Source organism: Ricinus communis, chromosome 9 (genome assembly GCF_019578655.1).
Source record: "Ricinus communis isolate WT05 ecotype wild-type chromosome 9, ASM1957865v1, whole genome shotgun sequence".
NCBI lineage: Eukaryota > Viridiplantae > Streptophyta > Magnoliopsida > Malpighiales > Euphorbiaceae > Ricinus > Ricinus communis.
In genome coordinates this window covers 4,974,768-5,107,464 of record NC_063264.1, presented here as the reverse complement: position 1 = coordinate 5,107,464, position 132,697 = coordinate 4,974,768, and the positions used below count along the sequence as shown (strand labels likewise).

The 132,697-nt window shown below is 33.7% G+C and overlaps 19 protein-coding genes and 1 non-coding gene across 32 annotated transcripts; 8 read left to right on the top strand and 12 right to left on the bottom strand.

Moving 5' to 3' along the window:
* Positions 1–1,107: 1,107 nt before the first annotated feature.
* Positions 1,108–3,381, bottom strand: LOC8265684 (probable indole-3-pyruvate monooxygenase YUCCA3). Its single transcript, XM_002518145.4, has 3 exons — positions 2,505–3,381; positions 2,016–2,387; positions 1,108–1,690 (listed from the first exon to the last, which is right to left on the bottom strand). The coding sequence occupies exons 1-3, from the start codon at positions 3,201–3,203 to the stop codon at positions 1,463–1,465; spliced, it is 1,299 nt and encodes a 432-aa protein (XP_002518191.3). The 5' UTR covers positions 3,204–3,381; the 3' UTR covers positions 1,108–1,462.
* Positions 3,382–14,266: 10,885 nt separating this feature from the next.
* LOC8265685 (myosin-6) lies at positions 14,267–29,992 on the bottom strand. Its single transcript, XM_002518146.3, has 39 exons — positions 29,354–29,992; positions 28,540–28,668; positions 28,080–28,223; positions 27,740–27,885; positions 27,483–27,639; positions 27,285–27,343; positions 27,048–27,207; positions 26,139–26,288; positions 25,932–26,068; positions 25,691–25,837; positions 25,477–25,578; positions 24,317–24,374; positions 24,119–24,220; positions 23,824–23,861; positions 23,575–23,701; positions 23,295–23,465; positions 23,082–23,213; positions 22,876–22,985; positions 22,693–22,753; positions 22,264–22,441; positions 21,926–22,131; positions 21,467–21,586; positions 21,125–21,223; positions 20,773–20,985; positions 20,468–20,607; positions 20,244–20,355; positions 20,121–20,141; positions 19,930–20,013; positions 19,668–19,838; positions 19,383–19,514; positions 19,024–19,209; positions 18,312–18,419; positions 18,154–18,224; positions 17,962–18,061; positions 16,899–16,955; positions 15,789–15,845; positions 15,137–15,217; positions 14,968–15,047; positions 14,267–14,890 (listed from the first exon to the last, which is right to left on the bottom strand). The coding sequence occupies exons 1-39, from the start codon at positions 29,354–29,356 to the stop codon at positions 14,776–14,778; spliced, it is 4,464 nt and encodes a 1,487-aa protein (XP_002518192.2). The 5' UTR covers positions 29,357–29,992; the 3' UTR covers positions 14,267–14,775.
* Positions 29,993–35,772: 5,780 nt separating this feature from the next.
* LOC8265686 (E3 ubiquitin-protein ligase BRE1A) lies at positions 35,773–37,267 on the top strand. Of its 2 annotated transcripts, none has more exons than XM_015718567.3 (2): positions 35,773–36,494; positions 36,922–37,267. In XM_015718567.3, the coding sequence occupies exons 1-2, from the start codon at positions 36,020–36,022 to the stop codon at positions 37,173–37,175; spliced, it is 729 nt and encodes a 242-aa protein (XP_015574053.1). In that variant the 5' UTR covers positions 35,773–36,019; the 3' UTR covers positions 37,176–37,267. The 2 variants fall into 2 exon arrangements, with proteins under 2 accessions (XP_015574053.1, XP_002518193.1); XM_002518147.4 differs by having other exon boundaries at positions 35,777–36,497.
* Positions 37,268–38,520: 1,253 nt separating this feature from the next.
* Positions 38,521–50,713, bottom strand: LOC8265687. Its single transcript, XM_048378823.1, has 18 exons — positions 50,128–50,713; positions 49,738–49,796; positions 49,469–49,550; positions 49,279–49,346; positions 48,411–48,480; positions 47,923–48,004; positions 47,605–47,669; positions 44,520–45,554; positions 44,352–44,414; positions 44,216–44,262; positions 43,679–43,724; positions 43,501–43,580; positions 42,701–42,814; positions 42,498–42,579; positions 41,700–41,825; positions 40,787–40,867; positions 39,104–39,229; positions 38,521–38,902 (listed from the first exon to the last, which is right to left on the bottom strand). Exons 1-18 carry the CDS (start codon positions 50,446–50,448, stop codon positions 38,831–38,833), a joined length of 2,619 nt encoding a protein of 872 aa, XP_048234780.1. The 5' UTR covers positions 50,449–50,713; the 3' UTR covers positions 38,521–38,830.
* A 923-nt stretch (positions 50,714–51,636) lies between these two features.
* LOC8265688 (putative F-box protein At1g60370) lies at positions 51,637–52,776 on the top strand. The gene has a single exon (XM_002518149.1). The coding sequence runs from the start codon at positions 51,637–51,639 to the stop codon at positions 52,774–52,776; it is 1,140 nt and encodes a 379-aa protein (XP_002518195.1).
* A 3,493-nt stretch (positions 52,777–56,269) lies between these two features.
* On the bottom strand, positions 56,270–59,139 carry LOC8265689 (beta-amylase 1, chloroplastic). Its single transcript, XM_002518150.4, has 4 exons — positions 58,251–59,139; positions 57,600–57,810; positions 57,394–57,504; positions 56,270–57,295 (listed from the first exon to the last, which is right to left on the bottom strand). The coding sequence occupies exons 1-4, from the start codon at positions 58,844–58,846 to the stop codon at positions 56,489–56,491; spliced, it is 1,725 nt and encodes a 574-aa protein (XP_002518196.1). The 5' UTR covers positions 58,847–59,139; the 3' UTR covers positions 56,270–56,488.
* Positions 59,140–61,584: 2,445 nt separating this feature from the next.
* LOC8265690 lies at positions 61,585–70,498 on the top strand. Its single transcript, XM_048379156.1, has 15 exons — positions 61,585–61,936; positions 62,048–62,203; positions 62,444–62,560; positions 62,644–62,728; positions 64,176–64,284; positions 64,387–64,454; positions 64,550–64,675; positions 64,807–65,738; positions 65,995–66,198; positions 66,294–66,354; positions 67,411–67,524; positions 68,536–68,649; positions 68,730–68,834; positions 69,317–69,386; positions 70,100–70,498. The coding sequence occupies exons 1-14, from the start codon at positions 61,854–61,856 to the stop codon at positions 69,341–69,343; spliced, it is 2,301 nt and encodes a 766-aa protein (XP_048235113.1). The 5' UTR covers positions 61,585–61,853; the 3' UTR covers positions 69,344–69,386; positions 70,100–70,498.
* A 1,292-nt stretch (positions 70,499–71,790) lies between these two features.
* LOC8265691 (small acidic protein 1) lies at positions 71,791–75,878 on the bottom strand. Of its 4 annotated transcripts, none has more exons than XR_007217278.1 (3): positions 75,598–75,878; positions 73,999–74,675; positions 71,791–73,908 (listed from the first exon to the last, which is right to left on the bottom strand). XR_007217278.1 is itself a non-coding variant. In XM_048378964.1 (2 exons), the coding sequence occupies exon 1, from the start codon at positions 75,806–75,808 to the stop codon at positions 75,620–75,622; it is 189 nt and encodes a 62-aa protein (XP_048234921.1). In that variant the 5' UTR covers positions 75,809–75,878; the 3' UTR covers positions 73,900–74,675; positions 75,598–75,619. The 4 variants fall into 4 exon arrangements, 2 of the variants coding, with proteins under 2 accessions (XP_048234921.1, XP_048234922.1); XR_007217279.1 differs by having other exon boundaries at positions 73,900–74,289; positions 74,438–74,675; XM_048378964.1 differs by having other exon boundaries at positions 73,900–74,675.
* LOC107261175 (probable leucine-rich repeat receptor-like protein kinase At1g35710) lies at positions 72,171–74,377 on the top strand. Its single transcript, XM_048379273.1, has 4 exons — positions 72,171–72,507; positions 72,671–72,937; positions 73,581–73,717; positions 74,207–74,377. Exons 1-4 carry the CDS (start codon positions 72,171–72,173, stop codon positions 74,375–74,377), a joined length of 912 nt encoding a protein of 303 aa, XP_048235230.1.
* Positions 75,879–76,003: 125 nt separating the features above from the next.
* On the top strand, positions 76,004–77,854 carry LOC8265692. Its single transcript, XM_015718575.3, has 2 exons — positions 76,004–76,491; positions 77,037–77,854. The coding sequence occupies exons 1-2, from the start codon at positions 76,081–76,083 to the stop codon at positions 77,553–77,555; spliced, it is 930 nt and encodes a 309-aa protein (XP_015574061.2). The 5' UTR covers positions 76,004–76,080; the 3' UTR covers positions 77,556–77,854.
* Positions 77,855–78,423: 569 nt separating this feature from the next.
* Positions 78,424–84,011, bottom strand: LOC8265693 (carboxyl-terminal-processing peptidase 2, chloroplastic). Of its 2 annotated transcripts, XM_002518154.4 has the most exons (12): positions 83,567–84,010; positions 83,332–83,481; positions 82,365–82,447; positions 82,006–82,214; positions 81,132–81,200; positions 80,841–80,959; positions 80,013–80,088; positions 79,900–79,941; positions 79,453–79,561; positions 78,944–79,041; positions 78,768–78,861; positions 78,424–78,675 (listed from the first exon to the last, which is right to left on the bottom strand). In XM_002518154.4, the coding sequence occupies exons 1-12, from the start codon at positions 83,952–83,954 to the stop codon at positions 78,550–78,552; spliced, it is 1,563 nt and encodes a 520-aa protein (XP_002518200.2). In that variant the 5' UTR covers positions 83,955–84,010; the 3' UTR covers positions 78,424–78,549. The 2 variants fall into 2 exon arrangements, 1 of the variants encoding a protein (XP_002518200.2); XR_001535172.3 differs by lacking the exon at positions 78,424–78,675 and having other exon boundaries at positions 78,944–79,069; positions 83,567–84,011.
* A 2,480-nt stretch (positions 84,012–86,491) lies between these two features.
* Positions 86,492–88,641, bottom strand: LOC8265695 (ammonium transporter 1 member 1). The gene has a single exon (XM_002518156.4). It carries the CDS (start codon positions 88,461–88,463, stop codon positions 86,955–86,957), a length of 1,509 nt encoding a protein of 502 aa, XP_002518202.1. The 5' UTR covers positions 88,464–88,641; the 3' UTR covers positions 86,492–86,954.
* Positions 88,642–92,076: 3,435 nt separating this feature from the next.
* LOC8265696 (DEAD-box ATP-dependent RNA helicase 13) lies at positions 92,077–100,840 on the bottom strand. Of its 3 annotated transcripts, none has more exons than XM_048379078.1 (16): positions 100,523–100,840; positions 99,677–99,916; positions 99,473–99,523; positions 99,210–99,382; positions 98,915–99,109; positions 97,930–98,106; positions 96,852–97,240; positions 95,780–95,960; positions 94,837–94,959; positions 94,628–94,744; positions 94,253–94,357; positions 93,612–93,752; positions 93,444–93,509; positions 92,745–92,903; positions 92,443–92,524; positions 92,077–92,339 (listed from the first exon to the last, which is right to left on the bottom strand). In XM_048379078.1, exons 1-16 carry the CDS (start codon positions 100,701–100,703, stop codon positions 92,311–92,313), a joined length of 2,409 nt encoding a protein of 802 aa, XP_048235035.1. In that variant the 5' UTR covers positions 100,704–100,840; the 3' UTR covers positions 92,077–92,310. The 3 variants fall into 3 exon arrangements, with proteins under 3 accessions (XP_048235035.1, XP_048235034.1, XP_048235036.1); XM_048379077.1 differs by having other exon boundaries at positions 92,077–92,316; positions 100,523–100,839; XM_048379079.1 differs by lacking the exon at positions 99,473–99,523 and having other exon boundaries at positions 92,077–92,316; positions 100,523–100,837.
* A 256-nt stretch (positions 100,841–101,096) lies between these two features.
* Positions 101,097–104,605, top strand: LOC8265698 (haloacid dehalogenase-like hydrolase domain-containing protein At2g33255). 2 transcript variants are annotated; one of them, XM_002518159.4, is made up of 6 exons: positions 101,097–101,331; positions 101,680–102,172; positions 102,262–102,304; positions 102,575–102,635; positions 103,785–103,919; positions 104,170–104,605. In XM_002518159.4, the coding sequence occupies exons 2-6, from the start codon at positions 101,815–101,817 to the stop codon at positions 104,329–104,331; spliced, it is 759 nt and encodes a 252-aa protein (XP_002518205.1). In that variant the 5' UTR covers positions 101,097–101,331; positions 101,680–101,814; the 3' UTR covers positions 104,332–104,605. The 2 variants fall into 2 exon arrangements, with proteins under 2 accessions (XP_002518205.1, XP_015574095.1); XM_015718609.3 differs by having other exon boundaries at positions 101,097–101,427.
* Positions 104,606–104,716: 111 nt separating this feature from the next.
* Positions 104,717–104,789, bottom strand: TRNAK-CUU. Its single transcript has one exon. It is a non-coding gene; the product is annotated as a tRNA-Lys (tRNA).
* A 121-nt stretch (positions 104,790–104,910) lies between these two features.
* LOC107261176 lies at positions 104,911–106,917 on the top strand. 2 transcript variants are annotated; one of them, XM_015718570.3, is made up of 3 exons: positions 104,911–105,745; positions 106,105–106,278; positions 106,475–106,917. In XM_015718570.3, the coding sequence occupies exons 1-3, from the start codon at positions 105,011–105,013 to the stop codon at positions 106,613–106,615; spliced, it is 1,050 nt and encodes a 349-aa protein (XP_015574056.2). In that variant the 5' UTR covers positions 104,911–105,010; the 3' UTR covers positions 106,616–106,917. The 2 variants fall into 2 exon arrangements, with proteins under 2 accessions (XP_015574056.2, XP_015574055.2); XM_015718569.3 differs by having other exon boundaries at positions 106,472–106,917.
* A 968-nt stretch (positions 106,918–107,885) lies between these two features.
* Positions 107,886–111,341, top strand: LOC8265700 (probable folate-biopterin transporter 8, chloroplastic). Its single transcript, XM_002518161.3, has 2 exons — positions 107,886–108,752; positions 109,598–111,341. Exons 1-2 carry the CDS (start codon positions 108,245–108,247, stop codon positions 110,746–110,748), a joined length of 1,659 nt encoding a protein of 552 aa, XP_002518207.1. The 5' UTR covers positions 107,886–108,244; the 3' UTR covers positions 110,749–111,341.
* A 225-nt stretch (positions 111,342–111,566) lies between these two features.
* On the bottom strand, positions 111,567–115,293 carry LOC8265701 (pentatricopeptide repeat-containing protein At3g12770). 2 transcript variants are annotated; one of them, XR_007217383.1, is made up of 2 exons: positions 112,078–115,293; positions 111,567–112,001 (listed from the first exon to the last, which is right to left on the bottom strand). XR_007217383.1 is itself a non-coding variant. In XM_025157162.2 (1 exon), exon 1 carries the CDS (start codon positions 114,136–114,138, stop codon positions 112,240–112,242), a length of 1,899 nt encoding a protein of 632 aa, XP_025012930.2. In that variant the 5' UTR covers positions 114,139–115,293; the 3' UTR covers positions 111,567–112,239. The 2 variants fall into 2 exon arrangements, 1 of the variants encoding a protein (XP_025012930.2); XM_025157162.2 differs by having other exon boundaries at positions 111,567–115,293.
* Positions 115,294–120,267: 4,974 nt separating this feature from the next.
* LOC8267898 (transcription factor MYB62) lies at positions 120,268–121,834 on the bottom strand. The gene is made up of 3 exons (XM_002518164.4): positions 121,570–121,834; positions 121,170–121,299; positions 120,268–121,076 (listed from the first exon to the last, which is right to left on the bottom strand). The coding sequence occupies exons 1-3, from the start codon at positions 121,724–121,726 to the stop codon at positions 120,512–120,514; spliced, it is 852 nt and encodes a 283-aa protein (XP_002518210.3). The 5' UTR covers positions 121,727–121,834; the 3' UTR covers positions 120,268–120,511.
* Positions 121,835–128,707: 6,873 nt separating this feature from the next.
* Positions 128,708–131,242, bottom strand: LOC8267899 (membrane protein PM19L). Of its 3 annotated transcripts, none has more exons than XR_007217439.1 (4): positions 130,981–131,242; positions 130,718–130,895; positions 130,249–130,610; positions 128,708–129,305 (listed from the first exon to the last, which is right to left on the bottom strand). XR_007217439.1 is itself a non-coding variant. In XM_002518165.4 (3 exons), exons 1-3 carry the CDS (start codon positions 131,105–131,107, stop codon positions 130,382–130,384), a joined length of 534 nt encoding a protein of 177 aa, XP_002518211.2. In that variant the 5' UTR covers positions 131,108–131,242; the 3' UTR covers positions 130,191–130,381. The 3 variants fall into 3 exon arrangements, 1 of the variants encoding a protein (XP_002518211.2); XR_007217438.1 differs by having other exon boundaries at positions 128,708–129,266; XM_002518165.4 differs by lacking the exon at positions 128,708–129,305 and having other exon boundaries at positions 130,191–130,610.
* Positions 131,243–132,697: the final 1,455 nt, after the last annotated feature.

Genomic DNA, 132,697 nt, shown 5'->3' with positions numbered 1-132,697 from the left:
TGAGGACCCTTCTCTCTTTTTCATGTAAATACAAAAAATTGGCATGTTTTAATCCCTAAAGGAGGTGGTAGTGGCAGTAGTGGGTGCAATTAAGGTGCTTGTAAAGCTGTGTTTGAAAGAGAACGGAATGGCTATCTTTCTTTTAAAATACCAGAGTCTTTATATATGGGCTAAAACAGTATATGCATATGGCGAATATAAAGACTAGCTAACATTTTGCTACTCAGTTAAAAATCAACTCATTGCTTGTCTTTCTTTTCTTTTATAAACCTGAAACTGGAACTAATAATAAGTTCATTAATCGTACTACTACTATATATTACTTGTAAAACATGTTGGTATTATACGAGATTCATATATGATGTTGAAAATCTCTGTTAGAAGGAGTTTGGTAAGTTGAAAATGCACGAACTCACTAGAATATGCAGAAATAAGCTTCTCTCATTACGTTGTGTTTTAGAATCATATGTCAAACGTTAGAACCATAATTCGTGATGTGATCTAAAACTTTCTAAAGGGGCATCTCATGAATTTTGAATCATATTGTTACTTCTGAATTTAATTACTTATGAATCCTTAAACCAGGCGTGAAAAATATTTCCTGCAGAAGAGAGCTTCACTGCATTTTCCACATACAAGACTCTCCTTTCTTTCTCATTAGTGGGCTCATCCATGTGCAAGGCAATATGCAAACAACTCCAAACCAATCCACTGTTCTTTAAAAAGAATTGTAAAAAGGAAAGAAGAGAACATTGTTTTATGTACAAACCAGTCAGAGTCAGGAATCAGGATCACCATGGAGAGATATTGTCTTGTTGGAAGATATAATGGACCTGGGGTCCACAATATTTATTGGGCCCTATGTGGGCCACCATTGGAGATATAGCCCATCAGTTATATTTATTACTCAGAAGACCACAGAGAGAAGAAGAAGATGATAGGAGGTTTTCCATTCCATTTGACTTATATTATTAAACAAGAAATTACACCATAAAATATACAAATTACTTTTAGCCAGTTACAGCACTGATGTTGTTTGTTAGGTTAATTTTTCATACCTTTTTTTTTTCAGCTATTCAGTAAAGATTTCATTTAAATTGTTTTACATCTGTTGTGTAGCATAACTTTTATTACAATTTCACATACTTATTTCCAAACAATGAATCTTTGTCTTTCTTTATTTCTATTTTCTTCCAAAGAAAAAAAGGGAAATAAACTAAAAGAATGAATCTTACACAGAGATTCACATCTGTTAAGCCTCATCTTCCTTTGTACAAAAAGAAAAAGGCCCAAATAATTGAAATCTTGGGTTTTCTTTAGGAGAGGGCTACTTGCTGCTGTGGTGTGTTAATTCTTCTTTTTCTTTTTGTTTACATTATTTCTACATTAACTGATAGATCAGTCACAGAATAGAACCAATGAAATAGGGAATCTTTGAACTCCTGAATAATGTCTATTGACTTCAGAAATGTGAAATGCATCTCCTATGGCGAGCAGCAACAGTTTTCTTTTTCTGCTTGGTTTCTTCTTTCCAGCTCTTGGCAATGTCAAGTGCTACACTTATTGCATCTAGAGATGCACCGGATAAACCTCTCCTTGTAAACCCAACTGCATAGAGCCCAGCTTTGCCTTTCCACCCATTTGGAAATGGATTTTTGGGTATTCCATCTTCTGAGAAAAATTCATTCTCCTGTCATCCACAAATTTTTTCAGATTAAGTTAGCCTCATTTCATAATTTTGTTCAAGAAAATTCATAATTAATTATTCAACCTCACTCGACTCGACTCAGACTCATGAGTCAAAAAAACAACAAGAAAGATCATCAAAGAAATAACAATCTGACCACAGTTTTACTATTTAAAAGCATATATGTCTTAATCAGTGACAGAAAAAGAATGTGAAGGTAATAGAAAGATAGAACCTAAGCTCGATACTAACTTCCATAACTGCCACATGAATACTTGGAATAGAAAAATCAAAATAAATCAACATGAAAGAGAAATTAATTCCTTACCCTCAGCCATGAAGGAACATTGCTGCGGTACCCAGTTGCCAGAATTACCGAATCGATTTCAAGTCTTTTGCCATTAACAAGCTCCACTCTGCCATTAGAGAACTTCTTGATCCCAGGGACAACCTTGATCTTACCAGATTTTATTTTGTTAAGTGCACCAATGTCCAGTACTGGAGTCTTTCCTTCAGAGTTCTTGAGCTGTAAAGGTCCTACGCATGGCCTTTTCAGCCCATGTTTTTCAAGATTTCCAAGAATTAGCCAGGCAAAAACTAGTAGTATCTTATCAACCATCCATAGTGGTAGCCATTTCATCATTGTCACTGCAAATTCGAATGTTGATTTTCCGAAAATTTCCCTTGGCAAGACATGGACCTGCAGTTTAGAACAGGAAAGCACCAAGTTACATATATATTACATACAATTTGGATACTTGAAACCTGAAGCCTGAAGGCTAGTATCAGATTAGCAGAATTTTTTAAGCTTGCTTACCGAACTTCGGACCACCATTGATGGACTCGCATTGTGATTACAAAGATCAAGAGAAACTTCCATCCCTGAATTGCCACAGCCAACAACTAGCACTCTCTTTCCGCGATAACTTTCGCCTGATTTATAATCACAAGCATGCATAATATCGCCACCAAAATCTTGTAAACCTTCAAACTCAGGCACCACCTTCTCAGCATTTTCTCCGGTGGCTACTACAAGCCACCGGCAAATGTACTCGACTTCAGTAGGATTTGAACTGCTTGTTGAAATAGTCTTAACTCGCCACAATCCAAAAGTCTCATCATACTTAGCAGACTGCACTGTCTCATTAAAATGTGGTGCTATATCAAAATTTTTTGCATAGGATTCAAGATATGTAATGAACTGAAATTTGGTGGGATATTCAGGAAAGTTATCAGGAAATGGAAGATTGGGCAGCTGACAGAATTGTTTAGGAAGGTGAAGCTTGAGGCGATCATATGTTCGATTTTGCCAAAGAGAGGCAATACAATTTGCTCTTTCAAGAACAATGAAAGGCACACCTTGTCTTTTAAGCCCAGCAGCAACTGCAAGGCCTGAAGGACCAGCACCAACTATGACAGGTCCATTCACCCATATACATCTGCGAGAAAGAAAGTCTTGTTGATGATTATAAGATTGAAACATTGTTGGTATATTAAGACAAGTACTGTTATACATTAATAGTGTTAAGATAAGGTAAAAGGGACTAAAGGACAAGTTTCAGAAGTGCTAGTGAAAAGGGTCAGAAAAGTGGAGAAATTGGTTGCCAAATGAAGGAAGTATGGAATGATTTTTGTGGAAAAGACAAAGAGGAATGGAAGAGAATAATAAAAATGGAATTTGTTTGAATTGATGTGTGTGGAGAGGGAAGAAGGATATGGAGGGGTTTAAATAGAGGAAGGGTCTTGGCCAATATGAGGGTAAAGCATGTGATTGGGATTTGGAAAATGATGCTTTGCGAGAGTCTTTATCAAATGATAAGTTTGTGGGTTGTGGCCGCCTTCTTTTGTTTATTGCATCAATTTATTAATTAATGTTGCTATCCATCTATTCTCTTATGAATTACACTCTTCTCTTTTTATAATAAGGGGATTTAGTATCTACATTCATACAAATATCCTACATTTCTAGTTACATGCCATTGATTAACAAACTTGGTGATCTTTACAAAAAGAGAAAAAATGTATATTTTAGTCTAGTGTTAATGGTCTGCCTTCAATAGAATTGGAGAATGAATGAGATGAATTTAATACGGAGCATACAAAGTATTAAATTGATTAATGATTGAGAGCATTAACGGGTGTTAGCTTCGTTGAGATGTTCGGACACTCTTAATAATCTTTTTGTACAAATATTTTGTAAAAAAATCTAAAAGGGAAACCGCATTGTTATTCCATTTATTGGTATTTCTTTTACTGCAATTGCATTTCATGTACAAAATTCATTATCTTGTTCTTTCCAAAATTTTCATCCCTAAATTGCTCTTATCAATTTTAATCCAATTCAAGAATGTTGTGCTCCTATTCAAGCAGAGTAGTCCATTCTAACATACGAGTCATCTATTCTCCCTTCATAAATTCCATCTTTTAGAACAAATCATTGTTCAACTTAGCCTGTCCAAGCAATCAATTCTTTGAAGGCCCAGGTAAAACATTCCAATAGAAGAAGAATGCCATGATTGACTTAATTCCAACATAATATCTTCATTCTATTCTTGTGGAAATGACAGTTTTCCAGCTTCTTGGTGGTGCAATGGCTGCTTAGACTTAGGGCTACTCTTACCATGGAACTTAACTTTTGACCATGAAAGGATCTAAAACTCCATGGTTGTAGGCTATAGACCTTGACAGTCTTTTAATACTAACCCAGAAGGAATTGGCCGTTTAACTATGAGTTGTGATCCTGTTCTTGAAAGGGCCAAAAAAAAAAAAAAAGAACTCATCCATATCTAGTTTAGTCATTAAACATATAAACAACAATAGTTATGAATGATTATATCAAATACAATTATCAATCAGCTATTAGCTAACAGTAACAGCTACCGGCTTAGCCAAATAGATTGTAAATCTATGTTGTACCCATTGTACAAAGCGCATATTTCTTGTCATAAAAATGTATGGTTGCACCGAATTAAAGAAACTAGAATAGATATCATTATTTAAATTAAGATTTATAAATTCACTTTGAAAATATCATTGTTAAAATAATTAAACTTCATATCGAGAAACTTTAAGCTAAATAAAAATTGATTATATAAGTGAAATATCTGTAAATCAAATATTTTAAGATTGTGAATTGCTGTTATAATAGTGACCGGGTATGATTTTGATTTTCCTCACAAAGTTCATCAACATTTCTAGAAGAAAAATTTTGAAAAAAAAAATAGTAAAAAAAAAATCTTAATTGCTTGAGAAATAAATTAAAATCACCAAAATAAATGTAAGCATCCAAATTATACAATAATAATTTCTATAATGAGCATCATTGTAACAATATTGAGAAATGAAGTAGCTAGCAAAATGCAATTGCAATTGGATTTTCAAGTTGAACATATGCAGTTAGGTTAATTAATCACTCAAGCATGCTTTGTTTTGATGAGTACAACTAATATGCATGCATTATGAGCACATGAAAGAATTGGGTTTAGCACTGTTTTGAAAGACCATTACCAACCATTTAATTAATCATTATCTGAACTCTATTTAACTACTTTTAACAAACCCTTAAAATAGTATTTTACTACTCCTGATTGCTAAGAATTTGCAAATATATTAATGAACAAGTTGTGTGACAATGGAAACCAGGCAAAAAAAAAAGAAAAAGAAAAGAAAAGTAAGCAAATAGATAATGCAAATCCATTTGCTAAAGAAATTAAAGCTGCAATTAGTGGAAATGTTGTGGTTGATGAAGCACATGATATATTGCTTTCCTTCTTCAAGTACCAAGGAAAGTTTGTTGGTTGGGCTTTGAAATTGATAGAATAGCCAGCTACACATTCCACAAATACATGTACAATCTTATCAAACATCGTGACCTAAACACACTTGAAATTAGAAACCACCTCAAGCCAAGCCTACAATTACAATTAAAGAATTCATAACACTCTTCATAACATATATTACCATAGCCAATTCATAACCCCTCAAGCCAAACCACATACAATCTCTAAAAGGAAAACCCTACATAATGGATATAGAATCAATGTAAAATTGTATTTATGTGGTCAGATATATATACCCTTCTCATTATTGTTGCAACCACCAAGAAAATTAAATCTTGTCAAAGAATATGCAAACTTTGGGAGGTGGCTATCAGATCGTAGGCTTGGACCCCAATCTTCATGATTCATTAATTATACAAATATACGTACCCAAATAGATGACTCATTATCCATGGCGACTAACGATATAGATTCATTTCAAGATCATCTCCTTTTCTTCCTCCTCCAATTTATTCATTTATCTATTTGTTTTTACTTAGAGTACTCTCTTTTTTTCTTTAATGCAAATTCCTCTTTATTATACAAGGCATGATGATTTAAGTTTAAGGGAAAAAAATAGATTAATTATACTTAGCTTTGAATGAGTGGTATTAGGATTTCCTTGAGATACGAGAGAGATGTAAAAATCTTCATTTCGGACTCTAAAATCTAATTTGATAAAAATAATAATAATAAACACAAATCGTTAGAAAAATCTATTAAAATTGAAAGTTAATTCCGTTATATAGGAACAGATTTGATAAATACTGATAATTCTCGGATAGAATATTCGAACAGAAAAATCCATTAGATAATGGACTATTGGTTCTAAGCCATATTTGGCGATGAATCAACAATTTGAAGTGCTTTTCTTGCGTATTCTTGATAAACCAGCATTTATAAATAGATGTAGGAGGATTCATTTGGGAAGTAAATCTCTTCATCTGTAAAGAATTCTCAATGTGAAAACACAGAGATGAGAGACTGATATTTAAATAGAAAAAAAGAGTGAATTTGCAGGATAAAAATGTACAATTTTTTTCATTATTATCTCTTTAACCAAAGAAGAGAAATGTCTTATATATTATCTAAAGAAATTATATAAAAAAGAAATGTTCTAAGAATTTGATCCCTACCTAAATTTAATTTTAAATCGACTTAAGCATATACATGATTACAATGAATAATAACAAATTATAACTTATTTTGTTGACATTTATATACTATAAAATGGTGGGTCTTTTTTAGCTTGATACATTCTTTTTTCTCTTTTGATTTTTATTTTCATTGGATTTGAGCATCTCCTACTACTAGGGATGTTTGGATTCCATCTCTTTTAATGAAATTTTAATTTTTTAAATAATAATGAAGAAGCAATAAGATGTTGGGATAGCATTCTTGATAATTATAACTTCCGGAAATGGCAAAATCATGCATGCAAGTGCAATTCACTCTTGGAAACCGAAACTCTTGACAACTATTCTCTCATTTCCACCAATACAAACTTAAAAGACTTCGGTTTGGATTGAGAGCCTTTAATTTATTAAAACCACAATATACAATTATCTTACTGCTACTGTACTGTATATGCTGATTAGGATAGGTAGCCACGATGTACCCACGTGGATGAAGAGATTTTGCACACCTCGGATGGCTCATTTCCCCTCTATTGGAATTTGTAACCACACCACCTATATCTATATCGTATATGAATTGTGTTCTTGTTTCTGATCAATTATTCTAGTTCTTGGACCACCCAGTGGTCCATTTTGATACTCCTAAAGATTTCCAAATTATGAATTAATAATTTTTTTGCATTGAATGAATACAAACCCACTTCAACTGCTTCCAATTTCTTTCACTCTTTTTTTTTTTCTTTTCATTATTGTTTATATAATATCAATTATGGTAAGGGAGTTAGTCTCAGAAACTTCTTCCTTTTCGAACATTTAATTTGAGGTAAAACATGTTAGAGAATGTTACATCTTATATATAATTAAGAAAGAATGACATACAAATATAGAATATTAGACTGTAGCACAGATTAATTGATTTTGTACAAAAACTTATATATTACCATCCATATAGTTTGGCCAAACGCTCACTAGTCCTGTAAAAGTTTCTACACCTGGAATTGTAATGGGAAAAAAGAGGAGGCTTCACGTGCATGCAGCCTTGGTTTTCCATAAAATCTACTCTTTTCATGCAGAGATAAAAGTGTTTGGTGTTATTTTGTTAGGTTATAATATTCTAAATATTGAGCTTCGGAATCATAGCTTGGAATGGCTTCTCCGAGATCAAGATCACACAACACACTCTGAAAAGAATAGGGATATGTGTGCCTCTAGCTGCCTTTCCCAGTTGCATGCTTGGGATGGCCTACTTATCAATTGGGGCTAACAAATCTTTTCTGCTAAATTATTACGCCTACTCTCTATTCTGAGTATGAACACTAAATTATAGAATTCACAATTATGTGAGGGAATGATTCCATGCTTTTCTTTCATTCTCTCTCTCTCTCTCTCGTTAAAGTGCTTAAGCACCAGAGATTTCCATATCGGAAAATAGCTATGTAACATTATAGAAAAACCACTCAACCTAAAAGTTTAAACTATGAGATAGAATTTTAAAATTAGTTTTATAATTCTAACGTTTCGATGTCTATTAAATATGAAGCTTGAATAAATACAGTTTCTTTTTAAGAAAATATTTAATTAATAAAATAAAAGTGATCAAATATTCAACTTTCACTTTAGAGTCTATGGTTTTTTTTTTTTGTCACTTTGTTACCTTATAAATATAACCGTTAACGAATGTCAGCGCATACTAACGGTGTTATGCAATTTAGTTATTATTTATTACCGATCATTATTCATAAGAAATTAAAATAATAAAAAAATAAACTACAGACCCTAAAATAAAAACATATTAAACCAGAAGATCGTTTTAATGAAGTTTTTCTTTTAAAATATTGGAAAAAGTTCTAAGAATAATTAATTAATTTCATATCTTATACTTATTATTTTTGTTATTAAGGCATGCATTGGTAAAATCCCTTCATTATCGCTTGTCCTTTTTCCATGGTCAAACAAAGAAGTAAGAATCGAATATGCATTAAAAACAAAGAATTGAAAGAATATTTAAAGGGGATGAGGAAAAAAAAAACATCAAAAGATATAATCTCCAGGGCACATATTTTAGTTTGTGAATCTTTTGGCAAATCTTCGTAATGTCCCTTTCTATAAATATTCAACGTATATGTATATTGCAACTTCAAAAATAATACTAATGTTGCATTAACTTTATATACGTGGAGAAAACGGACGTATTTTATTCCTTAATTATTTTATTAATGCAATGTCATGATGATTATGAAGATATTGCAAACTTTTCAATAAACTAATTAGGGTCACATGGAAGCATGAGAAGTTGAGAATAATAAGTTTATATATATAAATATGTCTTCGTACAAGCCTATGTGTATGCATCATTTTCGGAAACACATTTGCTTGAGAACCTTAATTAAGAGAAAACATTAAAATAAAAACCCATGTTGCAAAACCTTTAAAATCTCCCCTTCTGACTTCGTGATCTCTCATTTGACCCTCTATTAACACTTTATGCTTTCATTAATCATTGACATTAAATATGCCTCAACCAATATAGCAAGTAGTAGCATATATCATATATTATAATTAATGTTCATAATTTGAAAATTTTTGTCATAAATTAATGGTCCAACAATAAATTATTTGTTATTAGATAACTAATCTTTTTTTCTTGTTCAAATCGGTGATGGTTAAATTATGACATCCAATCCTAAATTAGTATCTTCATGCCACACCAAGTTAAAAGTCCAAATTAGATAAGTGAAAATTACTTCTTCCTTTTATCATAGTATATTATATATTAATTGTGAGTTGATTTATTTGTTATATAAACTAATATCTTAAGATTTTATGGCAGAAAGATTTTGCATTAATTTATACAAAAATTAATTCATAAATTTTTATTTGATCATACTTGAGTGTTAATTAAACTATAAAGATGCCATGGATCTAAATGATATTTGGATGGCCACATGTGACCTAGCTAACCAAACCAAGAGTTGAAGACCATCATAAGCTCCCAACTAAACAATCATTCAGCAACTTTGTTATACGATATTATTATTTGTTCATATATTTGTTGGTAGAGAATTTATAGTATTTATAAATACATCTAACAATCATTTCATTTGTCTTTTTTCAGAATTTTAAGCCCTTTTCTTTCCTTTCTCCCTTGACTTTGATAATTTCTGTTATGTTAATTAATAAAAAGAATCTCACTTAGAGAAACCAAAACAAGTATAATTAGGATTAGAGAAAGGATTATCAAAGTAATTAAAAAGAAGAACGAAATAAGTAGTAGTAGCTAGGAGGATATTTTCATAAGTATTTATCTATAATTAACTAAAGATCATTGATAATATGGGCATATGGGGAAGGCTAATTCTTCTGCTATATCATTCCCTTATTATCAATTATTATTATTATTATTTTATTATTATGACACAATATCCAATAATAAGATTCGGTTAATCAGGTCGGTTTTGTAGTTTTAATGAATGAATAAAGTCTAAATTTGTGTCAAGTGATCCTAATACTATGGTGGGGACTGCATTTAGCCTCACTAAAATCTGTTTACTTTACTGCCATTTTCTTTTATTATATTCACAATTTGGTAGGTTTTAGAGGAAGACAGAGAAGTTACTAACTAAACGTGTGAAAATAATTATTATCAATTTAAAAAAAAAAAAAAACAAAAGAATTATGAACAAAGAAATGTGTAAGAATTTACTAAATATGATCATGTGAGGCTCACGTTTAGATGCAGTTCTTATCTGCAGTATAGTTTTGTCTTCAGCTTACTCAATTGGGGCTAAGGCCATATTCAATAATACCTCATATATTATTGCTTATTAATTAACTTTTTATTTTAATTTATTATAAAAGTTTTGTGTGTTGCAATAATATTTTCTATTTTATTTCTTAATTAGCTTTTATCGATAAAAAAAATAAAAATAATAAATAAGAAGAAAAGATGTGATTCTTAAAAAAAAAAAGAACAAAATAAATAATAAAATATTTTTAAAATTATTTTTTTATTTATCAAATTTAAAAAGAGAGAATATGATTTTTAAAAAAAATTTAAAAAGAAGGATAAATTAAAAAGTTTCTTATAGTTCTAATTTCTTAATATATTTTTTATAAAGAGAAAAGACTATGATTTAAGAGCTTCTTGAAATCCATCGAAATTACAATCCATGTGATTTTCTTGCAAATAATCAAACCAAAAGAAAATATGATAAAATAATTAAAGTTTTCTTTCTTTCTTTTTTCGTAATTATGTTTATGATCTTAAAATTTAATAATTATTAGTCGCTTATTCGTACGTTGCACGGCTGTTATTATTATTTCGATTATAAAATTAAATTGATTGATATAATTTAATAAGATTTTAATATTAATAATAATTTTAATATTTTAAAAAATAATAGAAAACAAACTATTTTAAATATATATTTTTATTTTTTTAAGATTTTGAGATTTTATTAATACAATAATTTTAAAATTATCTTAAAAATATTTCTTAATTAGTTTTAATATTATATAAATTAATATTATCAAAATAATTGATATTACTATTTTTTAAAAGTAAAAATTTAATATATAATTAAAAATTAATTTATAATTGAAAATAATATAAAAAGTATAAGTTAAGATATTATTTTCTAGAATTAGAAGTGTTATCTAATTAAAAACTAATTCATTAGTTAATACAATATTAAAATATAATTAGTATACTATTTTTTAATATAGAATTAGTATCATTATCTGATTAGGAAACTATTTATTAGTTAATATAATATTAAAATATAATTAATATATTATTTTTTAGAATTAGAGTCAGTATTTAGTTAGGAATGTAATTTTATTACTCAATTAATTGATAGAAAAAATTATAAAATTACATATAAGTTTGAATCTCATATGTTAAAAATAAGTACACATGTCAAAACTGAAATTATATTTAAAAATTAAGCACATATATCAAAAAAATTAAAAAAAATTAAAAATATATATATACTAGAAGTCTTATCAATTTTATGTCGTATGTAGTTATATTCAGAGTGAAGGAAGCTATGGATCCGGCATCTTTTCATAATTTGATTTTTCACTTATATAAAATTTTAAATAATTTTTAGAAAAAAGATATTAGTGACCTCCAAGACTTTTAATATTATATTTTAACCTCTATATCAATCATTTGTTTTCATATATATCATCTTAATTATTAATTTTAATCACCATTTTTTTAATTTTTATTATTTATATTCTGTTTTATTATTTATTTTTATTATTCATTGAAGGGAAAACAGACCATAGACTGCACAACATGGAGGAGAGGACTCGAATTCGAAAAGTCTCGCTCCCAATGGGAAATGATCTTGCGACTTGAACTAGGCCTCAAATATTGTTTTATCTTTCATTTTAGTTTTATATATTTTGAAAAGAAAAATCGTCCCTTCCCTATTGGTTGAATTCTAGTTTTGTCATTATACTTGTAATGAGTGTAAGTCTTTATTATGTAATACATGCTATGTTTATTGGGTCTCCATGAATTTCTTTAACTAATATCAAAAATCAATTTCAGCCATCCACACTTGCCTATAATAAGCTTTATTTCAGTGCTTCAAAGTCAGAATGTAAGATTTTGAGTTCAAAAATCTTAATTAAAATCCAATTATAATCTAAAAAGATAAATAAATGTTCTTCATGCTGCGATTCCTACAATTAATTCTAAAACAAAATAACTACAATTGTAATTCCAGAAGGCCAAGTCTTCTAGCTTCAGTGTACAGCCTACAGCAAGAAAGGAATAGAAATACTGGGTATTTTAATAAGCAGCAAAGTAAAGTCCAGTTGTAAATAGAGTTCTGGACAATGTAAAGGATGTTGTCTTCTTGAAACTGAAACTGTATAGTTGCCATAGTGATAGATACAGTCCCTTAATTAGAGCTTGGGATGCCATTGTATTGAACCTTTTTCTTGATTTGTTTTGGATATCAATAAATCTTATCTTTTAGCTTGACCAAAAAAATAACTAATAATTGAGAAATACAGTGTTTTCTTTTATTAATTATAATTATTTACCCTGTGTTTTTAATTGAGTTCATTCTCACCAGGGGTTGGCTGCAATAAAAGCTTGAAGCCGACCAATTATAGAACAAGACAATAAAGCTAGGCGATCCCCAGAACATTATCTCTGGCAATAGTAACAGAGTAATAAAGATTATAAAAGAAACGGCACAATTTAATGAAATGAAAGTAATAGACTCAAATATTACCCAAAAAGGATTCCCCCCCCAAGAAACATGGCACATAATAAAAATATATGATCAGCTTGCTATTTTTAAAATGGATAAATTATGAATATTTGAAGGATCATGCAACTAACTCCATAACTGTAATAACTGAAAGAGAATCCATATTATAGTATAAAAATATTTTCAGTCAAATATTCTACACAAGTAGTAGGAGAATCAAAAAAGAAATCATGTGGTGACACATGTGATCACATGAATTTTGAAACAGTAATTTTTGTTGGTTAGACCACTGGGGAAGAAATGGTGGTCAACAAGAGCCTTTAATGGCAAAACTTTCAGGTCCAGGACTGGCATGTGCTTCTGCAGTAAATTAATCATTTGGTGACCACACATTGCTATCTTCAATTTCTTTTTTTTTTCTTCTTTTTTCTCTTTTCTTGTTTGGGCTATTTTACAGTAACAAATCTAGGATTATATACTCTCCTATTATCAAGCGTCAATCCGTTAGCAACTGGTGTAAAGCTTCAGCATGCTTGTTGCCAAGTAGCATTTTCCATAGACAGCAATATGTAAACAATGAGTAATATTTTCCATTTCAATCTTAAAGCAACAAGTAAACATATCTGGTTACATAAAGCGAAATTTAATATAACATTATTCTTATTCTTATTCTTATTATTATTATTATTATTATTATCATTATCATATGGTTGCTTCTGCTTCTTGTAATTAGTCAATACAATAATCTTTCCAATATTCGTGTTTTTGTTGCTTTATTAGTAATGACAAATTCAAATATTATTAGGATTCGAAAGCTGAACCTTGTAGGATTTGGTTCAGCTCTTTCTCCTACAAAGATTCAGTTCTGTCAAGTAAATCAAGAGAAAATAGAAATAGGTAAGTCTATATAAAAGCAACCAGTCAAGTAAACTCATTCATTCAACTTAGAGAAGTAGTTGATACTATTTTAAGATCTCTTTAATTTGATCGTCCGAATAAATATTAGACACAAACTCCAATATTCTTTCTAATTCTTTTCATGGTGTACTGAAAGAATAGAATAGCCTCAATCAATTTCATTAATTCCTTAGGACAGTCATCAATTAGTTACTTGCATCACCACTATCAGTCTTCCACTATCAATCATACCAATTATATAAGTAAAGAAAACCATTGAGAAACTTTATTTATTTTTGCTTTTGCTACATTAAATTGCACTACATTTCTACTTCCACTGCATTCGATAATGTTCTGCCGAATATAACACTATAACCCTCCCAATAGAAATGTTCCAGGGAAAAAATAATAATGTTGAAAATTACAAGCCGTGAAAAGATGAGAAGAAAAAAAAAAAACAAAGAACAAAAACAATTCTCTTGTCTACACAAGATGGCCAGCTTGGAACTTGCAGTTAAATAGGAAGTAAATTTGTTTACAACTGTTGTGCAATTGACTATAAGTATCTTTTAAGACAAAAACAATAAGCCCTGTTTCATAACTTTGTACAACATGAATTTTGGGAAGACCAAATTGTCTCTAAGATCAGCTCCCCAAAATACTACTACATCCAACTCCTTTTCTTCCTACCGTTCCTAAAAAGAATGCTGGCCAAAGTGACCTTTAAGATTAAAGTGGTGTAAGAGAAAAATAAATAATAAAGAAAAGGTAAACACTATAAAGCCCTAATAACTACGAGAACCAATCTAATGAGATTTTTACAACTCTAATTTATAAGAATGATATTACATCAGGGGCAATCGATATTAAAATGACGGGGGAAACACAAAAAGGAAATGGATGCGGATTTACTGTATGGCATTGACTAGAATCTCAAATGCAGGAGCATTTGAATCTTGACAAAAATGTTGAAGACGAGAAAGAATGCTAAAAGAACCGCAGCCTTATTCCTGTAAAAATTGGAAGTCTGGATTCTCGAGAAGGTCCGGAGCAAGTTTTACATGTGAAAAATCATTATCTTGGAGAGAACTAGAAACCTCCTCAACAGTGAAGGGGATACTGCATTGGAAATTATTAATAAGCAGGAGTTGGGGTATAAGTTTTTCATTTCAAAGGGAGCCAGTTTCATTTCTCACCTGGAATCATCATTCAACAAAAAGGACTTGCTTTTGTCATTGTTGGAATCATCTGTCAGAGCTTTTATGCTGGAAAGGACCTGCAAAAGAAACAAGATAAAGTACCATATCAAATATTAAGAGAGACGGAAATTAATTCCATGAACACCTTTTGAAACATTAATCTTACATCTGGGGAAACACTTTGTGTATTGGAGTTGTCATCCCAGAATAGCGTGCATACTTTATAAAGCTGTTGACTACTCAAAACCTGAAAATAATAAGAATTGATCAGAGGCTGGCAGAAAATGCAAAATATAGAACTGATTAGTATTAGAAAAAATCGAAATAGTCTTTAAATCCAGTCTTTATCAATCAACCTCATACTAAAGAATAAATTCTTCATTTTTCTCTTCATCCGATTTCTTTTCCCAGTCAAGGATTTCATACTCCACATATATTGCCTAAAGTATACATGCCTCCACTCAGGTTCTTTCAAGTTTTTTCTGGAAAGATATCTGTGATATTTCTAAAAGTCTCTTACATTGAATTTGGTCGGAATCCATAAAATTTATGGAATTCATTTACAAATCTAAAGTTCAAGTGAAAGTTAACTTAGAATTCTACATAATCAAATTTGTGTAGATAGAATTTTTAAATAGATTCCATATTAATTTGTCAATAGATTTCATAATATCAAAATATTTCTTTTAACTCTATCATTTCCATTTTATTTTTTCTCTCATGTCTTTTTCTCACATAAAATGAATTTCTTCATAAATTTCAACCAAACATAGAGTTAGATAATTTCCAGATCCAAACAAGGGAAGGAGAAGGCTTACAGGGCAAAGATCACATGTAATTTCATCATAGGATATTACTGACTTCTCATGTATAACCTGAAAAGAAAGTAGCTAAAATTAGACTTGTCTTGGAAAATCATAAAATCAAATAAAAAAGATCCCAACTTGAGCTAAAAAAGGAATAGCAATAAATACTGAGTGTTCATTATCCATTCTTCAAGCAACAGAGTTTTAGGAACTAGTTAGTAACATAAATATCCTCAACTGACATGCTTAGATAACAAATGACAAAATCAATCAAAGTCCGCAATAAAATAATGATAAAGCTCTCCAAAGAATCTCAGAATACCTATTTCAAAACATAAGCTTAATGTGAGCATCTAATTCTACATTCTACAACTTTATATTAAATCTCCCATAAACTTCATACTGTGAGCAACGAGAACCAAGAGTAGCTCATCTTTTCAGGAGCCATGACATTATTAGGACGGATTAGGAACAAATCCTTTTCACAAATTCATCTATATGTGCATTTCACACCTAAGTTAATGAAGTCAGTTTTCCCTGCTGGTTCACAGCTGATTAAACTCAATTAAGCTTCCTCAAGTCTCTCAACTTTTCCTTAATCGGTGTTCCCTCAACCTTCTATCACATGCTTCCACTATTTATTTTGTATTACCACAGAGCACCAGTGACATTGTCACTTCAACCACTCATAACAAACATATTATGTCTGTCACCAACATTTTCTTTTTCTCCTACACCGGAGATTGTTTGAGTGAAGGAATCCAAATTGTCATAGAACTTTATTTTAAAATTGAGCATAATTTTCAAAATTATTTTTGGGCTACATTGCATTACTCGCTCAAACTAAAAATGGAAATCATGGAATATTAGTGCCACTGTATTAATTCCATTACCATTGCTTTTTGTAACTTAAACATGCAAACAGTTAGAGAAAGAAAAATTGACTTTATTCACGAAGATATTTCCTGGCCACATGAAACCATGATTGCCATTAAAAAGAAGATTTGTATCAATGCATTCTTCACAAATACTGGACAAGATCTAGTACATCACTCAAGTAATACTTTCTACCAAATTGAGCTATAACAGTAATTAAATGTACAACTATTAAAATGAACGTACCAAGAATCCAACGGCTTGCCTGGTATGTTTAAGTTCATCCCAAGATGACCCTACGTACTGCAATCAAAGAAATTACTAGAAATGATAAAGCATGCAGATACCAGTATGTAGCACAAAGAAATTGCTTACGACTTAATATCCAAGAAAACAAATTTGTTCGTCAGCAACATGCGAAACCTTACAAAACCTATTTTTTCTATCCATTATATGTCTTAACAAGGGGAAACACAAAGTAACATTAACGATGAATGAAATATGCAAATATCCGATACTTTCAAATACTGGTGACAATTTCTGGCCTGAATATGACAATCAATTAAAATCCGATACCTATGATGCGCATATATTCTACCCAATCAATATTCTGCATTTCGCAAATGTTCAGAAACAGAAACTTTAGAAAACGTCTCTAAAGTGTTTCAGGGCTCTTTCTGTAATACATAAAAAAAGAAACCTATTTCTGAATCAAAAGCATGTTGCCTCAATGTTTTGGGGCCATTTCCATATTATAATCAAGAGGCAGCTCAACTACTTTTTTCATTTTTGTAGTTAATAATTATTATGAAATTTGTAGATACTTATTTTTGTTTATTCTTAAAATTTTGATTTAGTGTTTTTCTTAATATTGTTCTTTTTTATGTATATTGATGGAAAATTATTTGAATGAATGAGATTTGTAAATAATATTTATATACAGAACTAGTATTTATAAATATAAACACCTATATCTTTAATATTCACATGTTTCTGTTTCCTACACTTTTGAGAATTGCCTAATTCTTTTTTCAGTCCTACATAGCCTAATAATAACAAGCTCTAAACTCAAAGTGACGAATAGATTAACTCGTCTCTTTGGAGACCCTAACCCAACTCAGAACCAACAGATTAGGGATAGGATTAACTCAAATTGAGCAAACTAAAACCCATTAGACGCAGTCTGGTTGCCACTATTTTTAGTTATATTTTTAAAACGCATGCAAGAAGAGTTCTATTTACCCCACTTAGAGATTCTTCCAAATGTGGGGATTATAGCATTTTACTGGAGAAACCTCAAAATGGGTACCTCTTCTTTTGCTTCACCACACCAAAGTTCTAATTCTGCCAACCCATCCTTCACATATTTTCCGTGGCCAAATGTGCAGCACTCTTGATGAAGAAGAAGACTGCAGCAGCATACAACAAAGTCAATTTGTTAAGATAATCCGGTAACATACAAGATATGCATTAACTTTAATAAAGATAGAAAAGTAATTACCTATTAAACAGCTGCACATTGATGTGTGCGAAAATTTGAGTAAAGATCTTCTGAACAAGAATTGGAGGTACCTAAAAGAGACCACCATAAGTGAAAGAGTTTAGAGGGAAGACAAGGCACCACTTATATATAATGAATTAGTAATAAAATCCCCTTACAAAATTCTCTTTGAGTTTAGATAGCATCCCATCCAGGCTCTCAACAAGGCTGTTCCAGTGATTAGCTGGAGCAGAATTTGAAGCGTTTCCCTCTGATGCACTGGGTACCTGAAACATTTAAATGGCATAGTGATAGTGTTAGAAAATTATGGCTGTAGGAGACAGTTAACTCATCTCATGCACTTGATCTTCTACTATCCTGCGCTATTTTTACAGTTCATATCCAAACTGAAGATGCATTCAAGCAAAGCCAAAGATACTAACTGTCTGTTAAATATCCGTGCAGCAAAACTCATAGGCATTATCACATACAAGCATATGATAAAGATTAACCTTGGAAATAAACTTAAAGCCAAAGCCATAAACTTCCCAGGTAAATATAGATGGAAGAACTTTCAGCAGGAGGAAGGAAGCTACAAGAATAAAAATTCAGATCCAGGGAAAGAACTAATCAAAATAAAGAAATGCAAGGTTGATACTAGACATAACCTTTTCTCTTATCAGTAAAGAAAAAAGAATGATTCAATCTATAGTGGTTAAAGAAACCCTTCTATCAAGAAAATAAGAAAAGATCTCAACTCCTTTCAGAAGTTCAAATGCTAAATTAACTTTCAATTGGTCATGCAGCAAATCATGATCCTGGAAATTCTACAATATAAAATAACAAAATATGTCCCTAAAAGGACCCATATATGGAGAAGAGTCAGTTTACCTGGATACAGGAAGAAAGCAGCGGTGATAAGTCTTTCTTTAAATTCTCTCGAATGATTCCATACAACGTTTCCACGTAAGCAGTAAGCTGCTGCTTAAATAGCAAAGCTGGATATTTAGCCTCAACCATCTGTATCGCATCTTTACCAACTTTTAGGTTGGCAGAAGAAGGGGACGAACGGAAACTCTGAAAAAGTATCATAGCATATTACGTTTTTGTATGTGCAAAACTTCTCATAAAAATATCTAGAACCAAAATAAACTATATCTTCCATATATGAATGTCTGAACAACAAGTCTTAGATCATATTTGTGGAAAGAGTCATGCAAATTATCTACAGTAAGAAAGTATCTCATTACTTGAGTCACCCTGCCAAAAAATGATGATGGAACAGGCGGCTTTTGACTTCCTTTTAAAGTTCGTTGAAGTAAGCACAATAGCATAGATGTATTAGATAGCCAATAAGCCATGTGATCATTGTTATCTGGGTTCTGCAAAGACATTGCATACAAGATCAAGCATGTCAGAATACAGATGCCAATTCATACAACTCATAAATACATTTCTTCTTTAGTTCAGCTCTTCTATGCATTGGTTTAGACAGGATGGTAGCTAGTTAAAACAACTGGTAAAAATTTAAATACCTCCATCGCAGAACCAATCGTCTGAATAAGGTGGTCAAATACGCTAGTTTTTTCTGCTTCAAATGATCTCCAATGAACAAGGCATCTATATATAGTAATTGCTGCAATAGGCTTTCCTTCACTAAAACCGAGATTTTGCTCCACACTTTTAATTAGAGAATCAACATTCTCCTGCATCACAAATAAGACAAAATATTGAATAAAACCACTGAAAGAAAATTCATAAGCAAGAACTTTCACTTTGTACCCTTTAAGCACATACATGTAACCTCTCAATCTGAGATCTCCTCAATTTTTTGTCAGACTCTGTACCAAACTTTTTCGCTGGTGAAGAACTTTGTGGCTCCTGTAGAAAGTAGGCTCACTCAAGACCATAGATGATACAAAAACCAAACATGCAAACAGGAAAAAGTAATCATTCACAAAGTAACTAAACTAATATTTCTTACTTACATGATGACCATTCTCAAGAGGCTGGAAAATTTTGTAAGAAAAGAAAAAGAACTAATAAGTTTCAAATGGATGTAGAAAGGGCAAGAAAAAGATTTTACTTCCCAAGAATATGGTGCATATTACCTGAGATGTAATTGCTACATGTTCTGACATTTTTTTGACTGATAAACTGGACAATGCTTGCTGCCGGCGAACTTCATCCTCAGCTTCCATATCAGCAACTTTCCCTTCAAGCCTGAGACGAGATCCCATGTTAATCATGACGAAACCCAGTTATCCTGCCTCAAAATTGATTTAAAGATTGCATCTTATAAATTTTAACATGAGCAGAGAAATCATTGAAGAACCTTTGCATGGCAGTTTTCAATTCTATTATCTTTTTTTCTGCATCCAAAGCCTGCTTTAACCGTTCTTCACTAAGCTTATTCGTTTCTTCAAACTTCCTTTCTGTTTCATCAATTTTCTTTTCGAGTGAATTTACCATAGCCTGTGGAGAGGCAGAGAGAAAACATCATTCAGCAAAAGTTAAATCTTACCACATTGATATTTACTCATGTTTATTTTCTTAGATTGCTGAATATGCTCATTTGAGAAGCCTTGTAAATCATTGAGAAGCCAAGGTCCATTCAGAAGCAAAAAATCCAAAACTTACCTTAAGCATCTCATTTTCAGCAGTAAGTTTATTCACTATTTCATGATCAACAACTGAGACCTCCTGTATGACAGGGACATGTTCAATGACTTTTTTTGCAGCCTCACGTTCCTTATAGAGCAGGGCTTTAGTTTCTTGGAATTCAAGTTGCATCTCTTGTAAAGCAGAATGCAATTTTTCATTTTCCTGTATTTTGGCTTCCTCAAAGTCAGCCTGCACTAAAGGGAAAGCCATGAACAAAGAAAGAAGACCGCTCAATATGTCAGAATAAATTCTGAACCAACATTCAATCACAGCTAACACATTAGTAGATATTAGGTAAATAAATATCCAACAGATTAAATGTTCCTACCCTCCTTTTCTTTTCCAATTCCAGACTCCACGTAAGTTCTTCAACTTGCTGTTCCAGCTTACTCTTGGCCTCTTGGAGAGCACCAGTCTCCTTAGCAGCCTGCAGACATATGAGAAGAATCAGAAACATATTGATGCAAGTAATTAATCAATGAAAGCTCAAAAACGATACTGAAACAGAGACATTAGAGCCCACCCTAGAAAACACACCATCATGTCTTAAACATCACACTAGAAGGGAAGAAATGGAGCAAGCACAAATTCAAAAACCATGAAAATGAGCTTAAAGATAAATCATAAAAAGAAGATAGAAAATAAATAAAATTGAAGAAGACGAAGTTACTATTTTAAGTTTCCGTAGTTCTCTACGTGCAGCTCTTCTTCTCCAGGCACACTGTGTGATGATTGTTGCTTCCTTTAACATCAAATAGTGAAGGGAGGTAAAGTATTTTCGGCATTCACTCTGTAAAAGCATTAAGTCTAATAAAGTCAGAGAACATCAATCACACATACACACACGAAAAAAAAAAAAAGAAAAAAAAAAGAAAGAAAATAAAGCATAAACTTCAAGTTGAGAAGGCAATAAATAACAGAATACACTGCCATTGGTCTATTTTATAAATTACATGGATTGTTTGGACAGCTGGCACAAAATTAACAAGCTTTTTCCTGTAATCATTCACCATGCTCCACTTTGCATGATAGGAGCAAAGAGGAGGATGCAAAGAATAAACAAAAAGAATTATCAATCATGGAAAGAACTTTAACATTTTGATTCTGTGAAAGAACATATCAACTTTACCTGGATTATAATTGCAGCTCTTGTCTTCTTCCTGTAGCAAAGCTCATTACGAGCAGCCATTCCACGCAAACCTGTCTGAATAGAAACAGCTGAATAGCACAGTCTGTTGTAAGCTTTCCTAGCAAAGTACCTCCGAGAATTTGTCTGAATTTTTAGACATGCAGCTTCTCTTCTCAGATATTCGTACCGATGACGTGCTACTTCACCTGCACGTGGTCCAAACAAGGCGAAACTATATAACATTTCATCAATAGAGAACTAAGTTCTCAATTGAAACATTGTATGCAGCATAACAAATTTAACTTGCTGACATCCATATATACAAAGCTAAAAAATACCTCTGCATAATGTTTGAATATTGATGGCGGACTGCCGCAGTAAAATAAAGCTTTTGCGACAAAAATATGTATGGACTTTTCTTTGAATGATGCTTGCCGATTTTCCTAATACCTCATTTCGACGAGCATCTAGTTCTGCCATTTGACCAGCTCTCAAAAACACTTTTGTTTTGCCAATCTGTGAGAGGAATGGATCAGTAAAATTGTTTCTTCAAATGCTATGAACAGCATTGTACAATTAATGGTCCTGCATACTGGTAACTCAAAGGTAGCAATCATACAGTTGAACAAGAATTCAAAACCCACTCAGCGCCTGACAGATAACTATTTCATGTGATATGCTCAGGTTAATGCATAGCAGGAAAAAGGCACTGCCATGAAGCATAGCTTGAGATTTTCTACAAAAGAAAGCAGTATTAGAAAGATTACCTGATAACCTTGAAGTTTTGCCTTCTCCAAAAGCCTCTTACATGCACTAGGCCCATCATAGCTATCATTAGACAAATGACAGCGGAAAAGGAAAAAGAGTTAATTTAACTCAAACAGAAAAGTCCAAATATCCAATGATTGATGTACCATAACTTCAATATATGAAAAATTTGGTAAAGCGACCTGTCACAAAGAACATCTGGTCCCAGGATGCCAAAACGACTAATAAATTCATCAAACATCTTCCTAGTGGGATATCCTGCACAACTAATCCTAATTGCCTCCATGACTCCCTGGAATTAAATGGATATATCCACTGTAAATTAATAGGGCAAACATGGCTAAATTCAATTCAACAAACCTGAAATGACAAAAATATCAAATCTTACACCACAGCGCAATTGCTGCAAAACATTACTGTTCTCAAAGATGCCTGGCTTTAATACATTATTTGGTTTTATACAGCGAACGTAGTGCGGCTCAGTGGCACTCAGTGTTTCAAGCAAAGCTTGCAGTTGTTGCTGTATTGAGTATGGGGATTAGGACTGCAGTAAGTAAAAGAGCTATTATGTGCATCAAACTTTTGGAAAACCAAATCAGACCTTAAACAGAGAGCCTATAGATGAGAACTTCGACGATTTGGCAGAGTCCTCAGGTAATGGTGGGAACAGGCCTGAAACAAAGGAGCACTTGGACTCGCTAAGGAGAGCTTGGTGCTCTGCAACAACATAATCTTTGTTCTTATCCAAAAAGTATTCAGTTTGGTATGTTACCTAAAGCCAAAAGGACAAAACAAAAACAGAAGTGCGGAATGTAACTTTTCCTTACTAAAAGAAAGGAAAATAATTCTGGCATTCAAGAGTAAAGTCACTATATACTCACATCACCAGCATAATGACTAATGGTGAAGTCACTACGTGCCAGCTTAGGCTTGCTAAAGCGCTTATGGTCCTTAAAAGTCTGATAGAGCTTTTGTGCAAATGTGTCATGTGTTGATCTGGGAAACATACTACAAGAACAAACAAGAGATAATTAAGCATCACATAGAAAGAATATAATGATAAAATTAAAAAAGAAATCCATAAGAAGGTTTTTCATAAACACATATTATCTTCCTTTCCTTTTACATACCAAGCCTCATCAAGAAGAGCAATGATGCCTCCAGGTTTCTGAAATTGTAAAACTACAAATCAGGATGATCCACAAATGAAAATCAAACAACTTCTCCATAATCAAATCAAATCCCTAGTTGCTACAAATATTATTTCAAACAAATCCCATATTAATCCTGCAAAAATAATTTGTCCCATACAGCAAAGATAAGGCAAAAAGGTCTGTATATTTACTCATTTTGATACTGTATTGCAGGATAATTTAACATGATGTGGCAAACAAATATTTAGTGCCAAGTAAAAAAATACCATACCTTTTCAATGAGATCAAGGACATCTTGATTGTCAATGAATTCTATATAACTCCAATCAATTTCTTCTTTTGTATATTCTTCTTGCTCCATCTTAAAAACATGCTGCCACACAAAATATTCGACGGATTAAATTAAGAGAAACCATTTAGAGGTACCGGAGGATGCTACAAAACGAAGGATGTGGTTAATGCGTAAAACCTGGTTGAAATGTTGCTGCAGCTTTTCATTAGTCAAATTTATACAAAATTGCTCAAAACTGCAATGAACAAGTCAAAATTGAAAACTAGATTCAAGCATCCATAAGGGCAAAAGCAACGGAGAAAAAAAAAAAGCACGCATTCACATGATAATATGGCAACTATATACTCACAAATTAGGATAAAATGATTTGCTGTAATTTATGAAAAAATCCGATGATATTTTAAGATTTTTTAATTTTTCTTGGACCTTATCTGTTACAGATTCTCAATTCTAATTTCTAGAAGACCATATTATTTTTATTGTTTCAGAAATTTTAATCGGCTTCCTTGTTCCTTGCTAGATTATTCCAAGTTCTTAACCTGGTTTTTTTCTTATTGCCGTACTTAAATCTTGTTATGGGGTTATTTATTGCTATTGTTAGATGCCAGATGCATATTCATATTTCGCTTGTATTAAATTCAGATCATTTAAAAAGCTTCACTAACAATCCATTAAACTGGATGTCATATAATAATCCAAGTTTGGTACTATAATTTGGGTAACTGATGTATTTACAGGACCACATTTGTTTTGCACTCAATGGAATCACTAAATGCTACAATGAGTCTCTTAGATATATCAGTGAAAGGAATATTTTAGTCATTTGATGTAAGAATTTAAATGTTTGGTTGTCACGTCAGTCAGCATTTGGCTCCAGTTTGTTAGTCTGTTCTGAAATCTGCAAGTCTTCATAAAGCGAGTTCTTGACTTCTTCTATGCTCGAGAGTGTGAAAGTTTTCAAGGACAAAGGAAAAAAAAATCAACTGCAATTAAATATCTAATATTTCATCTTTCCAAGGTCTGAACAAAGGAAGTGGACTCCTTTACTCATTCCCATCCATTTTTAGCTTAAATTCAACATCATGTAAAAAATTCCTTAGTAAAGATTACTTGACAAGTAACCCAACCACATTGCATTAAGGTAGATATAGACAGGATCAGGCAAAGAAATAAAAGGACCAACACAACTACCACAGAAACGTTAACATGAGAACCAGAATCTTAACTTCACAGGTTTCAGTATTCCCCATCTAAAGAAATACAGGTATTTCGTGCAGTTATCTGCAAGGAAATTAACCTTCATAAATGATGAAAACAAAAGCGTACCGGTTAAGCACCTGTTTGTCTTAAAACTCTCAAATCCATATATGTCCAGAACCCCAATTAATGATTTAGAATCAGGGTCTTGACCAATAGAGTTATTAATCTTGTTCACAAGCCTGAAATGTGAATTGAAGAAATTAGACAATTATAGAAACTGAATGCTATCAACCAAAAAAAAGAAAAGAACATACTCTTAAAAAAGAAAGCATGAGGTATATTACATCATACCAATCAAATAACCTCGAATAGACGATTTTTGCCAAAGCATCTCTATTGACAGTGGCAGCGGCTGGATCAAGTGATTTTGTTATGCTCTCATCACGAGTCACTATCACACGTTTGCACAAGGAGTCCTCAAGAGACTTTCCATCACACCTAAACAAAACTAGCAGATTATAGAGTTGCCTTGACAAGTCTAGACATCAAAAGAATAAATTATAGAAAAGAGATTAAATCAATGAACAAATACATGAACAGTTCAGCAGCCATCTTGAGATGGAATCGAGAATTATCGTCTTTGGGTTGAGAAGAATCTGCTTCATCTCCTTTTTCAAACTCAACATTGCCTAGATGTAGTATTGCAGCCACAACTCGAAATATTCCATCCTGTAGAGGATATTTTAGAACTATTTTCATAGAAAAAATATCCCTGTTCCAAAATATGCAAATTCAGTACCTGCTCATCAGCATTTATCCCAACAACATCCATAGCCTTCCTAGTAGTGAGATACTCATCGGAATCATCCACTCCATCGAGCTCGTAGCAGTTTGACTGATTGAGATAATGAAACTTCCTAGGATTTCCCAGTTTGTACTTATCAATATCCTGACACACGCGTTAAGAAACACATGGATATAAGATGGTTAAACTTCTATTAGAAACCCATTCAGATTCCACCTTGGCAGGAAACTTGAACAGTTTATTGTACACATGAGCAGCTTCCAACATGTACATAAGTTCAGTGACAATAAAATAACACATACATCACACCCTAACATTCAGAACTTCTATACAATGGCACAAATCTGGGCCACAGAGATTTACTATTAAATGGCCCAATGTCCACAAAGACATGTAAAATGCTCCTTTGGCTTTCCATTAATAGAGAACATCATGAACATTAGGCACATCAGGAAAGATGTGTTAGACTTCCACTTATCTCTGTAACATTGAACGTGATATAAAATAGGCATAAAAATTATGACTTTCAACTGTTTTTCTGACTGTTTTGGCATTAAGGTTGGTATTTGTTTTTTCAAAAAACACCTTTTTAGATAATGTAACTGATACTCAGAGTTTTCATAATTATAACCAAATTTATGAGATCTACTTTAAAAGAAATTTTAGTTGCGTTTAATTAATTCACTTTTCCATTGGTGCTTTATTCAGCAACTATAAACACAATGCCAAAGAAACCCTTAGAAATCACATCATGGACTGGCTGTTATGGCAAAGATCGCTAGTAGAAAAAAGAAGCCACAATATGAATTCGCATTTGTAGAAAAAAATACTTTGTAATGATCTTTGCACCGGAAAATAGTGTCTATGGAAGAAATTTCAGTAGCATGCAGGGCCTCAATTTACCTCCTGAGGAGCAGCACATAGCATGTAAAAGCAATGATAATTTCTCTCAGGATCAGACACTTGACAAACACGGGACCGTTCTAGTAAATAAGTCCTAATGGCAGCTCCTGTAATCCTCCCCCTCTGATCAAACTGAATCTCCACAAACTTGCCAAAACGACTGAAATTCAAGAAATAGAGTTAAGAGCTCGCATATAATATGGCAAAATTTTAACATTCTCAATACAGGTTTACCACCTTGAATTATTATTCCTGACGGTCTTGGCATTACCAAATGCTTCCAAAACAGGATTGGACTGCCAAAGCAAAAACCATAAAATAATAATAATATACAAAAAAATAACGCAACTGGTCTGTTTATTATGAAAGCTCATTTTCCAAAAAGAAAGAGTTGCAATCAATCGAATCAATGCAGAACTTAGGAGGTTATGCTACCTCTAAAACTTTTTGCTCCACGGATCTTCCCTCAGTTGCAGCTCTCCCTCCCATATAGGCCAAATAACGCATAAGCATCTTTGTACTCTCCGTTTTACCAGCTCCACTTTCCCCACTAACCAAAATTGCCTGGCTTATTCCCTCAGTAATCATCTGTCTGCAAGATTACAATCTCTGTACTTGTGACGAAACACTACTCACAAAAAAGAAAAAAGAAAATCAAATGATTGAGACAAATAGCTTCATGTGACAATCACCTGTACGCTGAATCTGCAACAGCAAATGGATGCGGACTAAGCTCACCAATGACTGCCCCTTTATACTGTCCCATCACATCACTATCATATAAATGAGGAAGCCTTTGAAAAGGGTTCACCGCAATCAAAATATTGCCCGTGTAAGTCTGAAATCACCATTAGAGAGTTTAGCTTTACATACCAAAGAAGTACACAAATACGATTTTGACATATACAGTTTATGGCTAATGTAGTAAAGAAAACACAGGGAATAAATAAAACTAGTGTAAGCCTGCAAAATTAGGTATTTACAACACCAAAAAAGAATCTTGCAGACATGTCAGTTATCTGCTAAACTTACATATATTTCATTTTTGTAATATCTACAACTAAGATTGTACAGAACCCCTGGCTCATGCAAATATGCCAGCTTTGTCATATCATCCACACCACAAGAAGGAAATTCAGGATCCTTTGGGTGAACATCAGATGCTTTAGCAACAACCTAAAACAGAGATGAACACGTACGTAACTAAGGGAAAATCAAAAATAGGCCATGTCTGAAATATAATATCCAAGCACTATATACAGTTAATATTGAATAAAAATTCTATTTCAACATCAAAGGAAGGACATGCATGGCTGCATGCATGTATATACTAGAATAAGCACATGTACAGATGTACATACTATTATATTGTCCATATTAAATGCAGTCAAAAAATGTTTACAGTCTAAAATTTTTTATGACGAATCTTATGGTAAATTTGAATTTCTCATAAATAAATAAATTCTAGTGAAATATGACAAGAAGAACTCACTGTCTTTCCAGATGTACAGTTTACTGTAATCTCTTCATGGTTAATTTCCAAAACTTCTCCATCAATCCAAGATACCTCAGGATCCTCCAACCAAACTAAGGATCCAACCTCTAAATTTTCTGAAGCAACCTGTGACCAATGGAATTATTGGTACATCCATCCAAACATGAGCATTATTAAAAAATTAAATCAAAGTAATCAAACAAATAAGTAGCCTTCCATCTATCCAAGCCACACATGAGGCTCGCTGCGATAAGTGAGCTAGTAACCAGTAACCACTGGGGACAACAGAACAACAAAACATCATTAGACATTAAAAATTTAGAGCATATTCAAGTCGTACAGTCAATACTATTCAGCATTTCGCTCAAAAGAGAGCATTTTCTCTTAAAATGTCCTTTTAAAGGTAATAAAAGCGCAAATGCACTTTTATAAAAGGAAAATGCTGCAAATTCAAGAAGAAACGCTAGAATTATAAAAAGCACTATAATTGCTAAAAATTCATTAGTCATCATCTAAATGCTTCTTTGCTCTTACTATTCTAATTCATTATTGTCATGAAACAGCAAAACTTGACAGGCATCACATGAAATGCACAAGCAGAGTCCAATAAATTAAACAAAATCAAATCATTGTATACTATTCCATTGTACATTTGCATTTCCCTTTATCAAAAACTCAATTACCGCTATATGTGTTCATTTTTGTTAAGAAATCCTCTTAACTTGCCTTAATTTCAATTACGTTGAAGAAATAATCAAGAACAGCACAGAAATGCCAAAAACAACATTAAAAAATAAAACAATCAACGTACCATAATTAACCACAAAAGTGTGTCAGATTTAGATCCGGTGTCAAGCTAATAAACCCCAGGTTAGGTTCTCTCAACACCGAAATGCCAATGTACGTATCATCAATCAATCAAACAAACAAATTCTTTTAAATTCCAATAGAATGTCGTCGTTGCCTTCGAGAAGATCCAATCTCTTCTCTCTCAAATGCCAAAATGCAACTTCTTTTAATATCTCTATTTATCAATAACTATAAAAACACCTTTTATTTATTACTCGTTTCGCGCTTCAAGGAAACGCAGCGAAAAGATACGGTCTGTATCGAGAAGAGAGAGGTCACACGTACGAAGCTATTCTATTGCAGAGAGCTTACAATGGCGGACCTTAAACCCCTTCGATGGACCTCTGCAACTCCTCTTTTTTTATTGTCTCGCGCTTTCCTTCTCTTTCTCTCCAAGCAAAGGAAAAAAGAAAAAAAAAGGTTTCTCCCTAACGCAAAACGAACGTGAACTTGAACGTGGTATAATTATTTTTGTTTTCCCTGATTTGCCCCTCCAATCTGTTTTTATTTATTCGCGGTGCCCCGATCGGAGTTACTCTCAATGTTGGTTTAGGGAAATAGGTTTAGGGTTACGGTAACTCTTTTTCACTGTTTTAACTTTTTCAATCTTTCTGCGTAGTGTTTTCGTTTTGATGAAATGCGAAGGTCCCAATGTCCTATCCTTGAGCAAAAGACTATTGTGCCATTTATAATTTTAAAAAAATTAAACACGGTTTGTACACGAATTTATAATTACCTAATAATATATGTAATAATACTTATTTATGCAGTAATTGAAAAAAACATTTTTAGTGTTGACTATAAATAAATATGTAAATATTTTAATATATTCTCGAGACTTGTAAATATTACTGATTATAGGGTAAATTTATTTTGAGATTTTATATTACTAATTTATGCTAAGAAAACAAAAAAAAAATTATGATTGTAAAGAAGTTTTTTCAGTATAATTAATTAATTAATATATATATATAGCACAATTATATTTATCTTTTAAAATTGATATTATTAATAAATCAATTTTCATGTAATGATGAAATCAATAATTTGTCCCACATAGTTTGGTTAGGCTGCCATCATGGCATTTCCTTATATGAATAATGAAGCTATGCACATATATAATATATGTTGTGAATCAAAAGATAAAAGGAGAGAAAAAAAGGGAAAAGAAAAGGATGATAGGAGTAAAAGTATTATAATGAGAAGAAAAAATAAAAATTATATGATTTGTAAAATAATAATATTTTAGAAGAAAATAATAATGGTTGATAACATTTTTTTTCTCTTCTCCCTTAATCTCCTATGAATTAAAAAATAATAATAACTTAAAAATCTTATAAAATTTATGAGATTTAAATAAATTTATCATGTGGTAAATTAAGAAAGGAAGATTGTGATAAATTTATTTCTATTCATTTTTTAGACTTTTATTTTTTATCTAAAAGATGGAAAGGCTAAAAGTTTACAGATTTAATCAATAATAAATTGTTATAATTTTCTTTTCAAAATTGCCTCCATCCATCTATCACTTTTTATATTATAAATAAAAAAAAATTTAAAAATTCGTTAACTATAGATTTAAATTTTAAATTTCAATTTTTATAAGTTTTGATCTGCTGGTTGAATGGTTCCATTTATATGCATTTGCCTGCACAGGGTACACTCCTGTCACATGCACTCCAGTTTTTTTTTTTATTTTTTCATAATTTTACAATTAAAAAATAATTTTAGATACTATTACCATTTTACTTGATATATAAAATAAAAAAATTATCTGAAAATTATTATTATTATTTTTAGTTTTTTCTATAAAATTTAAAAAACTACATATGATGTAAATAGAATATAAATCATAGGAATTAATTATTTTTGGAATGGGAGGTTAATTTTAAGTTAGTTTTATTCCGTTAAGCATATTATCATGCTCATAATACATGTTAAAAATAAATTCCTATTATATAATTATTTATGCCTATGAAGAATAATTAAAGAAAAGAGAGACATAATATGTATAATGAAATATTAAGGTCATATATGCTATTTTCACATTTTGATTTATTAGGATCTACCACCATAATATTTTTTTAAAAATACATGAAATTCTCGCACAGGGTTAAAAATGGCATTTTCGTTATTGTTTTATAATACTCGGGGCTCATGAGTCTTGAGGAAATTACTTATTATCAGCAAACAATTGCTGCCCGCTAATAACTGTACAATTTTCCGGCCCCATCATCAGAATGAACGGCTAAGATCTCCTATCTGAATAAGGGCCCACTGGATCAGTTAACATTAAAAGACACTATCTGCTTCCGCTCGACTCGGAGCTCCAGTCTATTTTCCCAAAAGGAAAAAATAAAGGGATTCTGTGTCTCGTCTTCGTTTTGACACTTTCTTTTGTCGTTTTATGATGACGTGTTCAAGGGCCATATCTACTATCTTTATGCTGGGGTTTCTAATCAATGGCTTAGATTTCACTCCAGACTATACTATGCATCCTTCAGCCGTTGGATATGGAGAAAAAGGAAGCGTCTGGTTGGGATTGCCTACTTTCGAGGGAAAATGACTTTTTTTTCTTTTAGAAAAAGAAAAAAGTTCTCTTTTTCTTTTCTTTTTTAATGAAAACTTAATCATTTTGTAATCTCTTTTTCTCCTTTGTCTCTTTAATAACATGAAATGATTGCCATAGTTCAACTTAAAAGCCAAAAGATAAATAATTAAACCTTTTTCGTCATCACCAAAAGTCTCGTAATAAAAGTAATAATCTTTTATAATGAATTAAATGATTAAATATGATTTTAAAGAAATAGAGAAAAAAAAACCAATTGTAAATATATAATAATTATTTTTTTTATAAAAGATTCAATAGACTGTAAATTATAAAAAAAAAATTTATATTTATCATAAAAATGACGATTGACCTAATATGAAAAAAAGGAACTCGAACCAAAAATATCTCACTTTCAAAATAAACATTATTATTACTCGAGACTTAGGTTCATATTTTTACTTAATAAACTAACATGAATTCAATCGATAGTAGAGAGATTATAAAATAAGACCATTCTCAAATTAACTAAGATAATTGCTCTTATCAACTAGTTGAACTTCAATTAGATTTGGTCGTGGGTTGGAACATTTAGTCCGCTCAATTAGTCTGAAATCAAAAAGGCATTGTCATCAAATTTTGGTTGGCCCAATTTAAGATATGGTACAGTGGGACTCAAGTCAAGAGGCAAAAACCTCTTGGACTTGATAATGGCTTTGAGCCTCAACAAAGTAGTTGCAAACTGGATTAATGAGGCCAGAGTTCTTTCCCCTAGCCCCATTGTAAGGCTTGCGCCTAACCCTGACAATTACACTTAAGTCGGGCTATCTACATTCTATCCTAGTTGGAGATTGAAAGCTCCCACATCAGGAAGAAAAGGAAAAAAATAAAAAGAAATTTACTGGGTGACAAAGAAAAAGAGAAGAATGAAAAGGTTAAAAATATCAAATATTTTTAGCTGCAATAAAGTTTTAGAGTTATTTTTAATAGAATTGATAAGTTGTTTTAGTGGAAATTAATAAATGTATAAAAGAGTGAAAATAAATAAATACATAATATTGAGTGTTCTTAGGAAATCATTACATCATTGGATTGTACTACAAGTAATTAGAGAATATAATGTCATTTGAATTTGATACATAATAATGAAATGAAGAATACCAATGACTTTAGCATATTAAAATAGAAAAGTCATATATGGAGGTTGGCTTCTATTATTCCCTTGAATTATTGTATGAAAATAAGATATAGTTTATTAAGCAATGAGTAAAGTAAAATATATGTAATCTCCATTAAAACAGCCTACTCATTTCTATTAAAATAACTCTTATATATTAAATATATATAAGTATAATGTGGTTTCTGATCATTTATATTTGATATTATTTGAATTCATTTGTACATGAAGAAAAATGTACGTGTGAAGTGAAACTTTTAGCATGAAATATTAGAAATGGAGTCAGATTGCGAGCCTTTATGGTTATGGGTGCATAGCTTTTAGCATGCAATATTAAAATTATATTTTGAAAAGTAAATTATAAAAATATTTACAACCTCAACTATTCATTATAATTATTACAACCTCAATTATTCATTCACAAAATCTATTGATAATTCAAAGAGTTTCAAAAAATAAAAAATAAAAATTATAAAAATCATCTGTAGTCATTAGGGTATTTTAAAAGGTTTTGTCATTGCTATGAGGTCCTCCATATCCTAAAAATGGATGGGGACAGATTAGCTCTTAATGGTGAAAGTAGATGGTATGCTAAAAAAAGCCTCTCATATATATATATACACACACATATAAGGCACCAAAATCCCATAATACATGCAAAATAATCATCAAAAGATATAATAATTCACTGAATTTGCATTGCATAAATTTAGTAAGTACCATCAACCCATTACTATAACCCATTGTTACATGAAAAATAACAAAATTATTGGTGCAAATTTAATGAAGATGGACCCCCCCGAACCAACCCCACCACACCATTTTTACACAATTATATGGTAGCAATTCTTGGTTAAATTCCAAAGCACTGTAAGCTGCAAGTCTTTTTCAAGCCAGAGAATCCAAGGACTTTGTATATTATTGTAGCTATAAATGTATTTTTGTACGTATGTAGTAATGTCAATTAAGCTATTAGGCAATATTGTACAAAGATGCCTTCTAGATAAGATACATTTTGTTTTGTATATATTATATTATATTATATTTTTATATACTTGGAACAGATTATTTATATGTTTAGATTGCATAGAAGAAGTGAATATGCTCTAAATGTGTCTTTATAGTCACAGCAACATTGGATTTTGCAAAGGATGTAATTGTTTTATTGTAACATCTTCTTCTCTCTCTTTTGCCATTGGGTATATAGGCCAAAGATTTGGAGTACTGCAATTTTTTTTTTTATATAAACTTCATTGATATTCTCTTTATATTAGATAGAGGGTGTGTGTAAGTAGTGTTTGGTAACAAACAGAATATGAGACAAATTAATTGATTTTTTGGCAGGACTACAGTTTGTTTGTTTAAGTAGAATGAGCAGAAAGATGTGTTATATGGGTATATAATAAAACATCTTTTTTCCCCACCCTATATAAGGTTCAGTAATATAACATCACATATCTAAGATCCATAAATAAAGCTTAGTTGATATGATAATAACCCTTTTTTTCTTTTTTTCCCTTTTTATGATTTACACAGGGAACAGACTAAATTATTATGCTAATAGTCTAATATATAGTTGAATATCTTTCTCTTAATACAGAAAATTAACAAGAATTCTACTCTTACCATCTATAAAAAAAGGGGGTATTACAAAAAGTAGTATAATCAAGATTTTACCACAATAATAAGGGCATTCTACCCACCAAATTATAAAGAAGAAAAGACACAAAGCATTTGTCACTTCAAACCGGAATGGCAGTTGCCATAGTTCTCTAACTAGACAAGTAACTACCATGGAGACAATTTCAACTTCTCTATAAATGAGAATTGCCATTCTAAAACAACCAAAACTACATTTGCCATTTCTCAGTAGAGCGTCCAAATAAATAGTATCCAATGTAGAAAGAATTCAATGCTGTCACCCACTAAATAAACACTGACATTGACCAAGAGACTTGCATTTATTAGCTTTTAATAAACCTTTATTAACAATTATTGACATTATCATTGCTACAAGTCATTCTATAATTAGCAATTACTAGTTCACATCCATTCTAGAAAGATCAGTAAGTTTTGGCACTTGAAATTACAGCCATGATACAAACTTGGCCTCTCATTCTTGCACCACCGACAATGGACTATTTTATTTTATTTTTTATTTACAAACCAAGTATTCCACAATGAACTTGAGTATCCAGTTATACTTTCAAATGATTACATATGTATAGATATATATATATACAGACACACAAATACATAGAATAATTGGGAATTGCAAATAATGGAAACGTTTTATTCTCCATATTAATTAGGATAGCTAGGGCCATCATAGTGTGTAAAATATGCTCAAGTACCAAGTTATAATTATGCATACTGCCCTTGAAAAGAAGGCACTACCAATTTAAAGATGTCATTATATAGGTTAATAATTGGATTGTGAATTCTATATGCATCTCTCATTCTATGTTGGTCCTCCAAAAATAATGCATGTGAATAGGCAGAATATATGTCCATATATTTCCTTACATTTCTTGTGCACATCACTTTTTTGTGTATAAATTAGACATTAGACATAGACAGTCCTCTTCACGGGTTTATGAATAATCTTTTTTTGCTATATATCACTTCAATAATTCAATTTCTAGAGAGATATATATTTGATTTTGATGGGCAGCTCTTAGGAGCCTCTGCAGAGAATTTATGTTATTCACACACTTCTTTTCTGGCTAACCCAAAACCCCACCATATCTCTGTCTCTTTCTCCTCTTTCTTTTCTTTATATCAAGCTGTAATTAAGAAAGAAAGATTTATCTCCACTGCTAGTAGCTTAAGAGTGATATATCGCTATTTTCAAGAAAGGAGGCAAAAAGTGAGGAAGAGCAAAAGAAAAGAAAAACCTAGTTATGGATTGTTTTGGTGCCAAGAAAAAGAGCTACAGCAATCAATGTGAGAAAGATCTGAGAGGTCTAGCAGAAAAAGTAAGGCTTCTTCAAGGGGAAATCAAAGCCATACTGTGTGAGAGAGAGAAAGAGAATAGAGCTTATGAGAGAGACATGATGGTGTTTGCGTTTAAAGAAGGTGAATGGAAGCAAGAAAGGAAGAAGCTTAAAGAGGAAGTGAAGAGACTGAAAAAGATGTTAGAAGAGAAGGAAGAAATGATTAGAGGAATGGAAGACGGATCCTTTGTTGGAGAGAAAGATGAGAAAAATTGGCTATTTTCATTATCAGGGAATACTGCTGCTACTGTTACTGCTTCTAGCTTCTTGGTGGAGCAAATGAGGGAAGAGAGAGTGTGGAGAGATGAAGCTGTAGATAAGTGGAAGAAACTGTATCTTGCCATCAAGACTGAGCTTGATGATCTCATTCAAAGAACTCATCGTGGTGCATCTCTTTCTTATCTTTTCTTACACGCATGAATTCACATATATTTTCAGATACAGTCATAGAAAAAGGAGGCTACGTTGGACATATGCATGCACAAGTACATGTATGCATCATTTCTGCACAAAATTATTACTAGAGGACACTGAACATGCTCTATTGATCCACTTTATTTCATGTCATATTGTCATCTCAATAGCAGAAAGATTTCGGGTTTAAGTTATTATCTCTTTCTTTGCACATTCACATTCTGATTGGCAGGCATTAGCCAGATGGGCATTTTAGAATCTAGTGAACAAGGTTTAATGAATAGCTAAAAGATCATACAAACAAGTTCAATGAGTTTTTTTGTGCTAGTACAGAACAAGGTCAAGTTTCTAATTAATGGCATATCCTTGCAATTTGGTATTAATTACTTTTGTAGGAGATGGACTGTATTGGAAAGCAGAGGAGGAAGAAATGATTGAAGAGCTAAAGATGGAAGTGAAAGCAAAGGATGAAACAATTGAGGAGCTAAAAGCAAGATTAGCTTTAGTGGAGCATGAAGAGTACAAGAGAGCAAGAGAGGTTGATATACTGAGGCAAAGCTTGAGAATCATGAGCAGTAAGAACTCACCAAGTTACCCTCCTAGCAAACCCAAGTTGGCAGTACTTGTGAAACAGGCTAGAAAAGCATAGCTTTTCATGTAATATTGAGAGTTCTATCTTCTGGTAGGTTGTATGAATTAAAGTTCAGGACAGTATAAACTTGCAACTTTGCATACCCATAATTGCTTGATAGTCAAAGAATGCACCAACTACAAGAAATATTGTCTTGTCTAGAATAAATAATATGAGATGCAATACTCTTCGTAAGAAGGAAAAGAAGAAGAAAAAGTGGGGCACCCATGAAAGACAGACCTAGGTTAATAAATTTGCTTCTCCTCCCCATCCCTAGCTATGCTTCTAGTTGACCTAACCTCATATCGATAAATGTTATCCATGGTCCCATAAAATTGTGCTTCACCAGAGAAGTTTCTAAAAACGTGCCAAAGTAAGTTCTTGTTCTTTGCCACTGCAATGCTACTACAATATTTCTCTTTCAGAACCATCGTTTTAACCTTAATCTTCTCCTTCAAACTGTAACTCAAGTCCTATGTATACAAGTCTCTTGAAAAGGCTTTCCTAAAATATATAGCTCCTTTATAAGAAGTCTGAAAATAGTAATGCCAAGACCCTGTCTGTTCAGTGCCACTTTAAACACTAGAACCCAGTTTTTAATGAACTTATTTTTTCTTTTCCAAAGTTGGGATTTGTAAGCTCACATCATATCTTGCCCACCTCTAATACGACTTTAAGTACAAGAGAAGAGACCGTGCTTCTTCTTCTTCTTCTTTTTCCCTGGTTTCAAAAAATCAGTGCAGATTCTGTAAGGAGATATGTGATAAATATGTCTGGTCATCATCTTGAAAATTAGGTGACCAACTTTGAAATTAAATGTATTCTGAAACCATTTTCTATTTTGGAAGTGATTTTACAGTTGGGTCAGTCACTACCAAAAAAGAGAGTAGTTAGAGGATACATACATTTAATCTCAGAGTAGGCCATCTAAAGGATTCAAGAATTTGCTTTCTATTTCGATTGTTTAATTTGCACTTTCCTATTTCCACAATTACAGAGACATTTTATCAGGATATCCAACGGTAGAAACTTTCAATAAATGACTTTATTTTTGTTACAGAATCCAAATCACAAAAAAAAAAAAAAAAAAGCTTTTATGGGACACAATAATGGAGAAAACGAATTCTCTCTTAGGCTTATAGCTGAAATGCAGTGGTAGGGATACATTATTAAGAGACAATGAGACCAAGACCCGCAGGTCTATATGGATATCCACTAATTAAACTAAATATAATTATTATTTATTTTTAATATCAAATATATAATTTGAGCAAATAAAATCTTTTAAAGACAAACCAAAAGATTATTTTCTCTATTAAAGCATGTAAAAGAATATTACAATTTAATCATGGTGCTAAAGATATATGAGTTAATAATTTCTTTTAATGATGGTAAGATAGTATTTCTATTTGGTCTTAACAAAATAGGGTGCAGCAATAGCACCGCCCCAGAATGTCCTGTGCAATTTTTTGTTTCCCTCGTATGCCTGTACAAGTATTCTTTCCATTATAATCCTACAGGACTTTATGTATAGCTTGCCTGACAAGTGCAAAAGTGTTCTGTAATAACTACAGTAAATAGTCTTCTCAAAAGAGAAGAACAAATAAAAAAGGAACTGTTGGAAAGATATACGGACAAGGCTCCAGCTACTGGCGTTCAGATGTGCTATCTTCTTAGCTGATCGATATCCTATCCTGTTCATTGCTTTCTTGCCTCCTGGCAGTCTGGTAATTCGATCTTACACTCTGGAGAAAAGCCACAATACATTTTAATAGTTTTTTCTTAGGTAGCTTGTGGGAACGCACATCATATTTCAGTTTAATCCCCCAATGAACCTCCAACGAAAGCAAATTATTGCTACACTTGTAACAGTAACCATGGAGGAAACTAAAGAGAGAGAAGAGTCCACTGATATAATTTGTGCTCAGAAACTAGATGACATTTACCTCGAGCAATGTAATGTAATAGAAATCCTCCATATGCTGCATAAGTGCAGTACCATCTCGAAGAGCCCGGAATATATTGATTTCAGTTTGCAATATCTTTTCAATAAGCTCCTTCTCTCCTTTCATCTGTATAAAATGTTTGCAATCATACTCATCAATGACAGAAATTAATCTCAAGTAAATATAAGCATATAGGGAAAAGGGTGCCAGTGGTTTAGGTACTATTTAAGAAAAGAAACAACAAAGTAATATACAATAATCTAACAAGTCATGCATTTGAAGTTTTAAAAGAAAAATTGTAATGCACATGTGTAATGTCAAAGTACATATCATGGTAAAAATTTCAAGTTCCTAGAGATCACGATGAAAGGATAAGATTGTTCTCTATCTATGCTAGGCATTTTGATCATTTGACATTATATTGGAACACCAATGAAAGAAAAGTATGCACATGACACCTTCTCTTCTATCAATTTGAGAAAATCGATTTTTTTGGGAAGGAGATAAATCACAGGAAATAGATCAAATGCTACAAACAAATTACAGTTCCAAGGAAGTAACTTCTTGGACAATGAGATACCTACCCTGTTATTGTATTTAAAATGTGATAAGAAAAGTAAAGTTCAACAACATATCTGAACATGGTAACTTCCTCTATAGAGAAACTAGTTTTCTTAAGAAAACCGGTCAGATTGGACAATTATTAGTTAGTTTACTTGTATTTATTCTTTTTACTGTCACTACAGTAAAATTGTAGACAGTAAACATCAATAGACAGATTGTCATCGACAACTGATCGTACTATGCCCCACGGTATTCCCATTACCAAGACATTGATCGTACTGGATGTCAACTTCTTCTACACAAACCAAGCTTCATATTTCTCGTATTAATTATAAACCTCTACTTCATTCAAACAAGGCATCAAATCGAGCTACCCTTCTGGACTATGCCCCATTAAACATCAGTAGACAGATTGTCATTGACAACTGAAACAGTTGTATATATTAGCATTTCTTGTGACCTGTCAAGCGGTATACAAACATCTGCTTAAACATTCATAATCATCATTATTGTTCTTACTTTTACATCAAGGCTTTTAAATATTCCTATATATATATATATATATATTCCCTTTTTTCATCATCACATGCACGACCAATTGTATGCAGGGTTTAACCCTAGGGTAGCATGATGTTCTTATGTCTGCTTATGGGCAGAATTGAAAGAGACCGTGCCATCAGTAGATGAGACCATGAATTTTAAGAGTCTGCTAGCAGAAGCGCTAATTTCTATCTATAGCGCACACAAAACAAATTAATTAAGGACAAATGAGGAAAGAATCCAACAACATGCTCTGGCATCAGAACCTCAATATTCGGTTCATTAAGAAAACAACTCAAATAATTTTGTGGGGATTCTCACTGTTCCAAAGTTCTATTTAACTCCAATATATTTGCTATGACTCTCCTCACTATATCCTATACCATTATATTTATACTAAATCACAAAAGCTGTACCACAGCAAAAACTTACACATTGGGTCCTAAATGAGAAACTAATTATAACAGGATTCTATTTGCTTTGTATTTCTTACACTTACCATCTGGGTTAATCATATCAATAATCGTAAATATTGGAACTTAAAAGGAACAAAAGTACAAGTAAGCACAAGAAACGTACAAATTCTTGGACAAGAACCTCTGGTGTCGATTCTGCAATCACATCGACTTGGTAACCATCTGTTGAAAGCTCCAGATTTTCCTGAGTGGAAAAATTTTAACAAACCAATAACTAGCTGCAGTCAGAAACTAATTTGGAAATGGAACTACATATATTGCAATCATCATTTGTTGTCCAGCCTCTATACCATGTTGCTGCATATTTTAAGATGTGCCCGGTAATGTCAATTGAAGTAAGAAAATCAGTGTTACGAAGAAAAATCCCACTCTGATTGTTTCGCACAGACTTGGTCTATATATCTATTGTGATAATAAACTTATACAATTTAATAAGCTATAGTTCCAACATGCTAACCCAGAAAGAGAAAGGAAAATTTAAACCAAACACCAAAATCAGTTTACAAGAAGATGCAAACTACTAGTCCTCTTTAACTTGCAAAATAATAACTTGAAGATTTTGATGAATGATGCAGCTCCACAAGAGCTTGCAACAACTTGAAGAAAAAGCAAGATTAAATGTAAAAGAATTGTTTCTTGAAATGTTTCAATTATTTCAGGATCCAAGGGAAAAAAATTAGCCTGATGCATGGTTGGTGCAGTATTTCTAAATAAATGCCTGGAAGCAACAGTAAAGCTGCATAGAGTTTTCAAATATACAAAGGCAGTTGAGTTATTATCATAAATGATATTGATTGATCCAAAGTCTTTGCATAATGCTATAAGTTAAGGAATTAGCTTCATTTGAAGGCATTGCAACCTAAGGAGGAAACCATCTCCCCAATCCACAGAAGAGAGAGTGTAGAGGTGAATGGTACATTCAAAGTGAACATCAAGAAGATTACTCATTCAGCACCAAGTAAATTTCACAACCTTTTGACATTCATAGAATATTGGTTGTATGAAAAGCAACTCACCAAAGCATCTTTTAGTTCTCCAGCTGCTAGATAAACAGGCCGAGCCACATGGCAATATCCCATCAAGCGAGGAACTGTTGGTATGATATCTCTGTGGTTCACAACTCTCCAAGTGTCTTTAACTTTCTGCAACAGTGAGCATTAAAAGTTTATCAAACACTCCCAACAATAATTTCAGAGCTCCAGATAACAAGAACCCTAACTGAGCTAAGCATTCGTAATTAAAATTGTACACACAAATGCACGTGCTAAACTAAAAGCCGAGCAATACACAAGGTTCTTGCATCCAAGTGATGTCTATCTATGTTGTTCAATATCATAATCGGGTTGATTGAAGGACAAAAATAAGATTTTTGACAGGAGTGGATAGTGATCTATAGAGACAAAGGCTGAAGTTGCACATCCAGACTACTGCACAATTAGTTTGATTATATGATTCATAGAGGGATATATCAAGCATTGCTTATTTATTTGAAGACTATAATGTAGGTTAGCCTAAGATTCAAGCTTCAGGATTCAACATATGTTTTGGTATATTGATTGTGTCAGATACGGATTGTGAAAATTTATAGGAGAAACATGGATGGAATTAGTGAACCTTATTGTAAACTAGGAGAAAAAAAGAAAAAAAAAAAAAACAACTTATATTCCTAGCAATTTTCAACCTTCTACAAATTGGAATGGTTGATCCTTAAAATTTATGAACAAATCTCATAAGAAGAAGTGAAGAGTACTGATAGAATCCTAAATTGTATTCCAAATGAATGGCATCACTTTAATAATAAAATTTTCTATTACCTGATTATAAAGTTCTGCAAATCTTCTGTTACCAACTCTAGGAGATCCAAAGTTATACATAGTCACTGAAATTGCACCACGCCTGAGGCACACAATGAATAGAGGTCAATACATACATTGGATACATTGTAAAAAACTGCTTGCTTGCAGTTGCAGGGTACTTGCCGACATTTAGTACCTAAATGGAGGAAGAAAAAACTCACTTTGATAGCTGACTTGATGAAAGTTCAAGAGCAAGGAGGGTGGCTAATGCACCACCCAAACTATGACCTGTAACATAAACATGCCATTTAACTGGTGGTTCAGCTCCATCATCACTGTCAGCAAAACAAAAACGGAAATAAATTAACTGATAAGTTGACATTTGAAGGTAATCTACTATCGTAGAGAGAAATGCATCAGTACTCCTTTGAGTCCATTAGATGTTATTCAAACAACATAACTTATAAAAAAGGATCCACTTTAAAACCAAAAGGTCTAAGCATTGAAAAAATGCAATTACAAGCTAACTCATCCAGAAAGGTAAGAACCTCATATTTATATAAGAAAGGATCACATATTACAAATCCGATACTAGCACACTCCAGAATGATTCCAGTGGAGTTCTCATGTTGTGAAGTTTGAGAAATAGATTTGCACCCGCCTTTTGTGTATCTATATTTTATGCTTTCTCTTTCTTGAACCGGATCTCTATCATACCTTCTCTCCTTCAGAGTGAGCGCATGTGCATGCAGCATCCAAAATTTTTGCAGTCATTGGCACAGATTTCATACATGTAACCTTGTTGTGTTTATGTCAATAAAAATACCTCAGCAAAAGTGGCGAGTCGATTCATATAGCACATTAATACAACAGAATGAGACAAATCCCCAGGTAAAACAGAAGCTAGATGATTCTACCAAAAAGTTATAGGGGTTTACTCAAATCATTTTCCTTATCCATCATGGACGCTTAGTTCATGCATGAGTAAAGATAGTAAAGAAGGATGAGAAGTACAACTTACATATAACCAATTGCCAGTTTAATGGTGGAGATGATCCTTATCCTGACCGAATCATATGCACTTAAAAAACCACTATGAACCTGATCAAGTTACAGCAGTATCAACTATATCATATACTTTGGCAACAGTGCACATTGTATATCCCATACAAATAACAACCAATTTGGTGTGTGCATACCTGAACTTCTTGCTTGAAATCTCCACCAAGCCTTTCAGGATTTAGGCTATAGAAGATTAATAGAAGTCAGCATTAGAAAAGAAAAATAATATGGATAGATGAGTAAACAAAATAATGAGGAAAGACAGAAGTTGAATTACTTCCAGAACCCAAGTGAATAACCATACAACATAAAGGAAAAATAATGGGTTAGATGTAATACGCCTGTTGCAATGAATTTGACAATTTTAATGAAACATAATAATTGCATTCATCAATTACTAGAAGGTAACTCTATGCCATTACATTATCAGATATTGCCTGTTTGAAAGCTAATCACATTTACATTTTTCTTTTAATTTGACAAAGGATATCCGTCACACCTATTGAGAAATTTTCACTTCCAAATCAAATTATATGGGCACAAATCCAGTAAAGCACCAATTTCACAAAAGTAAAAAAACCAGTAAGATGTAAAAAGAAAAACAAAATCCCGAAAGTAAAAGAAACCACATATATGAACAAGGCAATGAGGATGAGCTAGATATTTGGCATTACCCAGCAGGAGCTAGCATTAAATCAGTTCGCAAGTCCTTCCATTTTGACTGAAAAAAAAAAAAAACCAGCCCATAAGCATTTCTAATAGATAGCTAATGACATGTCACCTAGAGATCAGTAAGTAGAAATGACATACTTGTTCTGTCCCCCTGAAAGCAACAACTAATCTTTTTCGTGCAGAATCACGCCAAATTGCAACCTGTTGCTTCCAATAACTTAATGATCGACCAAACACAATCTTCTGGTGTTTTACCACAAAAAATCAATATAATATTCTTCTTTTTCTTCTAATCTAAAAGCTTACCTGTGTATCTGTGGATGCATTATCTAAAAAGCATAGTTTCTCAAATTCAGACTTAACGAAACTTGGATGGCCCAGTGAAGTAGCAAGCATTGCCCAAGCCTCCATCGCACTCTCTGCAGTTGAAAATAGTGCTCTCATCTCCTCAGCTTTCTTCTCATCCAATGCAGGCACATCCAGTGAGCTAATAGATTTCTCACTCTCAGAAGAACTCGTTCCAGAGATCCGTGCTTCTTTATTTAATTTAGAAACTGTTGCTGTCAAAACCATCAGTGCCCCTAAAACAGAATCAGTTTGCTTTAATAAATCCTCTGTTGCCTTTTTTATATCTGGAAGTGAAGACTGAATTGTGCTAATGGATGGCAGGCCACTTTTATCACCGTCAATACCCTGATCTTCACACGTTGCAAGTCCTGATTCAATATAACCTGCTTCAGCGATCATTTGTGACTGCAACCCAATCTTGTTCAATAAGTCAAACCCATCCCACTTTAATTCCATAGAAACAGGGAGACCGAGTTTCTGAACAACACTTCGGTTAACAACTTCAGCTAAGTTCTTCCAAAATTGTTTATCTGATTGCATACTCCCACCAGCTTTTGTCACCAATTCCGCCGCATGACTGACTAAGCCACCATTATCAGTGTGGGACAACTCTAAATTACTTTCTTCCCCGCCATTTGTATTATCCAAAGAGGCTTCTGAAACTTTCTCTATCTGTGAAGGGCTTTCTCCACTGCAACTTTGGTTATCCAAAGAAGATCCTGAAATGTTTTCTGATGCTATAGAATTGTTGGAATTGCTTGCAACTTCTGAGCCATTATTGTTTGAAAATCGATCCTTGGCAAGGTATGCATCATTGAATGACTTCAATTGGCCAAAAGCATATTCTACGAATTGACGTGCTGGAACACTCTCAGAGCCAGAGACCACTTTCAATGCAGAATCAAAACCATTTCTCCGAAGAAATTCTGAAACAAGGGGAATCCTCCACCACTTTTTTTCTTCTTCAATTTCACTAGAAGTTTTATACTTAACCTGAAACCTCATCAGTAGGTAGCCAGCAATAAGAAATATTGGATAAAATGGGACTCAGTTGGAAGTCTAAATTTTACTGAACTAAGCTATTAATGAATGTATCTGCAAAACATGAGAGCACTGAAAGTCCCTAACATAAAAAGAACTTCCTTCATAAGCTGAGAGCAGTGCAATTTACAGCACAAAAGTGAAGTCTTTGCATGCTATAAAACATTTACATACCACTCAAAGTATATTGTATCTTGCTCCTATAACATCTTGCCCTGACCAATTTTCTCATAGCACTGTTTCCCAAAGCACTATCTTGTGGAGAAGGAAAAGACCATGTATGACTCAAACAACATGATCATATCATTCAATTTAAAGAAAACATAACACAGCAAGATCCATCCTTATACAACTAAGAAAGGACTCATGGTAAACAATCATTGAATTTTATAAATCTCAACCAGAAGTTCCCCGTTCTCCAATAGACTTCGCCAACATGATTGACCATTACTGGTTCACCATAATTGTTGTGCTTACTAATTGTCTATAATCCTGGTCTTTTTTGTTTCCCTCTATAACAGCCATTATTTTCTGAGGACCTTATCCCTTCTCATCTAGCTTCCCTATGCACAAATTGCCACATCTTCTGCAAAATCACAAAATATGAAAATAAGACAAGGTTACACATGCACAACAGAATGCAATCTAAAAACAACCAAAATTTTAGTGAGATTGCTCGTTGATACAATAACCATGCAAAAATAGAACATTAAACAGCATGTAATCAACAAAACGTGCACCGCAGGGCAAGAAAAATGCACAAGAAGCAGAACTGTTACCTTAAATTCAGAGAACCTCCATGCATCAGGCATTATGGTTGTGCATACAAGTTAGCCACTCCTCTATCCATGTTGAAACATGATGTATGAAATATAGAAATATTATCAAAGTTTTGGGCACAAAAAGAGGAAATAAAGTCCCAAAAATAAACAGGAAAAGGAAGAGATGTCGACTTTTTGCTTTTCCTTCATGTGAAGAAATATAATTTTGACAAGAAGACCACTGTAGGCAGTATACTTATCCTAAAGAGCTAACATAATGTAACTGTAGGCAAAGCACACATGTAACATTTAAGAACTACAAATTGGATAAGACACTATGTTGGTTAAGGGCATCTGGCAAACTGCATAATTGGTCATCAGGAGAGCTGCAGATGAAAAGTTTTCACAATCGTGCATGTCAAAGAGCAGTTCCTACTACCTTAAAAAAGGTGGAATTCCATTCTACTGGAGACTCCTATCACAGTTCTTTTCTTGCTTTCCAAAATTTAGCAGTGAAGCAAATCACTACAATTGTATCAATTTCATGGCATTGGAACAAACATTTACTTTCATGGCCTTCATTATTTTAAGCCATCATATGCAAGTTCCTAGGCATAGGAAGTTTGTGATGCTCAAAACTTCATCACACGAAACATATTTGGCAAATAATAATTAACCAACAAGCAGCAGTGGATGGTCCCTGAACAAGATGTTGGACCACAAAGAGAAGAAGAAATTCTGTCATATTTGCAATCTCCTACAAAAGCATGATCATACAAGAGATGCTTTAAGAATAATGTTTGTAGTATTAACTCAGCATAAAAAAAGGTAGGCAGTAGCTTGGACAAGATTGATGCGTTTGAGATATGAAAAAGAGACCAAAAGACCACCACAAACAGGAAGATCTTGACAAACACCAAAGTTATGCAAAAAGAAAGTGAAAAACAGTGGAACTTTTCAATTAGGCCTATAAACAGACTTGTTATGAATAACCCTTTCCTTATAGAAAATGAAATAAATTCTAATTTCTCGAAATTGGCAATTAAGAAAATAATTGTCAAATGTTGCTAGAATCCACCATGAATAATTGTCTCACATATAAAATAATACTGCTTTGTCAGCCATCTGGAGGTAGTAAGGTGCATACAAAAATCAACAAGAAAGAAAGCATAGGAGCATTCTTTTTTTTCCTAAGCAGCTTTTCACCAACAGTAAAATTTTCTTTTGCCACAGGAATTTACCTCTACCTGTAACTTTCCACCGCCACCCATACCTTCCAATTGCACCAGCACCTCATGCAAGTTCCCTAGAAAAACACATTGTTTATCGAATTTTAAGTAAAAAAAAAAAGCTGTCCCTGTATCCAAAGTCAATCTGCTAAACAGTAGTATGCAGAATACTTACAGAATGAACTCAAAACTAGTGTAATCATCCAGTTCATAGCAGAAATATTGTCTAAGTTTCCCATATTTTACTTACAGCATAAACACCAGCTCTAGGTCGAAATGAGCCATCAATTTTGAAATTAAAAAGTGCAAAAATTATGTATATATACTCACCATCACATAGGCACTCGAGGATAATAGATGCATTACCCATGCGTTTATGTGGAGTTACAAGGTTTGCATCCCAAGCTGCAACCTGAAGTTCACTATTGCATGTGAGAGAATATGTTGCAATTTATAAATAACTCCATGATATCTCATTCTACCACATGCATTTTCTGAAACTCCAAAGACAAGAACTGATAAAGGTCATGCATTTCTATCACACAATTTGAAATCACTCCCTGTGTTGGCACTGAACAAATGCAGAAGGTAATGGAATAAGTAATTGTCAAATCATCCTTTTTCATGCTAGCAGTGGAGACAGTAGACTCAAAGGCAACAAGATGAAGAAGCAGATGATAAGAAGTGATCAACATTAATTCATTACTGCAATTATGTTGGGCAGCAACTAAAAAGAAACAGGATGGGAAACATTGGAATTTGAAAGATATTAAAAGTGATTTCCACATGAGTAGAAATTCAAAAGAACAAGTACAGACCTGAAGATTTTTTGTTGCATGCTGCTTAATATTGAAAGTGAAGTCCTCATTCCAAGTTGGTTCCCTTTTCCTGACATCATTCATCATAATACATAAATCACTAATAATTGCTAAAAGCCACAGGGCAAACTAGCAACAATTCTCTTCTGCTGATGCCACAATTAGAAAAGCACAAAGAATATATATGATTCAGGAAGAAAACAATAAATCACGATTTTTGTGAAGCAACATGGATGTTTTTTACTTCAAATACTAAAAACAGTTTGGAGAAATTTTCCAGTTCATTTCTCTATTTTGCGACCATGCCGTGAGCATCATCAAAAAATTTCTGCCAAGCAATAGCCATTACTCAAGTGAGTAAAAAAGAGAAAATATAGTAGCACTTAGCACCGAATTTCCCTGTGTTCCTTTTCTAACACAGAAGATCCCGACTTCACAAGGTATTTTTTGAAAGCTTTTCCAAGATGAGACATTAGAAGACTGAAAAAATTCAAAGACGAGGGTAAATATGGATCATAAAAACTATAGAGATACAAGGCAAAAAAAATGAAATATTTGCATCTTTTAGAAAAGAAAGTAAGACCATGAAAAGTAAAAGTAAACCAGAAGGAACATGGCACTTCTGTCTTCCACTTAAGTTCAGAACTCATAATGGGAAAGCAGCATAAAAGTAAACATACCAAAAGAAATTGAGGAAAAAATTGTCCTTTATATACTTCCCTTATAGCTAATGAAAAATATTAGTCATCTACAATGGGCAAGCACATATTGAAAAGGACAGCATTTCAAAATTATGAAGATTTGTGTATGGCAGAGATGAGGCTCAGTAATAAATTCAACCTCGACAACATATTATTAAAGAACGTACCCCCATTTAACCTTGCTTTTGACAACCTGACTATCCAATTGCATGATCACGTAAGGATCACTTGTTCCCTGGAAGCACATCAGAATTTGATTAAACAAGGAGCAAAAATCTGAGTTCGACTTCTGCCAAATAAATATTGGAGGCAAGCATTTAATACTGAAAAATTGAGCAGAAACGAATAATGACGCACCCATGGATCCATTGCAGGCAAATCCAAACCCTTTTTCAGTTTTATAAACAACTGACCATCGTATATCTCTCGCACGAATGCCCTGCAAACAGACAAATCATTTATATTTAAAGAGTAGAACCGTGCATTATCAGTTGCTGTAAAAATACAGTTCTCATAATTCCATAGAAATCAGAATTCACCGAAGAAGTATCAAGCATCTATTCTACAACAGCAAAGAGGAAAAGTAACATTTAAGCCTAACTTTTAAAAGCAAAGTGATCACATACTCTGAAAGGTACACAGTCTTACAACCTGCAGCATCAACTTCGTGCCTACCAATCTTTTCCTGAACAACAGAATCCAAGTAACAAACAAAAAAATTAAAATTCTACTCCTTGGAACATTTCAATTCTTAATTCCCGTTAAATCCACTCCTAGAAACCTCCAAAAACAAGGTTACATTAAGTTTTGAATCGAACTATGCAGTCGAAAGCATGATTTTTATGGAGCTGAACTTCGCTTGTTATTTCTTAATAATTTCAATTATTTATTTACTAATATAATTGTTAAGAAAATTTTCTACTTCACCACTTAAAAGCAGTACAAATGAGGTTGCTGAATTTGATGAGAAACAAGAGAAAAAGAATTAAAAAAGAGTAATTAAGAGAAGTAATTACAGGTGGAGTTGTATAAGCTTCAAAAGCAAAACCAGCAAGAATAACAGCAAGATTAATATCAAAACGAGGCCGTTCAATCTCATTCTGTTGTTCCTCAATAGAAACCTTCTCAACCGCACCATCATTCACTTTACAAAAGCAACCAATTAAGTTAGCGCCATCTCTACTACTCAGAACACTCCTCGTTTTTAGTTCAAAAACCCCACTAAACCGAACCGGAAACCGAAACCCCCGGTGAAAGCTGAAATTCCGATTTTTGCTAGAAGAAGAACCGAACCGGTAATAATAGAATCGAGGATTAGCTTGAAGAGAAGAAGCCATGGACTGTTCAGTGCTAGAGGAAGAGGACAGTTAGTGCAAGGGCGAATGGCGATGGTGGCAATTTTTGCAAAAAAGATGGCATTTTTTATTTATTTATTTATTTATTTAGCCAACGGAAAATGGAATTCAGAGAATTTATTTATTTATTTTGTCTGGATGTAGATTTTAGCGCCAAGAAAGAATCAAGAACGTGTACGTAATTGGAGAAAACAAGAAGCTTTGAGAATTTTGTAGCAAATGGTGACCAGCACCAACGGACCATTTTTATTTTTTAGCTTATTATGGAGTGTAATCAATAGTATATAATAAAAGAGAGAGCGTCAGCACTACATTGAACAGTGCAATTGGAGGGTAATTTAGTACTTTTCGGCAGTAAAATAACGCGTGCACTGCATAGTCGCACACCTCGCCAGTCCCTCGCCAAGCAGAACGGTGTCGTTCTGTGAGGCTCTAGAACCACGAGTAAAAACGACATCGCACCAACCACTGAAAACGCCTCGCCTACCTATAACCCAAAGACGCCATCGTTTTTACAACCAAAGAAGATTAAAAAAAAAAAAAAAATACATCCATTTACACTTCCCTAACTCTCTTGAAACCTAGAAACTTCTCCTTTCTACACACTGTTTTTCTCTCAAAAATGGCAGACACACAAACCCTCCTTCCATATTTACCTTTTTTTCTCTTAAGCCTATTGTTTTTATTATCTTAACGTTGTTCTTTGCATCTTAATTTTTCTAGGACCAAACATTTCATCTGTGTCCCTTTCAATTGTTTTTCATACTATATTATTTTTAGTGGTCTACTCTTACCCTTTCAATTCAAATAATTAAAATTGTTTAAAAATATATGGATATATAATTAAATATAAATAAAATTTAATAAATGATATAATTAACAATAATCAATACTCTATAATTTTTTCTAATAGAATTCCTATTTATGAATTTTCCTTAAATTCCTAAACCAGAGAGTAATTACGATAATGCAATACCAAAATTTCCAGTGTAAATTACTTGTTTAATAGGACTCGTAAAACAAGAAGACATTAATAAATCCTGATGAAACTATGAATTCCCATTTAGGATATATATACTATATATATATATGAATGATAGATCTCATGCCTAATTATATAACAATTAGCAGGTCCTGTCTTATTTTTTACATTAATATTTTCTCCTACTGATGGATTCTGTCGAGAATACTAGCGGAGTTCCTCATAATGTTGATGATAGCGATGATATCATGTTAAAAATTCTATATAAACAACCTCTGGAATCTCTAGCAAGATTCAAGTGCGTTTCCAAATTATGGAAAAGAAGAATCGAAGAATTCTGCATCCCCAAGATCTTAAAAGCACATGAACATGTCCAACTCCAAGTGAAAAGCCTTAGGAGACGTACCATGCAGCACCACGTTCACTATATTGACAACAGGCAAGTTCTATATAAAAATTGTTCTTCTATGTTGCAGGAAGATATTTTCCCACGTAACTTGGCAGATTGCTGCAATGGTTTGTTACTTCTACGTACTATGTATAATTATGTAGTATGCAATCCAGTGACCAAGCAGTACGCTCTAATCCCTAGTGATCCTCAGGAATGGGGAATATATGATCTGATAAATGCTGCGTTGGCTTTTGATCCTTGTATATCTCCTCACTTCAGAATTCTTTCATTCCAAAATCCGAATCACTTGCTGGTATTCTCCTCCAAGTCTTGGAAGTGGAAGCCTCTGAAGTTGAAGTTTACATATTATTCCACCACTATAAAATCCGTTTACTTCAATCAAGCAATTTACAAGTTATATAAAGAACTTATGGTGAAGTTCTTGATTGATGATGATGATGAAAGCGATCGTGTTCGAATCATAAAACTTCCTACTACGTATAACCTAGAAGTTAAACGTTGCTATGGAGTGAGTGATGGAAGTCTTTACTATGCTAACGTGGGCTATCCTGACAGGACCCTGGAAATTTGGACGCTTAATGGCGACATTGGTGATGAACAATGTGAATGGATGTTAAAGCATAGAATTTCTTGTCAAACAATTGGAGGAGATGCAAGTTTATATTCTTTTCATCCTTGTGCTTTTCATCCATTTTCTGACAATGTGATTTTTCTTGGTTGTAATGGGATTGGGAAATATCCTAACATCTACTGCTATGACTTCACCAAGAAAACCCTGGAGCCGCATCGCAAGCTATTTTCCATTGAAGAAGAAGAAGATTTCGGAGAGTATTTATTCTATCCACTTGTCTATCGCATTAACTATTTTGAGTCGCTTAACAGGAAATCAAGCCCAGAGCCAAGTTTCAAATCTTAAAAGCTATTTCCCAGTTTAGTGGAAATAGAAAAATAATATATGTACTAGTTTAGATATTTTTTTACTAAGTTACAGTAGTTTGAGAAGTACTTTCCAGTTTAAGGGTGTCCGGAAATTCCTTTCTCATCTTCAGGTTAGTTGATTAAACATCATTTTTTCCAAGGAATAACAATAGGTAAGGTAACCTCCCATTTAAAGATATCTGAATTTAAACTCGATTAAAATACATATATCCGAATTTGTTCTAAACTCATTTAAAAAATTATTTTTTTGTCTGAATTCGTCCTAAACTCAAATAGAAATACTTGTATATTACCTGAATCCGATTAAAACTCATTTAAATTAAATAATTATTAAATATATTTATAGATATTTAAATGAATAGCGGATATCTTACCCGTTTATATAAATATTTGGATAAAAAATAAGTACATGTTTATCAAACCCATTTACAATAATTAAATTCTAAAATATATATTTTAAAAAATATAAAATATAAACTAATCAATTTTAAATATTCAACACTAAATATTTAATATATTAATACAATCCAAACATAAATTTAGTAAAATTTAAAATAATTTTTTAATGAATAAAAATATAATATAATAAAATAAATTTTAATATAATTGGGTTCGAATAATAATACCTACGAATTCAAATATGAATCCGACCAAATTCAATATGAGTAGAAAAATTAAATTCTAAAATCGTTCCAAATCCGTCTATTATTATCTGAATTCATTCTATTAAAATTCGATTGGATAAGATATTTAAAAATACATGTTGGAGTGCGATTCTCATTTGCACATTTTACTAGCACAATCCTTGATTTATTTATTTATTTATTTTTCAACTGAATTATTATTTCTTGGTTTCAGTAGAGCTTTAGACAAACTTTTCATGAAATTATTATATAATATACTAAAATATAATGCTACCTATAATGATTCACAAAATATATTCAAGAAAAATAATAAATATTACCTTTACTAAACTTAACTAACACTCGTTTTGGTGTCTAGGAAATATAAAGGGAACTTTTAAAATATATTTTAAAAATAACAAAAAATATTATTTTTACTGTAAAATTTTTTAAAAATATTAAATTTTTAATTTTTCAAATTTACAGTAGAATTACTTATGGTTGTTTTACGATTGTTCTTAAATTATTGTATAAAAAAAAAACTAAAGAAGAGTCAAAAGATAACTAAAACTATAATTAATAAGATTTTATTTTTATATTTTAACACAGTTAAAATGAAAAAAAAAACATCATAAATTTTATCAAAAATAAAAATTCACGAGTATTTTTTATATTTTTCTAAATATAAATTGAAAAGGCCACAAGTTGAGTAGGAGAGTCCTTTTGGATCAATCTTCTTACTCAAATTTATCCGGCCCAATTTCGTACTGTGGCCTATTAATGAAATTGTCATCTTTGACAAAAAAAGGTTTGTTGTTCTCAGACAGCCACCTCTTTCTTTCTTTTACCCTTAATATCAAAAATTAATTATTAAATCTAGTACTAACATTTGAATTTTTAATTTTAGTATTACATTTTAATTTTAGTCTTTAGTAAAATTATCAATTAATTTTGCTGATATGGTATCAACGCTATCAATAAAAAAAAAAAAAGAGTTAAATCAATATTAAATTTGTTGACTTGACTAATTTCAAAAATATTATTATTTAAACACATAAAATTAATTTTTTTTTTAACTTTGGAGTTAAATTTATTTTAAGTGATTAAACAATAATATTTAAGTAAAATAGAAATATTGACTTAGTTATTATTTATTTATTATTATTAAAATTCAAGTCACGTCAATAAATTCAATTGATAAAAAAGTTAAAATTATAAATAAATATTAAAATATAATATCAAAAATTTAAAAAATACATGTTACAACATTTGCAAACTATATAATTGTTTTGGCAACTAGCATTACACCTGCGGAAAATTATTTTTGTTTTTTTTTTTCTGGACGCATTACATTGGAGTTAAGGTTGCAAGGGAAACACCAACCAAAGTTCATAATATTGATGAAACAGATGGATATTAAATCTTAGATTCGCAATCTTTTTCTTGGGTTACAGAAATGAAAATATTTTAAATACTATTCATTCCGTTTGTCTATTGCATCCTTTCTCTTGAGTCACTGGACAATAAGAAATTCTCATGTTGTTTTTGTTTAACAAGCTCCAAACTGATATGAATTAATCGAAATTTGCCTCAATAAGTACTAGTTTGAGAATAATTCGTATTCGTTAATCATTTTATCTATATATTCATAAGCTGGTTAATGAATTAAGATATTAATATAGTTGGAAATTTGGATATAAATAAATAAAATATTACATAGAATTGCGAAAAGAAATCTGACGTTGTATGTAGCAAACTCATATGATAACATCTGAATCTCCATACCTATTGATTATGGAAGATTATAGGCATTATTAGACCACATGGTCACCGTGCTTCAAGCTAAAATAATGTTCAACTGTGTCAACTGCATGCATTTTCTAGAGAAGAAGTAACCTGCCTTTCCACACGTGAGTTCTGACTTTCATAAATTTCTTATCTTATCTCAGGATCTACCCGCAGAAAACTATAAAACATATCTAAAGTAGAGACCGGAGATACATGTGTTAATTTACTGACATGATAATTAATCTTTGGTATGAATTTCGCGTACAAGATCTGATCTTTGGTTTAGCAGATTGAAAGAAGGTTGGCGTTGTCGGCTTCAGATGCCGACTCTTCTATCCTGACAAGTAGCAGAAATTCACGAGTAATGACAGGTATTGCCGAAAAAAAAAGAAAGAAAGAAAGAAAGTAAGAAAGATGACAGGGAAAGTTCCCTAATGTATTGGTAAAGATTCTGTCGTGATGCATGAGAAATGATTCTTGCCCGACTAAAAAACTGGTGGTCTTCGTACATGCCAAAAGAGAAAGAGAATCATCTCCACCAATTCTTGGAAAAAAAAGGGCTCCAAGATTTGTCAGTTTCATAGCTATCATGAACAAGGAAGAGGAAAATTAAATGTAGCGGGTCAAATTAATATGATTGTACCAAAGAAAAGGGGGAGATAATGTTTATCCTTTGTGCAAAGGTTGTAGTTTCATGCCATGTTGGTCTCCTTTGTATGAACAAATAAAGAGAGGCACTTTTGCCTCAAAAGTATTAAGTATTTCCAAGGAGAAAAGGTAGGATCTTGAAATGGCTGATTTAATGGATCAAAAAAAGAATAGAAGAATAGAAAGGAATCTTTATCTAGATAGCTGAGTTCCATTCATAAGATGAATCTAGTGTTTGACTAGCATATCGATTTTATATTATAACATCAATGCCTATGGGAATATCAATTACTTGCTGTAAGCATTTCCACCAAACAAACACCAATCCTGGCAGGATGGTTTAAAATTTTTTGCAGCTGGATATTAATGTGCAGAATCAAATACAAACGTGTCCTTAAGAAAAGAACACCATTAGAAAAAGTAAATGTTATTTGTAATTCACTTATTATAGAACAACATCACACATTTTTACATCTTTTAGTTTTGATTCTTTTGTTTTGTTTTGTTTTGTTTTTCTAGGTGCTCCAGGCACATTTCTAGAGATAGCTACAGCATAAAAAAAAGGCAGCTATAACAAAAAAGGACAGAGGGTTAATTGCCATGGTAAATTCTGGCAAGTCAACCAAATCCCTAATGCATTAGAGCCACTGCAGCCTCTTGGACTAAAGGCCGACTTACATGGACAAAATGTTCAGCTTCCCGCTCGACCTGCTCCCTACACCGATCAACATTCTTCCCTTCCTTCATCTTTTTTACAAATGCCACAAATCGTCTCCAGTTATCTTCCTGGAATAAATGGGGATTCATCCTCAAGTACGTAAAAGCACACATCTCTCTATCATCCGAATCGCCATTAATACTCAACGATGATGCCTGCAAGATCTGCTCATGTGCGAAGTCATCGTATCGTGGCAGGGCATTTTCGCCAGCAAGTGGAACCTGTGCTTCCTGAGTTGCTAAAGCCACCTGCCTGACAAGCTTCTCAGGTGCACAAAGGGCATCCTGTGGCTGCTCATGATCACGCATCTCAATACAAGTGAAGTTGAATATCGCACCATGGCGTCCTAACATTTGTGCAATCGGAAGGTAACCATCTCGGAATCTTGTGTTATAATACCCAGCTGTGAGCTCTGGTGCATGAGACCTTGTCCCATAGTGCCAATGAATCCCTGCAACCTTCACTGAAATCTTTACTCCTGTGTTCTCGAAGATGGCCGTGGCTGATGACAGTATTCTCTCACCATGATCTAGAAGCATCTGAGAGTACCAACCGAGGAAGAATTCACCATAAATACTATTCCAACCACCACCATCCTTTTTGAAAAACGGAGTATCTTCTGGCCAGTTGTTATAATGACCAGCATCAGTCGGGCCTGTGCTACCCCATTCTGGCTTACCAGCAGCTTCAGCTGCAGCTTTCAGGCTGCTGAGCATATACTGGACCAACCATGTTACACATATTAAGTTAAAATCAGAAAATGTAAATATCGAGATATACAAACTTCAAAGAAGCAGGAAAGGACTGTAATAGTTACCTTGTCGTAACATTGGAAAGCTCCAATGCCAGGAAATCTCCATGTCCCATTTTGTTCAGGGTAAGAAGGATAACGAAGCTCACCTGCTGGTCCCATCCCAACTTGAATTTCCTGATTTGAGCAAAATCAGAAACAGATTAGGGAACCACATTCTTCAATCTAAACTCTATTCTAAACAATCTAAAACAGAAATAATAAGTAATTACCACAATGGTATCACCAAGAAGGTGTTTGAAGTTGTCTCTGAAAGCACGCATAAAGTCAGAGTAACACTGCACAGGTGTCCTCCCCTTGAGTACTGGAAGGGTATCACAGCCTAAGGATAGATATTCATAATTCCTTCTACCCCACTGATCCGTATATGCAAGGTCTACATCTCTGTCAATCTCCTCCACAACCCACTTGGGCAATGGAATACTGCATTCAAGAAATTAATCATTACTCACAGATACATCAATACATCATTTGAACAAAAAATCATTTAACTTGGCGGACCAAATTAAAATCGTCTAAATAAAAGTTTTGACCTTTTTAGTATGGGCAGATTAGTAAATTTTTCTTAAGGCTGAGCTCATGTTTGTCCACTTCCAAGGCAACAAACAGACAAACAACCGACCAAAAACTGATCCAACTTTTTCAATAATAAACAATCAGTCAAGTTTTACACGCAAGTGCAACTCTCTTCTCTAGACGCTACGCATCCATGTTATTAGATAACTCCTAAAACGTGTGAACAATATTCAGAGCGTGCAATCCACGCGCATTTCAACAAAGTAACGATTTCCATTTCTAAATTAACGATAAAAATTGAAAACGAGAGGCTCGGGAAGAAAAGGGAAAAAGGAAAAGAAACGTACGTGCAAGAATCACCAACGTTGCCTCCACACTGATGAAACGACATAACAGCTTGAACCTTAAGACCGTGTCGTTTAGCCATTTCTAAAAGCTCGATATATCCACCCCAATTGTAAACACCAGGACCTTCTCTCTCCACCAATCCCCACCACACATCCATCATTATCCCCTCAACTCCGGCACTCTTCAACGCCTGTAAACTCGCGTTCATCGCTTTCCGTCTATTGACGCCGTTATTCATCGTTACACTGTCTAACGGCATCATGACATACACCGGGACTCCCTTGCCTTCCTCTTTCCCTCCACCATCTCTATACATTCTCTCTTCTATCGACGGTTCTAATGTTGCCACGTCAGCAAACGCACGACATGCGACAGAGAGATCTGCACGCATGCCGCTTAGGATTGGCGACATGCATGGGCTCGTTGGCTGCGATTTTTGCTCTGTAGTGTCTGCCTTTTGAATCTTGCATCGTGCATTCGGCGTCGGTGTTTTCCATACTGCGCTAACCGTCGCTGTTGATTCGCTTGGTATCGGCTCTGTTGAGATTGGTGTTCCTGCTAGAGCTCCTATCTGATGTGTTATATTCATTGCCATTTCTGGGCTGTTTTCTCTTCTTCTTTTTTTTTCTGTTTTTGATTTGTTTTCAGAGTGGAAATATCTGTTTCTGGGCTTTGTTGTAACTTTGAATGTGGAGCAAGCGCTAAGCGAGCAGGATGGGGTATTTATAGAGAACGGGAGGATAACATTAAATTATATCCTTTTAGATTTAACCGTTACTTTAATGACACGTGTAAGAGATGCTACGTGGCGTCAGAAGATGCGACTGAGAAGGCAACGGCTTTGATTGCTACAATGCACGTGAGAATGGACGGTGGGATGCAAATATGCGTGAAGGTTCCAGCGAGAAACAACGCGCTTTGAAACTTGTTGGGTTTATTTATTTATATTAATTAATAAAAAAATTAGGAAACGGGAAATCGAGCGCATTGGCGGACGAAAAGGATGGAGAAATGTGCGAGAAAGAGAGTGGGCACGTGTCGCCAGCGCTTTTGGCTTAAGACATGTAAATATGTGTAATAGGATGGGTCTTTTATTTTACCTTTTTTTTTGTCTGTTTGTTTTCCAAGGCTACTCTCATATCCACGAAGAGAGAAGGATTTTCGAAGTTTGCTACGTGGTGGGCGTTGGACGAACAGGAATGGACACGTAATGGGCTTAGTTCAGGCATTTATGGTCTGGTTTAGGCATGCAATCCTGCTCTTTGTTAGCGATGTGTCTGATTACATATCAGTGGTTCTGAAGTATATTAACTGGTGGGCCTGATGGCCCATCACCACTTAATCAGATTTTGATCAACGGAGGGAAAGCCATTATCTAATCAAGCGTGCGCAGGCACAAAAATGATTAACAAATCCAAATGAAACCCACAAATTACAAAATAAAATCTTTATATGAATGAAATGAACCCAAATGATGTGGTAATTATAGTGTGAAGCAAGTACTTTCTTACTTTGAAAATGATGGGTCTAACACACAGTACAGTAGCTGAATAGCATTGGAAGTCACTATATGTTCCTCCTCCACTAAAACTTTTCATTCTTTTTATTCATGCCAATCGATTATGTCTTTAAATTTATCAATAATTCACTTAATATAAAAATAAAAATAAAATTTAATCTTCAGATTCTACCTTTTAACAGTCAACCTTTGTTCCTTAAGTATTAACAATGAGGAGAAATTTAGCGCTTCCTTCTAGTCTCCGGAAGGAGTTGATAATGTCGAATTTGTAAGGTAGCAGAAGAATAAAACCAATACGTTTTCCACAGACTGTTCCTAGGCATTTACCATGTGGTTACATTCTCCTCTCATATTCAATTCTTTTTGGTGTTTTGGCTTCTTCAAAGTTCAATTCTATGTAAATCGTGGAGGTTACGTATTGTGGCTGAATTTAATTTAAATTAAACATATAAATATAACTAATAAAATTGTGTTATAAACATCTAAATAATCATACAATGTGGTTTATATCGTTTAGTAAGTGGGCTAATCTTTTAGTAATAAAGGAAAAATAAATTACATCAAATAAAATAAATTTTATCATTTAAGACTAATAAATATATGTCAATTATTTACAGATTCAGTGTATAAATAGAAATATAAGAATTTTTTATTTATTAGTTAGGAAAACATATAACAGTAGCGAAGGAACCTAAAAAATAAAAGAGAAAAATTCTGCTAAAAAAAGGAAAAGAGCAATAAAAAGGCACTAGCCAAGCATAACTAATGGTTTAGTAAAAATAATAGCACTAGAGTAAGATTCCATATTAAACCCAAGAAAACACAAAGAAAGCTCAATAAGAAAAAGGAAAAATGAAAACCTGGATAAACTTTAAGACATTAACAAATAGGAAAACCCGAAACAATTGATCAAACTATAGATCCCACCATGATTATAATCAACCAAATCATAATTCAGTAACAGCTCATCAACATGAATATGGTCAAAAAGCTTAGTTCAAATTCTTGTAATAGTTCCTTACATTTATTTTTATATTGGTATTATTATCAACTAATTAATTAAATATTTTAAATAAATAATATAATTAAAAAATTTATTTATGATACATGCAATTTAGTGATTCTTTTAATGTATATATATATATATATATATATATATAAATTTTAGAATATTTGTCAAATAATTTTTATGAGTAGTTAAGTATTAGCTTAAGAGTTTAATCAACTACCTACTAAAGTTTAAATTTAAAATTTCAATTAAATTAAAAGACTCTTACTATTTTATCTACAGGATTTTAAATGTGAGTTAATAATTTTTATTTTTTAATATATGAATAAAAATAATTTATATATAATAAATGAACACTAATATAATTTTATTTTATTTTTTATTCTTTTAAAGAGAATCTTATTATGAGCAAACGGTTATATATTCCATATGAAAAGAACAAGTAACCTTAATGAATCCAAACCTGAATAATAAATCTCATTTATTTAATTTTTTATTAAATTCGATTATATTTAATTAAAAAATAAGTAAATTTGGTTGATTTAACTCAGTTTTATGTTTTGCGTCAAAAGGGCAACAGGTAAAACTAATTTTGGTTGGATAATTGGAATAAAATTCTATGATTATTCAAAACATATTTCTAAAAATCCATTATACATTATATTAGTAAAAAATAAATCATTATCGTATATTTTATTTGGTATTTAACTTTGGATGATATTTAATTCAATTAATTTTTGGTTAATTTTTTTTGAAACAAACTAATAAATCTATCACCACAACCTGATACTTGATGGCAGCGTATTCAAAGTTTGTTTTGGGTAGTGCAGCGGTATTCTTCTCTCTTTTTAAAGTATATTCCAATTCTTTTTAAAAAGGAAAAGTTCTTCTTCAATAAGAAAAGAAAAGAAAAGAAAATTAACATAAATCTGGTCTCCCCGCCTTAAGAAAGCGCCTTGCGCTAGAATTTTCTCGGAAATACAGTCTCTTTTCCCCGGAAGAGCAAATCAAAACTTCTAGGGAAATGACGGAAAAATTCTGAATTATGTCAATGTTCAAATTGCCATTCCCAAAATGAGGGGATCGTTTTGGGCTGACGATGCTAACACTCCCTCAACCTCCAACTCCAATCCTCCCATTTCTTCACGCCGTCACAGGTTTCTTCTCTCTCAAAAACCAAATCTGCAAAATTTTAATTTAGTTATAATCTTTTAACGATTTGAATTTACGATATTTTGTAACTCGATCATTGATTTTGGTTTTGGCAGTGGTAATTACAAAATTAAGAATGTGTATGGATTGCTAGCGCAGAGAGAAGTTTGTCCACGTGCAAAGCATGCGTCTAAAAAGCTGTGGAAGGATTCCACCGATCAGCGTCTCGATCCTCAATCAGCTAAAGATGCAAGGCGCGGTCTCATTTCGTGGTAATTTTTGTGGAATTTTGTTTTATAGTCCCTTACTTTAACAATTCAATTTCAATTTTATTTAGTCTATTGAATTCTTTTCATCTTGAAGGAAAATTAAATCACAGCTGAAGTTGATATGCTTTTGTATGAAATTCAATTCAGTTTTGATTCTTGCAAATGTTTTAAACAAGGCCTATTATTGTTCTATTTTATTGCGTTCGGCAACAGTTTGAATTTTGAATTTTGGCTTTAAATTAGGGTTGAGGCAGAATCTTTGCAGCATTTATCGGCTAAGTATTGTCCACTGTTGCCTCCTCCCAGATCAACCATAGCTGCTGCCTTTAGTTCTGATGGAAAAACTCTTGCTTCTACACAGTGAGTCCCTCTTTTTTTTTCTTTTCATTTTCTTTCCTAGATTTGAGTTTGTTTATCAAACTGCATTTTGTTTGTTTGTGCAGTGGGGATCACACTGTAAAGATTATTGATTGTCAAACAGGAAAGTGCTTAAAGGTCTTAAGCGGTCATCGGAGAACACCTTGGGTGGTAAGTAGTGTTATGTTTACATTTTCATGTTTAATTATATTAGATTATGTAGCATCTCCAGAATTCTCTGTCAACATTGATACCACAGTCCCACTCCAAGTCATTGATTATGCTTCTTAGAGGGTCAAATTGCACTCTGTCTCAGTTGGTGTTATCTTAAGACGTATTATCTTATTGATAGTTTTCTTTTCTTTATCTTGCAATTAAGGTTGATTGTACTTTTTTTTCTGCATATACTTTTGACTCAAAATTATGTTTTTGTGAATTGTGTTATCTATTGTAATGCACTTTTGTTTTTTCTATTTATTCTGCATTTGATTGCATACTCAAGTGTCAGAGATAGAGAGTGATGGAAATGTGAAACTGTGTGTTAGAGAAGGGGAAAAGAAGCATGTTATTATGGAAAAATTTAGGGTTGTAAGAGAAAAATAATGATGGATCTGAGTTCTTAAGATTGTGATCATGAAAGCTAATTATAATAGCTTTAGGCAGATGCAGTAGGTATGGTAAGAATAACATTTAAAATGACGAAGGGATAATCATTTTGGAGCTGGCACCAATTAAGGTGCTGTCTAAGATGGCTTAGTTATGTGTAATGGTAATGAACAGTGAGCATTGCGGAGCTTTTGGTCATCAAGTCACAGTCATTTCAAGAAGAGGATTTAAGGATGGAACAAGGATGGTGAACAATATGGTAATAGTTGATGTTTACAGGAGAGTTTCCTTATAAGTATTGATGAGTTATTGCTAAAACATTTTGGGGATCTTGAAGAGGATAGGAGGCACAATAACTGTGAAGTTTCCAATAATATGGAGCATTTGGCTTGAAAAGTATGCTAGAATCTTTGTTCTTTAAGGATTAAGTTTCTTGCATAATTATTATGCAATGAGAGTTCTCAAATTTCTTTCATGGGTGGTGGTGCATCACTCTCTTGGCTTGCATGAAACAAAAGTACTGTCCCATTAGTTTTTGTGGAGTTTTCAAATATTAACAATACCAATAGAACTCTGATTCTAAGTCTCATAGATTCATTAGTTGATTGCTGGATCTTATAAGTTGTCATATGAAGAGCCTTGCTGATTCCTGGCAACTGTATGTTGTGGCAATATATTGGCTCTACTATCTTACGTTTAGTTTTTTTATTTTTACCACCTAGATATGAAATATTATATAAAGAAAATCTTTTATCATGCATATTGAGAATTTGGATTTTTTTTTTTTGAAGAGTCTGTTGCTGCTCTCCAGGACTTATCATTGGCTTAATATGTCTGCATTTGTCCATATAGGGTCTCATATCACACACCTTCTGCCCGTGACTTATCGTGATACCCAGTTGTTTTACGATTTACCTATGAATATGCTATTTACTGCTTGTATTTTGCATGTTTTCTGGAAGTACCTTACTTGTTGTGGCTTTGCATCATATGCATTAGTGTATTTTTGCAGGTTAGATTCCATCCTTTGTGTCCAGAAATACTAGCAAGTGGAAGCTTGGATCACGAAGTTCGTTTATGGAATGCAAAAACTGCAGAGTGTATAGGATCTCATGAATTCTGTAACCACTTCTCCAGATGCTTTTCTTTGGTATATTTAAACAAGTTTGTAAGGTTTTATGATTGGAATAATTGCTAAACTTGACTTTCTTTTAACCATGCAGACCGTCCAATTGCTTCAATTGCCTTTCATGCTCATGGGGAGCTTCTTGCTGTAGCATCTGGTCACAAGGTATTGTTGTTTAATAGTATTTTCCTTCACAATTTTTTGTTATGTATGTCATCCATTTCCATTCTGATGGACTTGATTGGAATTTTCCATATTAGCTATACATATGGCAATATAACAAGAGAGGGGAGACATCCTCACCGCCACATGTGCTGAGGACACGTCGTTCGCTTCGTGCTGTGCATTTTCACCCACATGGCGCTCCACTTCTCTTAACAGCAGAGGTGAAATCTCTTTGTTATTCAAATTTTATTGGCTTTTTCCTAAATCCCTGTTGTATGTGTGGGATTTGATAAATATTACTGGCTTAGTTTGTGATGTTAATTTGTTTAATATTTCACTTTTTTTTTTGTAGGTAAATGACCTTGACTCATCTGAATCCTCAATGACACTTGCAACTTCTCCGGGGTACTTGTGCTATCCTCCTCCTACTGTATATTTGGCAGATACTCATTCTGGTGGCGGCTTGCGTTTAGGAGATGAACTACCATTAATGTCCTTGCCCTTTCTAATATCATTTGCTAGAGGTGGCAGAATACCTGTGCAGCAAATTGATAGAGATGTTGGGTCAAGTCGTGGGCAGCAAAGACTTGATCACCCCACTTCTGTACGGCTTCTGACATATTCAACGCCATCAGGGCAGTATGAGCTTCTGTTGTCTCCAATTGAACCAAACAGCTCATCTCCTGTACCAGAAGAAACAAGGCCTGATTCTTTCATGGGTGACATGGATAATGAAACTCCTCAATTTGTAATGGATACAGCTGAGACTGCAGAAGTACAGAGTGTAGAAAGAAACAATCACATCTCTCCCTTTGGTGATCAACTCCACTGGGAAGTTCCTTTCTTGCATGGATGGTTAGTTGGTCAGAGCCAAGCAGGGCGCCGCACTATCGCTTCACCTAATGGTTTGGCTAACGAAAATTTAACTGCATATGGCGAAATAGAAAACCGTGTGTCATCTCCTGTAATTCCGCCCAATATTGGTCAATCTAGGGGCAGTGGGAGATCTGGTCCACGTTATCGATCTTCACAGCCCCAAACAATCCCTGTAACTGGGTCTGGTGAAAGTACTGCTTCTGGTTATATGGTCCATAATGAACATGATGCTCTGCCTGCTTCTAGCAGAATCCGATCTGAACTTGCTACATCTCTGGCTGCTGCTGCTGCTGCAGAGTTACCTTGCACTGTCAAGTTAAGAATTTGGCCTTATAATATAAAGGACCCTTTCACCCCTCTTGATACAGAGCGCTGTCGCTTAACTATACCACATGCTGTACTTTGCAGGTATGACCATTCTTGCAACATGCAATTTAGGCTTTTAATTTGCTATTGGCTTGTACTTGCTTGCTAGGTATGTATAATTCATGGTTTTGTTTTTAACTTTAATGTCATACAAATAGTATATGTTGAGATTAAAGAATTGCATTCAACAGAAATTTATAAGTTCCTCTCATTTATTTTACTGTTATGTTGTTCTCAAATGCTGTGGTATAAGAAGTTGCACCTTTCTGAATTATCATATGTTATAATATCTTTGCAGTGAAATGGGTGCCCATTTTTCACCTTGTGGGAGATTTTTAGCTGCCTGCATTGCATGTGTGCTACCTCATCTGGAAGCTGATCCTGGGTTACAAGGCCAGGTGCTCCATCATAATGCAGGGGCTGCAACATCTCCAACACGGCATCCAATTTCAGCCCATCAAGTTATGTACGAGCTTCGGATATATTCCCTTGAGGAGACAACGTAATTATTATGCATCTTATATATCTATCTTCTATGCTCATCTATATCCATCTTTCTTACTATTCTTATTGAATCTTTTGTTCTTGTAAATTTAGATTTGGTTTGGTGCTTGCATCCCGTGCAATCAGAGCAGCTCACTGCTTAACTTCAATTCAGGTAAGCTACTTTTAGGAGGTCAGTCCTTTGTTAAGTAATAAGTGAATGAGTCTTTCTGTCTATGTTGTGTGTGTGTGTGTGTGTGTGTGTGTGTGTGACTTCAACTGTATGATTTAAGTACTTTTAATTTGAATATTGGTTGAATTTCACTTACACTATTTTGCACCTGACTTCGCTGTCCTTCAGTAGATGCTTTCATTTCTTATAGAGGATCCACAGTTAGCATATTCTGTTTCAACATTTTTTCTAATCCTTGATACTTGGACTCTGGTAAGGGTTTGTACTCTTGCATCTTTTGAAAAGTTCATAGCCGTTCCCACTAATATGACATCCTAATTTTAATACACGTCTGAAATATATTTATCCATCATGTGTATTTTAGCTAAGTGAAGAGTTGGAACATCTATGGTTCTGTAGTATTATTGTGATTGTCCTACTTCTTCTTTCTATTTACAAATAATCTTATGGAACATTGATACGACAACAGGTATGATAGAGAACTGCTAATGCCACTACCAATAATGTACCAACACCAGGACTTTGCTTACCACTTTGTTGGGATGTGGGGGAACAGAATAAAACAAAAAGATCAATCCAGGACTTTTGGAAGTTTCCACTTAGGTTAAAAACTTAAAATGCCTTACCTCTGAAGTGCTATTTCTTTCTCAGATAAAACGGTCTTGCATTCCCTCATTTCTACTCCTTTCTGGTGGCTAGAATGTAGAAACCATGGAAATAATAACTGTTATGGGAACCATCAATACTTCTAACTTACAAAGTGGCAATTGGTCAGAGGTGGCTTTATTAATATTGTGGACCCTTAAGCTTAATGAAAATCTCATCCATAAGTTGCTTCTTTCCAGAATAGTTATATTTGTTGAGTTTGAGAAAAGAGCTCAGCTCATAATGTTTTGCAATTAAATGCATAACTTGGACTTGCTGTGAGGTGAAATGGTTATGAGCTCATGCATGTTTGAAAGAGTTTAGATCAATCTCAAGCAAATTCAAATACTGTTATCTTGCTCTAACAAACTCTGAAAAGTTTTTGTTGTATAGTTCTCTCCCACTTCGGAGCACTTACTACTTGCCTATGGTCGTCGCCATGGTTCACTTCTAAGAAGTGTTGTCATTGATCGGGAGGCTACAGTTCCAATTTACACTATTCTTGAGGTAAACGTTCTTTTTTTTTTTTTCTTTTTCATCATTATATCTGTTATCTTGGTCATTTACTTTGTGAATTCTTCTTTTCTAGAGTAAAATGCTCATTTAATGGCCTTTTAGTTTGCATATCATTAGATGCAATAAACTGCAGGGTGTGCAACAAAAGGTAAACTAGTAGGTGATAGACAACATATAAATGAAACTTCTCAGTCTATTTTGTAAAAAAAGCATCACATCTGTTGTGTGACAAGATTCTAGATCAAACAGATAATGTAGCAGTTTTCTTAAATGGATTCGTAGCAAAGTTAGGATGCATGTGCTGTACTCAACTCAAGAATTATGAACAAACATGTAATGCATCTGGATGCATGTTTTTCTGATTGAATACAAGGATACTTTTGAAGAAATAACATATTGAGTGTGCAGACACATACTTTTTAAGAAATAAGTAACTAGGATGCTGACTGCTGGGGAAAAAGCAGCACTATAGAAAAACAAAACCAGAAAAAGTAGCATCCTTGGAGATTTAATAATGGCAGTAAAGTTTTGGGAGTTATTAAAGATGATTCAGCCATGGAGATCCGTTGAAATACACCATTGCTGTGTGATGGGATATAAATGAATACTTACTTGAGCAAGGCTAAAGGCTTATAGGCAGTGAAAAAGCCTATCTTTGGCGTGAATGCAGTTTGATTTGGGATGGGTATTTTCTTCCTTCATCATAAGATTTTTTTTGAGTTACCAGTGGTATACTGATATGGTCTTGTTTTATGGTCTGTGACCAAGTTCATACGAAGCATTGACTAAGTGGATATAGATTTGAGATATACTTCTGTGTGTATGTAAATATATATATATTTTTTTTCAATACCAGATTGATATGTATTCTACCATTATCTTCTTTGTTGTTTGATTTTAATTTCACTTTATATATGGATAAAACCTAGAATTACAAAGCTTTTTTTTTAAATATCTATTTCTGTTCCTATATTCTCAATTTTTAATATTTTTGTGTATCAGGTCTACCGAGTTTCTGATATGGAACTTGTCAATGTTCTTCCTAGTGTAGAAGATGAAGTTAATGTTGCATGCTTTCATCCTTCAATTGGAGGTGGGCTTGTATATGGGACTAAGGTATGTGCCTGGTGGATAACTTGTGCTTTTATGATTCTGCAGCAACTATCTTGAACTTGAAATAATGTTGTAAATTCTAGGAAGGGAAGCTTAGAATCCTCCATTATGATAGCTCTCATGATGCAAATTATGCGACATCCTCTTTACTTGATGAGCACATGCTTGAATCAGAAGCAATGACAAATGTATGTTTGCTCCTCACTTCCCATATAAGTTGTCTTTGTTTTTGTTATGAAATCTAGCAGATAGAAACATTTAATTTTTGTGCCTTTTGATTACTGTTCCGATTGCAATATCAAGCTAGCTCTCTCTTATTTCTTTTCCTGTTATTAATTATGGCTAATTTTCTTATCCTTCCAAATGAGAATACTTCCAAAATTTAAACAATCATTGGACATAAAAAGTGCTGATAGCTTTCAACACAATAAACTAGATATGGCTTGTGGGCTTATCATGTAATAACATTGAACACATTATATAATATTTGACAAGCTGTTATTACATCAAAGGGTCTAATCCAGACAATAAAACATTTAGATGATACTCTGAATTGCTTGTTATCAAATGTCAAGTATTGTTGGATGAATTTCATTTTCAGGCTAGTTAACAACATGGAGTAATTTGCTATTGTGCTTTGATTACTTATGTTACTCTTATTCTATTGTAGGTCCCAACATATGCATTAGAGTGCTAATTACTAGACCTCAGACGTCATGTGACTTGCAGACTTTTAAATGGTATGCTTCATTCTGATATTTCTGGAAAAGATACTGTAAAGTTTCCTTTGTCTCTCCTCTTCATCTTTGTCTCCTTCTGCCTGTTTCCAAGAATACATTAACTATTATATCTAGAATATGTTCCTGGTTGTTATAGGTGCATCTTTTGCATGACTTGAGAAGCTCTTGATCTATTTACTTGTACAACTCTTTGATTTTGAGGTCCTTGGATAGTGAGGAGTTAAATTTTAATTCTAGTAAATCATAGACGTAGTCTGCAATAACTGGTTCTGTTGTAACGACAGCCAAGAGAGAGAGAGAGAGAGAGAGAGAGAGAGAAGTTTTTAAAGATAGTTGATTGTTGATTCTGTTGATGATAACACATGCGAGAGAAAGAAGAGAGATGGTTTGTTCTGAAACACTACATTCTAAGGGTGCCAAGTGATCCGCCAATCAGCCTAGGTTTCTTCACCAGCCATACACTTGATCAATATGAAACCTTAATTGGATCACTTGATTAATCTGATAGGTGTAATTGGCCTGTTGGTTCTAAATTTTCATAATGTTTGTGGCAAATTTGAGGTTCTTTATTCATGCATCAATGGTTGTCAACTTTATCAAGAGGTACCTGTGGTTAAACCACCAGATATTGATATAATCCTCTTTCTCTTATAAATAATAATACTAATGTGGTTTAGAATGGATTTTCATTAATAATGTTAACATGCTTGCAGGTGAGTATCTATCGCTCATATGACTACTTCTTATAGTTAATTGCTGGAAGAAGTTGGCAGTGTGTTTTCTCCTACAACAGTAAACTCAAACCACACTTCATGTTGATTGTGTTTGTATTGTATTCTTTCAAAGTTACCTTGGAACTAATCTTTTTCATATTTATAGAAGAATGTTGTACCATCAGGGAAATGATCTGATTTAGAATTAGGACAATCAGTTCCTAGAAAAATGTCTTAATTGGATGTTAAATTGTGTTCACTCTGTTTGTAGAGTAATGCTGGCAGTGACAGGGGAAAAACAACGGGTTTTGATCCTGAAAATTGTTGTTTTGTGATATTCTTTTGAAGGCTAGAACGGAAAAAATCCTATTCAATTAAATATTTTTCTTTCCCTTTGTACATTTTTATGGAACTTAATTGGAAGGTGGACTGTAGAAAATAGCTTTTCTTGTACCCTTTCTTTTCCAATGAAGAATTGGGAATCTGATAAGAAGTGAACTTCCAACTCTTTACCAAATTACTGCATGCTAAAAGTTGAAGCCCCTATCAAATTATTGCGTGCTTAAAGTTATGTTCCTGCCATGGATCTCAGTAGTTGTTAACAAGCATTCCTGATTTTATGGAAATACACTTGCCCTTTTTTCTTTTTTTTCTTTTTCGGGTTTTCTTATCAAACTGTAGAATGGGAATCAAAATTATACATGAAATAAGATTGGGACCTATTATAAGGAAGTCAAGTATTGATCAGAATTAGTCATTTACTTTGCACCTTATGACTTGATACTCCTAAGAACAAGTAATTGTTATGTTATAAATTTAAATTATTATATTAATACTATTATAATTTTCTTAAAAAAATGTAGTTAATAGTCTTATAATAAAAGCAAAACATGCATCAATGCGAACCTATATTCACAATTTAAAATAAATGGAATTTTAGAGTCATAATTTTCAATTGTAAAAAAGTAAAAACTAACCACTAAATACAAGTAACAAAGAGTAGGAACAGATGCCACTTACAACAATGTCTGTAGAAAAGAGAATTGTTAATTTGATGTGAACTCTGCTTTGAGGGTTCAACAACTTTATATTTATATTTATATAGACAGACGCATTAGATGCCATGAATATCAGGTGTCACTATGGAATTATTGCAATGAAAATTGAAGCAATGTTGAATGCAAGTGGACAGTATTTTTGGCCAGTTGGGATCTGGCACCTACAGAGGAGGCAGATGATAAATCAATTGTACTCTTTTCCTCTGTATGAACCAATATTAATTCATTAAATAAGTCTTTCAACATAAACCAAGAAAAATATAAACTTAAAATGACCACATTAACATATTATATCGAAAGTGAAATTTCTTTCATTGTTAAGGATTGGAAATTGATACAGGAAAAAGGTTTCCTGATTTTGTTCAAAAATGAAGAACATGCAGGAATTCTTGACAAAATGAGGAAACGTTATTTGACTCATATAAATAAGGTTTATCTGGCTACAGGACCACCTGTTATTTGGCTCAAATAACGTTTCCTCAGTTTGTTTCCAAATTTAGGACAGACAAAGTTATTTCTGGCTTATAAATTTAAAAATGAATAGATAAATAATCCATTTGTATAACATAAAAGCAAGACTTCAACAAAAACAAAAAACATGTACAAGTATCTGAAGCATATACTGAAATACTATTGTGATGAATGCGATGTGTCAATAGCTCACTCGCATAATCCGTCCTTTATTTTTGAAAGAGACATTTACACAGTAAGAACCAGGTGTTCAGCAGTGATCTTATTTTTCTCTACCTACTCATTGTAAGTATGTAGCACGTGGGAAAATCAAGAATGTCCCAAGTATTCTGCAGAATGATAATTAAGTTTTATTTGTATTATGAAACTCTGGTTAATGTTTTCTCACTAAGTTACTATTCATCAAGAAAGCTTCACCTCTTATTATGTTACTCTGATTGATTAGATGGTCTTTGCTCTCACCACTTGTAAAAATCCTCATGATACTACATTAAATCATCCATTGACACCACCACCATAACTCCTTTAAGCAGCTCCAAATGATGGCAACTTTTCTAGGAAGACCACTCTTCAAGAATCAGTCTGTTTCATTCCAACTTCTCCTCTCCATCACTTTGTTGCTTTCTGTTTCCCATTCTTCTGCTTCTTCTTCTTCCTCTTCTTCTTCTTGGACTGGAGAAGGACAAGAAGCAGAGGCATTTCTCAAATGGAAAAACAGCCTTCAGTATCCAATTCATTCTCTTCTCATATCATGGAAGCTTGATAATTCCACCTGGCCTTATAATTCTTCTTCTAGTAGCCCCTGCAACTGGGATGGAATATCTTGTAATGAGTCCGGAAGTGTCATTCATATCACTGTTAGTGGTGGCAATTTGAGAGGTACGCTCCATGATCTGGATTTTTCTTCCTTCCCTAACCTACTTGAGCTAGATCTTCATAATAACTCGCTCTATGGAACCCTTCCATCCCACCTCACCATTGTTACAAAACTCACCAGCCTTAAGTTTCAATAATCTGTCTGGAGAGATTCCAACTCATATAGGCCTTCTCTCCAGCCTTGACTATATTTATATGAGGGAGAATGAGATAAATGGTTCCATCCCTCAAGAAATAGGAAACCTGTCAGAACTGTTGTATCTCGACTTGAGTAATAATTATGTCTCTGGAAACATTCGATCTGGGATGGGCCTTCTTTCAAGTCTTGAAATCTTGTACCTAGACAAGAACGAAATAGAAGGATCCCTACCTCAGGAAATAGGAAATTTTAGGTCTCTCAAATGGTTCACAGCTGCTGAGAATTTTCTCTCAGGTTCCATTCCATTGCCTATAGGAAATATGAGCAAGCTTTCATATTTATGGCTCAACGAAATTAGAATTTCCTGATCCATCCCTCAACAAATAGGAATTCTCAATTCACTCAATGATCTTTCTTTGCAACGAAACTTCCTAACAGGTAGAAAACTGCTTCCGTTGGAAATTTGAACAATTTGATTATCATCAATTTATTTGAGAATGAGCTCTCAGGGCCTGTTCCTTATGCAATAGGAAAACTCAGATCCCTTGGTCATCTAAGTTTTAACATAAATAAACTCACTGGCCAGATACCTAAAGAGCTGAATAATCTTACATCTCTGAACTTCATTGGGTTGATCAGTAACAATTTGTTTGGTCACCTACCACCAAACAAGTGCATGGAGGAATGCTTAGCATATTGACTGCGAATGAAAACAATATCACAGGCCCCATTCCTAAGACCTTGAACTGCACCAGCTTAGTTAGAGTTCGGCTTGAAAAGAATCAACTTAGAGGAAACATATCAGAAGACTTTGGTATATATCCGTACTTAAAATACATTGATTTCACTTGCAACAACTTGTACGGTGAGCTATCATAAAATTAGGGGCAGTGCTAAAGTCTGACAAGCTTGAACATTTCTAATAATAGAATTTCAGGTATCATACCACCTGGAATTTCCAGAGCAACTCAACTGCAGGTGCTTGACTTCTCCTCCAATAAATTAGTAGGAGAGATCCCAAAGGAACCGGGAGATATGCCATTATTGGTTCTGAAGTTGAATGACAATATGCAGGTTAAATGCGCCGCTGGTATCAATCCTTCGCACTTTTTTCCAAATGGTACCAAACCTTTAATTTGTTTTTTTTTTGTACCACTCCTATTATTTCTGTATCTTCCGCCAGTACCAATGAGGAATCCGGCACTAATTTGCTGATGTGGATGCCGGATTTATGAAGAATAACACATCACTTGCTACATATGTTTCTGAATTGGATAATTATTTGTCGAGTCAGTAACAGATGTGCCTTCAATAATTTTTTTTTTTTTGTTTACAAAATGAAAAGGAGGGCTTACATCGCCGACCAATCTCGCTCGCCGTTAGATGTTGCTATTAATATGTGAAGAATAAAACCCGAGCAGCAGGTTTGAAGAAGAAGAAGAGTCGCTCGCGCTTGGTTAGAGAAGAAGAAGAAGTAAGACAGCGTCACAGCGAGGTTAGAGACTTAGAGGGCAAGGGACGCTTGCTGCATGTATCGACAATGATGACGATTTTTGCATTTAGACGGGTTCTGCAGCTGGGTCGCCTGCATCGAGATGGGTAAAAGTTCTGCTGGGTCGGTTGGACCCGTCCAACTGCTGGGTCGCCTGCATCAAGCAAGTCATCTATGAGACGGGTTCAGCTAGGTCGCCAGAATCAACGATGATGATTGAGTCATTTTTGGTGTGTGGCTGACTCAACAAATAGTGTACAGCTTTGCAGTAGTGACATGGGAAGTAATGATGGGAAGTTGACCTCATCACGTCCATATCCTCCTCCTCCTCCTCCTCATCATCAGCTGCCCATCAAAATGAGATTCTACTAAAGGATGTATTGGACCAACGCCTTCATCCTCCAAAAATCAAGTAGCAGAGGCAGTGGTCAATATTGCAAATGTAGCATTTGCTTGCCTTGATACCAGCCCGCAGTCACGGCCAACCATGCAGCAAAATTTCTCACAAGTTGTCATCTCCAAAGCCTACTCTGTCAACACCTTTTCACATGGTAGCATTAGCACAAATATTCTGATTTTGTTTTTTTTTTTTTCAGTGAATTGCATTCTTAATGTAACCCATCTGTTTGCTTTCCAGTGCATCTTGATCATGATGATATATAAAAATAAATATTAAATATCAAATTGGGAAATTTCAAGAGCACAAAATAATCAAGAGTGGTTCAAGAGGCTTCAAATACCTATTAAAGTTAAACCTCAGGGAAATTAATCCAAAGAACAAAGAAAGCTAGCTAGCCAACTGGTTTTATAAACAGATCATAACTAGCTGCCACTTTGAGAACGTATAGCTTTGGTTTGGCAGAACACGCACAATTCAGCAAGCATGTCTTGCAGACATAACTGAATCATTATATCAAGAGAATATTCTCATAAGAAAGAAATCAAACGAATGTAGACCACAATTAATCACTATACAAGAGAAAGAAAATTAAATCACTGTCACCTATTATAATAGGTGAACCAGCTAGCGTTTCTCGATTGTATGACTAGGGTGAAACCAAACTCTCTGTATTTATAAAAACTTCCAACTTCATCCCATTTAGGAAGTACTAATTTATAAGGCCCCTGTTGTACAAAATATTTGTAGGTAACTCAAATAACAAGCGCAACTTTGATGGTTAAAAACAGTGGCCTCAATCTGTGAATACGAAGCTCGTTGGAAAGCTGAAAAGCAGGCTTCTTCTATAACAAGAAGAATAGTGAGAAAATAAGGGTAAATCAATTTTCTTTTCAGAGCTTGCCATACACCATAGAAGCAAATGAAATATGAGCAGTGATGTAAATGGATTATAGTGCAATTTAAGATCGTAGTAGGAAACAAGGAATACAAAGGTTCAAATGTGATTAATTAGGCTAATAACCACTTCATTAGAACTCTATATATGGAGCAATCCAAACATACCCTACAATAGAACAGAAGGGCATCAATTGATGTCAGAGTCATCAAAATCATCCTCGAAATTATTGAAGAAATCAGCATCAGCGAGCTTGTTATCGACACTGATTACGCCTTCTCCAAAGATCTCCAGCGGGTCCACGTCATCCACGTCCATCGCTACCGACGATCCTTGCTCGTCCATGTCAGCAAAGAACTCCATCTGCATCGGCCTCATCTCTCTCTCTCCGTTTCTAGATAATTCCACGGCTTCCAACTCTTCCAAGGATTTAACATCGTCGGGCTAGGGTTTATATAGACTATCCTCTGAAGAAATACGACGTCGTAAGAAAAAATTATAAAAAAAATAAAACGAAAACAATACGACGTCATTTCATAAAAGGCGCGCCCTTTTTTTCAGAACAAATGAACTAATAATAGAAGGATAATGAGAAAGTGGCTAATGGAGAAGCAACGTAGCACCTCCGCTTCTGCTGGGGGTACTGGTGGATGCAAATGGCGAGTGGTGGTGCTACCGGCGGTTCCGGTGGCGGATTACTTTTGTTAACTAAACCTGGCACTATAAATCGCCGTCAAAAAACTTTGTTACCGTTGAAGAATTCAAATTTCTACTCGCGTTTTACTCTTCAAAAGCCATACATTTCTATAATCGCAACTAGGTACAGTCACCGAAAAGATTCCAGTGCTAAAACTGTTTGGTCACAGAAATTCAAATTCAAGTTTCGAGATAAGAATAAAAGAACTAGAGAAAAGGACGGTTTTGATGGACAAGAAGAAGTAGAAACTTCTAGAAGGAAGCGCAAGAAGCGGCGGTGGTGGTCCGATAAGCCGCCAGTTATGCAGGAAGAAGAAGCTTATGGGATTTTTGAAGAATATCTTGATAGCCTTTGGATTCTTGAGGTAAATAAATAATTAATTCCCAATTGCTTGCATTTTTTAGTACTTTCTTTTTCTGAATTGTTGCTTAAAGATTTGATAATGTTCGTAATCAATTAAATGTAGATTGCCGTTATTACCAATTGTGTTTACGAAATGGCACTTCGGTTCTTGAAGGTAGCTTTTAGCTTTAGATAGTTTAAAGATATTAACAAGCATGAACAATTTTATTTGCTGTGTTATTGTATCGATGTGTTACTTTCAAATGTTTATTTTATTTGATTGCCGTTATTACTCGTCCCACATGCATACTAGTCTTGTTTTTAGTCATTAGTATCATTCTTTAATTTTGTTCAATAAGGAAAGCTTGTGATGATGTTGATTTCTTTTCTCTTTTTGGGTTAATCCATTTGATATTTTTTCCTAGGTTCCATCGGTGTCTCAAATTGATATGTGTGGAGCTAATAGTTTTATGCAAATTACAAAATAAGTTTTGGCGTTTCTAGAAGAGAATTGAATTCGAAATAGTTCCGATATGTTCCAATTGTTTTGCTCATTGGTCAGTGCAGGTATTCAAATCCTATGGCTGGGCGCTTCCACCCATCATCGTATCTTGGCTCATAGCTAGCGGCCCCAAAGCTTTCCTCATGACATTAGCACTCCCTCTAGGGCAATCAGTCATAAGTTTTGTGTTTAACAAGTTGTGGGGGAGAATAAAAAGTAAGCCAAAACACAAGGCCAGAAAGAGGAGGAAACCATTTGTTAGTTCTCCAAGTGATGCTGAAAATGAAACAGAAGAAGAAAGGCAGGAGAGTGTAAAGGGAAAAAAGGGTATTCGGTCTTGGATAGGTAATGATAATGGTTCGATTAATATAGAAAGCCAAGAGGCACCCTATTATGGTGGATGGGATGAGCTGGATGAAATGGAATCCAAGCAACGCCAACCTCGAAGGGCAGGTCAGTCTCAAAGAACACTATCAATGAGTGGGCAATTAGGTAAGAGAGAGAGAAAGAGCGATGCACCCTTGCTGTTGAGATTGTTGATTGCTGTTTTCCCATTTTTAGATTCTTGGACAAAAATGCTTTAGCCAATATTTAGTTTTTACCACACAAATATCAAGAAACTGCTCGTGTTTTAGCAAAAGTCCCAAACGGTCCCAAATGAATTGGCTTATTCGATCAAATGTGGAGTGTTGGTTTTGATGGATTTTTCTTCCAATGCTGAAGCATGAGTTCAGGAGTCCAAATGAGTTCTTTGTCTCTGTTTTTTCTGAGCACATCCCATGCCATTGGAATTGGACAGGTCTTGATTAAATAATAGTAAACCTAATAATCATATTGGTGGCATCTCGTCACCATGTAGGGATTATTGTCAAAATTTCCCTTACACTGCAATTTTTTTTGTGTATTTTACCAAACAATGAATTATTTTTTTAAAAATATTGTATCCATACACGAGGCAGCATTGAGATTTGTCTTCATCTTCTCATCATTGCGCTTTTAACCTTTCTTTACGGAGTTGCTGCCTGCAACTTAACACATATCTCACCAAAATGTGTATTTTCAACAAGCAACTTCTAAACTCAACGCACTTGATGTTCCGAAACTTAGGAATTTAAGAGTTTTTAAGAAGAAAAGGCAAGTCATGTTTGTTGTTAAGACAGCATGTGAAGCAATGTGCATTGAACTCCCTTTGTGGGGGATCTATGAAATGAGGTGTCTCTTTAAGCCAAATCGTATTAAATCTATTCTTGGATTCTAAGTCTTCACCTTCCTTTTCAGTTGGGCATGTTAGCCTTGATCACTGAAAAAATTATTAATGATACAGAGACTACAAACATATTGCTCAGGTGGTTTTATCATTCCTTACACACTAGCTGGTGTTTTGGGGCCGATAACTCAGGTGCAGAAGCGTCGTCCTTAGGAACTGCCAAGAAACTTCCAGACTCGGAAACCAATTTTAATGGAGCATGGGGTCAAATTTGAAAATACCAAGGACCGTTTAACTACATAGTACATACTATGATGATCTTTAGTTCTGTGTCTTCCATAAAGGAAATGTCAAAAAAGAAAACAAATTGGTCATCTGGCAAATAGCTGGACTCTATTGATATAACAAGTAGACAAAGGGTCTTGGAGACAGCCACAAAAACTCTCCTCGTCCTTGGGGAATGATGTTGGCAAGGGATGGTCCGGTATAACACCAACCTACACAGCAAAGAAAAAGTTGATGTGAATGAAAAGGCAGCATGTATGTCCAAACAGATCTACTGAGCTAGATGCATAGCATCATAACAGACCTTGTCGATATCAGTGTGACCAGGTGTCTCATATCGAGCAACTGTAACAGCCAAGCCAGAGCCATCAGACAGCTGAAAAACTGATTGAATCTTGCTGCAAATAGGATGAATACACCAGTTAGAATTAAATAACATTCTTCATCAGTGCCATAAATTATAGAGGCTCAAGCGAATACCCTTTGCCAAATGTGCGTTCTCCAAACAGCACCGCACGTTTATTGTCTTTTAGTGCACCAGCTAATATTTCACTTGCACTAGCAGTTCCCTTGTTCACCTAATTGAAACTCAATAAGAGAGGGATACTATTGGAGTCAGTTCAAATATTTGCTGATCAAAATGCAAAACCTGCGCATATATCTAACAGTAAAAAAACCCTTTATAGGTAAAGTGGATATCCCATCCTACACACTGAGAGATGGTGACGGTATGGCGTGGCAAGTGGAGAATTAATACATCTGGAGCAATAGTTAGAATGAAATGTACAAGTCCAGAAGCATGAAGAAAAGTAAGTTTGTTTGGTAATACAGGATATTGTTATCAGAAAATGAGAGAAAGAAAAGAGGATCTGCGACTGCTAAAAGTCCAAGTGAACAAGAGGTTGAAGCCACAGCTGTCAACTCAAAGACACCAAGTTTCTAAAAATTCAAATATAGGCGTACTTAGAACACAGAACAAAATAACATACCAGTACAGCCAGGGGTTCTGAAGTTGCAATTGCACCACTTCCTTCTGCATCATATATATCTCGAACACCACGACTATCACAAATATATACAATTACACCTTTGTCTAACCTGAATGAAAGCAATTAACAGAAATAAGTACAAGTGAATGACCTGAACCAAATAGAAAGTAACAGCTGATTATTTTTGACATTTAGTATTGGTAATACACACTGTTATTGCCTTATTCTAAATGAACTATGAGAAAACACAAAATTTACAAATGAAAGTGAAACTAAATATCTATTGCCGTATACATTAAAGTATTTGGCGCCAAATTTATATTAAGTGTACCACTACAAAATAATATCAGCTACCAGTTGAACATAATCTGCCATGAATCTCAATATAAACATATTTAGAAGTTCTAAATGTAGCATGTTTAAATCTAGCCACCTGAATTGACTTACCAAATCTTGGCAATCTCAATACCTTCTGGAAACAAACCCCCACTGCAGAAAACTTAAGCTCAGAAAGCTGCCAAAGGACCAATTCAAAATGTAGCATGTAGAAAGCTAATCACCTATTGTCTCGAAGGTCTAACACAAACGCATCAACATTGTTACTCCTTAAAGTGCTAATAGCTTCCTTTACAGCACCTGGAAAGAAGAAATTGTATACATGCTTGTTAAGTCGACATTTTGTAACTTCAACATCTTGTACATACAAACAGACACAGGATACAAGGAAGAGAAGTGAATCTGCTAGACACTGGACTCTTCCAGAATCCAAGGTCATTACGTGCATTCGTTGTGATATTTTTCACTCTAGGAAGTAATGGGGATGATTAGTTGCTTCCAAAAAATTCCTACTTTTTATGCATATTTTCCCAGGAAAAAAATTTGTTTTCTTGACATTCAAGTCTCACCGAGCTATTAACTTCTAGCAGTAATTGCCAAAAACTCAACTTTGCAAGATAATAAAACTAAATGATTTAAATGTTCAAAATGAAAGTTTCAAGGGCCACATTAAAACTTCAATGAAGCTACATTTTGTTTCATCGTGATAAGAAAATAAAAGCTCCACACTGTGCAAAACAGCTCACTCGAACTATTTAAATATCTCAAGGCACAAACAATGAACAATTGCAGAGTAGCTTTACCATATTAAACACAAATATTGATCATATATGTATAAACAAGTTCATTGATTAAGACACATTAACTCTCTCCAAAAGGATTAAGACACCAGATACATTCATTGATTACCAACAAACTTCTCCATTTGTAATAATCCAAGAAGCTTCCTAGTGGAGAGAGAGAGCGAGAGAGCGAGAGAGCGAGAGAGCGAGAGGGAGAATCATGAGCAACATCTTGGTCCAACTGCTTTACATACAACTACATCAACCCACCTGAAGCATTTTGGTTGAATGTTGTTAGTTTGATATAACCAATCCTTGGAGAATCCTTCCCTGAGGCAGGAATTTCACAGAGTCTTGACTTCACCGGATTTAGAGACACCTTTTCTCGCCTGGAAAAGGAAACACTCGGTTAGTTTTAAATCCACTACAACTAAACTAATTATTAATCTTGTCATTAAATTGCAGCAGCAGAATACAAATTAGCACAAATGATAAATAGAGTAGAAACAAATTTCATTCATCAAAAAAGTTGTCAATTAAACAAGGAATGATTAAACTTACGTTAAAGCAAGATGCTTTGTTTCAGGTCCACTGCGAATGGTTAACTTCACTGAACTTCCTTCAGGTCCCCTACAATTAACTGTAGTAGCTTAGGAAAATCGACATATTGAAAAATGCGATACATATATATATAAAGAGAGAGAGAGAGAGAGAGAGAGAAAGAGAGGCATAAAAGATTTTCCGGTCTTTGTCCTTTCTGTTCTTTTTCAATTTTTTTTTTTTTTTTTTTCTAGAGACGGGGTTTGGGCGGGAAACTAGAATTTAGTTCTTCAAGGTGCAATGCTTTATAACTTCTTAGATCGCCAAACTGTGATTACATATTAAAGAAGACATGAAATAGCAACAACACTAATAGCCATGAATAACTATAAAGCAAATGTCATTAATTCTGATGATTCACAAATAGATAAGAATTAACTCAAAAGCAGGCAACATCACAAATGGACACATATTGAGCATTACGAAACTTCAATTCCAACCTAAATATCGATAAGATCCAATTTCTTAATCTCGTTCAACCCATAGCAATACTTAGTGGGATGCTTCGAAACCAAAACATGCCCTATATGATCTTCTTCTACATTTTCCCTTTGACTAGTAACTGTTTCTCATTGGTGCATCACCTAGTTGTGATACTTTACCTTCTAATTTTGAGAGAGTGAAGGATAAGTTTCATTTGGGAACAAATAAACAGCTTAAATGTCAAGATATTCATCGATGAGAAACACTGCACTGGACCAAGGAAGAAGTATCAATAAATTAAAGACTCAACCTGTACTATAGTGACCTATAAAGGAGAATACTTCCACTAAAGGTGAGGCCTATATAATGTATTAGAGAATTAAAGAAAAGAATTATAAGCCAAGATATGTACTGTAGTCGGTCTGCTGCATCATATATGCCCATCCTTTCTGTACTTGAATCATCTATTGCCAAAATCACATCCCCAGATACAATGCCAGCCCTACTTGCAGGACCTTCTGGAGCTGCTGAAATGACAACAAGTCCAGCTGGTAATTCATCAGACCCTGTAGGATAGCCTATTGATAGCCCTACACCTGTAAGAGCACCTTTTGTTCCAGACTGCCTTCAGAGAAGATAGGAATAGATCTTAAATAAGAATGTCAAATTTATATCCTTCTGCAGTAGGCAGTGGAATTCAAATCTGCATACAGGCTTCCAAACATTCAAAGCAAAATGCAACAAATTTCAATATAAGAGAATACCCCGTACCCGCAAACTCTTAAATTTCTCAGGCTCTAGAAAACGAGTGAAAGGATCATCCAATGTGGCAAGCATCTTCCTTATAGCCACATCTGTTTCAAAATAAGCCAATAAGATTTAGTAAAGTGGTGCATTACAAGTGCGATGCTTTAACTATTATCAAATAGATGAAGCAAGGTTGACTTGTCAATAAATGGTTTTGCTTTGAAATTGAAGCAGTCAGATATGGTTCTCTGCCTATACTGCAAATAGGTGCAAATTACCAATTTATGAATAAGCACGTTCTTTCTTTTTCTTACAGCTATTTAACTCTCTCATTAAAGGACGAAGAATGAAACTTTCTCCCTGAATTGAATAACCATAGATTATCAAAATGATTAATTGATAGTATAAATTGATACAGACTCAATTTATTTAGGCATAGGGGGTGGGGGGTCGTTAATGCAATGTCTTTGCTAGTGACGAAAAAAGTCAATGTTCATAAGCTTGTGCATGAGAAAGTAATAGTCTTTAGCAAAATGTAAAACATAAATTTTGAAATTTTAAAATTTTAAAATGATGGTATATATAAGCAAATTATTGAGACATATCAGTAAGTCTATTATGGAACGTGAATTTAAGACCCTTCCACAGCATATTCCAACAGGTCAGAACCGCTCACATCCTTAAAAATATGAGAGAACTATCATTGAACAGATACAAACATCGTGTCTAAAAGATAAATAATAAGGGTCACCGACATCAAAGAATAGGAAAAAGTTCATTAAAGGATCAAAACTATAAATAAACATGACAACAGTAAAGCCCTAGTAGACATTTACTAAAAGTAACAATTTAGAGCTAGTTATTACCGTACTAAAGGTCAATCAAGCCATAATTCAGTGATTAGGATAAACGCAACGGAATTAAATCAGAAAACAGCAACCCACCAAAAAAAATATGTAAATGAATTGAAAGAAACGGGAACGATACATACATGTCTCTTCTCTATTGTTCATAGGTTCATTACGCAGAGCATTTTCTCTATATCTAAACCAACTCTGTCCATTAAAAGTCTTATCAACATAGGCACGATCAATTGTTCTCCATGCCTCTAAAAACAATAGATTCTCTTCACTTAGTGCCCCTGTAAAACACAGCAACAATTAACAACAAAAATCCCTAAAAGAAAGATAAAACTTTTAATTGACTAAATCAAAATTAAAACTCACAAGCAGGAGCACTGCTGGTAGCAACAGAAACTGAAGTAACAAGAAGCATTGTAACAGCAACCAATCTTACGAAAAGAATGGATGCTTTCTTTCCTATATTCCGCACGCATTTACTCGGAAAGGGTGTCGGATTAAGCCAGAGTAGCTGATGTCTAGCAGCTGCTACTACTTTATTATTATAGTCACTGCAAATTTTAGGCGTCGGGCGTAAAAAGCGGACTTGTAGAGTTGTTGATTTCAAATGCAAGGGGTAAATTTGGAAAGAATGAAAGTTTATCCGATGGATAGTGGAGTGGAAAAGAGAATTAGCATTTATGTTACTGTTAGAAAGAAGGAGGTGAAGAGAAATGGATGAGAGAGTAGCAGCAGAGGTTGCAAGGACCGCCATGGCAAGGCATAGACAGCCCCACAATTTCAGTTACTGGTTTTCTTTTTATTGTTTTCCTTATCATTATAGAGAGTGAGTGGGCTGGGCTAGAGAGCATTCATTACATGGCTTTAGGATCTAAAACAATCTAAATGGTTGGAGTTTCGTTCGGATTTGGTTTATTCTTTAATGTCTGAGGTTTACAAGATGGGCTTTTTAAAGGAGCAGAAACAGACAGACTTAACTCAGTGGAAAGATTGAACAGTAATGACTGAGGTACTTGTGTTTGTTTCTTGGGAACAATCATTTAATTTCAGTTTCATCTCAAAATCCTTTCAGAACACAAAACCGATGAAGATAATTGTTTTACAATTACGTACGTCGTCGGAGGTCATACCGAAATATCATTTTGATTCACTTATTAAACATATGATCAGCTGTTTCAATAAATGATTAAATGGAAGGATTTATTTAATTTAGCCTTTAAAATCGGAAGTAAAATCAATAGGAATGGAATTTTATAATTAATTTGATTTGATTTTTATGATTGTGAGAATTTTTTTTAGTTTTTAAAGAAATATTAAAAAAAAGTGTAATTTTCATTTGATGGTTTAAAATATTTTATAACAAATTTTGCACCAACAATAAAAGTCGTACGCATTAAATTTTATTATTTACCTAATTCCTTGGAAATGACACTGTCTATATTAAATTTTGTTGACCAAGTCAACTGCATCTTCAGCAGTCCTCTAAATGAAATGAAGGACAAAATAATTAAAATCTTTCACACTTAGCTCATCTGTTCACAAATAGAGGTTATTGCAAGAAGAGAGTAATTACTGTTTTTCTATTGTGTTTTTTTAATATTATATTAGTTATTTTTAATATTTAAAAAATATATATTTTTATTCTACATATTTATATTAAAAATTTATGTATAAAATCAAAACTAGTCAACGGTTGTTTAATAAAAAATTTTACAGAAAAAATATTTAGCGTAAAATTATAAAACAAAAGAATATATATTAAAAAATAACTAGTAAAATAAAATATAAAAAGCAAATAGCAATTACCGGTGTAACAATTTCATTCCATTTCCTTAGTTTTTATGTTAGCCATAGAAAAACATCAGAATCACATCCAATATACATTGCTGAATCCGTACACCATAGAAAGGTACATTTGAAATCAGAAAAAGCCTATGACTTTTCTTCTATATATTTTGCATAGTCAACAAAGCAACTCTCTTAAAATAAACAAATAAATAAATATCAAGAATGACATTGATGCATACCAACCTTTGAAACTGCTTTAGATTTTATTTTATAGCCCTTATATTTGACTGACCTCCTTCATTCAAGCTACTGTGCTTTATTATTATTTATTTATTTTTATTTACTTTATAGCTTTTTTGGAGTGCCCTTTTTCTTGGGGATTAATGTGTGTTGTTAATAATTAGTTTACCTTTTTGTACTTCCAGTGACTAGTGGTAGAAGATAGAACAAGGAGGAGGCCACTTGAGCCATTTCGAAAAGAAATAAAGAAGAAAGTTGCTTTCCAACTATGCCCACATTCTGTGATTCTTCTTTCCCTAGCCAATATCAGATCATATATATACATGCAATGATTTTGTTTCCTGGGTATGGCATTAGGATATAAAGGTTGATTGCAATATGACAAAGCAGCAATCCGTTAATACTATTTCACAATCTAAAGTACCCTTCTTGTTCAAGGGATCCATCCATCTTCAAATGTGAAGAAGAAAATGTTAGATTCGGATGCTTATTGCAAAAAGAATTCACACCATTGTTGATTTTTAATTGTATCTACGTATGTTCTCATTTTCATATGTTTAATGAACACACTAGCTCAGAAGCTGAGTCAATGGGAGTGGGTTCAATCAAATAGTGATCGCCGACAATTCAAAGGTGATGATATCTTGCTTTCATCACAGGCAACAAGGAGACCACACCCTGCACCCACCGCAGCAGTTCGTGGGAACTGGCTTAGTCTTAGTGGAGATCCCATTTTCATTCGAAGCTTCTTTCTTGATCCATCAGCTAATTCATTTGGCAGCTACACAGTGCGAGCAGTAGATGTCAATCCTCTTCTGCATACATTTTTTGTCCAATTTGATGTCATTTAGTTACAGGAAGCCAACCTGCCAAACTGATTGGCTAGCTCACATGTAAATGTTTGGGCAAAATTAGCCAGAAAAATTAAAAAATCAAAAACCCATCACCCCACTAATTATATATTTATGTCCCATAAAAAAAAAGTTAATCTAATTAATTATCATAAAAATTATCAGCATAGCATATTAATGATTAATGATTAATAATTAATAATAATAATGCAGAAAGTGTAAAAGCAAATCAGACACGAATGGTAGCACAGCTCCAGCAGGAACTAGGAAGATTCAAAGAGTATATACCATTTCCAACTTTATTGCATCATTCACAAGATTCTCTCCTCCTCAATTGGAAAAGAAAAGGTAGCCCCCAGTAGAAAAGCTACAAGACATGACTTCATAAATGAATAAATCCAAACACATGTTATGCTTTGTCAAAATATCATATCCAACTGGTTTTGTTTGCTTGCTTTCTATTGCTTTGATGATGACTTGATAAATCTTTCAAAATATAAAATACAATTCCACAACCAACAGCTAGCCACTCGTTCCAATTTGCACCTTCATATCCTGACAATTCAAAAGCCTAGAGAAAAACAAACAAAAGCATTTCCACCATGACCTGTGGCAAAGCTCTCCCCTACCCAAGAAAAAAAGGAAAAGGTAGTATATATTAGACACCCATTGATTTCATATTCTTCATGTGAACAAATATTAATATAATTATGCATAGAAAACAAACCATTCTAGTCCAAGTCTTCATTATCCACCACTCACCCACCAAATATTCAATTCTATCTTACACAAATTCTAAAAGATAACATTTAACAATTACCCTCCTACATTAAAAAAAAGAAAAGAGTAGAATGTAATTCTTGATTTTGTTCTAATTAAACATTTGAATTATTATTAGGAGTTGCTGATGAAGGCTCGATTTTCCTCAACTGAATTCCATGCTTATGAGACTCATCATCGTCATGGTAAATATAAGCAAATCCACCATGCCGGGTCAGATCCATACCCGCCATTTCATCTTCAGCAGAAATTCTCAAAAGCTTGAGCTTATGAAGAATAAAAAACAATGGACCCATTGTAGCACTCACCCATCCGGTAATCACAAGAATCTGAATTACATGAGCAGCCAAAAGCTTTCCCCCACCGCCCATAAACAACCCATATGGCCGACCCACTCCATAAACTTGATCCACATACTTCTTTCTAGCAAACAAAGCAGTAAAAATCACTCCCCAAGTACCGCAACCGCCGTGAAGCTGCGCAGCCTCTAATGGGTCATCAAATTTAAATATTTCGGCCAATTTGTTACACCCAATTAATACTAAAGCAGCAATAAACCCACATATAATTGCAGCCCATGGTTCAACAACAGAGCAACCAGCAGTAATAGCAGCAAAGCCACCAAGCAAGCCGTTGCACACATCAGTGACATTCCAATGACCAGACAAAATTCTCTTACCGAAAAGAGTGGTCAAGGCTGCGGTGCAACCGGCTAAGGTGGTTGTGACCGCGGTTCGACCAACTGCACTCCACTGACCATAAAAGGCTTCCGTGCCAGAGTAAGTGATCAAGATTTTGTTAAAAGAACCCGGGTTAAAACCATACCAACCAAACCAAAGCATGAAAGTGCCGAGAACAACCAGAGAAGCACTATGTCCACGTAAAGAAAGAGCTCTACCTGAATGATCAAAACGACCAATTCTTGGACCTTCAATTAAAGCACCCCAAAGCCCAGCAATTCCACCAACCATATGGACAACACCAGATCCAGCAAAATCAATTACTCCACTGTCAAACAATAGATTGTCATTATTAAAAGCAGAAGCCCAGCCGTCAGTAGACCAGAACCAGTGCGAAACAACCGGGTAAACAAACCCAGTCAGGAAAGAAGAGTATATCAAATAAGCAACGAACTGGGTTCTTTCTGCTATAGAGCCACTAGTAATCCCAGCGGCAGCTATAGCAAAAGCCCACTGATAAAGAAAGTTGCTGTAATCAAAAGAGGAAGATGGAATTGATTCAAGACCAAAGTGATGTTTTCCAATGAACCCGTTGGACGGACCACCAAAAGCAAAGGCGAAACCGAACAAATAATAGAAAAGCCCACCCGCTGCGGCGTCGAGGACATTGGTAAGCATGATGTTCATTGTGTTTTTAGCGCGGACAGAGCCAGCACAGAGCATGGCGAAACCCAGTTGCATGGAGAAGACAAGATAGGCTGAGAAGAGAAGGTAGGTGTTGTCAACAGCGTATCTGGTGGCTGCAAAGTTGTCGTCGGAGGCGGTGAATCTAGAGCAGATGAAGTTGGCAGCGTCCAAGGAGCTGGTGATGTTGGGACCGAGGAGCTGGGCCAGCTCGTTGGCTGAGCAGGCCATGGTAGCCATGGAAATGAAGGGTCAGGGAGAAGGTGAAGAGTGTTAAGAAGGAGAGTTATGAAGAAGACGGTTTTGAAAAATATAAATGCATAGAGAGAAAAAGAGAGTTATAGAAGGAAACGGCAGTTGCAGATCCATTTTTATAGGGAAGAAAAATTGGCAACCATGAGACGACTTTTCCTTTCTCACATTTTTAATTTCTCGGTCATCATTAGTCCTCATTAATGTCCGCTTAATAGAAGCGTCGATCAATTTATCTTATAAACCTAATTTCTTCCATTGCTTACTTCATTAATGATTAATCATTTCGCCAATTCTTTTATTTATTTATTCCTTCAGTTTTTAATTTGATTATTATTATTATTATTATTATAGTTTTTTAAGTTTATTATATAACGTAAGAGAAATACTTTTTATATATAAAATATACAAAATACGTATAAACTAAATATTTATTCGTTCGGTTTTGTAAAACTAAATATTTACAAATCAATATAAAACTATTTTTAATATTTTATAGAAAAGTATATTTTAAAATAATTAAATATATTTTAAGAAAATAATTGGAGTTAAACATTTATTTATAAAATGAAAAAAAAATATAAAGAAGTATTTTCAGAGGACTCAAAAAAAAATAAAAATATTTGAATAAGATATTCATAGACTACGGAAGTTTTATATACAAAGAAAATATTTGTTATAATTTTAATATATCTCTTAAATTTTTATTATTTCTCGTAATAATAAATTTATTCATTTTAAAACTAAAATTAAGATGATATTTTTTGTGGGTTGCTTAAATCTAAATTCAGGTAGTATTTAATGCCATTAATTTTGGAATACCATGCTTTATGGGGAAGAAATAACTTGAGTATGTTTGACTGAGATAACTGGTAGCAGAGCAGCGAAGGTGTGGGGGAATCTGAAAACTGTTGGCCTACAGCTTTTACCAGATTCTCCGGTGAGAGTGAAACCTCGGAAAAGCATGCAAAACAATAGGTACTAGGAATTTGGTTAGCATCATCACCACATTACTACCCATTATAATACATGCTTTCATATTATTAATAGTTTTTCTGTGGTGGGTTACTATATAGTTATCTTATAAAGCTATTAATTGCCTCATAAATAATTTGCTAAATGGATTCGGATGAGGCTGGAAATAAGAAAAAGGTTTTAAGTTCCAGAACGGTGAAAGAGATTGTGAAGGATTTTTAAACCATTCGTCACACCAGTGGCTAAAAACATCCCCACTCTTAGTTCCATTTCCGTGCAGATAAGTTCAGTCCCATGATTTTATGTGCACAAATCCTCCATATGCACCCGCCTTCACAAAAATTAAAACTACAGAACCTTATTTTTAAGTACGTTCATCTTCTCGTGCAAAGAGTTTCTGGGGTGAATGCCCACACCACATGTCCCAATTGCTCTGAAAGAAGAGCTTTGTGTGTTTACTCCTGTGTAATTATCAATAGAAGCTGTTTGGAATGTGTGTATGGTATTAAACAAGCAATTTCTTTTGTAAAATACTTATAAAAAAAAAAAAACCCAATTTACCTAATTTTTAGAAAATTAATTTTCAAAATTTTTTAAAAAAATTAATTTTTCTTAATACTGTGCATGACAATGAAAAAGCAAAGAGAGGGAAAGGTATTTTAAAAGAAAGATAAAAGAGTTTTTTTTTTTTTTATTATTTTGTGTTTAGTTACATAGAAATAATTATTAAAAAGAAGGGAGAGGAATTAATTTTTGAATTCTTTTATTACAATAATAGAAATAAACAAATAATTTAATTAGATTTTAATTTTTTTCTATTAATCAATTTTTCTTAAATTTCAACTTAGAGTGTAATTAATTTTAACTTTTACAAGGGAAATAAAGGAAATAATTTCATTTCAATTCTTTTTTCTCTTAAAAAAATTTATTAGCCAAATATTAAAACTGATTCTCTATCTATTTTCTTTCCTTCTTTTTAGATTAATTTCCATCCGTATAAAAAATAAGTTTTGCAAAAATAACGCCGAAGGCTCTTTAATAAACTTTTCTAGAGAGAAAATAATAAAAAATTTCTTTCTTTACTATAAAAGTAATTTTTATTTTCTTAAAAGAATCAAAAAGCAATTTGACTCGCTGCCTTTCCAAAGTGGCCATAATTAAAATTTAAAATTTAAGATTCAAACTAACTTAATTAAAAACCAAGGTTTTAAGGAGTCAATAATATTATACGACATGTCGTAAACATCTAGTGTGTTTTGTTGAAAAATAATAAAATGGATACAATTATCTTATTATTGAACATAGTATATATTGCAATTCCCGTTCTTTGTGGCGTCAATAGTGAGAGAAATTGCATTTGTATTGTATAGTATACCAATAATTACATTTCTTAATCAAAGTATTTTCAATAACTAAATAAAATTATAAAGTTTCAATATTCTCAACTCTAATGTAGAGGTAGAAGCAAGAGTTGATAATTATAAAGTATCAATAATAATTTATATTTAAATAGTGAATTAGATTGTTAATTTAATTTGGCAATAAGCGAATATTTTAATTTGAAAAAAAAAATCACTTATATATGAAAAATAAAGAATTAGATTCTGCAGGTATAATTAGTGTACTTGGTTGGTTTATTTGTGGTAAAGATTCTCTGGGATTAGTACTTAAAATGCTTGATTTCAATACTTTTGGGCACACGATTTGATGGTCCATTCCGTACATAAACCGCAAATTTGGTGATTAAATAACTCCATTCTTAGAATGAAGATATTTTTTGGTGGGGCCGAAAACTTACTATCTCCCCCTCAGGATTATTTAATAATATGTATGAATCGAATTCTATATTTTTCAGAATTAATTAATACTCCTTTAATGTTTATTTCCTTAAATGTTACCTCTCTTTATATTTTTCTATTAATTGATTTGACAATAAATTTTTATTAAAATTTTAAAATTTTAAATTTATTGAAATTGAGATTTCTATGAAAAAAAAATACCTAAAATCACGAAGAATGCACTGATAATAAATCCAAGTATATAAGTCTGAATTCAGAAATGGAAGGATGTAAATTGTTCATCAAAACAGTTGACTTTTTGAAAATGGCCCACAAGTTTCCTTCGTCATGGGGATTAATAAATCTTTAAATACGTATTAAATAATAATAAAAACAAGTCAACCGAGCTATTTACAAGCAAATGCCTTCAGCAATGAACGGCATGCAGCCTCAGTCGCAATCGCACTAGACCAATGTAACTTCTGTTTTAGTTTACTCAACCAATAGTACGATTGATTTCCTCATAAATAAATAAGACAAATAGATGACTGATTAAATAGAAGTCAGAAGAATCAATTAAGAGCACATATTTTACGTAATCATGCATCATTTCCTTACTATTTTGGAGGAATTCATAGATATTTATTTAAAGGGCAGCAGCAGCAGAAACTCAAAGTCACCATTGAATAATTGTAATGCCGTATGCAATTATGGGCAAAGCAGAGAGCAGAAAGGCACAGCTCATAGTCATAGCTGTGGCATCAATCAGAATGAATCAGCTCAAAATTGACAAAAGTTAAGCCATCCTCTTTTATCTTGAATTTAATAACCTACCCACAAATGCTGACTTAATAAAATTGCAAGTCTTAGCTCATTTGTATGTTCATGATAACGGATTACATATTTGCTTTTAAACTTTGTCCAACAGAATATTTTACACCAAGAAACAAAATTTTTTTGTTGATGTATGCAGTTCTTGTTAAGTATCAAAATTGAATTGGAAAAGGAAAACAAGAAAGGATAGTTGCTATTCTACTCATTGTCTCCTGTCAACTTTTTCTTCTGCTTCCTGCGTTGATCTCTTAATCCTGAAACAGAGATATTGAGAAAACTGAAAATGTTGCATAAGCCTATCTACAGTCTACAGGCTGAAAATGATATACATATATGTAAAAAAAGTAGAAGAAGAGAGAATGTGAGACAGGGAAGCATACTTTTCTTTTCCTCTTTCCTTTTCCTCTTGAAGTTTTCCATGCTTTTTCGTTTTTCTGCCATCTCTTTCACATCCATACGCACCTAAGAGTGAGATAAAGAGCCAACATGAAAGCCTGAGCTTGGAATCATACAAGACACCCTATGCAACATGAATCTTTATATGTTTTTTTGTTACACATTTATCACGGATGAGAAACCAAGAGGATTGGAAGCTTTATCCTGTAAGCAAATTACTCTACATATGAACCTTCTGAAAAATTCAGCGATACCACAAAGCAATCATGAGATCGTAATATGCTACCTCATGACCAGCACTTCGAAGTGCCTCGAGTGGCTCCACACAATCCTGACCAATAACCACCAATTTTCTTCGTTTGTTATCTCTGGAATTTACACTATTGCCCAGCTTTTGTCTGGCTAATTCTTCTAACTGATGTTGCAAGAGAGGTGAAATACCAGCCTGTAATAAAGTTTGAAATCAATGGCCAAGTCCACAAAATTCAGACTCGAAAGGCTTCACTTGATTCAGTAGAGTGCATAAGGGCTTCAATGAAGTACTACCCAAATGCAAAATGAGACACTAACCAAACCAGCTCAAAAATTCTGCCCCTAATGCGAGAAGGACTGTTCATGCAATCATGTCCTAGATTACATGTGAAAGCACCATGAGATATCAATTATGAACATGTGAACAATTATGATCCCTACCGACTAAACCAAGCAGCTGAGGTTTAAACAGCCTTCACATTATGCTGTCTAGATTCAAAATTAAATAAAGAACTTAGCAATAGCTAGGAGTTCCGAGAAGAATATTGCAGTCAATCTCCAAAGAGAGTATTTTAGGAAATATTTCATAGATGCATGTGGGGGTGTCCTTTCTGAGACCTCAAATTAGCAGTATATATACAAATGCTTCAATCAATTACCAGTACTTCTTCAATGAAGAATATGGGCAATCAAAACTGGTAACAGAATTTAGGGAAAACCAGACAATAATTACCCCTGCCAAGTAGCGATGTGAAAATGACTTTGGTTGTAGTGGACGTGAAAGCAGAGAATTTAACTCCTGAAATTTAAAATATAAAAGAATTAATCCATACAGCTCATTAAGGACAATGAACTTTCTGATTTTAGTGAAGGCAATTCAAAGTTTAAACAAGAACGAAACCTGCTGGAATTTGTTCAATTGCATGGAGGTGATTTTCTTTTGCTTATGATTGTTTACTCTTTCATCCTCACTGTCATCTTTCTCCATCATTAACTCAATTGATTCCGCATTCCGTTCAAACCAGCTTTTCGTTGCCTTTTCCTAGAGAAGAGTGCACATTCGAGTTAAGAAGGAAGCAGAAGTGATACCACAGGAATTAGACACAGCTAAAGATGTAAGAAATGCTTGCAAGCAGAAATAATTCCCTGGTCTATAGGTAAAAACACATATTACCAGCAAAAGCTAGAAATTGCATATTAAAGTTGAGACAACAAAATAAACTGCAGTAATGAATCATAATTCGTAAATGAAACAAGAAAAGGGGAAAAGAAAAACAAGGGACAGAGGGAAAAGATGATGTAAATTTTGAATTAAAACTCTGGCTCTGAATAAATTCATTCCAAAACCACGAAAAAAACAAGAAAATGACAACTAAACTCTATAACATAGTAACACTAGTTTAGGAATGAGCATGAGAGCAAGAAAATTCACACAGGACCGGGATCATCAAACTCAATCTAGTTCACTTCTACAGAACAGAAAATAATTGCATAGTGATCAGTAAATAACAAAGCATCATGTTTAAGAGATTCATTTCATGCCTGTGAGTCTTTTCGCATTATTTTGTCTATTTGACGTGCGAGAGACAATCGTTTCATCACCTCAGGCATGTATGATTCCTCAAAAGGAAATCTTTGAAAGCTTTCCTGCATGAAGAGAAGATCCAATCAAAAGCAGTAACTTTACAATTGAGCAAAAAAGTTATCTAAAAAAGCAATAATACAAAGTGCTGCTGTTAATTTATGCAAGCAGAATCTGATGTCTTGCTTAGCAACACCTCAGGCAGCACTCTAACTTCTCTGTCAAAGATAACTAATTGGAGGGAGAAAAAAAGAGAGAGGAACACAATGCATAACTATGCTGATTATGTTCTCAATTTCAAGAAGAATAGACAAATTCTTTGATAGTGACACTACCTTTGAAAATGATTTGCATAAAGAAGCAAATTTTGAAGTATCACTTGATGAGATTAAAGCAATGCTGCATCCATCAGTAAAAGCTCTAGCAGTTCTTCCACTTCTATGGACATAAACCTAAAACAAAAGGACATATACAAAATATAAATTAAAGGAAACAGAAAAAGGAAAGTCCTGAAAATCTTAACAGCATCCTAAATTTTACTTACTTCTGCTGAATGAGGGAGCTGATAGTGAACAACAGTTCGAACACCAGGAATATCAAGTCCTCTAGCAGCAACATCAGTGGCAACAAGTATACCATGTTCATTTGAACGAAAACGGTCAATTGCCTGCATTGAACATGAGAAGGGAGAAGGGAGAAGGGGTTTGCATACAAGTAAGAACACAGAAGTCACTGCATACTTTAGATGGAAAATAAAAAAAAAAAAAATTATTTGGTAGAAGATTAACAGGTAAAAACCAATGGCTTTTAGTGGCTTTCTTTTATTATGCTTTACCAAAAAGAGGCAACTTTGTAAGATATAAATAAAGCATACCCTAAGTCAAACCAAATGAATACTCCTTAAAAAGACTCAACAATTCATTAGCCACTAAACTTGGTAACTGTTCTCTAAGCTCCTCTTCCATTCAGACAGTAACTTCTAACAAACTTAACATGTCCTAAATGGTTAAGCATTCATGCTAAATGTAACAATAGGAGATGATCCTATGCAGTGAGTCCCAGGAGCAGTATAAAATACATCAAACTAATACCTCACAAATCCATTTAGGCATCTTAAGGGCTTGCATGCTCAGAGTAACAGTTACAATCAGGAAGCTTACAAGAAATTTTTTCATGTCACCCATGTAGGAAAGCAGGGTGACTGCATTAGGCACACCAGCTGAGATGTATGCAGTAATGTCCAGATTTGGTAAATGATAAATAGCCACAATATTTTTGTTTTAATTTTGTATCTAGAATGGGTTATTTGCATCTGTTTATCAATAAGTTGTTTCATTTTGGTCAAGCTAAACTATCTACTATTGCCTCTTACACATAGACAACCCTAAGTCTACATTCTAGAACTGCTTAAATTATATTTGAATTACTTGGCAGCAAAAAAAAACCAATACTACATCATAATGGGAAAGAAAAAGAAAATCACAAACCTTCAAACGAGCTCGCTGCTGCATCTGAGCATGAAGTGTCCAAACATCTATGCCAAGAATGCGCAAGATGGCAGAAATATGGCGCAAAGCTGCAATTGATGTACAGAATACAATTGTGCGACCTTGTCCATGAACACTCAATATGTAGTAGAGGTAAGCGTCTTTATCATCTTCCCTGCATCTGCAAAGTGATGCACACAAGAATGAGGCACATAACTCATGACTGATGCTATCAAATAAAACTAATACTACAAAAATAATACAATTCCTGCATACAAAAAGAAAAAGATGCAGTTGGGGCCTTGATAACTCATGAAGTTAAGAACGCACCAAAGTCATAAGTAAAACATAGAAAACAAAGAAAGGTCACAACCAACAAATTTTGGCTCATTTCATATCTGGGAATGTTAAATCATCATAGAAAAATGAGTTTGACCATGCCATCCTGAGTATATATGTTACCTATGAGCTGAAGATGCATATCCAGCTAAGTCCTTTCTATCAAGGGGCATGCAAAAAAATAGAGATGTTTATTATAATATGTTGGTTGAGTAATCATAATTCTCCAACCATTTGGTTATCATTGTGTTTGATATCATGTTAACGAGAGTATCAAAACTTTACAGTGCAGGTGTAACTAACTACAACAGGAGATATGCTATAAGCTCATAATATGTGTAAAGTGGTGCCTATTTTAAAAGACGCAAGGGGGTATCAATTTAAAAACTTAAAATAAGAAGGCTGCAATACTGTGTTGCTATTCAACATTTGAAGAAAAAACTACAAATTCTAAAACTGCTCATAAAAAATAGTGAGAATCTCAGCATGATGTGGTCACTTAAACCCCAAACCAAGCTATTACACTTTTGCATTTTATTACTCTCATAGAGAAAAAAGAAAAAAAGCAAAAAATATCATGATGTCATCCGCACATGAATTATTTTGTCTAAATGAAGCAACCCACAGAATTTGCATGCATCAAGACAGTGAACAACTAAAATGAATCATACAATAAATATCTGCAGAGATTCAGGTGTCAGATGCTATACACCAAATATGTTGAAGTACGTACTCAATAAAAGATTCCTCAAGCTTATGCGCTAGGATTGATGCATTTGTCAAATCAATGATGGCAGCATTCGGTCTCATTCCTGCACGTTCAGAGAGATTTTCTATAGAATTCAGTCCATCAGCTGTCAATTGCTTTGGTTTTAGTGAACCACGCTTCAGCTTCTTTCGAAAATCAGTAGATAATGCTATAGTTGCAGAAAAAACAAAGGTTTGTCTTTTCTTTCTTTGCAAGTTTGAGAGAGTCACACAATTTTGTGTATTTTGAGATAGCCCTTCAACAGATCCACTGGCCATAGGTAACATGTCAATTATTGACTGTAACTCACGAAAATGTCCATTTTCAATCATTCGATCAGCCTCATCCAGAACAAAGAAAGACAAAGAATGCAACTGCATAAATGGAAAAAAAATAAAAATATTAAGGTCAAATAACACCTCCAAACAACATGTGAAATGCTGATTATGAATGGTCTTTGAGTGCTACATTACAGTATTACATGCATGGTTATCCTGGTCCTTTCTTTCTCTCGGCTCCACCTAGCAAGACACAGCCTTGAAGGTCACAATACATGGCTATTTCACCGACAAAACTTAAGAGTTCTGCCATCTTTTGCAACATGCTTTATATCCTAAAAGTTTAACTACCAGCAGGCCACTGCTGTGAGTGGCATTTGACTACAGATTCACATTCACTTGGTTAGAAACTTATAATTTACTAATGGGACATGGTGACAGGTTGTTACACACACACACTTACACACACACACACACACACACACACTTACCTCACTTGGTTAGAAACTTATAATTCAATAATGGGACAGGTTAGAGAGAGAGTGAATTTGATTATAGATTCACATTCACTTGGTTAGAAACTTATAATTTATTAATGGGACAGGTCGTTACAGTTGAGAGAGAGAGAGAGAGAGAGAGAGAGAGAGAGCAATTGCTATACTGCATTGGCAGTCAAATATTTAAAGAACCAAAAGGTGCAACGAAAGATTGCTACTTTTTGACATGGACAAAGCCAAATCTGGATTGGCACTGCCGCTTTCAGTATATCATGGGTCACCACTTACCTCAACAAGATGACTTTCTCCTCCTGACATAAGTTCCCACAAACGACCAGGAGTTCCAACAATAATCTCAGGCCTCGCTTTCAAAAGTCTTTCTTGCTTCTCTGTTGACATCCCACCAACAATAGGAACCACCTTAATGTTAATACCCATAGCTGCTTCCTTAAGGTGATCAGTGACCTGGAAAAGAAACAAAATAATCAAATTGAGTGTTTATTAATAAAATAATATATGAAGGGAAAAAGGATAAAAAAAAGACTCAAGAGGGTCCATATAATATAAGAGCCAGTTAGGAAACTCATAACCAGGTATACTGTTTCGTTTATATATCCAGCTGAACCTTTGTATATAAAGAACAGTACAAGAATTAGGAACCATCTTATACTCTAAATTAAAAGAAAATGAAAATCTTCCACTCGGAAAACCCAAAGGGTACCCTTCTAGCTAATACATATTAGGAACTTAGAGACTGGTCAAAACTACGTTGACTAATGTTGGAATTAACTTTCATGTACTACTTGCAGAACAGAATTTTATTTCCGAATACCTAATCCTGCCTTTTCTCTAGCATTCTTAAAAGAAGCCACCTTGTCCACCATAGCCTTTCTAAATTACAATTTCTCAGTTTCCTAATGCCTTTCATTGTGATTATTGATTTCTTTTTTTTTATGAGAATGTCATTTACTCAAAATCTATAGAAAGATCTATCCCTTCAGTGCCAAAAGAAAAGAAAAGTCTAACTCAAGTCCATTTCTCCTAAGGAGTTAACACAATTAAAATCACAACAAGATACTAGGATGATGTACAACTGTGCGTGCATGTTAAAAATGCCCTACAGTCTTGCTCTTAAGTCGTTATGCCAAAGCCACAAGACCATCCAACCAAGAATCAACCAACGTTGCTTGAGAGCAACTCAAAACATATTCCGATTCACCATATTACTGGATCAACTGAGATATCAACTATGAAAAACAAAAGTTCAGCACACCTGAAGTGCAAGCTCCCTTGTTGGAGTGATGATGAGTGCCCGCAAAAGGCCTGTTGGACCATACTTCTCAGCTTCCTCACCCATTTCATCCAAATAGTTTGCAGCCTTATCTCTTTCCTCTAGAAGACGTTGCAAAATGGGCAAACCAAAAGCAAGTGTCTTACCAGAACCAGTCTCTGCAGCACCAATAACATCCTGTCTCATGAAAGCAAAACAATGAATACCAGAGAAAACAGTACCATCCAAACAATAATCCTTGGAGAATACATTTAGCAAGATAATAATATTTACTGACCTTCCCTTGATGTGCTGCAGGAGGAATACAAGCTTTCTGTATCGGTGTTGGTTCCTTGAACCCAAGTCTGTATATTGATTTCATGAGCAGAGGATGAAGTCTCAGCTCATTCCATGCATGGAATTCAGCTTCATCAACTGATTCTCCATCAGTATCATCCTCGCCATTGCTCACTATATTAACAGTACATAATTCACAGATTAATAAATCTACAAGCTACTATGAACGCAAATACACAAATCAACAAGCACCAAAGAAAGTACTTAAAATGAAGAACCTAATCTTGGCAAATTGCCATCGAACAGATATAGTACCTGAAGATCATAACATATATTAGCTAACAACAATTGGTAAATTATCAAAGCAATATATTCTAAGACACAGAAACCGAATCAAACAAACAAACAGAAAAATTAACTTGACTGCATCAAGCTGCAAAGTTGTAAACAAACAGAGAAAACACTAACCAGCTGCAGGTTGCTCATTTTTCTGGGTTTCCTTTGCCTTCTTTTTCTTCTTTTTCCTCTTCTTTTTCTTTTTCTCGTTTTCTAGAGTCTTCTCCTCCTTTTCTTTCTCCTTAACGCTGCCATCGGCATCATTATGCTTCTGTTTCTTTGATTTTAATTTTTTCCCTGTCTTCCCTTTCTCAGGTTTAGGAATTTCAAAACCATAATCAACCTCATCAATTTCTTCCAGTGAAAGAAAACCTACATATCATCAGTATTGGATAAAGGAAAAAAATTCAGGCCAAAGCTATATATATATATAAATAGAGACACAGAACAACTCTAAACATAAGAATCATCTGTTTAAAGAAATTCAGCATACCAATTGCAATGAGAAAACTGCAATCAAAGTTAGATACCATTTGCTTTCTGATAAAAGTTACGATTGAACAAATAACTTCTCAGCAACAAACACTTTGGTTTAGTTTGAATTCAATGAAAAGCTTCAAAAGCTTAAGCAAGATAAAACAGAGGTCTTATGAGTCTTGTATCTTCTCGTTTCTATGCTTTGCGTTTGTTTTCCTTAATTGTCCAGTCGATTAAGGACTTCACCCATGTCGTTATCAAAGTAAGAAAGGCGAAATGGTTTATTGATCAAAGTATCATTCATTCATAATAACTGTAAAACACACAATGTATAGCTGCGTCCATGGTAAAAATGTGTAAGCAAAAAAAAAAAAAACGAAACAAAAATTGAAAACACTCTTTCAGTTAGTCCAAACTGACCAAGTTCCCAACTTTTCAATTACCAAACCATAATTCCATTTTCTCATTAACCACATAGAAAGAAAGATTAAATTAGAGAACCTCCTTCAAGCTCGTGAGAACCAACAAAGCCAGAGAAGGGATCATCTTCTGATAAAGATGAATTCCACGAGAGCGAGTCGAATCGTTCAAGTTCTGGGTCTTCATTATTCCTCTTTCTCTTCCTCTTTACCTTCTTGTTTGAATTGGGTAATTTTTCAAGAGGAGACAAATTGGCGGCCATGGAAGCACAGTTTCTCAGCTCAACTTCGATAAAAGAGGGAGAGAGGGAGAGCTTCTTAGTTCTTTTTGTAGGAACTTACGCGCTGTCGTTTAATCTAGGAATGGGCTTACCGCCTGATGAAGGTCCAGCAAACTAACCCTGGCTTATCATATTTTATCATTTTATACAAATTTTATTTTAGCTTGGTATTCTTTTTATTATTATTATTATCTGAGCTTGGCGAGTTTGAACTCAGGTTTAATCCTTTTTTTTTCATACTCTTACATTATTATAAAATTGTTTATAAACTTAATTTTTTCATTTAAATTTTTGGTTAACTTAAATCTTCTACCACCCTCAAATTAATGGTAAAAGAAAAGGTGGTTAACGAGTGTTTGGAAACTTTTCTGCGATGCATGACAAGAGGTTAACCTTTTTGAACTGACCCTGCTTCTTTATGGTCCTTATCAGATTTGTCCATAGAATTGCTAGTGTAGCAGTATATATACCACTTGGAGGTTTCTCTTGGTTCTCAAGACAAAGGGTCTTGCCAATGATGCTGCACCTGCTTATTACTTACCTGTTATAGTTCATCAACCTCCTGCACTTTCAATCACCATTATAGACAAGAAGCTGATTGTTGAACCAGGTACTTAGGCTATACCTAAAGTATATCACCAAACACATGCAACCTAAGAGTATTCGTTTGATTTGGAACACTGGTTTTCTGCTCTTAATTTTGTGGGTAAGATTCATTTTGAGGATAGAAAAATGCTATATGCTGGGAGACACATGTCAGTTATCGCTTAATTACATCTATAATTTTTTGTTTATCAATATCTTAAACCGAAATCGGTAGACCCTTCTTTTTTTCTTTGAAATGATCAACCATGGGTAATTTAACTGTTATCAATGAATTATTTTTTTATATACACAAATTTTTGATATTTTTTTTTTTTGTGTTTCTGTTTTTCGTCTGTGTCTGTTGTTCTGTTAGGTACCGAACATTCGATATTTTGATACAAGATTATGCATATGCATCATTTTGTCTTCACTTTCCTCTCTCTCTCTCTCTCTCTCTCTAAACTCACAGTGAAATAGAACACTGCCTCTCTGTCTTTATTACCAATCCATGCCCTCACTTCTCTCAAAATCCCTACTGTTCACTTCAATTTATTCAAAATCCCAATTTCCAATCCCGCACTTAACCATGTCTACTTTTATTACCACCGCCACTACAACCAAATCCCCCTTACGTGGCGTCGTTTTCGACATGGACGGAACCCTAACGGTTCCCGTCATCGATTTCGCTGCAATGTACAAGGCGGTTCTGGGAGACGATGAGTATCGTAGAATTAAAGCTGAAAATTCTTCTGGTATTGATATCTTACACCACATTGAGAAATGGACTCCTGATAAGCAACGCAAAGCTTATGAAACTATCCTTGATTTTGAACGCCAGGGACTCGATCGCCTCCAAATCATGCCTGGTTAACTTCATTATTTGTTTCTTGTTAATGATACTGCGTCACATTTGTGTTTAATTTTATAGGCCAATTTTCAATTTTTTGAATTGCAGGTGCTGTAGAGCTGTGTGGGTTTCTTGATTCAAAGAAAATAAGGTCAAAGTTACTGTATTTTAAATTTCTTTATCTTATTACAATTTTGTTTTAAATTTGTTGATCTTTATTGTTTCCTTTGCAATGTGGGGTCCTTTTCTGGTGTGATTGGTTTATTGTACAGTACATGTTCTGTTGTAAATAATATGATTTCTATTTGCAAAATTTAGCATGGTCGGTGATTGTGTTTGAAGCAATTTTTTTTTAATAATGTGCATATGGGGCAGTGATAAAATGTTTGGTTTCTTTCATTCTTTTTTCTTTAAAATACAGAAGAGGGTTAATTACTCGAAATGTGAAGGAAGCTGTGGATCTTTTTCATTTACGATCTGGGGTGAGTTCTAATTTGCTTGTATTATCCTATACAATCTGCTGTCAAAATGTAATATTAAGTTTATACTCTGGGATCTTTGCAACTGCTGTAATAATATTTTCAAGTGCTTCAAAGTATTGTCTTTTAAGTTGAGAATCCTTGTGATGGATGTATTTGAGTAAGATGAGTGCTAAACCAGTCTATTTTCATATTAACTATGTAAATCAGTAACACTGATCAGTTTCTATTCATCCTAAGGACCATAGAATATGAATCTCAAGGAATGGGAGCTTCATGATGCTACTATAAACTTTTTTTATGTGTTTCTAACTTCAAAATCAGTGAACACAGAGCTTCCTCATGCTTTTCCTTCCCGAACATAGAGCCTATTAAAGGTTTGATATATTTCGAACTGCAATCTTCTGTCCCTTGAGCTTGACGACTCAAAAACACCTTGTCTGGAAGGTGCTCTTTCTGACGCCAGCTAGCAGTGTCTAATTTGCTCTAGGCTGAAGGCTGACCTGGTTTCTACTTTGGATTCATGCTTCTTGTGAGCACTTTTTGTCCCTTTTGTAAATGGCTTATGTGATCTGTATGCAGAAAACATGCAAACGCAGTGTCCCCAATTCCATTTACTTGCATCCTCTGCATGGGAACATTTTTTCTTGACATTTTCCTTTCAAGATGGTGGTTACCAGTCGGTCAATGGTAATAGATTCTGATAGTTACAGAGAGCTGTCTAAATGTGAGGAAGGAACACTAGCAAAGCATTCTTAAGATCCTTCTGATACGGAAAAAGCTTTTCACAAGGAGTTGGAAAGATGCTGTGATACTTACATGTGATCAAGTCATCTTATGCGTTCCAATATGCCACTATAACTTGCACTCTTCCATACCTTCTGGCTTTTAGTTTTCCTGGAACATATGATCATATGAACCATCTGAGATGATATTTTAATAAGAACACAAGAGGATCTTCATAGCTTCTTGATACAATGTATTTCTGTAGCTGGACACCTGAACTTTTTCTTATTCACATGCCTCAATACGAATCTGACATTTCTAGGTTGAAATGAAAATGTATTTATATTCAAGTTTCAAAAAGACCATGGCTAGCCAAAGAGATTTACATAGATTCTTAGTATTATCTCCCATGTCTCATTGCTGCAGGTGATGTTCTCTCCAGCATTAAGCAGGGAGTTCCGTCCTTATAAGCCAGACCCAGCTCCTCTCCTTCATATATGTTCAACGTGGGAAGTTCAGCCTGATGAAGTCATCATGGTTGGTGATAGTCTCAAAGATGATGTGAGCATGACTTCTCTTGAAATTTATTTTCAGTCGCTTTGATGAGTGTCATTTCCTTGTCTTGGAATCGTTAGCAAAGAAGCTCTGCTGCTGCTTTGTGAACAGGCTGCACACAGATATAATCAATGTGCAGATCATATGGCAAATGTTTTCTTGCTCCTGTTAAGCACTTATTCTGATTCTGATGACAAATTAGCCGGTTTTGGATATTAGTGAGTTCACAGGGTAATTGATTATGTGGATTTTACAGATGGTCTGTGGGAAACGAGCTGGAGCATTTACGTGCTTGCTGGACGAGAAGGGGAGGTATGGTTCTTCTGATTTTGCCAAGTTGGTAGAACCAGATTTCAAGGTGGCTTCCCTGGCTGAGGTTCAATCACTGCTGGAGACGAATTTTGATTTGATGGCATAATTTTGAATGCCTGATAGAAGATGAGGTTAGGTGGGAGGTATTAAACCAACAAAAGCAAAGAGAGGAGCCTAACTTTACATTATCTCCTAAACTGGAGTGAGTTCACTGTATTTTGTTGTGGTAGTAGTGTTGAGCTGTGGATAATTACTTGGTGACTTGCAAATTCAGAATTAGTTATTTTTGCATTGTATAGTGTATTTAGCTCTGCAAATACTCATGCTGGCAAGTTGTATATTTGGGTTCCAACCAGTGCAAAAAGAAGATTTTCTTCAAATTCCCTTTTTGTTTTTGGTTTATTAAGATAATTTGCGTTAATGTTATTAATCCATTATCTATATTTGTCAATGCTCCAAGTTTCGGGGAAAAAAAACTAAAAATAACGAAGCGCCCACCGTGGGGCTCGAACCCACGACCACAAGGTTAAGAGCCTTGCGCTCTACCAACTGAGCTAGACGGGCTCACATGCTAGTACTGTACCTGTTAATTTATTGTTATTTGTTTCTCACTTGGCGCCAAGTCTGTTCCGTTTAAACGATCTGTGACTCAGCTCTATAAAACCCCTCAAATTTCCCTCTCTCATTTGGTCATCAATTCCTGCAATTTTCTTTCACCCCCAACAGAGAAAACTAATCAAGAAACAGTTAAGGAAAACATCGATCACTAAACAACTTTCAAGAAAATGAGTGAACACGGTCAAGAATTTGAAATCACTGCCGCTACAACCACCATTAAGAACGACGACATCGTCAATAACAACGAGCCCACCAAAAACCAAGAAAACCACCCCGAAGAATCCATTGATTTCAACCTTCTCCGCCTTGATTCGGCCTCCACCACCACCTACTACCATACTCCATGCAGCGCATGTGGCTGTTCTGGCTCTTCTTCTTCTTCTCGTATTCTTCCGGCCACCACCAAAAACAACATTTCTTTCTCTTCCAACAACAGTAACAACAAACGTCGCTCTCCTGACCCAACTGCTCTTTTCTTGGACCCACCACCACAAGATTATCAATATTCCAAAAAACCAAAGAAACTCTTTCTTGACACCACTATTCCCTCTCTCCGTGATTTCTCCAAGATCACACTTCCTTCCACCTCTTCCTTTCTTGGTTTTGGATCACCCAGCAACTCGGCTTTCTCTCCTCCTGTCTTGCGCCGTTGCCATTCGGATCCTCTTCAGCCACCAGTGGGCCACCAGTTGGAATCTTTATCGAACCAGACTCCACAATCGCCTCCTGAGAGTGTCCAGATGGCAGGGGAAACTACTGCTACAACTCCTGTTTCAAAGGCAACAAGTGCTTCTCTACCTCCAAGGCCGCCTTTGCTCAGGAGGACTGTTTCCGAGCCATCTCCTGATAAGAGCCTCTCTAGGTCATCGAGTTCTAGTGATTATGCTGACCCTAACTATAAGGTTTGTGGGTCACTGGGTTTTAATGATTTCTATTGATTTCTTGATCTTTAGCGGACTCTTTACAATCAAGAAATTGGTTTTCTTATTGATTCTGAAGTAACGGTATTGTTGTTTAAATTTGTTCTTTTTTCTTGCTTTGTAATTCTGTTAAAGATTTGTGCTTTTATGTGTGATTTGACAATTGGGTTAAAAGCTCGTGCTTTGTTTGTTTGAGTTGATGATTGGGTTAAAGGTTTGTGCTTTGGATGTCAAATCCTTGTTTATATATTGTTGATTGTGATAACAGTGATTGGAATTTATTTTTGATGCGAGTATTTCTTTTTTTCTTTTTCTTTTTTGGAATTTGTGGATAATGACAGTTGCTGAAGAGAATGAGGGATTGCATTAAGGAGATGAGTCACTGGTGGGATGAGTATCTGCCTAATCTACATCATGCGACTGGTGAAGAGTATGGAGAAAATAAAGACACTAAAGATACTATTGCAACAAAGTATGAAGAAGATAAAGGCACTGAAGATACTAATGCAACAGTGGTAAATGCTATTATTGTCTTTGTTTAACTCTCTTTTGACTGTCAAGAAAAATGAAAATGCAAGTTTGTATGTAGTGTGTGATTACGCTTGGCCATGGTATTATTGAGTTTTGAAATTCATAAACTTACGGAAAACCAGTTTGTTTTTAACTTGACAATTTGGTGCTGAATGCATATATTCTCCTCTATTTTAGCAGGCTGATTTGGTTACAGAAATTGAAGAAGCTGTTTGTGTGGAGAAGGCTGGAGAGTGCTTGACCATTAACTTTAAATGTCCCTGCAGTAAAGGCTATAAGATTCTCCTCTCTGGAAAAGACTGTTACTACAAGCTCATGTAGACTGTATCAGATACCAGCTTCTGAAACAGTACTTATTTCGATTTAATCTGCAATTCTTTTCCTAAGATTCTGAGTTGAAACCCTTTTTATCATTTACTGAATCTAGTCATTCACTAGGTTTCTTATTTTCTATTTTCATAGCATATCTTTAGATGATACCATATCACGTTGTCAGGAAAGTTAGATGAATAACTATTCATCTTCTTGCAACTGTGTCGTAATATGGGTAGAATATCAGCTCTGTTGATTGTAATCTCTTAGAATTTTTAAAAGGTAATAGTAAATGGATTTTATTTGTTTCATCTTGTACGAGTCTACTTTTTCCATTTCTCATGCCTGAATTGTATGTAAATTTCTTTCAGATTGGTTCGTTATTATAAATAATATACAATCCACCTTTCATGTGTCTTTTCATAGCATGAGATGATTGGTGACACATTGTAATGGGTTTATTAATGAAGACTGATAGACCTGTGTTCAAGTCTGTGTCTGCCAGCAACTAAACTCCTCCTGATCCTCTCTTTCTGCGGCCATTGCCATTGGCTCATCAAGAACCCTCTTTATCTGATCTGGCTTATTGAGAAGTGGCATTTCTGCTGAAATATTAGATAAAAATTTTACCTTTCAACAGTTAATTATTTGACTAACCTTGAATAATTATTTGACAAAAGAAGATGGGGAGGACTTTTGAGTCCATATGGTTAATCTGTATGACAAGTGGCAGTAGACTGTTGACGGGTTTGGTTTTCATCCAGTTAGCCTGAGTTGTTTGAGAAATTCAGATTTATATATAATTTTTTAAGATTTGTAAATTTAAAAAACATCTAATTGTTTTTTAACAGATTTTAAAGCTTAATTATTTTTAAATTCATCTGAAAATTTCCGTTTAAATGTAAATTTCCTTGTGAATATTAATATACTTTTTAATTATGTGGCAAACTTTTTTCTGTTTTTTCACAAAAAGAACCAAATAATAGGCCGAACGAGACTTGAACATTTGCTTGAAAAATTCAAGTCGATAAACAGGTATTAAGTAATACAAAGTTGAGCTCTTATAGCAAAACATTGGAAGACAAATTTCAGTCACAAGGGAACCAATCCTACCTGCCAAAAAAAAAAAAAAATTAAAACCTGGAGACAGGTGAAAGAAAAGAATAACCAAGGCTTTTCTGATTCTGACATGTAATTTTGTCCTGAATAAATAACGGTTCGCATAACATCTGTTGTCATGGTCATTCATTTATATGGTGCTTGATTGGGTAAACTGTGAATTGGTCCCTCATCAAATCTAACCCTTCTGTATTAAGACCCCACTATGAATTGGTCCCTTCAAATCCCCATGACAATGAGCAAACCAACAAAAAAAGGTATCATGGGCTAGAATACTCTCTCTCTCACTCTGTCTCCTGCCATGTACAAAACCCTTGCTTCCTCCATTCTTCTAGATCTCTCTGTCTCTAAAATATTATATTCTTTCTTCTTCTTTCAGCAATTCATAAAGTGGGCTTGCCTTCTTATGCAGAATCTCTTCTCTCTAATCCACCACTCTTGCTTTCTCGCAAGCAAACTTAACAAAAGCCTGTTTCTTTGGGTCAAATATTACGTTGGAAACTTCTTACTTTCGGAACCATGGTGGTTCCTTCATCAACTGCTACTAAAAACCCACTATCCACTATCCTTCCGAAAAACCCAAATCTCCCTTTACATACTTCAAAATTATCTCACTTCCGTTTGAGACCTATTCAATGTTCCTTTCACAATCAAAATCCTAACACTATCAACAAGCTTGCAAAACCAGGAACCCATCTTTATGGAGTAATAACTCAAAGTCCGGTTTTTTCCAAGAAAGATAATAATACATGCAGAGGATACGAAGAGAAGAGAGGTTTTGTTCAGGTGGGTAGCCAACAAATGGCTGTATTAAGCGGTTTTGGCTATTGGGTGCAAGGTTTTAGGTGCTTTCCATGGTTAGCTCTCAACTTTCACATGGCCCACCATCTCAACCTGCACCCATCATTATTGCAGCTTGTGCAACATTCTGGTAACCTTCCCATGGTGGCCAAGCCTCTCTATGGAATCCTCACTGATGCTGTTTATATTGGCGGTGCTCACAGAATACCTTATATTCTCATTGGAGGTAGCTCCCTTCTATCTCCTTTTCCTTCTTTAGATTATCTTGGCCATTTCAAATATATCAAGTTTTGCAGTTTTTCAATTTCTATTTCTTTTGTTTACTTAATCTTGAATTGTTATTTTATAGTTTCAACGCATTTATGAATTAAGCTTATTGTTGCATCCTCTGTTTTAAATTAGTCTCGATAGCTTTCTTGGTTTGGTATTGCCCCTGTATTGATCTTGCTTCTTAAGATTCTGTTCGTCTATTTCCATGTCCAAACCTTGTGATGATAGGAATTGGTATTGGAAAATAAAAGTTAGCTGCACTGATTCCTCAGAATAGTGTGTGTATGTTTTTTTTCTTTGTCGATTCCTTTGTTGATGTTTACTGGTATTATTGATGCTCAAGCTGTAAAGGTTTGCTTAAGTCCTAAAAAGAGAACTTTTATTTGGCTTTTTCAAAAGGTTCACAGTTTATGTAACATGGCAGAACAAAACCAAGGATTTAAAATTGTACATGATCCAAATCTAGAAATAGTGAGAATGTGCAGACTTGGGATTTCTTAAAAGATTTTGTCTACCTATATCTTCATCAATTTCTTAGATCAATATTATGCTATCTTCCCCTTCTTATTCACGTTTCTGATGACTTGATACTCTTTTACTTTTGTGGGTGAAAATTATATTTTAAATAGACTACATAGCATCCATTAGGGAGATAAGGTACTATATATGCAAGTACAATTTTAAGTACATGAAGCTTATTGATCTAAGATCTGAAGTTATAACCAGACAAAGTCCCTTGTTAATTTTCAGAGTCCAGCTGATCAATCAAAGTAGTGAAAACTGATAGAAATCAATTCTCAGTATTGTTGCAGGTCCTATCTTGGGGTCCATTGGCTTTGATCCCAGCTACCCGTGAAACCCTCCCTAGCCTTTTAGCATGCATTCTTCTTGGTAATCTTGGTGCATCAATTGCAGAAGTCGCAAATGACGCCCTTGTTGCGGAGTATGGCCAAAAGCACAAAATGAAAGGCCTTCAATCCTATGCATTTATGGCTTTAGCAGTTGGTGGAATCCTAGGCAACTTACTTGGTGGCTGCTGTTTACTGAAAACACCACCCAAAAGCATGTTTCTCATATTTGCAGGTCTATTATCTATTCAACTTGCAATTTCGTCAACATCTAGGGAGGAGTCTCTTGGTATATCACAATCATCATATCATAATGTTGCAAAGAAATCAATCTGGGATAACTTCAAGAAACAGCTAGGTGATCTTAAAACAGCATTACGCGAAGGCATCATTTCTTGCCCTCTTACTTGGGTTGTAGCCTCCATTGCTATCGTTCCAATTCTCTCAGGTTCTATCTTTTGCTATCAAACACAATGTCTAAATCTTGATCCTTCATTTATTGGAATGTCAAGAGTGATTGGCCAATTGATGCTTCTTTCCATGACTGTACTCTATGATCGTTACTGGAAAGAAGTGCCGATGAGGAAATTGATAGCTGCCGTGCAGTTTATGTATGCCTTTTCTCTTCTTCTTGACTTTATTCTAGTGAGACAGATAAATCTCAGACTTGGAATTCCCAATGAGGTATTTGTTTGTTGTTTTTCGGGTTTAGCAGAAACTCTTGCACAGTTTAAGCTTCTTCCCTTTTCAGTCCTATTGGCAAGTATATGTCCAAAAGGTTGTGAAGGATCTCTCACATCGTTCTTAGCGTCAACATTATGTTTTTCATCAATTTTTAGTGGATTTCTGGGTGTTGGATTAGCTTCCTTGATGGGAATAACAGCTGGTGATTATTCAGGTCTGCCTATAGGAATTTTGATACAGTTCATTGCAGCATTATTACCGTTGGGATGGATTCAGAAAGTACCGTCCCAGCCCATTATTGAGAAGGAAAGAAAGAGAAGTGTGAGTAAAAGAACTCGAAGAAATAGAAGAATTGGAAGAGTTGTGTTAGGCTCAGTTTTTGTTTACAGGAGAGAAAGAGAATCTGAGACACAGAGGTAAAAGAATTACTTGGCATGGTCAAGTCTAGTTGATCTGTTGTGTTCATGCTGCTGGATTGATCACGTTTCCTGAGAATTTGAGGTGCCATGAGTCAGTTTCAGTTATTTAGCCACAGGTCAGACTGAAATCGCACGATGAATGATTCAAGAATCCTACAAAAGGTGATCAATTTATTCAAACAGTACTTCTGCTCTTTAAATGTGCATTTCTCAGGTCTGTGATCCGTTAGGTAAGAAGTTCAAGATATTTTTCTTAGGTTACAGTACCTGCTTTTTTGTGCTCTCTGCGAAATGAATTTTGATTGCTGAGAATTGCATTGTGAGGCAGCTTAAGCAACAGTGATTGAGCAAGAAGTGAGAAGGTATCAAAATGAGCTTTACCATCTCCTCTCTTGTGCTTTGCCTTGAAGTCTCCCGGCAGAGGTTTTTTTTTTTTTTAATTGATTCTCTGGAAATCTTTTCTGTAGTTGTAGTGCACTTCTCTGTAATTGCCTTTCGAGAATTCAGTAGTGTAGAAAGTTACTGTTTTTGTTTATTCAAAGAGCATCATCATTCAGAAGAAAAGCCATTCAAATGGTATTTTGTGCTTGCTAACATCATCGTCTTCTCATTCCTCGATAGAACTCTTAACTGCAGATATTTTGCTTGGTTATTCTGTGGGAAATTTTCTACTTTCTTTTAGTGCTATGCAAGACTAATTACTTGGATATAAAACCATAATACATAAATAAAATGGAAAAGTAGAATTAACAACAGCCCTACCAAGAAATGGATTGTTTAACCAAGATCTATTGGTCTGTATAATAACGTGGGAAGAAGTTTGTATAAGGTTCTATTCTCATCATTTGAATTCCCAAGGACGCAGAATTTTTGCTATATCCATGTGCAGGAAGTCGCTGCAGCAGCAATATACTAATTTGAAAGCACAATTGAGTAACTTTCTCTGCCTTAATGAAGCCTCAAAATCCAAAACCCATTATCCTATATTCAAGACATGAAAAAATTAGTGATGCGAACGGAGGAAAGGAGAAGGAGATTGAAGTGATCCTGGACTAGCTACTGCTGGCTAAATGGTTATATATATATATATATATATATATAGTTGCATGAATATTTATACATATAATAGAAGAGACTAAATGCCACCAATGACCAATAATCTCCTAAATTTGAACGCAAAGGCTTCCCAACAATCTAATGGCATGATTTACATCTTTTCCAGCTGAGATGATTCCATTTGCCTTCCAAATAAATCTACAGAAGGGTAACACAGCCTTTTAGATGTTTATATTTCTTGCATGACAAAAAGTAAATAAATAAACCATGTCACCTGAACAACTGAAGACAGGGGTAGCATACAACTATTCATGCCCTCGAGCATAGATTGCAGTCGAGCTTCATTCATCAAATATACCACTAGTGGCACCATGTGGCTTATGCAAGATGTCCTCAACAATCAGGTATTTGGAAATAGCCCATCGATTATCAGTTTTCAATAGCTGATAGCATTCTGAACAACAGGAGAATGAGTTGTTCCCTTCATCAAAAGTATAAGACCATCCAGCAATTCATAGATAGAGTTGGAACGTGGATGTACTTTATCAGCAGCGTAAAAACAATGAGTTCTATTATTAATGTTTATCCAACTGCACCCAGGTGTTTTCCTTAAACCCCTTTCCTTCATTATGGTTCTCACCTCAGCTACATTATCCCATCTCCTAGAAGAAGCATGTAAATTTGAGAGTGAGACATAATTCGAAGGATTCTCAGGTTCTGACTGAATAAGAAAACCATAAGCTAGATCTTGCATTTCAAGATTCCCATGCATTATGGAAGCGCTAACAAGAGCCCCCCAGACACTTGGTCCAGGTTCTATAGGCATTCTTCCAATAAACTCTAATGCTAGTCCAAGATGACCTGATCGGCCTAACATATCCACAAAACAGGCGCAAATCTCAATAGTCGGCTTAATTCCATATTCACTTATTGCAGAGTTATAGATACGGAGGCCTTCATAAACCAATCCTGACCTGCCACAAGCAGAAATAACCCCTATTACTGTTATCTGATCTGGTTTATTCCCTAGCTGAAGCATCTTATCATATAAGAACACTGCTTCCTCTCCCTTCCCATGCAAGCCATAGCCAGAAATTATTGAACTCCAGGAGATAGCATCTCTGCGAAAAGTGCCATTGTCAAATACTCGTCTTGCATAATTCAAGCTCCCACACTTGGAATACATGTCAATCAAAGCATTTGATAAAGACGCATCAAAATTCAGTCTTTTCCTAATTGCATATCCATGAATTTGCTTCCCACCAGGTAAACCAGCAAGTGAGCTACAAATAGGAAGAACACTCACTAGAGTTACCCTATTGGGTTCTACTCCATCTTTCGCCTGCATTTCATGAAAAAGAGTTAAAGCTTCTTCCAGAGCTCCATTTTGCACATAGCCATTGATCATTGCTGTCCAGACGTAAACATTTCTCCTCTTCATTTGATCAAACAACTGCATACACTTTTCAACTCTGTTAATCCTCGAATACATATCAATCAAACAAGATCCCAGATGAACATCTGAACCCAAACAACCTAAATCCAATTCATTTCTAACTATAAAACCATGAAGTTCCCTCCCATAATCCAGTTTTTCAATATCACCGTCGCACAAAACCAAAAGACTTGAAACTGTAAATGCATTCGGCTTAAAACCATCAATTTGCATATCTTTAACCAAATCTACGATCTGCTGATTCAAATTACGATCCCCTGAATCCGAATATCCTGCTATAACAACATTCCAAGAACCAACACTCCTCTCAGGCATTTCATCAAACAGTTTCAAAGCTTCACTAAATTCACCACATTTACAGTACATAGACATAAGAGAATTGGCAACAACAGTATCTAAAACAAACCCAATTTTTAAACTTAACCCATGAATGATTTTCCCTGCAATCAAATGACCAATCTCGCCACAAACTTTTGATAGTGTTGCAAGTGTATAATCATCAGGCAATACACCAAAAGAACACATTTGACAAAACAAGCTAAAAGATTCAGTATTTTCCTGGTTTTTCACATATCCACTTATCAATGAGTTCCAAAGAGGTACACTTTTTACTTCAAGCGAGTTAAAAACGAGTTTTGACGCAGTTGGAACACCACAAATAGCATAAGCAGATATAAGTTTTGTGGCTATAAAGGGATTTTGAGAGAAATCCATGGAGAATATTTGAGCATGGCATTGTTGGGTAAGAGTAAGGCAGTTGTTGGTAATTGAGAGTTCAAGCAAATTGAGAAGATTTTGAAATGGAGAGAGCAAAGTGACAGAATGGTAATAACGGGAGGTTATAGGAGCAAATGCTTTAATTGCGGAGAGTATGATCATTTAGCGGGTTAATCTTCTCGGAGCATAGAAAGGCAAGGCAAAGGCAATTAATGGTGAAGGCTTGAGCTTGAGCTTGAGCTTTCTTTGCCCCAAGTTGAAACAAATTTTTCTATTTTGCCCGTCAGTTATCTATTTTCAACTTTGCAATTCTACCAACTCGTAGAGCTAGAGGAGAAATTATATCTGACCCTGTACCGAACGACTAAGATGTAGACGTTGTGTTTGATAGCAAAAGATAGAACCGGAGACAACTGGGACTGCGGCAATGGAGGCTAAAAGAGCAAGAAATTATATGCTCACAGAATGCCGCTTTAAGATTCAAAGATGTTCTTGCAGGTTATTTAATAGTTAATATCAAGAAACAGCTAAGAAATCTTAGACCGGCATTACGTGAAGGCATCAGTTTTTGCTTTCTTACTAGTTCTGTCAGGTTCTATCTTTTGCTATCAGACATAATGTCTACATATTGATGCTTCTTTCCATTGACTGTATTCTATGACCCTTACCGGAAAGAAGTGCTGTGAGGAAATTAATTGATAGCTGCTGTCCAGTTTATGTATGCTTTTTCTCTTCTTCTTGACTTTATTCAAGTGAGACTAGACAGATAAATCTTAGACTTGGAATTCCCAATGAGGTATTTGTTTGCTGTTGTTGGGGTTTAGCAGAAACTCTTGCACAATTTAACTACTTCCTTTTTAAGTGCTATTGGCAAGTTTATGTCCAAAAGGGTTGTGAAGGATCTCTCACATCCATCTTTCTTGGCATCAACGGTATACGTATGGTAATATATCATCTTATTTTTTCTGGGTGTTGGATTAGCTTCCTTGGGGGGCGTAACAGCAGGTGATTACTCAAGCTTGCCTACGAGGACTTTGATTCAGTTCATTGAGGCATTACTGCCTTTAGGATGGATTCAGAATGTGCTACTCCAGTCCATTATTGAGTAAGAAAGAAAGAGATGTGTCAATAAAAGATCAAAAAGGACTGGTCAGGTGAATTCGGGACACGGGGGTAAAAGAAGCGGGCAAAGCAGTGGACTTGAACACTTTGGATTGGTCAAGTCTAGTTGATATTTTTGTATTCGTGCTGCTGGGTTAATCATTTACTTGGAACTTGAGGTGCCATCAATCAGGTTCAGTAATTTGAGCCACAATTCAGACTTAAAACTGTATGCACAATGATTTGAGACCTCTAGAGAAGGTAATCAATTTACGCATCTTACAGGACTGCGATCCCTTAAATAAAAAGTTGGTCAGTATGGGATGTTTTCGTTAGGTTTCAAGATCTGCTTCTTATTATGCTTTCTGCGAAATGAATTATTATTGTAAGTGCCAAGATTCCAATGGAACTTATCAATAAGGAAACTAAATTGGTCTTCGGCTTTTGTATTCTATCCAATAGGACAAAGATAAGATGATAAAGTTTCTTATAGCTCAACTAAAATTTGGAGAGATAAAAATGAACTTTGACTATGCAATTGTATTAAAACTCTTAAAAGAGTATTTTACCTTTCGTAAAGATTCTACCCGCCACGCTTGGATTAACTCTAATGCTATATTTAATTAAAATCCATAAAAAAACTTATTTTATTTGAAAAATAAGACATGAGAGAAAAAGCAAAATATATTAATATAAAATTTATTTAAAAATTTCATCTATTTTATTAAAATTTAATTTTAGTTATGATTAATTTCATATAAATTTAATTATATAAAATTTTATATTAATTTTTATTTTATTCAAAACATATAAATCTATAAATTTTATAGATTTTAACCGAGATAAATATATATATACCAAAATTCTTTAAATTCTAAGCTATATTGCTCCAACTTGGAAAAGGAATTAAATGCAAGCCTGAATAAATCCTGTCAGGCCCATCTTTTGATCAGGTTTATATTATCTGTTGTACTTATTTTTGGAGAAATTTAGACTATATGATACCTAAATCTAGAAATAATTGTAAAAATCTCTATTGTTTTGTTTTGTTACATTTTTCCGCTTTAACATTACAATTTTACACTTTCTCACTGTACTACTTGAAATAATTCATGTTTCAGTATAACAATTAGTGGACCAGTAAATTAGTGAAATTTAATTTGAGTGGAGTGATTAATTTCATCATTTAAATAGCCACATGTCATGAATTCCTTCATTTTTTACTTCCTAGTTATGGCAAAGACCAGTGATTTACTCTTGCATAATTATTTTATTTATTTTATATTTAAAATTTCTTTTTATATATTTATATAATTTAATTTCTAATTATATTAATATGAAAATAAATTTTATTTTTAATTTTATAATATATTTATTTACGCCTATATTAGTATTTTATAAGAAAATTATATAATACATTTTTAAAAGATTTTTGTATGTATTATATGCAAATATAAATAAATATGAGAAGTAAATATATTTATCATTTTTTAATTTTTTATGTATTTCATTGTAATTTAAAATAGCTGATGCTTCATTCAAAATCTATTACTTCTATAGAGTGATTTGATAAAACTTTTGCAAAATCTTTTATTAGTTACTTTAGTATGTTGAGACTTGTAAGATTTTTCTTAGTATTTATGTAAGTATTACAGCTTTTTTCATAATATGATAGCTGCACAAATTAAAGTAGAAATAATAATAAAATATAATATTAAAATAAAATAATTTAAAAGAGACATAATAACTCAAATATAAGTAATAAAAAATAAATTAGTATGTTTACATATACATCAATATATTTAACATTTTAGAAGTATTAAATTAATAAAGTACCACTAAAAAAATTTAAATAACATAAAATTTATATTATTACGATAAATAACAAAAATCCAACCATATTTAATGTATATATACCTTCACAAAAACAACTTTAAATAATCTATTTCTTTTTTTTTTATACATATATATAACAAAATTGAAAAAATAATCATAGGTTGTATTGACAAGTTGATCAATTTTTTTATAGAAAAAAAAAGAATTTATTCCAGAAAAAAATATATTGTAGAAACCTGGGGAAAAAAATCAAATTGCTTTTTGTGTTATATAACTAGTTACTTTGAATGATTTTGTTGATATTTGGTTGATATTTAGTTGATATTTGATTGATATTTGGTTTATATTTGGTTGATGTTCAAATCCATGAATATTTGTCTTCAATTTATTTTCTTGAATTTTTATTACTTTTCTTGTGGGTCTTAACCTCTTTCTTTCTTTCTTTCTTTCTTTATTTGATATCTCTCATTGTAGTTCTCTTTATTATATAAAAAATATTTTTATAAGAGTTTTTATGTCAAATTTTATACTTTTTATTTATTTTAAATCTTTATGTAATTAAATGATTTTATTAATGTTTGATTGATATTTAATTATTGTTTAGTTGATGTTTGGTTGAATTTCAAATATATGAAGAGTGTTTTGCATTTCTTTTTTTGAACTGCTATTTACATGTTGAAGACAATCTATAATTTTAAAAATTAGTTTTTTTATTGAAAAAATAGTTTTAAGTTCCTTGAATTATTATTTACATATTGAAGAAGATCTAAAATATTAGAAATTAGTTTTTTTCTTGAAAAATTATTTTTTAGTAGATTTACATTGTTTTGTCCTAGATTATGGTTATTTTTTCTTTGCTTTATTGATGTGAAAAATAATTAAAGATGAAAAAGAAATTGAAGTCACCCCTCGAATAAAAAAGTGATTTGCATAGCTTTTCATGCTATTAGATAAAAAGTAAAACAATGATTGTAAAGAAATTATAAAATAATATAGCTAATTCTATAATTAATTGAAGAAAAAGAACTATCACGAAGAAAAATAACAAAAAAACATAATGATATAATAATATATTTATTATTTCAAAATATTTTATTTTTAAAAAAATATAAATATCTTAAAACAATTTGTGATGAATGTAATATTTATTTAATTTAAATTATGAAGGTAAACGAGTGTAAAATAATTCATAAATTAAAATATAATAAATAATTAAATTTATAAACAAAAAAGAAATAATTAGTTATTTCACGGGCTATTATATTCTTCAAAAAATCTAAGAATACATATCAGAATTATTTCAAATATAATATTTTAATTTAAAAAAATATTTGTTTAAATTTTTTTTCTTTTTCTATCTTGTTGAGCTTAAAGTTGAAACAAATCAAACTTTTTCTCCTTTATACTTAATAACAAGAATATTTCCAATTTTTTTCTAAAAAAAAAAAGAAAAGAAAAGAAAAGAAAAGAAGAAGAATATTTACAATTCTTTTTCATCAAATAGTTCCCAATTACATTTGTTATGCTAATGCAAATGATGAATTGATTCGCATGAAGTACCTTGTTTAAGTCACCTTTTTTCTTTTAGTTATTAAGATTCTTCTATATTACTAACACTTGTGCATTTCTATTAATTATCTTCCCATTTATGGCTGGAGGTATTAAAACACAGTTAAGTTGTGAAATTAAGAGTAATAATAGTAATTAGAGAATAGATAAAAAGAGAGAGAATCACCACCGTCCAAATTGAAATTAATAAATGATGAAACAAGTGAGAAAAGACAGAATCTAGTTCCAATCTGAATGATGGAAAATAAAATGGGTAAAATAAGACAGCATTAGCTTATGTCATTCCAGCTTTAGGCAAAAGAACATTACTTCCACAAAAGAAAACTAAAAGGCCAGCACGGATTGTACTAACTCGAAAGTACTCCATAATCTCCCTATTCTTTTTGTATTTTTCTCTTCTGCTTTTTGATTTATGTACTTGTTTATGTTGTCCTTTCATACCCACAACTTTGTCTGTCTGATTCTTTTGGGTTTCTATCATTGAGCTTACATTTTGTTAATCAGCAAATTAAAAAAAAAAAAGGGGGGGGGGCCATTAAAACAGAAGAATTAATTATTACTAGCACTATAGTACTTTGCCTTTCTTTTCTTTATGCAGGAAAGTAGTTTGCCAATTTAATCCTTAAACTTGTGGTGTGTGTGTGTGTGTCTCTGAAATATACTCTTGCAAAACTTCAAAAAATATAAAAATGAATCTCTTGATTAGTTTAATGAACTTGGGTTGGATTCTATATACTTGTTAGATGTGTTTAATTATTCGTTACGAATTAAGCAAAAAATCTATGTCGCTATATGTATGTGGTAACATCAACAAATGGAGATACTAGGTTGTATTCATTCTATCTCACACTTTAAAATATTAACTTAGTGGATATGTGATCTCATATTTTAGTTAGCAAATCATACCATATACAATTAATATAATCTTCACCGTTCGTTTCACATATAATATTGATAATAATCTTCACCGTCTTTTAATCGGTATAAATCTTGTTTTTTTTTTAATATTAATTTTTATATTTCAGGTTAAAACTATAAATGGGATGTGTTGAGGATATCTTTAGATTGTAAGTGCAAAATCTTTTTAATATTAGTTGATTATGAAATTTGAATTTTGATGCTAGCTTTTAGAATAGTTAGAAATTATTTATTTAGAAATTCTATTTTTTTTTCTCGAGTGTGAATAAGGCTCGAAAATTGAAAAAAATAAAATAAATATTTGTTTATTTAAAACAACAACTCATGAAGAATAAAATTTGATAATATTTTAAAAAAATTTGATAAAAGTATTTTAAACAAGTGAAAATGGTTACTCTCGACATATTAAATAATGGTATATAGCTCAGATAAAAAAAAAATAAAAAAAATATATATTTTATACTTGTCTACAGGACATAGTGCACCTAAAGTAGCTAAACAATACCCACACTATTCATTCGAAATGAATAGCATAAGTTTGTAATCCAATCTCTGCTGAAAAGATATCAGCAACTACTTAGAGAAAATAATAGGCAAGGATAAGAAAGAATTCAATGAAGATTATCATAGGAATCACATTGGTAGCTAGTTTTATGCTTCACTTGACCATCATATTTTGCTAGCTATATGAAGGTTCATTAGAGTTTTCAGACATAGCAACCTAAGCAGGAACAAGAACATCAAGTCGGCGAATTGGGTTATGCATGCAATTCGATTCATAAATTATACAATATTAACGTATGTAGTTTTCAATCTAACATGCTGTGTAAAACTTTTAATATGAAAAATAGTTTTATAAACAAATCATTGGGTTCTAAGCCAAAACTTGGAAAATTTTATTGATAAAGAGGGTACACATTCAGGATTTTTTTGGTCACATACAGGAACCCATATTGTACACACCTTGAGCATCAATCCAAAGCTCCAGATTAAGAGCCTTCTCATTTGATGACTTCTAGAGTAGAGATCGTGACAGTGCAAACATTTTCTTTCAACCCCTTTTGGGTTAATTATATTACACGCCATCAAAATTTTAACTGGTACTGAAGAATTAACAGAAGGGTGCTACTAAATTGTGCATGGTGGCTTTGCTTGATGCACATGCTGCAGCCACACCGAAGTTCCCATGGACTTCATCCAAATTCCATAACCCATCCCATGTGATATCCTCATTACAGACCTGATCGGGAACTGAAACATAAGCATTGGCATTGAACATAGTGTATAAAAAGCCATGCTCTTGATCAGTTGTGTTAGGGTAGACACAAGCCGCTTCTTGCCTTACTTGGGGCACATATGGTACTTTAGTTTCACTTTCATCAAGTAAGGACATGATCTTTTTCATGTCTAATTGATTAAGTTGCAGCAGCTGCTGTTGTTGAATATGTTGCTGCTGCTGCTGCTGTTGTTGAAGCTGCTGTTGCTGTTGTTGCTGCTGCTGCTGCTGTTGCTGTTGCTGCTGCTGCTGCTGAAATTGTTGCCTTTTCAAGAAACGAGTTCTTGCCTTGTCCGAGTTTTCAGGAGAGATTTTGGTCTTTTTCTTGAAATGGGTTCTCCAGTAGTTCTTTATCTCGTTGTCTGTTCTTCCAGGCAAGCTTCTTGCAATTGTGGACCACCTGAATTAAAAAATAAATTCCAGTTTAACACTCAAGCTTTTGTTTAAATATTCATCAGAAAATTCGTAAAATAGAGAGTTTTCAAGTCATTACCTATTTCCCCACCTAGCATGCAGCTCAAGAATAATGCTCTCCTCATGTGGAGTTATCTGTCCTCTCTTGAGGTCTGGCCTCAAGTAATTTACCCATCTCAGTCTGCAGCTTTTCCCATTCCTTTTCAATCCTGTCAACACAATAACAGATAAGGATATATGAGAAAACAAGAAGAAAAGATTCTCTAGCTAGAGCGAACTACTATGTAGAAAGCATTGAGATAGCAAGAAAAGAAGCTACAAATGGAAAAGTACTCATAAACCAAATCAAGAAAACCCTACATGCATTCCCAATCAAAATAAACAGCGGTAAAGGTATTCAGGATTGCAAGATTGCAAGTTTACAGGACCAGAGCTAAATAGTTGAAGAGTAACGCACAAAGATGAAGAAATGACATTACCTGCAAGCCTAGCAACAGAATTCCATCTTCCTTCACCATGCAATCTAACATATTCAATAAGCAATCTGTCTTCTTCAGCAGTCCAAGGACCCTTTCTCCAACCTTCATCAATAAGGCCACCCCAAGCCAAGTGCCCTGCCATCACTCCCCAAGGCATGTATGTTAAAAGGGAGAGCAAACTGCTAATGTTTTTTAAGGTGCAAGTAAAGTTTCTTTTGTCTTCCAAATTCTATGACAATGGGGTCAGTGTTTATGGCATATTTATAATCTGCACTAAGCCCCTTTAAATTAGTACTACATTCCATCATTTAAATTAGTGTCACTATCAGATCATCCCTATCCTTTCTCCTTATGAAGTACTTTATGATCTCTCAAGATACCATCCTCATTTCCCATATTGGCCTATATACCCTTCACATTTTATTGTCTTGAATGCCAATCAAGCGGCCGTGATTGCTTGATCAAGTCTTCTAGAAATAAGGGAAAGGCTAATACGAAGAGCTTTTACGGTACCTCAAAGTGACACACAAAGGGCATTGTGGGAAATTCAAAAGACTGTCAATGCATTGGGTGACATGTCCTAGCAAGGATCAAATCTTATATAGATTACGTTTAATTTGATGCTAAAGAGAGACAAAAGAGAAAGAGCAATATCATGGTTTTGCGCCACGTATGGACTTAGGGCTTATGTATCTAGACATTAATAAGTAATAGCTCTAGAGCATAATCCAAGATTTAGTACATAAAATAATTAATTTAGCAAATATAAAAAGAAAAAAAAGGAGGTGGGTGGTGGGATTTATTTAAAATGAAAACTATTGGTGTACCAATAGGATTTTACCAGGTATGCTTTCTTCTTAAGGAGATTAGTTTCCATTAAAGCTTGCTTAATTGAATATAATTTGTTGGATACCATTTTGGGTACTGGGGGTTATTAAAATATAGAGACTATATGTGATGGGTTTTGAACGTCATCTTTAAGGACAGGTGGTCCAATTTTTCTAGTTTCGAGTTCGTAAAGAAAGTTTTATACGAACCCATTGGGGTATGTGTTTTCCATGTTCCAACAGTGTTTGGATACTCAGCAACCAATTTGAATTTCAGCAATTGATTTTGTTTTCTTTTTTCTCTTTGATCCCAGGTGATGTGGCATGAGAGCATGCAGGTTTTCAAGTATTATATTAAATTTATGTCATTGGTTTAATTAAAAATTACTTTAATCAATCAGAGAGTATTTTTGCATTTAATATTTTTCTTGTCTCACAGTCCATCTTAATGAATATTTAATACATTTATAGTTGGTAAATATGACGGACTAATTATTTTTTAGTGTATAGTTGACGATGCATAGAGCCTATCATAAATTAAGAAAAATGATATTTATGTTCAAATTAAATGATTTGTGAATAAACAATTACCTTTCTGATACTACTATAAGTCTCAAACCTCAATGAAAGAAATAGTAAAACTGTTGATTTGAGTTCCAAGCCTGTTCAAGCCACTAACCTTCTTTTTGTTAACAAAAAAAATCAACAAAGATAGTACAATAAGTCAGTATGTCCATATCTCTTCTGTCGTCTTAATGTGCATGTGAGATGTCAGTATTAGATAGGACTTATCCTTTTGTAAGTGGAGAACCAAGGTCTTGTGCCAGTTGTTGATTTTGACCATCAAAAATCATTTGGAGATCAATTCATGCCAAGAATTCAGAAAGCCCAACTTCTGGTCTAGCTTGTGAGCCAAATGAAGAGTATGATCTAATTTTCTGCTTTTCTACATGTGATATGTAAGTGTATTATTAAGACATGTCGTCTTAATGTGCCATCCGAACCAGGAAGTGTTGTCCAATTAGAAAAAACTCAAACTCTTTTATCCCGTATTTGACTGCCAAGATCTTTTGATTGGAGTTAAGGATTTTTTGAAATGAAGAATTATCCATCCGAATCAGAAAGTGTTGTCCAATCAGAAAAAACTCAAACTAAGATAATTTTAATTAGATTATAAATCTAAAAATCAAGTTCAAGATTTTTAATTATTTAATTTTATCTACAGTAAATTATAATTAACAAACTTTGGATAGTTGGATTTATAAAAACAAATGCAGTCAGTCCCAACCATCGTCCACTTGTAACTTCCAACTTCAAAACTGAAATGAGATTGAAAGAATAAAACAACATTAAAACTAGCAAACTCACCAGATTCTGCCACTTGTCCTTATCGCCTTGCCAATGTGTCACCAGGTTACCAAATACCTCAGTTGCATCAAAAGCCTCTCCACACCTCAGTCATCCTACCCTTACAATTAATTAGTTTATTAAACCCCAATTAGTAACTAATAGAACTCCGTGTTTTGTACGGATGATTCAGCTAAAACAGAAAAAGAAGAAGAAGAAGAAAGGTTTGTCCCTTCATTATATTAACTTTGTGCTAACAGCTAAGCTTAATTAAACAACTTGGTTAACAGCTAAGCATTTGTGCATTTTGAGCTTTTTAAGTAAATTATAATTAAAAATTATAAATGTCTTTTGGATCTCATGTGCTTCCTTGTTTTCTTTTTTTTTAAAATGTTTTGATTTTATTAATTCTTTTTTGGGTGTCTTTCTTTTCAAAGTAGATTAGGATAAAGTGTTATGGATGCTGTGGGGTTATAATGGACAATTTATTAATTAACTAATTCACTTTTGTTTTCTTTTTTACTTCATTGGAAGTGACTTCATGTTTTGTAGCATGCTCGTGACTTTCTAGAAAGCTTAATTATTAACTTTTTATTAAGAAAACAAAAAATCTTCATAATTGATTAACTTGCCAAATTAGATTTTCCTTTCAGTAATGTTTATTCTAATAAAAAGTGGACATTTAAATCAATTTTGTAATTCAGATTGTTGGATTTTTTTTTTAAATTGAATATTAAATTTTTATATTATAGAGAATAAATATTTGGGATTTAATTAAATTATTTAAAACGTACTTTCCAAGATTGTAGATGGTAACCCATTTGAACACGGCCTTAAAACCTTTTTTAATTAGTCAAATAAAGGTTAAATTAGTGTTGATATTTTATCTGAGTCAGAATCTCACTAGCAAGCTGGGCCTATATGGGCTATGGTTTATTAACTAAAGCTTTAGCATCTTTATTCCTCTTGATTTTTATTTATTTATTTATTTGAACCTGCTATTATTCCTCTAGATGAAATTAGAAGTAAATGCCAAAATTAGAATGATCTCAAGATCTTAGTTACACTAACTATATCTCCAATTCTCCATCTTAAAGATTAGCTTGAATATCAAATTCTTATTTATCCCATCTTTACAGCAATGATACTGATTGATCTCAGCAAGTTGCCTGGTTCTTTCTATCCATAATGGGTCATTTCTCTTATTTAATTGGATGCAATTGTGAATCAGCCACTAAAATATACGTGGGTCTTCTCTGTCTAATGATCCTCCAATTTTAAATAACTCTTTCATTACATATTTCCTTTTATACATAAATTAATGAGATGGGCATGTGTCATTTGTAATGTTATTTTATATTATGGAGAAGAGGGGTTCACATATTTAAATTGCAGATAAATTTTAAAATCTTATGGAATATAATCTTTTTAGACTGTAAGTTGAAAATTCCATTCATTTAATTCATTAAACTATCTTCTTACAGCTTAAAAACTGAACAAACAAATTAAAGTGATGTATTGGAGTTTTTATTAACTTAAAACACCCATAATTCTAAACCCACTAATTCTGAATCAATCTAAATAGGCAGTGGCAGATATTAATGAGGTAGGTAAGCTAAGAGTTTGGATAGCATAACACAAAACATTTTGACCTAAAATTTGTTGACTTATAATTCTTCTGTATGGAGTTGACTGTACCTATCAAGGAAGGTAAAAAGGAATTGCATAAAAATAAAGATGAAAAATGAAAAAGAAGCCTTAATTGTGATGTGATGAACTCCAGAAACAATGCCAAAATGGGTCAAGTTAATCCTCAAGAAATTTGACCAACCTGTAAAAGAACCCATATAAAAGAAAATGTCCAATAGTACTTGTTGAAATGATTTGGATTGCAGTGGCGGGGCCCTGGCTAAATATTTTTGTGTCTCAAATCATATGATATGTGTTTTAGATTAGTAATTATTTAAGGAAGAATCATTTGTTTTGCTGAAATTGGTGATGTGGTCCTGGAAAATATCAAGCTCCTATTTCTAGCATGCATGTATGTCCACTCTATTTGCGGTTCAAGTTTGATAAAAATCAATAACACTACTCCAATGATCAAATTATTCTTTTAATAGAAAATAGAAAAATTAGTCTATATGGTTAAATTTAATTATTTTATTTTATATTTTGTACTCGGTATTAAATAAGTTAGTCATATATTCTCAATAAGGTAAAAAAAAATTTTTATTTTATTTTTTTATTTCGATTAAACACTGTTCCTCAATTTAAGTTTGAAATAATATATGTTCTGTCGTGGATATAACTAATATGATTATTGAATTTGAATTATGATGATTGTATTATCATAAATGATTATGCTTTAACAGCAAGAAAAAAGTAATCACCGTTATTTACCTGAGCTAATCTCAATAACTCAAACTTTGCCTATACAAATACACATTTCTTCCTTCACATCAAGCAATTTCCGTGAATCTAATCTCTTGGGCTGGTGAGCACTACCGACTAATCTCCCTAACTGTTTCCTTTTACTGGGACAATGTTTGCTGACACTAATTAAAAGTGCTAAAAAGCCTAAAACTTTCTTTGAATATATAATAATTAAATGTTATTTTTGTTTTGTTCATCCCTAACCCTTTACTAATCAGTAATCACTAAATTAATTCGTGAGTTGGGTTCGATTAAACGGGTCCTTTACCCTTTGTTTTGACCCTAAGACTCGACGCCCCTCCCTGTATATCGCCTTTCTGAGCTTACTTTTTGACCATTGAGTACAAAAAATGGTGCTCTAGTTTTGGTCAACGGGTCAACTCTTCGGTTGTATCCCTCTTCTCTTGTTACAGGCTTGGAACACAATTTGGGTAGGCAGACATTATTGTCTTGCAAACTACAATTTCCACTTCTGATTATTTGTTTTCTCTATCAGGTACACAAAATAAAGAAGTATACAAACATAAAGGTAAATAAAGAACTACAAGAAAAGAAGAAGAGGAAAACAAATAAAATCTCGATCTCCGAAAGCGTTTTCCTTCCCCGCTGCATCTCCCCTCCTTCATCGAGCCTTCCTTTATTTAATGGTTGGGGGAAGCATTCCCTTATCTGAACTTGGCGGGCATTCTTTCCGGCCTTATTCAAATAAATATGGGGGGGTTTAAACATAGGCTCAAACATGATTTGAAGTTCCTAGCTACGCCAGCCTTCAATACAAAATCTAGAAAGCTGCAAGAATGAAAAAAAGAGGGCGCTTTCTTGTGTTACACTTATATATATATAATCAATCGATTAATTTATCACTAACGCTACTATTTTTTTATTTGATCATTCGAAATCACGGTGTGTTTCTTTCGTTCATAATGATATACTAAAGTTCAATTCAGTATAATCTAAATTTAGTTTGAAAAAAGTTAAAAAATATTTGATTAATATTTAGGTGTATATAACCTAATTACGGAAAGAAGTAAACTTGCTAATTAGATTAGCTCTGGCCGATGAATATACTTGGAAGAAATAATCACTTGTACCACTAAAATGTATAATTGAGAATAGATCATGATATTCACATCAACTAGTAAAATCATTTCACTTTATCAGGATAAAAGAATTACCTAATGCTATATAACTCAATTACCAAAGACAAAATCAGGAAAAATAAAAGTGCTTATTAGTTCATATTGTGTGACAAAATAAAAGTGATGGCAATGCGCATTGGCTGGACATGGCATGCCACTGCCCTCTCCCACCTCCAGGAAGTCTGTGATAGAGATTTCACTTTCAAAACTTTTAGCTGCGGGTAAACTATGCTTTCACTCGCTTTCATGCTGCCAATTAGTGGAGAAATCCAACTTATTCTGACAATCGATTTCGGTTTAGACTTAGTTTCCACTCCTCCCCATCAATCCACTAGTGAGAAAAAGTGCTAAACTGATTAGCCAAACGAGTAATTAGGCGTACTCCTGTTTTAAATGTATATCCTATAACATATAGATGAATGCCACATAGTTTAAATGTTTACAGAAAAAGCATTGAATGATTAACATGTAATATAGTAATTTAATACCATTTAGTATATACCATATTTGATTGATGTATAACTAAGAAAATAATACACTAGAGTGGATAATTACTTTGGATAACACTAGAAATGATGGGTGTTTTAATGCAGCACTTAATTTAAAATGTTCAAGCTCTCTTGACTTGTATTAAATCAAAGTGAGTGGAATCATCACTGTTTAGTAGCATCAGTACCTAAATAGGATTAGGGTAAATGACTGATGAAAAGAAAGATTACTGAGGACATGTCTGTCAAAGAAGAAACTGATTCATTAGAAAGATTATTGATTTATTAATATAGCATTTCTCTCTTTTTTCAATGCTAAACATCCCAATATGTGATAAATAAAATTATATGTATCAAAACTTCTAAAAAGAATAAATAATAAAAAAATATTTATATTTGAAATCACCGTGTATATATATATATATATATATATATATATATATATATATATATATAATATAAAATAGACGTCCGTTATAAAATAATATTTATTTTAATTTTTTTTTTATACGAGTTATCTCATATTTTGAAAGAATTTCAAAATTTATCTAATAAGTAATTAGTGATGAAATCCACAAGTCTCTATGATTCAAACCCTAATCCATTCCTCGTACTAATGGGTTTAATGGGCTGAGGATGAATCTTTTAGGTTCAACATTCTGAGGAGATCTTATCACAAATTAAAACATGCACAGTTCACGATGATTCAAAGCATTCTGCGGTCCCCCAGCCTAAATAAGGAGATGAAGAGGCAAATAAGAGACAGGAAAAATGGAAGGAGAGATTGGCAGCCAGACACTAAATCAAAGCAGAAAAAGATTGCAGAATATAGTTGCTAAGCTTCACAAGGGAAAGATGAAAAGATTTGCAAGAAGAGAGAGGAAAAGCCCTTGCGGCCAGGACATTAATGAACCTTCAAATGAAGGTGCAACTGTTATTAAATTTGTATCTGTAATTTCTTATACATGCAAACGGAATTGAGTCAATCCTGATATTGATAGCAGAAAAGAAAGTTCATGCTTTACTAATTAACCCTCTTCTTCGATTTGCTTCTCTTCTCATTTTGTGATCCATAATAGTGTTTTCTGAGGCTGGGTAGCTTAAGACACTGCGAGAGGTGGGGAACACCCCGTGATATCTAACAGATGTAAGAACTCATCCCCAACAGGAGGAGAGTCCAGCCTGTTATAGGCCAAAGGTAAGAAATTGCAAGCGAAATTAGCTTCCCAGTAGACATGCCTGAACCGAACTTGCCAACTTCACTGAAGAAGAGAACGAATACTGAAAACCAGAGAAAAGTATTCATTCAAATTAGCTGTCAACTTCAGCTTCAACCAACGTATACCCTGATCTAACCAAGAGACAACCCCCGAAGTTGATCAAGTTTCCACAACTTCGTATTGCATTCTTTTGTAGTACTTGCGTTCCTTGTTCCCATATTAGTATTCTCCTCTAGAAGTCATCTGTGAATCATTTGAATGATACTTCCATCAATGATAGCGCTGACCAAAAAATACATTAATAAATAAACCAAAAAAGAACTTGAGCCAATTGGATTTAGCTCCATGAAATCTGAAGTAATTGAGCTACAGTCACTCCAAGCTCAATCGATGTTGCTGAATTGGAGCTAGAAATAATCGCTCCATTATGAAGATAATTAATCCAAAGAAGAAAAAAAGGAGCTGCTCAGGCTAAAACATCTTTCTGGCAGACAGCTGAGCATCGTGATGGATTAGAAAGCACTCAGTAGCCAAAAAAATAAATCACTACATAAGTTCTATTTGAGATGATTATTGTTTATTCGGGTTTTTGAAGAGGAACTGAAACTGAAGTCATCATTCCAGACCATGAATTCCAGAATTCAGAGGCAATTAAGCATTACAGCGGACAAGACAGTACTCGGTCACCAAAAAAAATTAACACCAAATTTTATTGTTTGTTTTTGAAATATTCAATAGCGAAAGCAGTTTTATTTTGTAGTCTGTTTTGGGAAATTATCAATACGGATTTAAAACAAAGGGAACTCCAACTTGAACTTTCATTCAAAATCTGAGAGATGTATATTCAGACACGAACTCTGAATTACTCGAGAGTTTTTCTTTGTCGTAATCGAAACATTCACTTACACTATGACATTACATCTCTTGAATGTTTCTAAAGCTGATATCAGCTTTACCTAGTCGCTTGTACTTTTATTTCACCCAAGAGGCCGTCTTTAGACTATCAGTACCTAAATTGAAAACTTCAGAGACAGACGTCAACAATTTTACCCCACATTTATGGCTTGCTGATCAGTCTGACAGACCGACGAAGACGACACCATTAACATATTAAAGGAAAGAGGTGCTATATATCATGAAATAACATTCACTCACAGGCAAAGAAAAAACAATAAACACAGGCAACACAGCCATAATTTATATTATATCGAACACAACATTATACCTACATACACCCACAAAGTGGACTAAATTAAACTTGATAAAGATCCATGTCCAAAATGACCTAAAAAACACTCCTTTCAGCCACAGGGATGAAATGTTTGGGGTTGATTCTACATTAGGACAGATGAGATAGCTCAGACTCTAGTCCCAGTCACTGGAACACCACCCTTCGGCATTGGTTCCCCACCAGCTCCTACGCCATAGTCGGTATCCCTGTAGCCAGGGCCATACCTGCTGCTAAACACTCCAGCATGCAGCAACAGGACATACAAGAGTTGAGTAAATGCCAAGATTATCATGAATGCCTCTACCATTCTCAGTCTCCAACCTCTGTGTCCTATGTTGATTTCTTTGCATGCCAGCCTGCCAAAAAAATAAGTACCAATGATGAATCAAGATATTTATACTTTCAGTTGGTGCATTTTTTTTTTTACACGAACAGATAGTAGCTATGGACATGTATCGTATACCCAAAAGCCAAAGCAGTGATGGCCCAAGCCATCAACGAAGATGAGCCAGCAGCAGCTAAACTGTCGTTCCTCCATGCTCTAATGTGGTTACCTCCTGCAAACTTCGATGCTATTCCAACAACAGAAGCTAATATAGCAAAGGTGAGAAAGAAAGGCGTTGCTCCATTCGGTCCAAAACCTGCAAAATTTGTTTCTAGTTAATACCACAAACAAGAAAGCAGAAAGAAGTATTCTTGAGAAAGCAAGAAAGAGGTTAAACTTACTTGGGTGATTAGTTTGGCCGTTGATATACCTATTAAGACACCAACTCGCAAAACCTAAAGCAATAGCATACATGATCAAGTTGAGAAACAGGAGTGGACCAGCTATGTTTCTGCCTACAGTTGCCATCTCTGATCTTCTACCTTTCCTTTTAAGCTTTTAGAATAGATGCTCGTCCCCTAATTCAAATTACCAAAACCAGCAAAATATCGTTCCCTCTTTGTGCTGCCTGCAATTGTTTTGGCAGGGATGATACGATACTGAAGCTAATATAGAGAAGCTTGGTGCACAGTTAGAAGCATACGTGTAAACCAATGAGCGCATCTATGCCTGCTTTGGATTACAGGTGTTATAACACTTGTCGACTTCCTAATCTTCTGCTTTTCATGAAGCCTTCTGTCTTGGAATCTCGAAGCCAAAACGGTGCATATCCATTTCTACTGTCTCGTCCTATAGATAAAAATCTACCCTTATTTTATGGCTTCTTGTTTTTAGATTTGTCTCCGCCAGTACATAAGGTCACCAAACTCCAAACATATGACATTAATCAACGGTTCACATTTATTTATTTAATCTATTTATAAATAATAAAAATATTATTCTAAAAATTCTGACACAATTATATATTTAAGATTTAATTAAATTAAATAAAATAATTCTACTATCTCGTTTCTATATTCTTAAATACAGTTTTATTTTTTATTCTATCTATTCGAATTTAGTATAATACCAAAACTATATAATAATAGTGAATTATTTTCTTTATAAAATCAATAATTTTATCCAGTGCAAAGAATGTTGATATTAAAAACAATTTTATATTAATATATAGTAGTAATCGCGTCATAGAAATTGTATTATTTGTAAGGAAATTGACATATATATATATATATATATATATATATATATATATATATATATAGATGTGATTTTGTGGAGATAAATCTTGAATGTTGTAGACAAGTCGAGGAAACAAGCCGAGTTTGGTCTAAAAAGATGGAACTTTGGCTTCGAGTTTAGGAAACATTACAGGCACTAGAAGGTACTTCTGGGTGGACTTTGCTTCGCTTTTCTTTTTTTTTGGGATAGTCTAAACATTGGTCATTGCTGCGGTGAGCACTGATTTTCTTTTTTTCTTTTTTTAAAGTGGTGGGCATGGGTGAGGTCACTTAGGTCTTGATGTTGTCTTAAAAGTAAAACTGATGTTCGTGCAGCAGTTGCTGTAGGTCTCCATTCATTCTGGACAGGCGCAACTCAATAGGGATGCGCCTTTTCCAGGTTATTTCGATAATTATGACGGATGACCGTCAATTTATTTCTACTAGAATTCACCTGTTAGTTGTTTTATGTAGACTAACAGTTTTAGTTTACAAACTAATTTGTTTTCTTTATAACTTTTACAAGTAATTGATTGATAATATTGTTTTATATACTAATTCAGGTGCCTTTTTGAATGTAGAGAAAATAAAACACTAGGAGTCCAATTGAAAAATGTTTGAGATGGTCTTTATATAAATTAAACTGACTTCACCAGCTCTGTCAATTAAATCTAAGCCTCATAATACTTGACTGAAATTTGCGAATTTAATTATTTTTTTTTATTCTACTATTCATATATATTAATAATGGTGAATTCGAGCATTTTATCAAGTCGAGTTCAAATTCAAAAGACGAGGTTTGATAAACTCATGTTTTTATTATTAGACTATTTTAATTTTT

Excerpts from the sequence above, each read along its gene's own strand:
- LOC8265684 (XM_002518145.4), bottom strand. The coding sequence starts at position 3,203 with ATGTATAACAGTACTTGTCTTAATATACCAACAATGTTTCAATCTTAT. Across the intron at positions 2,388-2,504 it reads CAATGGTGGTCCGAAGTTCG|GTCCATGTCTTGCCAAGGGA; the intron begins GTAAGCAAGCTT and ends TCTAAACTGCAG. Across the intron at positions 1,691-2,015 it reads ATGTTCCTTCATGGCTGAGG|GAGAATGAATTTTTCTCAGA; the intron begins GTAAGGAATTAA and ends TGTGGATGACAG.
- LOC8265685 (XM_002518146.3), bottom strand. Across the intron at positions 27,886-28,079 it reads ATTACAAAAATGAAATATAT|ACTTACACGGGCAATATTTT; the intron begins GTAAGTTTAGCA and ends TGGTGATTTCAG. Across the intron at positions 19,515-19,667 it reads CGATTGGTTCTGCGATGGAG|AACCCAGATAACAATGATCA; the intron begins GTATTTAAATTT and ends ATGTCTTTGCAG.
- LOC8265686 (XM_002518147.4), top strand. The coding sequence starts at position 36,020 with ATGGATTGTTTTGGTGCCAAGAAAAAGAGCTACAGCAATCAATGTGAG. Across the intron at positions 36,498-36,921 it reads CATTCAAAGAACTCATCGTG|GAGATGGACTGTATTGGAAA; the intron begins GTGCATCTCTTT and ends TTACTTTTGTAG.
- LOC8265687 (XM_048378823.1), bottom strand. The coding sequence starts at position 50,448 with ATGGCTTCTTCTCTTCAAGCTAATCCTCGATTCTATTATTACCGGTTC. Across the intron at positions 43,581-43,678 it reads ATTTCAAGCAAGAAGTTCAG|GTTCATAGTGGTTTTTTAAG; the intron begins GTATGCACACAC and ends TAACTTGATCAG. Across the intron at positions 42,815-43,500 it reads AAACTGGCAATTGGTTATAT|TGATGATGGAGCTGAACCAC; the intron begins GTAAGTTGTACT and ends TTTTGCTGACAG.
- LOC8265688 (XM_002518149.1), top strand. The coding sequence starts at position 51,637 with ATGGATTCTGTCGAGAATACTAGCGGAGTTCCTCATAATGTTGATGAT.
- LOC8265689 (XM_002518150.4), bottom strand. The coding sequence starts at position 58,846 with ATGGCAATGAATATAACACATCAGATAGGAGCTCTAGCAGGAACACCA. Across the intron at positions 57,505-57,599 it reads TTCTTGGTGATACCATTGTG|GAAATTCAAGTTGGGATGGG; the intron begins GTAATTACTTAT and ends TGCTCAAATCAG. Across the intron at positions 57,296-57,393 it reads CTTTCCAATGTTACGACAAG|TATATGCTCAGCAGCCTGAA; the intron begins GTAACTATTACA and ends TGGTTGGTCCAG.
- LOC8265690 (XM_048379156.1), top strand. The coding sequence starts at position 61,854 with ATGAGGGGATCGTTTTGGGCTGACGATGCTAACACTCCCTCAACCTCC. Across the intron at positions 61,937-62,047 it reads ATTTCTTCACGCCGTCACAG|TGGTAATTACAAAATTAAGA; the intron begins GTTTCTTCTCTC and ends TGGTTTTGGCAG. Across the intron at positions 65,739-65,994 it reads CCACATGCTGTACTTTGCAG|TGAAATGGGTGCCCATTTTT; the intron begins GTATGACCATTC and ends ATATCTTTGCAG.
- LOC107261175 (XM_048379273.1), top strand. The coding sequence starts at position 72,171 with ATGGCAACTTTTCTAGGAAGACCACTCTTCAAGAATCAGTCTGTTTCA. Across the intron at positions 72,938-73,580 it reads TGCTGAGAATTTTCTCTCAG|GTATCATACCACCTGGAATT; the intron begins GTTCCATTCCAT and ends ATAGAATTTCAG. Across the intron at positions 73,718-74,206 it reads AGTTGAATGACAATATGCAG|ACGGGTTCTGCAGCTGGGTC; the intron begins GTTAAATGCGCC and ends TTTTGCATTTAG.
- LOC8265691 (XM_048378964.1), bottom strand. The coding sequence starts at position 75,808 with ATGAGGCCGATGCAGATGGAGTTCTTTGCTGACATGGACGAGCAAGGA.
- LOC8265692 (XM_015718575.3), top strand. The coding sequence starts at position 76,081 with ATGCAAATGGCGAGTGGTGGTGCTACCGGCGGTTCCGGTGGCGGATTA. Across the intron at positions 76,492-77,036 it reads ATAGCCTTTGGATTCTTGAG|GTATTCAAATCCTATGGCTG; the intron begins GTAAATAAATAA and ends TGGTCAGTGCAG.
- LOC8265693 (XM_002518154.4), bottom strand. The coding sequence starts at position 83,954 with ATGGCGGTCCTTGCAACCTCTGCTGCTACTCTCTCATCCATTTCTCTT. Across the intron at positions 80,089-80,840 it reads ATTCAACCAAAATGCTTCAG|GTGCTGTAAAGGAAGCTATT; the intron begins GTGGGTTGATGT and ends TCTTCTTTCCAG. Across the intron at positions 79,942-80,012 it reads TTAGACCTTCGAGACAATAG|TGGGGGTTTGTTTCCAGAAG; the intron begins GTGATTAGCTTT and ends AGTTTTCTGCAG.
- LOC8265695 (XM_002518156.4), bottom strand. The coding sequence starts at position 88,463 with ATGGCTACCATGGCCTGCTCAGCCAACGAGCTGGCCCAGCTCCTCGGT.
- LOC8265696 (XM_048379077.1), bottom strand. The coding sequence starts at position 100,703 with ATGGCCGCCAATTTGTCTCCTCTTGAAAAATTACCCAATTCAAACAAG. Across the intron at positions 99,383-99,472 it reads GATTAGGTTCTTCATTTTAA|TGAGCAATGGCGAGGATGAT; the intron begins GTACTTTCTTTG and ends CTGTTAATATAG. Across the intron at positions 94,358-94,627 it reads TATGCAAATCATTTTCAAAG|GAAAGCTTTCAAAGATTTCC; the intron begins GTAGTGTCACTA and ends CTCTTCATGCAG.
- LOC8265698 (XM_002518159.4), top strand. The coding sequence starts at position 101,815 with ATGCCCTCACTTCTCTCAAAATCCCTACTGTTCACTTCAATTTATTCA. Across the intron at positions 102,636-103,784 it reads TTTTTCATTTACGATCTGGG|GTGATGTTCTCTCCAGCATT; the intron begins GTGAGTTCTAAT and ends TCATTGCTGCAG. Across the intron at positions 103,920-104,169 it reads GTGATAGTCTCAAAGATGAT|ATGGTCTGTGGGAAACGAGC; the intron begins GTGAGCATGACT and ends TGGATTTTACAG.
- LOC107261176 (XM_015718569.3), top strand. The coding sequence starts at position 105,011 with ATGAGTGAACACGGTCAAGAATTTGAAATCACTGCCGCTACAACCACC. Across the intron at positions 105,746-106,104 it reads ATGCTGACCCTAACTATAAG|TTGCTGAAGAGAATGAGGGA; the intron begins GTTTGTGGGTCA and ends GGATAATGACAG. Across the intron at positions 106,279-106,471 it reads AAGATACTAATGCAACAGTG|CAGGCTGATTTGGTTACAGA; the intron begins GTAAATGCTATT and ends CCTCTATTTTAG.
- LOC8265700 (XM_002518161.3), top strand. The coding sequence starts at position 108,245 with ATGGTGGTTCCTTCATCAACTGCTACTAAAAACCCACTATCCACTATC. Across the intron at positions 108,753-109,597 it reads ACCTTATATTCTCATTGGAG|TATTGTTGCAGGTCCTATCT; the intron begins GTAGCTCCCTTC and ends ATCAATTCTCAG.
- LOC8265701 (XM_025157162.2), bottom strand. The coding sequence starts at position 114,138 with ATGATCATACTCTCCGCAATTAAAGCATTTGCTCCTATAACCTCCCGT.
- LOC8267898 (XM_002518164.4), bottom strand. The coding sequence starts at position 121,726 with ATGCCTTGGGGAGTGATGGCAGGGCACTTGGCTTGGGGTGGCCTTATT. Across the intron at positions 121,300-121,569 it reads TTCTGTTGCTAGGCTTGCAG|GATTGAAAAGGAATGGGAAA; the intron begins GTAATGTCATTT and ends TTGTGTTGACAG. Across the intron at positions 121,077-121,169 it reads CATGCTAGGTGGGGAAATAG|GTGGTCCACAATTGCAAGAA; the intron begins GTAATGACTTGA and ends TTTTTAATTCAG.
- LOC8267899 (XM_002518165.4), bottom strand. The coding sequence starts at position 131,107 with ATGGCAACTGTAGGCAGAAACATAGCTGGTCCACTCCTGTTTCTCAAC. Across the intron at positions 130,896-130,980 it reads CGGCCAAACTAATCACCCAA|GTTTTGGACCGAATGGAGCA; the intron begins GTAAGTTTAACC and ends CAAATTTTGCAG. Across the intron at positions 130,611-130,717 it reads ATCACTGCTTTGGCTTTTGG|GCTGGCATGCAAAGAAATCA; the intron begins GTATACGATACA and ends TTTTTTTGGCAG.